General features: G+C 47.4%; 4 protein-coding genes across 6 annotated transcripts in view; 2 read left to right on the top strand and 2 right to left on the bottom strand.

The window, feature by feature from the left end:
• Positions 1 to 8,515, top strand: part of Ix (mediator complex subunit intersex) — an 8,532-nt gene extending 17 nt beyond the window's left edge. Inside the window, exons 1-4 of the mRNA XM_077681836.1 lie at positions 1 to 272; positions 354 to 412; positions 494 to 587; positions 8,099 to 8,515. The exon at positions 1 to 272 is cut by the window's left edge and continues 17 nt beyond it. Coding sequence (XP_077537962.1) covers positions 72 to 272; positions 354 to 412; positions 494 to 587; positions 8,099 to 8,311 — 567 coding nt within the window. The 5' untranslated portion in view covers positions 1 to 71 and the 3' untranslated portion in view covers positions 8,312 to 8,515. The remainder of the gene's footprint in view (positions 273 to 353; positions 413 to 493; positions 588 to 8,098) is intronic.
• A 10,086-nt stretch (positions 8,516 to 18,601) lies between these two features.
• On the bottom strand, positions 18,602 to 75,419 carry LOC144150040 (microtubule-associated protein 1 light chain 3 alpha-like). 3 transcript variants are annotated; one of them, XM_077681837.1, is made up of 7 exons: positions 75,315 to 75,419; positions 71,343 to 71,634; positions 69,476 to 69,592; positions 40,103 to 40,171; positions 26,496 to 26,551; positions 25,350 to 25,456; positions 18,602 to 19,222 (listed from the first exon to the last, which is right to left on the bottom strand). In XM_077681837.1, the coding sequence occupies exons 2-7, from the start codon at positions 71,476 to 71,478 to the stop codon at positions 19,060 to 19,062; spliced, it is 648 nt and encodes a 215-aa protein (XP_077537963.1). In that variant the 5' UTR covers positions 71,479 to 71,634; positions 75,315 to 75,419; the 3' UTR covers positions 18,602 to 19,059. The 3 variants fall into 3 exon arrangements, with proteins under 3 accessions (XP_077537963.1, XP_077537964.1, XP_077537965.1); XM_077681838.1 differs by lacking the exon at positions 40,103 to 40,171 and having other exon boundaries at positions 18,616 to 19,222; XM_077681839.1 differs by lacking the exons at positions 69,476 to 69,592; positions 71,343 to 71,634; positions 75,315 to 75,419 and adding an exon at positions 45,144 to 45,599 and having other exon boundaries at positions 18,620 to 19,222.
• Positions 75,420 to 81,060: 5,641 nt separating this feature from the next.
• On the bottom strand, positions 81,061 to 106,716 carry LOC144149046 (putative peptidoglycan muropeptide transporter SLC46). The gene is made up of 7 exons (XM_077680594.1): positions 106,469 to 106,716; positions 97,820 to 98,355; positions 95,285 to 95,722; positions 89,657 to 89,890; positions 86,386 to 86,469; positions 83,617 to 83,773; positions 81,061 to 81,415 (listed from the first exon to the last, which is right to left on the bottom strand). Exons 2-7 carry the CDS (start codon positions 98,301 to 98,303, stop codon positions 81,307 to 81,309), a joined length of 1,506 nt encoding a protein of 501 aa, XP_077536720.1. The 5' UTR covers positions 98,304 to 98,355; positions 106,469 to 106,716; the 3' UTR covers positions 81,061 to 81,306.
• A 32,763-nt stretch (positions 106,717 to 139,479) lies between these two features.
• On the top strand, positions 139,480 to 142,624 carry LOC144149173 (uncharacterized). Its single transcript, XM_077680705.1, is given in 3 exon segments — positions 139,480 to 139,800; positions 139,943 to 140,537; positions 140,540 to 142,624. Coding segments are annotated over 3 exon segments (2,802 nt in total). The 5' UTR covers positions 139,480 to 139,647; the 3' UTR covers positions 142,594 to 142,624.
• The last annotated feature ends 1,555 nt before the right edge of the window (positions 142,625 to 144,179 follow it).

Here is a 144,179-nt window from a genome sequence, read left to right on the forward strand (position 1 = left end):
AAACCGAGGAGACGTGCATCTATGAAAACCGCTATTTACACGTCCGTACTCCCTTTTTCACTGTTCGAAAGATGGCTGCTCCCATGCAGGGTTTGCCTTCCGGAGGCGCAGGCCCTCCTTCTGGGCCGCCGGGAGGTCCGTCTATGCCCCAGCACCCAGGTCAAGCTCAGGCAGCTCATCCTTCGCAAGGTCAGACGTCTACTACAGAGGTCAAGTTTGATAATGTAGCGAAAGTGAAGGCGCTGGTTTGGTCCCTGAAAGACGCTCTCTCGGTAAGCTCGCGCACCGAACGTCTCCCGCTCTCCTGCTATTTCGTCATCGCAAATATTTTCTCCTATCCATTTTTTTTTTAGAATCTGACGAGAGTGGCAGCTACGAACATATATCATACCGCCGCAGTGGACAACGGCGTGTAAGTGTTTTCTTGCTTCGCGTTTTCGGCCAAAGCTGTCGTGTGTCGCGGGCGTAGTCAACCCACTTTTGAATCGTGCAGGCGATCGAACACATCGGACGAGTCGACGCCTCCAAGGCTGGACAAGGCCCTCGAGGATTTTTTCTCGATTTGCAACCAGATTGAGCTCAGCCTTGTGAGTATTCGGCAGTCGTCTTTCTTTCGCCGGTCGTTGGAATTGTTGTAGACCGCTCAGGTTTCACGCATTTCGTGAGCCGACTTCGAAACGCGACGACTTAATTCATCGGAGCAAATGACGGAAAATGCATCCATGTTGACGTGTCCGAACGCGTATTCGAATTTCGAAGGTCCGCGTTATGATTATAAAGGAATTGTTAAGGCAATATTCACGCGAAAAGTAACTGCTGCGCAGATTTCACGGTAGTAGTTTATATGAACATTTGGTTTTTAAGCATTTCCATCCTGGTATCGGTTAATTCTGTATATTCCCTGACACACGAACGGTCCTCCACACAGGTTAATAAATGTAATGTCTTCCAGACATGATGATAGCTCGCTATGCTTTTTAATCGAAGGGCATATATTTGAATGTCGTTGGCATTAACTGACACGCAACACAATCGTCGCTTCTCTGGTGTTCCTTTTTGGAGATATGTTACTCCCGTGATCTCGCTTGACACAAGAAAGGAGTTTGTCTTTTTGTTAATACATAGAAGTAGCATAAAGTGGGAAAAGTTTTGTGCTTGAAAAATGAGAGTTCTACGCAGTTGCGTCGCCAAAAACTGCAAGAGTGAAGCTTTCGTAACCTTATTCATAGTCCCTGCGCTAAATTGACGGCATGGTAATGTGCTCGAAGATATCTTGGAAACAAAGTGGTAAAGTAGATGCATGATCATAATTAAGGAAGAGGAGGAGTAATGGGCCTGTTCGATTTTCCACTTCCGGCTCCCCACGGGCTGCAGGGGGGCAAGAGGTGGTCAGTCCTTTTTCTCAGGCAGCTCAATTCGTCACTTCCGGGCGGCGCCAGATCGCCTGTGATTTTCTTCGTTGAGCAATCTCTGGGGCCCCGCGGTCTGACAGAACCACCTGGACATTTTTGTTCGGGCAGCTTGCTGGCTCCAATCTGGAAGCTAGTAGACTACACTCTTAGCAGATGATCAGAAGAACTATTGTTTGAGGCATACATCCGCTTTTCAACCGATGCGTATAAGTACCCAAGGAACAACCCGGGAAAAGATTCAAACAAGTCGGCAAGTGCGGGACGTTCCAGAGGAGGATGTGTTCTCAAGGACCGTGTCGATTTCGCAAGTCAAGGAAGAATGAATGACGAGCGATGGCAAGAGGCAGTCAGTGTCACTGCATCATGCTCGCTTTCACCTTTGGAAAGAAGCCAATCCAGGTCGAGCGCGCTGACAAAAGCAGCGATGCATTCTGTGAAGTGTACTGTAGCAGACGACAGAAAAGAGGCTGCTCTCCTCAGTGCCCATTGGGGCTGGGCTACACGGTGTACGCCTTGCGCTTGAACCTGGCTTGCGTCTCACTTCTCTGTGAAGCCAGTTGCACACTTGCCAACCAGATGGCAGCACGAGTTGATGAGCACTGACTTCATGTTGCATTTTTGCATGCCTGTGCACACTGGGTGGTTGCTGCTGAAAAAAAACGAAACAAATTTTTGCATCGGAGTGTATATGTTCCTCAAGCATGCTTGAGGAACTACAATCAGAAAGCGTGGCTGTGTGGCTAAAAATAAATACGAATAAATCTAAAGTAACGAGGAATAAGCCTGCAAAGAATGGCCTCTTCAGCTTAGGAAATGAAATGCTAGAAGTAAAATAATACGTACAGCCGCCTCGGACAGATGTCTAGGGCTGACCCCAACCACGAGAAAGAAATCCGGCACAGAATAGCAGGTATGGGCTGGGGAGCACTAGGAAAACACTCCAAATACTGAAAAGTAAGCTACCCCTGTTACTCAAAAGAAAAATCTGTAAGTAGTGCATGCTGCCAGTGATGACATATGGAGCGGAAACTTGGTGCCTGATACCCCTGTCACACGGGCACTTTCAATCGCGATTGAGACGATCCGGATTGAGCTCAATTTGGGTCGGGCGCATGCTACACGGCAGTGTCAATCGTGATCGAGCTTGATCCCGGTTGAACTCGATCCTGGTTTCTCAAGCGCGATCGAACGAAAGCGCCGATACTCTCGTCCCCACTCAGTAATGACACAGAAGGTGACAACTTCAACTAACGCTACAAACTGTGTCAAATAACTTGACCCAAACAAGCGTGCGGTAACATTTCCCTAGTTACGTATACCTACGATTGCGTGAAGTTAGCAGACGCCGGCCGCAAGTACATTGTTAGCGCCATCTGGCGTGCACGAGTGCAAGCGGTGCAACTTCTCGATCGTGATTGAAACGGGCCGTGTAGCAGCGGCAGTACGTTGAGCGCGCTCGAAAACTCGATCGCGATTCACTTCAATCGTGATTGAAAGTGCCCGTGTGACAGGGGTATTACTTAACAACTTGAAAGCAAGCTCAGATCGGCTCAACAGGCCATGGAACGTCTAATGTTAGGGGTAACACTCAGGGACAGGAAACGAGCTACCTGGATCAGGGAACGGACTAGAGAGGAAGATATCATAGTTGAAATAAAGAAAAAGAAATGGGCTTGGGGGTGCGCCATGTGGGAAGAGGAACCGACAACCTGTGGACAATTGGGGTAACAGAGTAGATACCAAGAGATGGCTCTAGAAGACGGGGAAGGCCAGTAATCCGATGGGGGGATGAAATGAGGAAATTCGGTGGCCAACAGTGGACTCGAGCGGAGCAGTACAGGAGCGGTTGGAGGTCAATGGGAGAGGTCTTCGTCCTGCCGTGACATGAGTAGGCTGATGCTGCTGATGATGATGTATATGTCGGCAACGAAGTCTGCGTGCCCGTGGATGCTGACTGACTGGAAATTTGAGACGTTCTGCAAGGCTGCATTGTTTTTTTGTTGTTTGTAAGCAACGCGGTTGCCTGTTTTAAAGGTGCTGATTGAAGCGAAGCTGGGAAGACATGGACAACTTTTGCTAGCAAGCGTGGAGCTGCTTCGTTATTAGCCGTTTGCGTCTCTGAGAGTGTGTGAAGATGCACGGGCAGGGATTAATCTAAGCCTGTCTTACTTGATGGTGGCTGCTTTGTGTGTCGCTTGACGATTTAGTGACCCTTTCCTCTATCCCCACATTTTCTCAGTCATTCAAAAACACTTTGTGCGTGCATTGTGTTTACAGCAGCATTGCCAGATGGTGTGAAATTCGGCACCAGATTGTGAAAACCTGGGGGAGATTTTGGGGTTGCTGGTGGTGTTGAGGTGCCGGGTACGGTCACCCCAGACAATATAGTACGGTGAAAAGTGGTGAAAAGTCGTGTGACTGCTTTAAACCGGTTTCCTTTCCCTGAATGAAAGCTTTTTTCCGCTCCTAAACTCACCGAGAGCCACTAACATTATTGGAGACTACATGCATATTCTAGTGTGCTCTATAAGTATTGTGTGCTTTTTTCCGCTCCTAAACTTACCGAGAGCCACTAACGTTATTAGAGACTACATGCATATTCTAGTGTGCTCTATAAGTATTGTGTGTTTTCACAACTGCTTGAAAGTAATGAAAACTCCAATTTGTATTTGTTTTGTATTTCGAACAAATCACAGTGGATCACAAACATCATAGGAAATATTTTGTGCCGGACGTGTGCCACTAGCACTCCCCCTGTAATAAATTTCTCACTTATTTGCGACAGCTAGAAAAGCTTTGTGTGGCATGTTGATTGTACTACAATAACCAGCCAAGTGTTAAATGCTCGCGTATGTATACTTGAGAGAGATATACGTTGCACTAGAGCTTGTTCGAATATAAATGGGCGAAATTGCACAGTGACTGCAGCGACTTTCTGTGCGAGCAAGCCCATAGAAAATGGTGGAGCAATTGCTCTATAAACAGGCATTGCAATGGGTATGAAGAAGAAATTTTATTTTACTTTTCAAACTTATTTTGCTAATTTAATGGTAGAAGTAATCGAGTCACCACTTCGTTTTTTTTAAATTAATTATAGAGGTAATCAAGTCACCCCCTCCAGGATAGGATGGTTTGCTATAAGCAATAAAGACCCCCCCATCTTCAAGGCTATGTTTTGACGGCACGTGCAGAGATGATGTGGGAGCAGGAAATAATTAAGGTATAGCGGGTTTGCTTTAGTTCCGGGAAAATTTCGACAACGGGTTAGTGTTGAAGCCTCTTTCCGATCTGGCAGCCTTGGTTTTCAGCCTTATATGGCTGCATGCAGGGAGGAGGCAACTGATTTTGCTAGGAAAAAGCATCCCTTCATAACTCTGTGCAGTGTAAATGCAATTCATTGAAACATTGGAGGGACATTGTCCCAACATGATGTGGCTGGCTGACACCAGGGTGCGAGTTGTGGTGGGTGGCCGTATTTTTTTTGTGGCTGTAACGGGAGAAAATGCCCACACGCACCAATTCTGAAACCACATTGCCATAACCATTCATAACCAAGTCCATTGGTAATAGTACTCTGTCCCGGTATGCCTCTCTCCTGATGTGTTTGATTCTGTGCACTAAAAGTTGAAAATAGCCCCCCATTAAAGAAAAAAAAGAGCTTAAATGTCAAATCAGTAATGGGACTATAACTTATTTCGCAGTTACTTGGGCACTTATTTCGTTCAGTTCTGGCAATGTCTGCGGCCAGTGAACATGGAACTTTAGTGAGTGATTCAAATAGTAACAGATTTGATGGGTAAATGTAAGGCAAGGAAAATAGCTTGAGCTGTCAGGGCTCACAGGCTTTCTCATTACCAAATTCTCTAACTATCTCCTCTATCTTATTTGGTACATTCCTTTGTGACTTGAGGGGTATATATGCTTTCAGTCGGTGTCTTTTTACCCATTGCGTCACAGTGAAAAAGGGGAGTTCCTAAAGAAATCACGAACACAAAATACAAGTTTTACTGATTGAAACCACGACTGCTTTGACCCAATAACAGTGCTGATGATTTTCAGTGATGACGATAACTTCAAACAAGCTAGGTTATCAGAAGTGCAGCCGGTGTAGTGGGGATTCAGGAGCCACTTTCTCGCCCAGACCTTATGACATCACAGCGACTTGTTTGTGTGACTGGCAACCGCTGCTGGAAGCGTGGTCACCAAAAAAAACGTGACCTGTTGTTGCGATGCCGTTTGATCACACCACTCTGGTGATAACCTGCCGTTACCACGTTCGACTCGATGGAGCTTTATTGATCTCAAACGAAACAACATACAGTGCGCATATACAGGAGGAGGTCCCGAAGTCAAAGACTGCAGGGGGACCTCCTGTAATACAAGCATCAACGAGTAAATGTTTTAACAAACAGTGGTTACAGTACTATGTTGAAACAGACGAAACGGAGATATTACAAAACTGAGATTGTACAATTACAGTAAAAAAAAGCAAACAAAACGGGTGATAAAAGCAAACAAAATGAACTCAGATTGACTCTGAAGATGTGTGCGTAAGCTATTCTAGAAATAATAAATACTTCAAGCACTTTTTGTCAAGTGAGGCGAACAGTTTCATTCGTAAGCAGTAGAAAAATGCACAGCTTGTGTGCCATAATGAGTTTGAGCTTTAGGAAGTAAAGCATTGTTAACTCTGTTTTTAGCATTTTCCCTACTATCGCACTACTGATGTTGTGCGATAGTCCCATCAGAATCGTGCGATAGTCCCATCATTCCTTCTGATGGGATACGTCCCATCAGAAGGAATGGCCGGATGTAATGCCGCCCCCCTCCTTCTGTCTTGAGGAAGGCGAAGATGAGGCCTTCAGCTACGTTTGTTTGTTAGAAAAAAAAGTGGTGACTGTCACCTAGTTCACCCTCACAGGCTCTTTTAAGCATTGAAGCGTTGTCAGGCCTAATGCTCTCGAATCGCAGTGCACTTGTATTATTGGTCACTTTCACTAGTTCAAAGTTTCATTAATTCGAACTGAGACGGTTTCCGTTTGTGGTTTGTATTAACGAGCTTTTGCTGTACTTTACGGTCAAGCATACTGTTTGCAGAAGAACAGGTAGAAGAGAGAGGAACTAGGAGCTTCTCAAAATGATTAGCTGCCTACTATCTCTGCTCCCTTTGCCCAACCTTTTTTTACATTTGGTGCTGAAATCCCGTGCAGCAATGACTGGACTCTCTACGCACAATTGGTTGGGCCTAGTAATCTCTTGTCTGCTGTGCCACTTCACACCACGAGTGGCAAAGGAATAGTCTGAAACATACGACACTGAACGCAGAAAAGTTGGGCGAACAGAGGAGAGACAGGAGGGCCACCAATTGTTCTGAGAAGCTGATGCTCATTCCTCTACCTCTTTTTCTACGCCTTCACTTTTGGCAGGTCAGGTCGTCTGAACCGAGTGAGATGGGAAGACCAAAATTATTGAGTTTAGGTAGTTGAAGAAAAACCGCCAGCTTTCAAAAAATTGCCCGCGCGCGTCGCTGCAAACGTTGTTGGAAGACGGTAGTCTTCTGCCGGCCGTGCCGCATAACCGAATCTCCACTCTCACCTGCCCATGTCTCTAGCACTGTTCCCTTCCTGTTTCGGTCCGACACACCATTGGAGGTTTGTGGAGTTCAGCTTTGCCGCCTTTTGTTGGGGGCTGCTGGGACTTGGCGCGCAAGCCACGAGTCTGAGACTCATGTGCCAGCCTTGTTCATAGTTTGTGGGTAAAACATTGTTTTCACCGTTTTTTTTTTTTGAAATGCAGAGCACTTCAGGGGCTCGCCTGGTTGTTGTTCATCGTAGCTCGCTTGCTGGACCCAAGTAGAGCCACGCGGCATTCTGTCATCTCGGCGTAACCCAGAGGCTTCGAAAGCCAAGCTGTTTATTTAGTCGTAAGCTTTCGAAGCTTGTGCACCGGTGACCCTCGTCCTGCATCTCCCCGTTGTTTAGCGCAAAGAAAACTGCAGGTACTGCATTTGAGGCAAAATATACGCGACTAACTGGCAGCGCCCGCGTTCATTTAGTTAGGAATGCTTGTTGGGTTGGTTTTTATGATAGTAAGTGGAAAAAAAGTAGCAGTGCAATGCTTGCAATGCTGGCAGGTGCGGGAGGAAAAGCAAGCACAAAAAGAACAGAACTCCCGCTGGCGGAGTTCCAGACAACGGACACGCGAGCACTGCGAAGCGGGAAATTTGAACTGCATTGGGCGGTAGCAGTGAGCGGAAAACGGTGCTGCAGCCCATTATGGTGAATCACTGCTCTGCACTTCCGACAGTGTTCACATTGAGTGGAACGGCTTTTTTTTTTCTGACAAAAATTGAGCGCACATTTAATTAAAAGAACGCTGCAAACACCAGTTATATCGCGACATTCTTCCTCAAATAAGCCTAATTATTATGTTTTTGCTGAACCATGTTGACATATATGGAGCATATTTTTAGATTTATTAGATTGAAAATGTTTCGCCTGTGTTGTAAAGGTGTCGCTCCAGAACTCTTCCTACTTTGTCCGGTCGGCTGAATCAAGGGACAGACAGATAAACGGAGCAAAGTTTTCGCGTTGCGAGTAGCCAAAGAAAGGCTGTCGCCTTTTCAAAAAGCTTTGGAGTGCCCCCCTGGTTTGTTCCAACCGCTCCCTGTTGTGTCCACCTCGCAGCGGACCATCCAGGAGTGTGCCCTGCAGCTGCGCGACAGCCACCAGTACCTGCCCGTGCCGGTGGTGGCTACCAAGCCGGACCCGAGCAACCCGCAGGACGGAACGCTCTCCTACAGCCAGTACATCAACACCATCCGCGCACAGGTCAGCTTCGCCAAGGCCGTGCAGGACGTGCTCAACGAGGGCGCCCGCCGCATCAACCAACCCGAGTAGGCGGGGAGCTCGCATCTGCCTCCCCCCTCGTCTTCATCGGAACTCTCTCTTTCTTTTTTCATTTCATTACGCGTGGGTGAATGTGGACGCGTGAGTGGTGTTTTGTACTGGTGAGACTGGAAACCACAGCATTGTGCATTCCATGTAAAATCTTCCTGGGGAGGTGCTGTACTTCATGACGGGGAATAAAGTCGCTGTGGTGAGCGCATTTCTGAAGTGCATGGTTTGAGTTTTAGTGGTTGCTGAGTTGATTTCACTGGCAAAGGTGTGGTGTGGACCAAACGGTGCCGTTTTTTTACGGTGCGTGGTTTGGCTACGGTCGTGTCGTCTGTTTGTATGTGGCCGTACGGGTGTGGCCGTTAGTGATGGGATAAACCTGACGTTTCGCTTTCTGTCGCTTTTGCTCCTCCTGCAAACTTTTCCTGGTGGCTGTGACGTTTAGTTACTGCTAAAAAAAGGTGGGATGCAGACACAAAGCCAAATGCTGGTGAAAATGTATGGCCATAGGAAGCAATGAAATGCAGGTTGCGAACGAGGCACAAAAAAATTGGCTTGCTTTGGTAGTGATGTTTCCGTGTCTGTCAACACCCCGATGCTTATAGTTTTGCAAGTTTCACTCCATGTCTATTGCATTCAGGCATGCACAGAACCCCCTTTACCCAATAATGGCATTATGTCAAATGGCTGTGCATTTTTGTATGTAGCAATGAGTTAATGGCAGTAAGCACCTAACGCCATCTTTTTATGCATGCACAGCACATGTATAAGGCTATCGGGAGAGGTCAGGATGTAAGTATTGAATAATTGCAGGTATGTGGAGGGGAATTCAGCTACCGTATTTATTTGATTTTAAGCACCCACTTTTTTCCACGATCGCGATGCCCAAAGTAAGGGGGGTGGGGCTTAATTTCGAAGAACCTAAATTACCCGCGGCGAGACGGTCGCAACGAGGCGGGCGCAAGGGATAATGTTTTTGGCAAATATTCAAAAAGAAAAATAGGCACAGACAGTCAATCCAAAGTTAAAGTCTGATCCTCAATCACTCTCACAACCATTCAAGTCCTTTGTGCTCCTTGGGCCACCGCTCTGAGTATCCCCCAGCAGTTCGTCTTTTGTTCTGTTGAAGTGGTTTGTGATTGAAAACTTCATAAATCTCTTGGCCACAACGTCAACCCGGGCTTGCTTCCACGCGTCTGAAATTTTTCACGTTGGGATGGTTGCTTAGAAAAGGGGGTGCTAAGATTCGCATGCAAACATTTTTCAAATTTTTTTTTCCTGAAAGTGGAAGAGGGTGCCTAGAATAAGGGGGTGCTTAGAATTGCAAAAATACGATATATATGAAGGGAAAGATGTCGGCAGTTGTTAAAAATGAGCAACCCAACGTGGTGCCAGCGACAGAGGGGATTAATGCGAGTTTAGAGGGATGCTTGTGACTTGCATTGCGCCAGTAATGGACGGGTATAATGATGGCATAGCCTTCGTGATTTATTGCCTGGCTACTGAGGGATTCTACTTAAGGGACCGCAAGGGAGTCCCCATGTTCGATAAACGAGTGAATATGAGGAGGCAGAGCTGTAAGAGGGGAAAATAATTGATAATAGTGCCTGTAAGAATAGCTGGCCTGTAATGAGCGGGCTGCAGTCAGGAAGTGCTCTCAAGCCTCTCTCACTGAAATTCATTAATTAAATTTTAGTTTGCTGGATTTAAAGGTGCTTTGAATCCATAATTTTCAAGCTTAGATTTCTCTGCAAATAGCTTTTTGTACATGGGAAGACATTTCCGAGAAATTTCAGTTTCAACCGCAACTGTTCCGTGTAACATGTTTAAAAAAAAATGGCCCTATTCTGCTTGCTTCAATGCAGATGTCATCAAAAGATGGTAGTCATCGGCCATCCTTGCCACATACCTCCTTTTCTGTTCTGCGCCCCTACCTGTCACACTTTTCCCTCATGCTCCTATCAGGATGAATTGAATGGGGGTTTGTTGCAATTCAATTCAATTCTATTTTTCTGCCTTCGCACTCCTCACACGCCATCCGTTGGGACAGCATGCATCTTTTTCTTTATCTTTTGTTTCTTCTTCTGCCTCGAACAGCATGAGTGGGGCTTCTGTGTTCTTTTGTGTCTGCTCGCTTTTACCGTACATGTGCTGGAGCCTTTCCGCACCATTCATAACGCAGTTTCTGTTCACTTCCGATCTTAAAAACCAACCCAACGCGTATTTCTAGCTAAAAAAGCACGGAAACTACCGGTTAAGTACTTTCATTTTGCCTCAAATGTGCCTAAGGTTTCCTTTGTGCTGAATAATGGAGACGTGTATGACCAATTTTAGGAGTTTCAGGAGTTTTGAACCGTTCTGACTATATAAACTTTTTGTTTCAGAATTTTTTTTAAATCTTTTGCATGGGCAGCAGAACTGGGGGACAGACACAGACAAAAAATTTTGCATTTGAGTAGCCCAGGAAACAGACTTGTCTTTAAATAACTTTTTAATATTTGCACTCGTGAGAAAGCCTTTTGATGTACAGCCTGACGAGATACCGTGTTTTCGTGCGTATAACCCGCCCCTGTACTTTCAGCCCGCCGAAAAGACAAAAAAAAAAAAAAAAAAAAAAACCTCGCGTATTGCCCGCACATTTAAAAAAAAAAGGCTGCACAAAAGCTACTGCTCAAGCAACACATCACATACTAAATTATTTAGGCAGAAAAAGTGTATATTTAGCAAGTGAATACACTGACTGCAAGGCGAAAGTAACAATTCACTCAGTGTCCCTGCTCTCGCTAGAGCTATCACTTGAGTCGCAGTCCTCACTGTTGTACACAAGGTCATCTTCGGTTCCATCTATGTTGTTTGTGTTTGTTGTTTTTCTTGTTTTCGTCCTTGTTTTTTTCTTCCTTGTCCTTGTATGTTTTGTGCAACCGCTGCCCCAGACGGCTTAGTCAGTATTACTGCGTAGGAGCTTCATGGCACAACACGCATTGCCGTGAAGCTGCACTAAAGAAAAAACCCCGCGTATTATCCGCACCCCTATGCTGGTGCTGAAATTTTCGCATTTTTGGCACGGGTTATACGTGTGAAAATACGGTAAGGCCTTGGTAGCTAGACTGCTGACTTCAGGCCGTTAGGTAATAAACGCATGGCTCGTGGGAGTGGCCTGACCGTGCCAACAGGGAGAGAAAGGCCCATTGGAAGTGCTTTGAGCATTCTTTGCCGGGATATCAGGTAAAAATGCAGAAGCAAAAGTACACATCACTCTCACGAGTACCCGCGAGTAGCAGACAGTGGCTCTTGGGCAGCGTTTTGCTACCCGCCACGGTAGGTCAGCGGTTAAAGCATTGCGCTGCTGAGCCCAAGCCCGAGGAATGTGTGTTTGGTCCTGGCTGCTGTGGCCTGGCCACAAAATGCAAAAATGCCCGTGTGCTGAGATTTCGGTGTGTTTTAAGGATCCCCAGGTGGTCGAAATTTGCCCGGAGCCCTCCACTACATCCGCGACTATAGCCCAGGTGTATCTTCAGTGCAAGGGGCCCAACAGCACTTACCATCCATCCACTACTCTGAACGTATTTTGGGGTAAAGTCCATTGTCGCAGCAATCTCGTCCCACAAGAATTATGAAAATCAATTCACTATCCGTGAAACTACGCGCGATGAAAAATCGCACATAATCGTTCCCTCTCAACTTGACTGCGGACAACGCGATGAAAGCTGTGCGCTTTCTCCGGGAGAGGGAGGGGGGGGGGGGGGGGGGGGGGGCAGCTCATTGCATTCTCCTTGGCAGCCTTTGGCATAGCACAGGCCAGGGAGTTTTTGCTTTTCCTCCGCAATGTGGAGGGGTCTATTTCTGGTCTGGTGCAGCAAAAAAGCAGACGTGGCTGCCTCCTCGCAAGCATGCGCTCAGGCTGCCAGGGTGTTTTCGAAGCAATAAATGTTTGGTATCGAGTGGTCTGGTTGTAAACAAAGTATGTATTGTATTTCTCACTAAAACTCCGCTTGCACTCAAACGCTCACAAGAAAAATGCCAGAACTGTTCGTACAGATTCAGGCATAGAAGAGGTCGGTTCACAGTGCCGACGATGGCGGATCGTCACAGGAAATGTGAGAAATAAGCCGTAAAGTTGACCAGCAACAGCCAATAGGACAGCCACTGCTGTAAAGACATATTTAGAGTAATGCGTGATGAGGGTGAAGAGAGTGGTGTTGGTATTGCCACATTTTTCACAGCGATTTGCGTGCTCACCACTTCACGTGCACATATAGCATTTGTTTCAGGTATTCCTGGCAGTGTAATCTAAACGTCACTCAGGTTTATTTACAGTGCTCAAAGTGTGTTTGGAGGGTCCCTTTAAACCCCCAAAATTTCAATTTTTTGGAGAGTGTTATTGACGAAGAACTCAAGTTCCTCGATGTCCAGTTCTCAAGAATTGGACATAAGCAGTAGTGAGAGCTGTACTTTGGTGGAAACTTATTGCTCTGAATGACCACCGCAGTCCACTGAGCTGGGGTTCGTTTGATAGCGAAAGGAAACTCCTTGTTTGCAACTATGCAGGGCACCCGTTGGTTCAACTAGCTTATATCGGTTTGTCCTTGTCCCTATCCTTTTGTCCCTATCCTTGTCCCTGTCCTTGTCCCTATCCCTAGCTTATATCGGTTTGTCCTTGTCCTTGTCCCTATCGGTTTGTCCCTATCCTTGCTGATGTGCCTGTCATTTTTTCCCTACACTCTAACCTCGTTATAATCAAGTTGAAGGGGATCCGTAGTTTTTTCGTTATATCCATTATTTCGTTATAGCAATTATAACAGTTTACGGCAATGTATACTCACTTGGGTGTGCAACTGTAAGCATGCCAAGAAGGAAACCGCCTCGCGGCCGCGCAGCTATGCGACTGTGCATGCGATGGAAATTGATGCCGTTTTCGGCGTCGCCACGGGTGCCAAAGAAATGACGTAGGTCAACTGCATCGAGTGCCTGCGATAACGCTGGCACGTCGAATGTGTGTGCATGGGTCGTCAATTGCGTTGGTCTGTCCGGTGAAATCTGCGACATTAACATTGTCAGTCGACTCCTCCGTAGTGACCGCATCGGTGTTGAGGGAAACCACTTTGTGCCTCTTTTCACGGCCGTCACATTGCCCGCCTGCCCGCTCACTCTGCCCCGCTGGCTGAGCGAGGAGGATGGCTCGCTCGGCCGTGCGTAGCGTGGCCGCGCATGGCCGTTTGGTCTACGCGGGAGTTTTGAAACAGCTGCGCCAATCAAGTGTTGAAGTCCGTGGAATACGTCGCGTATTTTTTTTTGGTTGGAATGGGGGGAGACTAATATGGTTCGTTATATTCGTTGACAGGCCAATTTTACTTCGTTAAAGCCATCCCCAGCTTTTTTTGCTCAAAATTCCGACCTCTCAGGAACCTAGCAAAAACCACTTCACGAAAGGGATACTTGGCATAAGGCAAGAAGTGAATGGGAAGATGAAAACACTAAAAGAACTTTCCATGATTCTGGATATTTTTTGTGTAATTCGCTGTCAAATCTTACTCCCCATGCATTTGTATGGGATAGTTTCCATGGCTCAGGAACTCGGTCGGGCAACGGCTAGGCTTCAAACTGTGCACAAAGCAAGTTTTCACTCACAATATTAGCTGCGTGAAAATATTTTACATTTTGCTAAATAACTACAGAGTAATGAGTGTTGAAAGGACTGTCGTGAGCGGGAAAGCTGCACATGCGGAGGCTTCAAATGCATGGTTCTCTATGGAGATTTCAAGGGCGATTTCATTTACTCGTTGTATCCATTATTTCGTTATATCCCGTTACATTATAAGGAGGTTTGAGTGTAGTGCTACAGTTGATCTCTATGAAGTGTTAATGGCTCAAAGGTGTTTGTTAGGAATGACGGGTGAGATTGTATTGCTTGCACAGCAGAGCTTTGACATGTGTTTGGGAAGTTGCTGTGTGTGAAAAAGGGCTGACACTCTGAAGCTTGTGAGTGCAGGCTCATGTTCTGCGTGAAAGGATTGCATCTAGTTTTTTCAGCGTGACCCATATGTGCAGGGCTGGTTTAGTTGTCCCCTGTTAAAGGGGGCACACTGCTCTTAAAACAGCTTCCTTTAAGTTCTAAGTAAACTCTGCGAAACTTGTCACTCTTGCCAATTTCCTACCACTGATTTCAAATATGCCGCTGTTATTTCAGTCGGTCAATTGGTTCCCAAGACAATGAGAGATAATTGGCCATTTTTGGAGGAACGATAGACAAAACAGTGTTGGCCATAAAACTGTAATCTCTATATTTTTGAACCCTGGTGAATGCAATAAGAGAATGGGTTGTTTGATGCACCCCTTGGAACTAATTTTACAGCTTATTAAACTTTGGTGTTCGCAATGGGCATCCGATATGCTGCCTTGCCACTGCTCTTGCAATGTAAAATTAGTTCCAAGCAGTGCATCAAACAACCCATACTCTTATTGCATTCACCAGGGTTCATAGTATTGGAAATATAAAGATTACAGTTTTATGCCTAACACTGTTTTGTCTATCGTTCCTCCAGAAATGGCCAGTTATCTCTAATTGTCTTGGGAACCAATTGACTGACTCAAATAATAGTGACATATTTGAAATCAGTGGAAGAAAATTGGCAAGACTGACAAGTGTCACAGAGTTTACTTAACAATTAAAGGAAGCTGTTTTACGAGCTGTGTCCCCCCTTAAATAGGCTGTAACCATTAAAAACCTGCTATGCTCTTCATGTGGGGGTTTACAAAGTATGGCAACCAAATATTAAGGATGTTAAAAACTCGTTGGTCTTGAGTACTCAGCCTGGGCAGTGAGGTGCGTTGTAATGGATTGCTATATAGTATTCACTTAACGTGCACGTTGGACAAATGAATTTTCATCCTTTTCACCTTCATCAAAAAGAAATAACTCAGTGAATTGGATGTACGACCGTGCTGTGGAGCAGTGCAACCACTGAGCCACCTGTTTAGGTACATATAACTGAAATGTTCATGTGCAAGAAACACTCCATGCTGTGCACTGGGCACGTTGCATTTTCGGAACAAACGTCATGTAGCGCGGTACCTTCACCCCCAATGGGAGCAACATTGTCACGAGACTGTTCTTGTCACATTGGCCCATCTTGCTGCTATTTTTGCACAGGCCAAAACTGACACACATGAATGGGGATGGGAATAATGATTCACACTTTGATTGGACATCTCTCTAGGATTATTGGGTGAGTAGGTGCCAATAGCAGCGAGAAAAAAGTAACGAAGAAATTTTCTGCCCTTGTTTGGGGCACATGTGTCTATGTTACAAAAACTGGAGCCTATAAACCTAGCCGATCTAATGAAAATCTCGTATCTCTGGGGTTCAAGATATGTGTTCCCAAAGTTTGCTCTCGGGTAATTAGCATTCAAGCTCGTGTGACCCCCCCCCCCCCCCCCCCTCCACACTCTTGAATTTTGCAAGAGGATCTGGAATGCCACTGAATTTTAGGGCCAGTTTGACATTTTCTTGAGAAACGTTTGGTAGTTTGTCACTCAAATTGCAGCATTTTGGCTTCACAATCCCAGAAGAGTAGTCATGAATTACATTTAGAGGGACATTTCTTGTTTTGAGTGGAGGGAAATGGCTGTAAAATGCGGGTCTTTAAAGGGTTCCATGAAGACAAAATACAAGTTTGTGTTCTTCGAAAGATTTTGTGCTTTATAGTGCCGCCAGCACTTGTCCAGATGCAAACGATGCTTTATTCTTCGAGAAATTAATTCAAGTTAAAATTTTGATTTTCCCGCTAAATCGTGGGTTTTCGTGGTCTGCAATGACACACAAACCGACCGCTCTGCAGCTGATTGGGAAGCCTTGTTTGCCGTTAGTGAACCTAGATGGCGCCACCATACCACGGCAAGCCGTTTTCTGCCTTTGGTTTGTTTTGACCGCATCTAAACCTGGCTTGTTTTTATTCAGGGAGAAAATAATCGTTTTGTGAAACATAGTGCTTGCTTGACAAATATGGTCCCGTAAGACACCGTCCCTCGCGTCAATCGGCCAATGTTGTCTGAGTCCACCCCGAAGCCCCACAGTGCTGTGCATTTAAACCAAGCTTAGTGCGCGGAGTACCACGCATCGGCGCTGCTATGTTTACGTGTGCTTTCATAACTTCCACTGTTTGTCCCACCATTCTTACTGATATGAAAAAGAATGTACCCCAAATTTAAGCGAAAACAGCTCGTTCGACAAGCTTATAAGCTCTGCCTAATTTGCGTTCGCTTTTGCCGGCCTCAGCTAATCGCAGAGAAGTCTGGTATGACATCATAGGTTCTGTTGCGGGAAATGAGTTGGTGGGTCGCATGGGCATTCCCTTTTTCCTAAGTATTTAGCTTATTTGAGCGAAGTTTACGTTAGAAGTGGCGTCAGTATGATTCTAACGAGGCAATCTTCTTTTGAATGAACCAAACTTGTGTTTTCTCTTCATGGCCCCTTTAATTAAGGAATTAGGTGTATGCAATGGGGAAGGTGACAGGATAAATGTACTTTGAACGTACAGCTTGTACCACCAAACCAACTGGGACATTACTGGTACTACCGTGAGATGCGTTGTTAATTAGTTATAAGCATTTAAAACAGCTCAGCCGCAGGCGACGGTGCACCTGCCGGCAGATTGCGCAAATAGCCGTAAAGTGGAAGCGATATTTCAGCCTACCCTGCACTTTTTACTACGGCCAGCCAGGAGAAGCGGCCAAACTCTGCTGGGCGCATTTCTCCTAAGGCTGCAGTGAGGGTGAAGTGTTGCTTGCGGGATTGCCTCGGCCGGCTGGCTGCGTACAGCTGCTCGCTCACTGGCTGGACCGGCTGAAATGTCACTTCAGCCTGGGCATAATGGCTGCGCTCTCCTCAGTTTCAGTTTTGAAATCTCCTATTTTTGATGGTCTTCTGCACCGCAGATGTGCGTATTTCAGCTGTCGTATTTTGTATCTTGCAGTTCTTTTTAGACAGACTATATGGAAATAACGTTTTCAAGAGGTTTGAGATTTTGAGTGCAGTGTCCCTTTAAAGGATTTAATTAAAAGGGCGCCTTTTGAGGGGAAACTTTCTTCTTGGAAGGGGGGGGGGGGGGCTGGATAACATCACAAGCACTTGGTGCAGGTTTTAAGCTAGCGGGATCTGCTGGGGGAAAAGAAACTGCGCGGACGCCGTGATCTGCCTTCCGCTGCGCAACCAAAACATGGCAAGGCCGCTATGATGGTGGCTCTATAATCTTCACCATCATAGCTGTGAAGCTTTGTAGCCCACATTAGCTTTTGCTGTGCCTACTAGCTTTGAAGGCAAACGCGTTATGGCTTCCCCTTGCAGTACTCATCAAAGACATCTTTACGACTACATTATGCTTGTATTTCTTTCTTCGCTTTCATTTCTTCATTTTTTGGCACAAATTACTCGGACAGGCAGGCTGACGACACTTCATGCCACATCCGTCTCAGGATCAGGGTTTTCCATAGCTGGTGGGCACCATTTGTACTCGTCTACTGTCATATTGTACTCGTGTACCGTTGTGTACTGTCGGGCTACATACGATTTAAATTGTTTGTGTTTGCATTAAATTTTGTGTTTCATCCTGTGCACCACCGCTTAAGGCCATTAGCTGTTGGTGGGCACGTAGAAGTAAAGATGATGATGATGATGATATTCACCTGTCACGTGGCAGAACATCCGCTGCACATGCACTAAGTTAGCTTTTGTCCTGGTACTCGCAATGTACTGGTGTAGCATAGTGGTAAAGCACTGGGTTCCTTTTCTGGAGACCCGGGTTCAATTCCCATGTACATGTGCCCACAAAAGTAAATGGAGCATGGGTTGGAGATTTTGAGGGAATTTCTCCGCCATGTGCCTAGCCAGCAACCTCTAAGCAACGTTTTGAGAAAGTCATTGTAAAGTAAAATCAGGCCGCACATATTCGTTTTTTTTTTGCGTGCGGTTGCACAAAATAGAAATTATATTCTAATTTCACCAACCCGTGCTCCGTTTACTGTTTGAAGCACCTGTACAGTGGCGATTTTCTGTCCCAGACAATGACAACAGCGAAAACGCCAGTTTTTTGTGGAACGGAACACCCGTTGCATTACGAAATAATAAAAAAAAATGGCCTTGAATGTCTTTTTCGAATTTTTTTAACCTGATATTTGGCTCTGGACCCATTCGAAGCCCTAAGAACGGTCCAACCATCATCTAGATGCCTTCTGTGAAAACATTCCACTAAAATTGAGCATGAAACATTGCATGAAGCAATGCATTGTGTGTGAAGTGTGCTCTTATCAGTGACAAGAAGAACAATTTAATACATAAAAGCCTTTATTTGCTGTTTACAGACAGTAACTACAGCACGCAGGGCAGTGAAAAAATGAGACGACTCAAAAAAAAATAAGGCGCTAAGAATGGTTGTTGTACTTCCGTTCCCTAGTTGCGAGATTCAGCAGGAAATAACGAAAGCTACTAGAGAGGCCCGTGCCCTTTTCACTGTGGCTAGCCAAGGCTCGAATTAGTTTGAATAGTCATACTACGCAAAGTGCACGTAACCTCGTTGCTAGCTTGAAGGGTGCACGGTTGATGGCTTACAATGAATGCACGTTTGACAAAGTTTGTAAATAGGGCTATAAAAACGATGACGAGAGAGAGCTGAAATTGAACGGGGACTTGGAAAATAAAATGCAGTTGAACTCTTTGCCCCAGCACCCAAAAAGCTGCTACTCCTCCACTGGAAATGCTAGCGGCCGAACATTTCCTGGGAGGCATAGGTGATGTAGAGGAAGCCGTCTTCGTCCCCGCACTCAGCGTAGACGTCAGAGATGGTCATTGAGAGGTTGGCCATGCTCCTGTTGTCGATGAGCAGGTAGAAGGACTGCCGGGCACTGATCTGCAGTCGGTTTCTGAGGACAGAAGAATTGTTTTGTTAAGTGGCATTGGGGTTGGTTGGGGCAGATTCGAAATCACTTATTTCTCATTTGCCTTGTATAGGTTCGAAATGTTGTATCATCGTCTACGGCTGAACTGTGCATACACAATTAGTTACCTATTTCGCCTTCGAGCAACGCTAAATCCGTGCTGTGATAATTGTTCTTGTGTCAAAACAGTTGAACATGTTTTATTAGAATGTGCCGCCTACACGGAACCGCAATTCCACTTCCTTGAAAACATTGAATGTCTAGAACAAGGACCAATAACTCTCAAGATTATTTTAGGACCATGGATTTGTCCCTCGAAGCAGCGCCAAGCTCTACGGAGTTCGTCCTCTTATTTGGATGACATTGGCCTAATTTCAAAATTTTAAATGATGTGGGCCAAGCTCAGAACAAACAACAAATGCTTGTAAGACCATTATCACGCCAAGTCCACGACAGTTTTTTTTTCTTTTTCTTTTCTGCCCAGCTCTTTCCTGGGCCTTTTCTTCCCCCATCCCCAATGCATGTCGGCGACTGTAAATACTGGCAAACCTCTCTGCTTTTTCAATAAAGAGCCTTTTCTCTCCCTCACTTGTCGGTCACTCTGCGTTGTTGGAAATCCACAGGGCTGCGAGCTTACAGATTCGATACCTGCTTTTGGATTGGCTTGGCTTGGAATGTCCATTTGGGTACAGAAATGCAACTTGCGATCACACAGGTTCATTTGATAAAATCCTGCTTTCCCCTGAATTATTCCTCATCCGCATAGTAGCAAGGTTCGTCTGTCATTATGACTTGTACTTGGGAATTCCACATGGCTCCGAGCATCCACTGGCGAAGTTCTCATTTTTGTTTATTTCATGTTCATTTCAAAGGGTCCTTTTCGAGTGAGCCCCGATTGTCTGAAAGCAGATGATCATGTGTGACGTGACGTAAGCAAGGTGGTAGGTCAGGTTCTGTACCCATTATTGTTTGGAGGCATCACAAGTGAAACTATGTCACGACTGAAAAGTATGCGAAACGGACATTTCTGAAGTGAACATGACTAAGAATTCCGCCACACAATCAATATTTGCTATTTAATTGGCTCAGCTTGGAATGTCTTTATGTATGGCTGTGGAAATGTAATTGTGGTTGTTGCACCGTAAGTTTTATACTATAAGCACGTCCTGCCAGTTTCGAACAAGCATCGTTGCATAGATAAAACTGTTGAATAGCATACGAGCATACGATCGATCCTGGTCACGGCAACTGTTTTTTCGATGGAGGCAGAAAACAAAAACACCCGTGCGTTGAGATTTCGGAGCACTTAAAGATACCCAGGGGGTCTAAATTAATCTGGGGCCCTTCACTATGGCGTGTCTGATATCCCAGGGGTGTAACTTGGGCACATTAAGCCCCGGAAATTTGTGAAATAGTAGTTAAAGGTGTGACATAGACAAGATGGGAGCTTGTGCTACAGCTGTATATATATAATCTATATCCCAGGTCTTTGAGAAATGGGAACAGTAACCTGAATAAATAGCCTCACAGACCTTATGTGTGAAACCAGGAGTTAATGTTAATGCCGGCTGTCAAGGTAGCTGATATATTTAAAAAAAAAATTTTCTGTATTTCCTCAGTTTAGAACTTTTTTATCTTGTTTACAATGCCGCAGTCTTGTAATCTAAAGCTGATTGGTGCCTAGAGTTTTTTTTCTTTTTTTTTTATTTCTTCCGTGCATCCCAGTTTATGAATGTTTTTGTCAGTAAGGTAGGCTTTGAAGTTGCCGGAAACCTCAGAATTCCAGAGCTGAATGTCTGCATTTTTGTCATACCTACCTGCTTTTTGGAGTGTGAATAAAGTAGAAGGTCACAAATATCAGATTTGGGAGGACGAATTCAAAACGAGTTGTAAAAACTAACCGCAAATTTGATGGCGCCTTTTCAAATAAGAATATATGTGCACACCGCGGCTTCCGAAACAGCGACAAAAGAAAAGATGACTTGGGCAGTCAGGACTCGACACATTTAGCAGTCGACTGGTGCTTCATAAGGAAATTGTACAAAAAAAATAAACATTCAGGAAAAGATGGCAAAACAGTCAAAAAACAAAAACTTGGCACAAACTTCCACGAAGAAATGTGGGTTTTTCGACGGGCTGTAAAAAGAGGAAGTGTACTTGATTGGCTGCAGTGCCTCCATTCATTGAAAAGACTACAGTCACGCTAGTGGCTGGCTGAAGGGGCCCCATACACAGTCATTGCCAACAAGCGACAACTTTTAATGCTCACTCATGCCACCATATTTACGGGGAACTTCTTTTAAGCCTATAAATTTTGCGTGAAGAGCTTTCCACGTCAGCTAAAATGCACCAGAGTTGGTGTACACATTTGGGCAAGGCTTACACGTGTTATGCTCCTTTGCAAAGCTTCGGCGTCGTGCGAAAAAGCTAACACTAAGGGGCACGCTCTGCGGTGAAGCTTCTTAACGGGCCATGAAGACGAATTACAACTTTCTTCAATTTGAAAGAACTCGACTTTGGTAACTCAGCTCCATATTACAGCGGCAAAAACAGATATTTTTAAAACACTAGAAATATTGAAAAACTTTCAAATTTCGTGCAGCAGTGACGTAATATGAACAGAAGGAACATATATTATGGGCAGGGTTGTTCGTTTTCGAGTTTTGTATCTTTTTTAAAATCGGGGTGTAAAAATCGAGTGCAAATTTGCAAACTGATAAACCGGGGAGAAATCGGGTTTTCTTGTAACACCATTCCAAAATTTCCCGTTTTTTTCGGGTTAAATCTACAGGTGTACACTCAGCTTATTTTAGACGGTATCACGATTCTTAACTCTAACGCGTTAAAATTGATGTTTATTTCAATCCGATTATCAGGGGGGACATCAGGGTTTTCTAGCAAATACTCTCCGAAATTTGGCGTTTGTTTGCAAATGAATCAGTCATGATGACAGTAAAGAGCATTGATAACCTCTAAGATATGAAAGTGTAAAAATTGGGTAAAATCGGTTTAAACCTGAAAAGAAAACCACTAATACAACCCTAATTATGGGCAAGGTATCAGCGTGTAACAGTAAAAAACATAGTTATCAGTCTATTACCTGCTTGTTATCATTCAACTGATGCAATCAGAGGGGTCTAGAGGCCCCACTGCGACGACCAGTCATGCTTTGGTAGCGGTGTAGTGGTGTAGGTTGACAGGTGCCAATCGCTCACACAGGATCTTGTGATGTCATAAAAAATTGTCGGAAAATGGCTAAGGACTCACCCCCACTTCGTGTGTTTCCTTTAGTATTTTGACTATTTGTCTGAAGATTGCAGTAAAACTGCTGTCATTCTTATTGGGACGCAGAAGTCCTTTTTAATGAACCAAGCTTGTACTTTGTGTTCATTTGGTGTGACAGGGCCAACTTTTATTGCTCTAATAATTGTGAATTTTGAATATTGGAAACTTCGAATACTGTGAAGAGTAAAACTGCGCTGTAAATCAAATCAAATGGCAAGCACTACTCGCGAAGTTTGCGAAATTTCAAATATCCGCACACCTCTGCAAACAGTAATTGCTAGGGGCGTGGGTTTTGTTTACGAAGACTGCTTCAACTTAAACCATCCTCCCAGTAGATTGTGTTACCCTTTTGATTCAATGTTATAGTAGTACCTAGACAGGTAAATTATTTTCATTTATTCAAGACAATCGTCATTACAGGTTTGTCTTGGGTGGCGTGGCTATAGGCAGAATTAACGCCTGACGGGGTCACGACGCCCATTCAACAACTGGAGACAACCCATTAGACTAAACTATTGATTAGTTGGGGGGTTTCATGTGCCGAAGCTACAACTAGGCTATGAGGCGCCCTGTAGGGGAGGGCTCTGGATTAATTGTGACCAACTGGGGATCTTTGCAGAAATTTTGACACACGGGATTTTTCGCCTTTCGCCTCCATCAAAATTAGACCCCCCTGATCTTAGCAGGATTACAAAAGTCGTGACTCTAAACTAATAATAATAACAAAAGCTGGCTCGAGTGGTCCAAAGCGCAAGACTGCATACGCCTGAGCCATTTTGACAATGTTCAACCCATCTACAAAGGCTAATCGTTCCCAATTGGCCTTTTATTCTTGCAACTTTTTTTTGTAATGATATGTTACTACTAAAAGTTTTGATGTTCCGTTAAGGAGAAGTAAATGATTTTTTTCCCATTATGTTATTTACTATGTCAATCAAATCATGCGTGAGGAGCTCACAAGTTCAAGTGCCACGCAGAGGGTGCAGTTTCACTTCCTTAACCAAGAAATAATTAACACAATCGGTATATTATGGAGCTCTATCAATGATAGAGCTATTAATTAAAATATGTGGGGTTTGGTTCAAGATTCAGTAGGAAAAGACAGAGTGGCATTATATGAAAGAACTATTTACTTTAGGGGCCTAAAACCATACAGTGTGAATTCTAGAAGCGCAAAATCAAGTCATCATCATCGTCACCAGTGGTCGTCTTGAACCCCCTTCCCCTCTCAAAACACCTCCGAATCCACTGTGTTGTAAGCAACTGCTTAATTAATCGATTTGCACATGCAATTCGTTGAAATGTAAACAAATTCTTTAAAATCTAATGACACAGTTTCAGGTTAGGTTCTTGCTTTTAAAAATCACTGTGTTGTGAAATTTGAAAAGGTTGGAACGTTGCTGTTACACCGCCTTATGTCTCACGATCTACAGCAAATGCAGTATTTTATTGTGGATTTTGTTGACATTTAATGTCCGAGTCTTTTTGCTCATAGGTCTGGGTAACAATTGTCTTTGCCTAATATCGGTGCCATGCAATTCGTTAAATGATGCTCTATTCACACTGGCATGTAAGTAAATTTGCACCTATTAATGTCTGATAAACGGTATTCGTAAAATTGAAGCTCTAGGTAGGTAGGTAGGAATAACTTTATTGATGCCGGCAACCGACGGTTTAACTCGTTGTGACGTTGGCCAAGCGTCGACCCAGGGTTATGCCCTACTCTGTCTGCAATACCCCAGTTCGGCCCGTTTGTGGCGGGTCGTAAGGCGTGTGCTTTTCAAGCGCATACCGGGCCTGCTGGACGTCCCATTGAAGTTCTATGTCGATTAAAATGCTGCAGTTTGTGACAGCCTTAAGAAATGAATTGGGTGCTCACTGAAGATTCGCCTCTCCTGATTCACTTGGTTTTAACCCGTTTTATAGAAAATGTAATGCTGCCCTCTTTGAACTACCTGTAAATTTTTGGGGAATTTCGCATTGTTGGAAATACGCATTTGTTGTTGTATCTACTGTATGTCGCCGCCAAATAACAGCTTCCAATGACATCAAGAAACCCCAAATTTTTTCAAAAGTTTCAGAAACAAACAAATAGCTTCCTCATCTATAAATGGCTATTAAGAACTTTGTTTCTGCAATGCCATGCACATGTTTCCCATTAAAACTAGAACTTGAATTTCGAACTGATGGCCATTGGAATAACCCAGTAGGGAGAGATGCTTAGTTTGCTTTTAAGAACTGGGTGAAGGATGTCAACAAAAATCAAGCGGGGAAAAATCTACACCTCAATTTATACAGCCAAGCCTTTATTTACGCATTGCTTCTGATTAATATTAAGCTTATAATTTATTAAACACAAAAATCTTAATGCAATAAGGTTATGATAGCCTGCCAGCTGGAAAACTGCTGAATAATCATTTGCATCCAAGCTTTGCCGAAACGCCATTTTTGAAATGTGCATGTGTCCTGCTTACAAAAAACATTTTAGCAACAGATAGATTGCTGCGTACCTAAATGGCGAGTCAATGGCTAAAAAAAGACTGCTAATCTTACTGGAATTAGATAAAGACTGAATTTATTCAAAGACAAAGATTTTTGTTCACACAATGCATGCAGTTGTTGGTGTGCTTGCTTCATATCTTGCTGCATGTTTGTCCAAATCCGTATCAGTTTGCTTATTGTGAATTCCTGGCTCGCTGTAACTGTTTCTCTATTTTCACACACTGTATCCCCGAGCCAAGCAATGTTGACTTGATATATGTACACACGATGGTAGACACACACTGGTCGAAACTGCGTCACAGGACTGCCGTGCAGTGAAGCTCACCTCACTACGGTCACAAACTGGGACATGGTGAGCTCTTGGGGCACCAGGAACTTGGTCTTGCTCAGCAGGGGGAGGTTCTTTTCCTTGGCGTAGCGTTCTACGATCACCTGCATAGACCGTCACCACATTTTTCGTCTTAACTAAGAAGGCCTCACCATTGACTAAGTGCAACATACATTAACTTGGTCTACTTCTGCACACATCTTATCGGGTGCCCAAGAAAATGTGCACGCTCCATCACTCATTTGTTCTTATTCACTCAGACTGTGTGACGGTTGCCTTTGTCACTAGGGGCATTAACAAAAAAATCCCGGTCCATCTCCACTAACATGAAACCTGGGGAGGGGTGAATCATGCAGTGTAGAAGTGTAAACTTGGTGCCTTTTTTGGCCACGGAGATGAAACCGTTGGGGGGTAGAGGTATACAGCTTTGCTGTAAAAGACTCATGCCTTTGAAGCACGAAGCTCTCTAGCGCGAGGCGTAAATGAGTGTCCCGGTGTTTTAGTATACCATGACTACATGAGACGATGGTTACGACGCTGACATGAGACACCGACAGCCCAAGCCTCTCAGGGGCTTCGCCTCTAAAAGGACAACATGGCTATGAAATGCCGGATGCATTACAGGAGGTTTTGGTAGGCAATGGTCATGGTAGGCAAAGTAGGCGAATGTTTCCCTTAGAGGGATAGTGGCATTGCATCCCGCCCCTCATGTGGGTGACGAGTGGTGTCACATGATGTCACTTCTTGCGTGGGAGCGAGGTACAGGCAACAAATATTTGATAAGTAGCGAAGTAACACCTCCACGCCTGGGATTCAACTCGCATCTCTGCACTCAATAGGACAATGTTTTAGCCACTGAGCCATCGTAGTGGATACCTATTTTTCTCAATTTCAGTCATACCACCCGATTTTGCTACAAGACTTCGAATCACGAAGGTTCCGCTGTCTATTGTGCAAGCAAGCTTGTTAGCATTTCCTTGTAAGGAAAGGACAGCTAAACAGAGGAGGTAAATCACTGCAATCACCTCTAACGATCCCCGTGCTCCCGCTAAAGTTGTATGGAAGGGTAAACACATTCTTATGTTCCACGCCTAAATTATCTGAACTCTGTACCAATACAGTGGATGAATGAGCACCACTTACCGGTATCTTAGATGGGAAGCGTTCCCTCATGTTGGCTACCTCCTCCTTTCTGGTGGCTGCAAGAGGAAATGGAAAAACCTTCAAGTTGGTATTTCTACTTTAGTACGAATAGGGCTGAATCTCGATATAACAAACTCATTGGGACCCTTCACTTATTTCTTGAAATTGGCAACTTCAGTCAAATGAAGCCTGTGACTAAGTGCAGGGCGAATTTGAATTTGTTAAAATTGAGTTTTGAACTTCGAGTTTCAACTGCACACACAGCAATAAAGTGATTAATTGATTGATTGATTGATTTAATGATTGATTGATAGATTGAACTGTGGCACTACACACTTATGATGCCTGAAGGGATCCAGCACCTCGAGTGATCGACGCCTACTGTTTTGTCCCATTTCTTGGCGCAAACATTACAATGCCATATCTGAAAATCGGGCTTGTCAAACTTCTACTCTTGCCATCGGGTAGCACGCCAGTCCAAGATAGCCACTTCACATTGCCCTATGTTTCATGAAGAACACACAGTGTCCCGTTTCCCTTGTTGTTGAGTCGATGCCACTTCTTACAATATGCTGGCATTTGTAACCTGCAGGTTATAATGTGCGTACTTGTAGCCTCCTCTAGCCTTTAAAGGGGCCATGAAGACAAAATACAAGTTGGGTTCACTTAAAAGGCTGCTTTGTCCCCATAACAGCGGTACCAATTTTACCGCAAACTTCGAACAAATAATCGAGACATTGACAAAAACACGAAGCAGTGACCGCTCCTCCCCAGCCACTTTCGGGTAATGTCTCTATGGCGCCGGCTTGGCGCATGCGCTCTCCTCAGCTGGTTCGCGCCTGACCACGTAACTCGCCGCGTGCATGCGAGCTTGGCCATGAAAGAGAGCGAGGCCGGGCCGTCTTCTCTGACCGTTGCGTGGAAGCTGGAGGCTTTGAGCCGTTGTCGACAAGCGGCGTCTGACAATACCGCGGACATTGCCCGGCGAGCCGTTCGGTTCGGAATACACCGGAAGTGGGACTGCAGCCGGCGACAAAGGCAGGTTTCGGACGAATTGTATAATATTACAGGTTAATGAATGGTTGACCAACGGAAACCTAGACCTAACCAGGCTACGCCAAACTTTCGCTTTGCATATCCAGGGTTAGCTGAGTTAATCCGCAGCCATACTTTTTTTTCTCTGCTTCTCCGTGTTCGCAGGTGTCGAACTTTCCGCATGGCTTAACAAGAACGGCCTCTCCTTGCACATTTCCTTCGTAGAACACTGTGTTTCCAGTTCGCAGTGTAAATGCTCGAATACAGTGGACTCCCGTTTAGGCGATCTCTCTCTTGTAACGTCCACAATGCAAAAAAACCTCCGCCTAAGACGAATTTCTCATAATATGAACCAATTTTTACTGTCCCTTCAAGTTCGTCTTAACGAGGGTGTCTACAGCGGTGCAAAAGGCCATTTAAACGGAGTAATCTCAAATTTGAAACTTCGAGTACTTCACAAATACTGTATCAGCTGCTTGATTCGACCCGTAGCGCAGCAGATCGGAAAAACGGTTCCGGTACGGTAACGTCTACCGTCTGGACGCCACCGCGCATGCGCAGAACCTTACCGTATACCGGAGCGACTTGGCCGCACGGTACCGAGACGGTCCGTCGTTCGAAAGCGGGCGGCCGCTTTGGAAGAGTTTGGGAGACGTACGATTGGCCCACGCCTAGTCAAACGGATTGTAAATATGAGATCGCTTAGGAAAAATCAGGTTGCAACAAGTTAAATCCGCGCGATTCTGACAGCTCAAGCAGCAAGCGAAACACAGTCCCGGCCGCATGTCCGATAGCTTCTTTGAGGTTAAATAAAGGCGATACTGCTACATAACTTGTATTGACAGCCACATGGGGCCCGTCTACAAATCGACGAGTGAGGAACAGGCGGTGTCAGGGCGAGGGACTCTCAAATACAACGAAAAACGAGAAACAGCCAGCCGTATGTACTGAGAGCCCCAATAAAAAAAAAGTATGTACTGAGAGCCCAGCTTGACCTGCTGGCGCCATCTATTGAAATGTCGTAGAGGTAAAATGCCCGCTTCATGTTCACGCAGTCGCAGTTCGAATCTCCGTAGGGGCGTTGGATGCTTTTTTTTTTCTAATACTGTTTTTACCGCTTTTGAGAACTGAAAACTAATACTTCAGCACAGGAAACACCACAGACTTACGAAAAATTGTCATACGACGTACAACACAAGTCGCTCCCAGTCCCGGTAGCATGGACGGTAGTTACGGTCTGCTATAACTCTTAAAACGAGCCTTCCCGGTACGGTCCGGTAACGGGTACCGTGTACCGTACCGGAACCGTTTTTCCGATCTGCTATAACTCTCTTTAGAAAGTTTTAGTTTCATTTGCGTACTGAGTTCACGTTTGCAAACGTGAATAGTATACGTAGCCCACGCGCATGTAGTTTGAAACTTTTTTAGTTACATGTACGCGACGCACTTGCTTGGATGCGCAAGCTCTCCGCCCGTAGCCGTGCGTTACTCCTAGCGCCATTCACTAACAGCCACAGACACTGCTGTAGCTACTCGTGATCTCGCGAGCCCGTTGCTATGACGACGACAAACCTACTTCGTCAGGTTTAACAACTGAAAAGTGGCTCTTATATAGCTGAGAAACAAAAGCTGTTTGTCGATTCAACGTTTAGGTGAGGGCAAGAATGGGCAAATTGAAGGCGAAATCAACAGCTTAGAACACGATATCGCACCGAGAACACGATTTCGCACCGAGGGATTACCGACGAAGCTGTTTTCGCTGCGAAGCGGCAGGGCATGGCGCCGCCATGTTGGTTAACTCTACGTAGGAAAGCAGCGTAAAAATTCATGTTCGTCTCACGCAGACGATTTGCGGTCTGACCATGCGCACTGGTCACTCGTGAAAGCTCTATATACGTGAAGCTACTACGCACGTGAAAAAGAGTTTTCCGAATTCTTGAGGTAATGAAGATTGGCTCCATGGCTCTACCTCACGACATGCGCTGCGCAAGCCGTTGGGTTGGTTTTCTGGCACGATGCCAAAGCTATGCAGGAAAGCATGACATGCACAACCTAGCACAATACTGGCGGTCGCTGATTCGGGGATATGTTGGCTTCGCACAAAATTTATAAAGCAGCAAATACTATGGAAACTTGATAACATAACTATGCTGCTCACACCAAACACTCGCAACTCACTACGCTGTTCGCTTAGCATTTTCCCCTGTCATTTTTTTCGCGAAAAAAATTGGCATCGTAATCGGTGTTTTCGTGGTCTACACGAGGTACTCAAATCCCGTCTAAGCCAACTCGTTATCCCGCATGCATTACATCTCCTAGGAACCTGCAGACAATGCCTTGCAACGACGGTGTCTATGGCGGAGAAAAGTCCCCAGAGCGCAGTGCGTCCTAGCAATCGCGGCTCCCGTAGCAATGCGCAGCCTCACTTCAGACAACTCGTTGCAAACAAACAAACAAAAAAACATTGATTTCATTGATTGCGGGTTTAACGCGCCGAAGCTACACCTAGGCCATAAGGCGGGCCGTAGTTGGAGGCTCCGGATTAATTTTGATCACCCGAGGGTCTTGCATGTGCACCTAAATCTCGACACACGCGCGCCTTCGCTATTCGCCACCACCAGAAAAGCAGCCACAGCGACCGCTGTCGAATTGTCGCCCAACGCCTTAGCCTCTCAGCCACCGCGGTTGGTAAACAATAAATATCCTGCTTCTGTGAATCACGCGCCGTGGTTCGAATCCAGTCAGGGAAAACAAGCATTTTTACAGCGAAGCTGTATATAGGATCCAGCAGATCGGCTGTGGCGACAGACTGAGCGTAGATGAACAATTTTCAGTATACGAAAAAAAAAAACACAAAGAAAAGCTCCGGGGGCCTCCACATGTTAAGATGAGACAACCTCATTGGCCTCGGAAAGATATCTCCCCAGCAATGCATTTGTGTTTAAAGGTGAACCAGGTTTTAGTGTATCGGTGGAAGCTTGGTCTTTATAAGCTGGCTTTCCCAGATTGTTCGTTGCACTGTGAAGCATGGTCATCTACGGAGGGAGTAGGGTTACAGCTCCACTTTGTAGTTATTTACATAGCCGTCGCCCCTTTCCCGAGTCGTGTACGTCGCTCGCCACGCGCGGCTTCTCTCTGGCCCCTGACGCAATGCAATGCCGTTCGCTCTTCGGCGGCCACCTGTGCGGCGCACTAGAGACGTCATTGTCCCTACCCACCAATCGTGTGTCTCGTTAGCCTGTGACGTCGAGATCACACCCCTGTGCTTATGACAAACGTAGCGAATCCCCAATATAGCTAAACCTCAACATAGCATAATCCTACCACGAGAGCTTCAGCTTCGCTGGACGTCACTCTCATTTTTCGGCATTTTAAGTAGTCTGCTTGCGTAGTGAGATGCGTCAATGTTAACACGAAAGTGTTTTATTCCGGGATTAACGAATATTTCGCTTACGTCATATCTGTAACGGAAGTGACGCCAGTACAACGAAGCAAGCGGCCTGTAAAGGGTGCACCCCTGCACCCAGGGTCTTCTTGCGGGGAAGCAACCTTTAGTACTGAAGAGCACGACTGGCTATATAGCCGGTCGTGCTAAAGAGTACGTTACACTTCGGGTTGTTTTTTTTTTGTTCGTTTTCGGGTTTTATATTTTAACACGAAAGTGCGTTTTATGCCGAGATACATCAATATTTCACTGAAGTCATATGCGTCACGCAAATGACGCCAGAACACCTTTGAGGAAGCGACCCGCGAGCATGACGTCGCTCCCCAAAGACACCCACCGGAAATCATGCCGACCCGGAAATCATGCTCAGCTGCAGATTTAGCTGCACATTTCACTTTCGTGTTTTACTGATTCCTATGACACAGGAATCAACCATAGTTTTTTTTTTACATATTTAATCACGGTGCCACACGAGGAGCTTTTCCCGCTTTTTCATAGACAGTGCCAGTTGTTGTTGGTGATGATGATTATGAAAGGCTACTATTCCCGGGTCCCAACCGGGTTCCATCCTCCAATGCGCCCCAGCGTGAATACCGGCCAACGTTCGGCTGGCGAAAATCGACGAACCACGACAGGCCACAAATCGCTTTACGGGAACGACGGAACATTTCACGTAAACATGTCCGTTGGTTGGACAATAGTAGCATGAGTGAGGAATTCCAATGGTTACTGTTCGTTGGCTGTGCTCGCAACGATTGTAGACAGGCTGATTGCTTTGGTGACGTCACTGCTCACGTCGCATAACGGGAAATGTCAAAGCTTGTAATTATCTTTAATAGGGCCTACGTATTTTCTGGGCCAGAAAATAGAGTTGAGCGAGTTATCAAAAACCGTTTTTATTCGCAGAGAACAAGGATAACGGTTATCGTTTCTTTAAATAAGAAGTACGCAATCTGATCTTTGAGCCCAAAAGATTTCCGGAAACCTTGTATATCGTTGGGCGCAGTCGGCCGAACTGTGGGTCCACTTGCACTTAGTATTCTGCCAGCTTGCAGTGGCGGGTGCTTGCGGTGGTACATAGTGTCTGTTTCGCCCGGCTTCCGTGGGAACCAGATAGCAAACTTGCTCGCGAAACCATACGATTAGCAAGATAACACGGAAGGCAAAACAGCTAGATACATTTGTTTTTGTCATCTGGCCGCAAACGACAACGTGACAGCTGCAGCGCACGCGCGTTGCCTCCGGTTATCGGCGAGCCGATACGGCACCAATACACAACGTTCTGGAATGGCGCGTTTTTCCTTCTATCTCAGGAGTATGAGCTGCGGGAGTATCGCCCGACCAGCCTAAACCTGGATTACCAACAGCTGGCGGACGGGCAATTAAGACAGGCCGCCGAGGGCTTTGAAGCGAAAGCTTTCTTAGAAGGACCCATGGCGTTCTGTCAAAAAAACCTAATGCATTTCCCCTTATACCGATTGGTCGACAGAAAGCTCTGATAAGATCTCTGGACACATTGCGCATGCGTGAAACCGGCCTTCCGTTGTGTCAGAACGGTTACAATTGAAAACCACGAAAAAAAAAAAAGAATGGTTTTGGATAAGACAATACACGCATGGATCACGAAGAAGGAGTACAATCATCAAAACTGTTAACAACAACAAAACACGAGGTACCTGCCTACGCACAGAGTGGCAGCTCACGATGGCTACAGCCGCATCTTTGGCGCCTGATAATCAGCACTCACGATGCTGCTCTACTACACTCGGGTGCTTCAGCGCATGCGTGCAGCCTGGCTTAGCAGCCCGAGCGTTATCGTAAGCTGTCGCTCTGTGCATACGCTGGCACATCGTTCTTTGTTGTTGTCAACAGTTTTGACGACTGTACAAGAGCATACCTTTATCTCATAAACTGCGTATCGGTATACATTTGGATCACTCGTAGATGCGCTTACTTAGTGCGCGAGAATTCGTCGCATGGGTTCGTTTTTCGTTTGCGGTTTGTACTTTGAAGGTTTGACGATCGACTAGACGCACTTTCGGCGAAGGTTTTGACGCACCTTGTGGCAGTTTTCATGTGAGGAAGCTTTCTCACTTCTCAGAACTTTCTCTAGGAAGAAAGCGATGCCTAATACTCCAGGTACAAACCCGGGAAACTCCTGGTAGCGTTCATCTGACCTTCAAGCTCAACCAAAGTCAAGCAAGCGCCTCGAGCGGTTTCGCGGTACCGACGGTAGCGCCACCAACGGCGCTTCCGCCACCGAATGAGCCAACTCGCGGCGCTGGCAGTTTCCGCAGTGAAAGCGTGTAATCGCTCGTTTGTTCTAAGGGGAGGGTTGGGGAACAGTAAGGGCAAACTCAGCCACGGTCAAGCCAGCGCTTTGTATGCTCCCGCAGTGGAAGCGTCTGATCGCTAGTTCGTTCTGAGGGGAGGTTTGCATAGAGGTGAATAGGGGGAAGAGTACGATGTCATGCATTCAGAAAATGGTATCAGAAGGCGCTGGATGCATCAAAGTTCACCCCACGTTCGTCCGTACACAACGGCACGTACTACACCAAACAGCGCCTGTGTTCTTGTCTTTGCGTGCAATTCTGTGCGCGTTCTCTGCGTGCTCTTGCCCGAAAACTGGCTTTCGCTCGACAAACTGGCTTAACCACGTTCAGCCACGGCGAAATCAATAGCTGCGGTTGCATGTACATGTATCGTGATTGAGTCGCAAAAGTCTTTTTTAGAGATGACCGCACCCTACGCTCGAGGGAAATAAAATTTGTTCATACATTTCGCCTAAATCTCGTGTCACCTTTATGACATGCGCTGACAAGCTTCGCTGGTAATGCACCTTCACAGAGTGGAACGGCACCTGGTGATCAACCAAACAACTTTGACAGCCCCAGTAAGCGTTTGTTAATCATTATTCCAGGTATAAAGGGCCCGAGTTTTCTTCTATCATCAAGGCAAGTTGGTTCTTAAATCTAGCCAGCTCATAACGGTGACGAAAAGTTTTGGTAGGAAATGAGAGATAACGGAAGATCAGTTTGGATTTAAGACGAAAGCAACTTAATGAAGGTCGTGTTATATGAAATGAGGAAAGATAAGTGGTAGTGGTGCGTATATCTGCTGATCCTTCCAAGGCACAACAGGTGGGCGACACCGCTAGCGGGGTAACCGAGCAAAGGTTTGCAGGCCACGAGGACTGCGATGTGAGGAAATTTCGCATTAACGTGGTATATCAGGAGGAAATGAGCGTGTTTTTAAAGCAGCGCTTAATTGCTACCACCACCAGCCAACGGTTTCGTCGTGTGCGCCCCAAGAAACTCCAAACCAGGCTAAATAAAACTACTGGCTCCGCCAGGGATCGAACCCGGGCCCGAAGAGAAGCGGAGCGAGAGCCCGTCGTCTTAACGACTAAGCTACGCCCACATGGGGAGACGGGGGAGACAGACGCTGGTTTTGATTCAGTGGCTGGGGATTTTTGTCGCGAATCCCAGGTAACGGCTGGCAGAATCTCGGGTTTCGCTCGTGACGTCGCATGAGAAGTTGCTGTGGGTGTCGCTTACAGATTTGCTTTCCAACCACCTTCACAGTGTGGACTGTAGCCAACTTTATTTGGATAACTTAAAATGTAAGAAAACGATCAACGAGAACGCAACAACTTTTACCTTGTAACGGCGGAGAGAAATCCCCTGGAATCAGCCGGATACGCCAACTTTTGATAATGATTTTGCGTGTCACCAATATGTGGGAAGCCAAAGTGTGTTCGATTTATGAAGGGATAGGGAATGGACAGGGAATGGATGTGGCTTAAGGTAAAGGTGAGACACAGCGTGTAGCAGGTTCAGTTTGTTCGGCAGTGAACAGACACCCAATGGTCGTCATGGTCGAGATGCCAGCTACTGCACGAGTCAGCGCTGCAAGCTCAAAAGAACGCGCTCCGGGCGTAACCCAGTTTGGGTCAAAACATACCTAGAAATTCTTGTATTCCCCGTGATCGTCCACTGAATATTTCGGGAGCTCGCTTCAGTGAAGCTCCGATTAAGTGAATTCCAGGGATCAAAAGAACGAAAAAAAAATTGCAGAAGCTCCTAAACGGGAATTGGACCAGTGGATCGGCAACAATGAGTACAGTTCAGGAGGCTTATAATGCTAATTTATTGAAATCATAAAACTCTCTGAGCATGTGCATCTTTTCGTTTTCACATACGACCGGTGGTGTCACGATATGGCTCCTCAAGATCCCAGACAGTGGCACATTCTGATTTATTGTCCGTTCGTCCACCACACACCACTGGCTATTCTTTACATTACACTAGCACATACCGAGTGTACGCCTATACCGAGTTTAGCCTGGCCTATGCCAAGTGTAGATCGTGGATGCCCTGCACATAGAAACACATGAACACCCACGCGACCTATCTGCTAGGCTTTCCCCAACTACGCAGGTGCGGCGGATGCTCGCATCTGTCGTCCTCCTTGTTCTACGCTTTACTATGGGGAAATACTCATCCCGGAATAAAAAAAATGGGGTTCGGTCGGCACCAGAATCCCGGGAAGCTCGCCGCCAAGTCTGTACACAAAGCAGCCGCATCGGCGGATTGCCTCGAAAGCGCGTCATCCCTATTTCATATTTGCCGCGCTTTCGAGGCGCTTTTTCAAAGAAAGTGCTACGAGTTGTGCCGCGCCTCCGCCAGATGGCGCCACGGGTCCCGCGACCGAGAGAAGACGCAGTGAAACATCCCCCTCGCGAGGGGCACGATCAAATGCAGAGCATTTCCGGGGGAGCACGACGTTAAGTAGTTTGCGTTACGTCAATGTTGTTGCACTTGTGGCAACTGCTGACGAGAGAGCGCTCGTCAGCAGTAATTTGAATGAGTCAACGATATAAGGCGCGTTCGTAGCGTCCCATTCTGTGTCGGCTTTGTGGCGCAGTGGGTAGAGCACCATGTACATTGCGTTCCGCCCGCAGGGTCGAGGGATCGAAACCGGGCGCCGGATAGTATTTTTTTTTATATAGTAGGGAGGGGTGCGGTGCGGACTACGGACGTCAACGCGGGTGACATCGTGAGTTACTGAAATGCTCTGCATTTAAAAGCCGTACGACCGCACATTTGTTCGTAAAGCTCCACCGACCATTCACTGAAGACGGGACGTGGCAAAGCAAAAACGCCTTGACAGGACGGATTGTATGCTTTGTTACGAATCCTGGTTTGCGTCATCGCACTAGTTTGCAGACGCAGTGTGCCGCGCAAAATGAGGAATTTGCTCTCTGCGTGTGTACTAATTGTTACGTAAAATCCAGAAAAGTCAGGCAATCGTCATCAGCAGCTTACCGAGTCAACAGCTGCTTTCAGGGTCCTTGTTAAAACGCCCACTAGGAGCGGACCACATTCATCTCAGCTGACCAAACTACCACCAAGTGCTTCACGTCAAGACAACCCTCTATATACGCTGCCGGGCCACCCGTTCGTACATTACAACCATATAAAGTCCGACCACGTCAGAGACACCGCTAAGCCTAACGTCGCTGGGGCAAGCCACACCAACGCGACCATGGCTGTAGCCCGGCTACAACTCCATCGCAATGGTGCCGCCGCCAGCCCCAAACACCACAATGGACTACGTATACCGGTGGCGGTCCGCGCCACCACGGGAGAAATATACAGCGCCTGCAGCGTCCGCGTGCCGTCCGCCCGCCAGGCGGAGGAGACGGCGATCGCGCTGGCGCTGACGGATCCGCAGTGCACCACAGTGCTCAGTGACTCGCGGTCGGCCATCGCGAACTACGCCAAGAACAACGTATGTGAAAGTGCAGTGCGCGCGGTGAAGTGCAGTGCGGTGATCAGTGGAGCGGCGCCGGCCACCCACCTTCGGTGGTTCCCGGCGCACACCAACATCAGAGGCAACGTGGGCGACGGTCTCCCAAACCGCAACGAGACGGCGGACGCAGCCGCGCGAGGACTGACCAACCGCGCCGCGGCGGTCTCTTCCCCCCTGCCGAGCTCCGCGCCAGAGGGAGGCCAACGCGAAGACAACGACGACGAAGACGACAACGACGACGTGGAGTTGGACCCGGAGTCCCTCCTCACGTACGGGGAGGTGCTGGAGTGGTACCGGCTCGGCCGGTGCACCGCTCCGGCGCCCCACCCGGAACTAACACGACAGCAGGCAGTGCTACTACACCAACTACAAAGTCAGTGATCACGCCGGCGCTCGCGCGTCACGTGTGCCCGGACGTGTACGCCAGTGACGTGTGTAGTGTGTGCGGGCAACATCGCGCAACTCTGGCCCACATCCTGTGGGACTGTGCAGTGCACCCCGTGGAAGCTGCCGACCTCTACGGCCGGCTGCCGGACACCATAACCAGTGCCGTATATTTGACGGACCTGGACGCACAAACTCTAGCCGTCCAGCAGCTCGAGGCTGCTCTCGCCATGCAGAAGCAGAGCGAGTCGCAGACGGGGGGGAAACGGACGAACTCCCGAGTACCTTTCGCGCACCGCTCACGCCGACGCCGGCGGGGCCTAGTCCCGATGACGTCGTGAACGTGGGTGGGATGTGGAGGCTCTGCGCATCCCGACCTCCCACTCCCTGCTGGCCATAAATAAAGTCTTTCTCTCTCTCTCTCTCTGGACTACGACTCCAACAGTAACCATCCTATGGCGCCCATATCCCGATAACAAAAGATAGAGGGTTTTAGCATGCGCGTAGCGTACGTTAAAAACACTTTCTTATGAGACCGCCGTGTTTGCACACAGCCTCCAGCACAGGTTCACTCTCACATCAATACTCTTCCACGCATATACCGCCACATGACCACGGCTCCAGGAATGCGACTACCAGGTAGTCCACCTACCGCAAGCCGGGCTCCGCGTGTCTTCGTGGAGCGATCGGCCAGCAGGCCAGAGCATCCAGACGAAAAACATCTTCCCTGAAGCTGCACGGCATGCACACAAGTCGCTATTCAAAGCCTAGCTGTCCAAAACCTAATAATTGAGAACACCCCTGACAAAGCTTACACTTTTACACTACACGAGATTACCTCCATACGACTTTGAGCAACGACCCGAGCACCTAAATAAAACCTTAAATACCCGGAACGCCTCAAGAGTAATATCTGGTCTCGATCCCGAAACCACGAACGAGTGAATTCCCCACATCCTGGCGACTAACGGTCCACGCATACTGCGAACCCGATTTCCCGGAACTCTCACATCAGTTCTTGTCACATTTGAGGACGCTCACGTCCACTTCAATATAAAGGCATATTGCGTACTCACACGTTGCCGCCCCAACCGACAGCACATGCAGTCAGCGTCTGTGGCGAACTCGGGCACCGACAAGATATTTGTCCCAATTCCGACACCTCCGTCTGCCCGCTATGCCAAGCGCCCGATCCCCAACAAGACCCCGACTTACGGACCACGCTTCAACTGAGCGGACTAGATCATTCCACGGCCAGCAGAGGATGCAGAAGCTGCGACTGCTGGAGACATTCCGCTCGCAGGTAGGTACAAGCCCTTTACTTCCTGGGCGCTCCCAGCGACATCTACTAAATCGCTTGGACTAGAAGTCAGATTGTTCAGCTCTCAGAGGGTGGTGCGCTTAGTTCAGGGCCCCATTTGCTGCTGCGATCCGTCTTGCCTGGTCGAGTCGGTCCGCGCTGGTCGTCCAAGGCTGTGACACTCTTTCTATTCGTTCGGACAAGTGGTGAAGGAGCTCCTCTGGTCATTCTCAGACCCACCGCGGTGGCTCAGTGGCTAAGGCGTTGCGTTGCTGAGCCCAAGGACGTGGGTTCGATTCACGGCTGCGGCGGCCGCTTTTCTGATGGAGGCTAAAAGCAAAAACGTCAGCGTGTACGCGATTTCAGCGCATGTTAACGATCCCCAAGTGGTCAAAATTCATCCGCAGCCCTCCACTACGGCGCGCCTCACCGCCGGCGTTGCGTCGGTTCGTTAAACTATACAATCAATCAAATAGCCAGCCTCGATAGCTAAGGGGTACAGTCCGGTGGTTATAGCGCTAACATTCTGGATTCGAGCCCCATGCAATGCTTGATTTTTTTTTCAAGGCCCGTGATTTGTTTACTGTAAAATGTACAGTCGGTAAAATGCTTGTCTATAACAGCGATTTCGACTTCAACCAGCTACATCCGAAAACTGCCGAAACATACTCATTCCAAACATGTCGGAGGAAAAAGGGAAGGGCGAAGACTTCAGAATTCCGCAGTAGTTTTATTCAAATCCCGCTCTGGCGGGGGAGGATAGGGCTGAGAGTACGGAAGCTGTGTTATAGACAAGCCTTTTACCGGCTGTACGCGGAGCTCAATTCTCATTGTTCTCTCGTTGTTGTTTTCCAATTGTTGTCAGCTCTCATTGTTGACAATTCGTATTGTTGGCATTGTTCTCTAATCATTGTTTTTGTAAATAACGGTGGTTTGGATTGTTTCTGGTCGCCTTAGGGGCAGTGCGCGGTATATCGACGAGTTTAATTAGCGTGTGGGTCGCAGCGGAAATGGCGGGCTTGTGCCTATCTAGGACTGAATAGATAGTATTCACAAAAAAAGTTTAGCTGTCAATTTTTTTTTACTGGGCAACACTGGAAACGGCCACGGACATGGCCGATGCGCCACGGACATGGGGCGGCTTGTGCCACTGCGGCCGCACGCCGCAGAAAAAAAAAACAAACACCGGCGTGCGTCGTATGTTTTGTTTCAACCGGTTCTTAACGGTGTTGTCAACATAGATGTTATTAATCGCACCCACATTGGAGTCGAGGCATTACTTTGCGTTCGGTGGGGTAGAGTTCGGAACGGCCAACACACATCATGTGTTCAGTCCGGACAAGTACTGCCATCCCGCGGAGCTCGACGTAACCAGTGACGGCGCACTCACATGGTTGCCTGCATGTGTGCCACGCCAGTGTATACAGCCTATATCGCCGACCGTTGCGGCTCATCATACTGCGTCGCGCATAAGCGCGTGCACGAAAGAAAGCGGAAGAAGCGTTCGCAACCAGTTCGCGATCTAAGTCGCAGCTATAACTTGAGCGCGCTACGTCGATGAGACCACTTCTGCTTCTGCTCGTACTTTACAGCACCGTTCTTAGCGCGCCGTCCTCGCTGGAAACTGACCTGACCGGGATTCGCGAGGCTTGGAACGGAAGCGAAAGAGGTGGGGACTGGCCATGTTGAAGGGGCCGCCTGCGGTGGGGAGGAATGAATGAGCACAATTTTTAAAGCGAAGCTTTCTACGCCCTTCATGATGGTGATGCAGTTACGCCAAAATGCACTCCAGGAAAGCCGCCTTTACACAATCGGCTTCCACAAAGGCACTTCAAAGATACCACACGCGTACATCAATGATACATCAATGACACGCGTACATCAACGCCTACATCAATGATACCACACGCGTTATGCAATTGGACGTTTTTTCGCACAAAACACGATACGGTATAGAACTGGAAGCCACATATGCGTTGTAATAGAATCGCTGATGATGATGAACGTTCCATCATCGCATTCGGGTCGCTCAAAATTTCCTTGGGTTCGTCACGCGGGCGTTGGCTTTGGACTTTGGCTGAGTTGAAGTGGACTTTGGCTTTTGGACTTTGGCACTTTGGATTTCGGACTTTGGGAGCGAGTATTGTGGACTTTGATTTGGCTCAGTTTCCACGGAGAAAGCTTTGCGTTTTAACCATCTTCCTCTTAAGAAAGGGGCTTTGATTTCTTTGAAGTTCACATGATTTATAAATCTACATTTGCACATAATATTTTCACTCTTTTAAGCAATGACGAATTAGAATTTCCTAAAAAGAAAGAAAGAAACAAAGAAGGCCGGCAGGAGCCGATGGAGAAGGGGCGTTCGCCACAAATTTTGTTTAAAAATTTGCATTCAAGCAATTGACGCGCCTGCCATTCAATAAATTACAAGTGAGTAAATTCACGTTGTGTTTCTGAGGTTCGTGCTGATGCGGGTTGAGAAAACTAGCTCAGGTGTCGGAGTATTTCACGTGTCACGGAGGAACAACCTGTGGCGGTAATAAGGCTGAAGAACAGCTTTCGTTGCAGTTGTTAGCTTACAACTAGAGTGAAGTAGAATCTATTCTAGTTCACTTGGCTTATAAACGAGTGTATTAATCGTTTCCCCCCGCGCGGCGTTCCCTGTTCCATGTTCGTTCGCCCTAGTGGAGGCTTCAGGATACACATACAGGTTTCTTCCGCTTTACGTAATAGATCGCAAGATGGCAATAGATTCTCACCTACGAGGCAGAAACTTGGAGGCTCACTCAAAAGGTTCAACTTAAATTGAGAACGACTCAGCGGGCAATTGAACGGAATATGATAGGTGTAACATTAAGGGACAAGAAGAGAGCAGAGTGGGTCAGGGAACAAACGCGTGTTAAGGACATATTAGTAAAAATTAAGAAGAAGAAATGGACGTGGGCAGGGCATGTAATGCGAAGGCAAGATAACCGTTGGTCATTAAGGGTAACAGAGTGGATCCCTAGAGAAGGCAAGCGTGGCAGGGGACGGCAGAAAGTTAGATGGCCAGATGAGGTCAAGAAGTTTGCGGGTATAAATTGGTCGCAGTTAGCACAGGACCGGGGTATTTGGAGACGTATGAGAGAGGCTTTTGCCCTGCAGTGTATGTAGATAGGCTGATGATGATGATGATGATATAGCAGATTAGAATGAGCTAACAGGTTAGCGAGGTGATAGAGGGATAAGGAGGCAGACGGGCCAACTCGTTCACTCGCTCGCTCGGGGCCTCGCCTCTGTGGTACCACGTGACTAGGCGAGGCTAAAACGGCTGCTTAACCTGCGTTTGATCGCTCAGTGCCGGCTGGGCCGTGTGTGCGCGCGCTTCAATGCAAGAGAACCTCGTGACTAGGCGAGGGTTGGAAGGGCCCATGCAGATAAAACGCATTTGGTGCATTCGAAATACTGCATCGTTTGGTGCATTCGAAATACTGCATCGTTAGAATCATACTGACACCACTTTTAACGCACACTTTGCTGAAATAAGCTATATAACTAGAAAAAAAATGGAATGGCCATGCGACCCACTAGCTCATTTCCCGCAACAGTACCAATGGTGTCATATGCCCAGCTGTGCAATTGGCTGAGGCCGGCAAAAGCAAACGCAAATTAGGCAGGGATGCTTGCCGAACGAGCTATCTGCGTTTGAAAGGAATGCATATTCATTTTACAGCAGTAAAAATGGTGGGGTAAACAATGAAAGTTACGAAAATGCACATAAACGTAGAAGTACCGATGCGCACTGCTGTTAGTACTGGGCGCCCTATGCTTGTTTTAGCTGTACAGCAGTACGTCGCTTTGGAGTTGTCTTACACGACACTGGCCGACTGGCGTAAGCGACGTTGTCTTGCGTGACCTTGTTTGTCGAGGATACCCCGTGTTTCACGAAACGATTACTTTCTACTGAAACAAAAACAAGCCATGTGCAATTACGGTCAAAAACAAAGCAACGGCGGACAACTGTCTGAGGCTGAGTGTGGTAGCGCCATCTGGGAGGACTGAAGGTGAGCAAGGCTGCAGAGCCTAATGACGCACTGGAAGTTCGTCTGAATACCCGCCCTTGTGACTTCATGGCACATTTTACGAAAACACCCGATTTGGCGGAAGAATCAAAATTTTAACCTAAATTAATTTCCCAGTGAACATGGCATCGTTTGCTGCCGGTCAAGCGCTGGGGGCACTGCAAAACATGGAATCGTTCGAATAAAACAAACTTGTATTTTGTCTGCATGGCCCCATTAAGGGCTGCTTCGCCTATGTTTGATCCCTCAGTCTCGCCATAAATGGCGCGCCGGCTGGTCTGTCTGTGCGCCTCTTCAGCGCAAGCGAAAGAAACTACCAAAAGTCACGTTAACAAGGGAACACAGATTAAAGCCGTTCCACCGAATGTGAAAGCTGTCGGAAGTGCAGGGCAGTGATTCGCCGTAATGGGCTGTAGCGCCGTTATCCGCTCACCGCTACCACCTAGTGCAATTCAGATTTGCCGCCTTCGCAGTGCTCGCGCGCCCCCTGCCTGAAACTGCGCCAGCGGGAGTTCTATTCTTTTTGTGCTTGCTTGTGCGTCTTGTTTTTTTTTGTGCCAGCGTTACACTGCCACTTCTTTTTGCTGACTATCGTAAAAACCAATTCAACGAGCGTTCCTGACTAAATGAACGCGGGCGCTGCGGGCTAATTTCGTATACATTTTGCCTCAAATGTACCTGCAGTTTTCTTTGCCCTAAACAACGGGGAGATGTATGACAAGCGCCAGTGGTTCGCGAGTTTCGAACGCTTATTGCTATATAAACCGCTTGGCTTTCGAAACCTCTGGGTTACACCACGACGACGGAACGCCGTGTAACTCTTTATACTTAGGTCCAGCGACCGAGCTACGATGACTAGGCGAACCCCTAAGGTGCTCTGCACTTAAAAGAATAAAAGGATGCCTCTTGTGTGCAGAAGCAACTCAAAAGCCAGCAGTGAATTTTGATTTACGGCCTCATTGGAGAGATTGTTTCATTCAAAAATGGTTCTTGGAAGGTAGGAGTATTTGAATCAGCCGTTACGTGCATTGAGTGGTGCTACTGATAGTGCGTGTCGGCGTCTCGTATTGTAAACCAGTTGAGTAACTGAAAATATCATATGTGTCAGTGTTGTACTGTCTACTGACTAGTTGGTGGAAACATTCTAGGCGCAAATTTGAGTTGTTTTCTATGTTAGTTACTGCTTTGCGCAGACACGAAAATGCGTGTGTGGTATTGCATAATGTTACATTATGAAACTATGCGACGATCTCGGGAAGTCGTATGCATGGGCTAAACAAGATTGTCACTTAGCTCAGACGACGACAACACGCAAACAACGCGCAATCAGCCGCATCTAAAGCGATGCCACATTTGGTTTATTTGTTTGATTATACGGTTACAAGCTTATTGATTACGTTAAGCAAAATCTTTCTTTTTCGTAATGCCTACCGTAAATGTACGACGAATCAAATGATAACCGGTAATCTATAGTATCACGCACTTATAGCAGTAGTGCTTCAACTACACAAGGTCATCTATAAGTAGCGTGATTACAGCACGAGGATCCAATCTCATCCATAATAATTAGGCCGATGATGAAGATGAATCAGATGGGATTATCGTGCTGCATTTTCACTGCACGAACACAGGGGCTGTTGGCTATGGGCTGCTTCAACGGCTACCGACTATATAACGGCTTCCCTTAGGCCTATCAGGAGTGGACAAGCAATGTACAAACAGCCGTGTTCCTTTAATGGTACAAAGCAAGAAATAGCCGTGAAAATTTTGATCTCACGTTCAAAAGCGTAGAAACTTCTTTTCGGGTGCAAATTTGTTTTGCGTCTTTGTGTCAGTCAGCTACGTTTGGGAAAAAAAAATGCTGTCGGGTGATTTCCTAAATTGCGTATAATCGAGGATTTTACTGTAAATGAAATGAAAGAAAACAAACGATTGCTCAAGCAGTAAAACGAAAAACGCTATCTGGACTGAGTCCTGCTAACATTGGGCCAATATGTAGTGGTATAAAAATTGTAAAATTATAGTCGTAGCAAGGAGTACTGTTGGGCTAGTTGGTAGGACATCATTAGAATACTATAGCGCAAAGAACGGGAACGAAGACAAGAAAGACGCTCGTCCCGTCGTCTTTCTTGTCTTCGTTCCCGTTCTTTGCGCTATAGTATTCTAATAATATAGTCGTAGGCGATATCCGCCTGCAAAATCATTTATTACATCTAAATTTATTCCTTGTCGCGGCAATGGGCCGCTTTATGCACTTCAATTCAGCTAACAAGTCTCACTTCAGAGAACATTATAGAAGTTCCTCGAAGAAAGTTCGTCTAATTGAAGCTCTCTCTAAGACGAACTACGCATAAATGCACTGTGAGTTCATTCATGCGGCTGCCAATAAAACGCCATCTGGGCGTTACGAGCTAACAATCACAAACTATCCTAACACTTCGCCCTCGTCCTTATCAGTTAACCACGGATACACGTGCTGAGGACAATTACCAGAGACAGCTGATGATGGCTGGAGGAGCCTTGATTGCGTGTTCCGTACTGCCTTAAGCAACAGAGATAAACATAAAGTCCAGTGGACAACGAACCGTATTATGCGCAGGTATTATTACCGAAGCTCCTCAGGTCCTTGAAGCTGCGCGGCGCTTCCGTTGCCATGCGGCCGTGACGTGTCGACTTTCAGAAGCTCTCCAGAAGATCCTCAGTCTGGTCACGCGCTTGTCTTCCCGTGGTCGCACGTTTGACTCGCAGCACACGCGACGAATACGCGACGTGGGCACACGTGCATACCGCGACAACTCACGTAAGAACGGTATCGCGCACGGACAGGATCCAGACACGCGCCGGGTACCAGGCGACGTTCGCACAGGACGACGAAACGACGTTCGGTCGGCTCGTGGCAAACGGCGAACTGCCGTTGCGGTTGGCTTTTTTTTTTCTCGCGTATCTCCTTTCAGATAGAAAAGTGTGCAAAACGGTTGTTGCCTCGCGCGACTCTTTCGTCGATTAGTTGACGTGTCTACGGGAGATCCGTCTCCCGTGCTCTTGTCCCAATCTAATCGCTTCGACCTCTAATCGTGGGCAGGGCGCGTGACGTTCGCTCGGGCTGTCGCGAGGTTCCTTGCGTTGGGGCGAGGCGATAGCACTCGAGATTGCTTAGAGCGGTGATCGGGCCGAAATGTCATTCGGGCAAGTGTTTCGAAGATGAAAATGTGGGAACCTGAGGCATTACGTGGGTGTTGCAACTTTTTTGCAAGGTTAAAGGAATTCGGTCGATATCTTCCTATCGAACTGAACAATAGAACGAGCGTATTAAGTGAAGCGCTGCGTTGCGGTCCATTGATACGCTCGCATTCAACGACGGTCATGTAGATAAACACGGCTCCCTTGTGATATTCTCTTCAAGCTGTGATAGTGCCGATAAACCCTGTTGTGGCGACATTCTTTTTTTAACCTCGGAAAGCAAGCGGAACCCGCGGAACACTCGGGTACCAGGCACACCAGCACTGAGTACCACTATCACTGGGTACCAGGCGCACCACCACAAGGCGCACTGAGTATACCAGGCGACGGATGTGGCTGCGCAAATGGCGGTGGAAGGAAGATCACCTGTCCAGTCGCTGTTAAACCACTTCGGCTGTGTATTTTTTAAGACGACAGTCGTTTTTCGGATGCGTAAACGCGAAAATTTCTCTGTGTCTGGCTGTCTGTCTGTTTGTCACCCGAATCAGCCGGTAATGTCTGCTTTTATTGCATCGCTTACTCGCTGGCAGTGTGTGGGTCGGCTGATAGCGTCATACCATTTCGTCAACAGTACTGAATCGGCTCTTTTAACAGCGAAGATATTTATAAAGTCGTAATTTTTCGTGTCTGCAGTTAAAAATACCAAGAAATTGATAAGCGCGCCCACGTGAGCGCTGTCCTCGTGGCGGCCGCCTGGTAGTTAACAAAACCAGAAAAAGGCCGAGCGCTCATGTGTGCGTGCCTGGCGGCAACCGCTCAGCGTCCCCGGCGCACGTTTGTTAAGGCAAGCATACCCATTTAAGGAGATTGGCAAGAAGTGTTAGCAAGAAGTTATGGAAAGGGAAACACAGAGACAGATTATCACTACCACCACCATCATCATAATTGTCATCATCATCATAATCATCACTGTATGTCCACTACAGGACAAAGGCTTCTTTGCCATCGAGCTGCCTTATTCCGTTCCTCCATCGAGTTATCAGTCTTCCAGTCTTTTTGTGGTCCACCGGTCGTCGGTTTTTCGCACTACACGTCGCTTCCAACTTTACTTCTTTTATCTTTATTCGAGCTAAGAAGTCTTCCACCCGATTTTGCTCCCTAATACAAGACGCTTGATTCCTACCTCTGAAAGTTTCTGCCATCACTCTTGCTTCCATGACTTGTTGTTGGGACGACGTTAAGTTTTCTTTTTCAAGGTGCCCAGTAGGTTCCCATGCTTGTACCCCATAGCTGGCCAATGCATGAGAGGCATTTAGAGCGCAAGTACTCCCGGTAGCCCAAGTACTCCCGGAAGCTTCGGCCACCGCCGGGAGGCTCACTGGTGGCCACCGCACAGCTACCGGGAGCGTGGAAAACGTCTACAAAGTCCCGGGTGGCTGCCCAGAGGCCTTGTCCAGTGGGGACCCCAAAGACCCACTCTAACACGAGCGAAGAAAACGTGGCAAACCTTGAGAGGGCCGCAGTGCCACCGAAGCAGTTCCTGCAGGGAGTTGTATAAAGACCTCTAAACGAAGGAAGTGCGAAACTCGGGCAATAAAGCGCCTGGAAAAAAGTGCCCTGTGTTCAGGGCGACCTGATATCGCCGTTAGGAAGCGCGGGTGGTTTGGTGAACTGCCCATGGTTGGTGCCACAGTCATCGGTAGCAGCCAAAAAATCCCGGGCCTTCTCCACTGACGTGAAACCTGGGGAGGGGCGAAGTATGCACTGTAAAGTGTATTCTTGGCGCCGTGGCGTTTTTGCCAACGGAGATGAAACCGCTCGGGGTCCAACGGTATACAGCCTTGCTGTAAAAGTCTTGTGTCTTTGAAGCACGAAGCTCTCTAGCGCGAGGCGTAAACGAGTGTGCCGGTGTTTTTCTTAGTACGCGTTACGGTCTAGCGCGAGGCGTAAACTAGTACCCCACTGTTTTAGTACCGTGACTACATGAGGCGAGGGTTACGACGACGGCATGAGACGCCAACAGCCCGAGCCCGTAAGGGGCTTCGCCCCTGAAACACAAGGGCAGCGTGGGGAACTCCCTGTGGATAAAGTGAGCCGGGGAGGTGTCAACATCAGCTGGGGGGAGCGCTGACATGACCAAATTGTCGTGAATTTTTACGACAGTTGAATGAAAAAAATTACGCCCACCTCCCCTCGCGGGAACCCTGGTGTGATGCGACGCTGAGTGGGGTTCAAGCGCAAGCGGAGAGCAACCGTCGACCGAAAGGCCGCCGGAGAGCGCCACACCGGTTATATGCGCAGCGCGCCCGAAGGAGAGGAGACCGCGGAGACAGAAAGTACTGCACATGCGCAGCACCGCGCGCAGCGCCGCCCACCGGCGGAGTGGGAGCGCGCTTGGCCGCACACCCGCAGATGTTGAGAGAGAGTGTTCGCTCTCACCTGGGCACGCGCCGGCGCCAGTGCGTCTGCCGCGGCTATGACGCAACACAATCCAACACAATCCACTTTAATCCAATCCAATCCAAATCCAATCCAATCCAATGCCCCTCGCGAGAGAGTGTTCGCTATCGGAGAGGAGTGGGGGTGAGCGGAGGAGAGTGCGGACGCTGACGACGACGACGGACGCACGCAGGAAGGACAGGGCCGCCGACAAGAGATGCCCTCAGCGTCGCATCGCTTCGCTGCAATTGTCTTCTAGAGGCATTAGTCTCCTGCCGCCCCTGCCACATTAACTGCCTTCCGTCTCTCTTCACCCTCTCTCTCTTACGGTCCTCCTCACCAGCCGTCATTCTCTCATAACCGCGACGAAGGTTTGACCAACGAGGTTTAGTTTTCCTGCGTTATCACTGCTGGCGCGCCATCTCTTCAGACCTTTCTTACTGTTCGGGGCATACCTCGGCAAAGTTGGCCCGGCTCACTCAAACTCGCTCACAAATTAATTTTGGAATCACCACTCACTCAAACTCAGACTCATTGCTGAGCAACACATCTGTGCTCATTCAAACTCAAACTGAAAGCGAGCGCAAAACTCAGAACTCACTCAGGCTCTGAACTCACTCGGGCTCAGAACTCAAAATGAACTCAGAACTCAAATGGACTCAAAACTCAAACGTACTCAGAATTTAAAATGGACTCAAAATTGAAAATGAATTTAGAACTCAAATGTACTCAGAACTCAAAATGGACTAAAAACTCAGAATGTACTCGGAACTTAAAATTGATTCAAAACTCAAAATGAACTCAGAGCTCAGAATGGACTCAGAACTCACTCGGTCTCAGGCGTGCTCAAACTCCGTCGGGATCATACTCACTCGTACTCACTCGGCTCACACTCACTCAAGCTCAAACTCACCATGCCACACTAGCCTCGCGCTCACTCAAACTCAAACTCACACCTGAGTTTGAGTCCAAATGAGTCTCTGTGAGTGGACTCATGAGTGAGTCCGCCGACCTCTGGTTCGGGGTTACTGGTCGGGGATGCTCGCGCGACACCTTATTGTTTTTGTTGAGAAGGAAATTATTAGTTGTTTCATTTGCTGTCGCTACAATCAAGTCAACGTCTATTTTTAAATAAAAGAACACAGGTGGTATAAGTTATATACTTACGTTTTACCTGAAACATCATAATATCTTTGTTTTTTTGCTGAAAAATTTTGACAAGCTTGAAGCATGCTAACAAATCTTTCAGTTCGGGAAGGTTTTGCCTACATATACTTATTGTGCAATAATAATTGAAACTTTTGGCCGGGAGGCTGAATCGACGAACAGACAGACAGACAGACAGACAGACAGACAAACAGACAGACAGACAGACAGACAGACAGACAGACAGACAGACAGACAGACAGACAGACAGACAGACAGACAGACAGACAGACAGAACGCACAGCCTCTAGGGTAGTGTCAAGAAGAACCGTGGCGATCTCGCCCAAATTTCCGACGCTTGTCGCGGCATTTCAAGAGCATTGATGACGAATGCGTCAGCTCTTGGGAGGTGACAGGTGTGACATTAAGGGACAAGAAGAGAGCGGATTAGGTTAGGGAACAAACGCGTGTTAAGGACGTATTAGTGGAAATTAAGAAGAAATGGGCGTGGGCAAGGCATGTAATGCGAAGGCAAAATAACCGGTGGTCATTAAGGGTAGCAGAGTCGATCCCTAGAGAAGGAAAGCGTGGCAGGGGGCGGCAGAAAGTTAGGTGGGCAGATGAGATCAAGAAGTTTGCGGGGATAAATTGGTCGCAGTTAGCACACGACCGCGATACGTGGAGATCTATGGGAGAGGCTGTTGATTCCACGTGGGGCGCGTACAAGCAAGGCGCCTTTGCCAGGTTGACTTCGCGAGTATCATTAAAGAACCTCCTCGCGCCTTCATCCTTCCACTTTGCCGACACTTTGAAATTTGCCGATAAACCAGCGGTAACCTAAAAGAGAAAAGGGGGGCAAAGTCCACTTTTACCCTCCCGAATTTTTGTGGTAGTAGAAATTTGGTCCCCCACGGCACCCCGGCTCCTGGAACGGTTAAGGCCGCTTCATAAAAGCGATGACGTAAAATTCCTGCTGAAAAACGGTGCTAGTTGCCCGGGGAATTCCGCAACAAACAATGTCCCCTGTATGTCGGGGTCCTAGCTATCGAGCACGGTCTCTCACTGCTCGCTACTGCCCCCAGTTTGCGATGGTGGTGGTAAGAAAAAAAATGACACCATCTTCCCGTAGGGGAACCCTGAGTAGTATGCGAAGCAGCCATGGGGTCGACTGAAGTTCCCATTAGTTTTCAGTTCGTCGTTTACGTTGACGTTCAGCTTCGCGGGCCTTCGTTGCATAAGTAGCTTCTTGACGTAGTTTGAATGAGCGAAGGACATAAGGCTCGTTCGTAGCACATGCTCCCGTCTCTGTTTGTAGCGCAGTAGGACGAGCGCCACGTACCTCCCGTTGCGGCCAGAGAGTCGTGGTATCGAAACCGGGCGCCGCCTAACTATTTCTTTTTATAGTGGACTGCGCTGACATCAGCCCAAACGCTGACGGGGCTGAAGAGACGCGCACGCGCAGTAGAGTGCGGACGGCGGACGACAAGGGAGGGAGGGACACAGCCCCGAGCACGAGATGCTTGGCATCTAATAACTGGGGCAGCTTTGCACCAGTGGCGCGAATACTGGGCTAACAGCGAAGCTGGATGCCCCACCTAGCTTGTTCTTGGTTCTTTCGTGCCGTCTCCTTTTTTTTCGTGTTGTCGTCGTTAGCCCCCAAAGAGCAATGAACACTCGGTTATTAAACTATGTAGAACGTATTGTCTTGTTTACAGTACCAGTCATTTGTCTCGGTATTGGACCGTAGTCGTCACATCTGTTCTCGAGTAGCGGTGGCATTCGCGCTGCGCTTCTCCTTCAGGAGTGACGCTCTTTTTCTGTCGCCCCATCTCTCTCTTCGTCGGACACTCGGCTGTTGCACCTCAAGTTTAGAAGAAACCAGCTGAACATGGAAACAAAGGACCAAATGTTAACAAAAATTCCGCCCATCTTCCCGCGAGAGAACCCTGATGTGATGCGACGCATCGGGGGGTTCAATTGGCGTTTCCGTTGGGTTGATTCTCTAAATCGCGTGAAACGTTCAGCGTCACGTGCCCGTCGCTTCGCAGCCTTGTCTTCAGTTGAAGTAACGTTGCCATCAGCGTTTGGATTAACGCTGATACTCGATTGTGTCAAACCACTCGCTGACGGGACTGTTGCTTCCATCGCACTACATCGGAAAAAGCAACGGAGTCGTCGTCGTCAAGCGAAGCACAAGCAAAGTCAAGCGCAGTCAAGCGAACGCACTTGACTGAACCGGTGCAGCGCGCTCACCGCTTTATATTCAGCACTTGAAGGAGAGGAGACGAACGGAGGAGAGTTGCGCATGCGCAGCGAGAGCAAATGTGAGAGAGAAGCGTCAGCGAAGCGCGCGCAGAGGTTATGATAATGAGACAGAGAGAGCGCGTTGCACACAGCTATTGGCGAGAAGAACGGAGGAGAGTTTGCGCATGCGCAGGTGGTGTGCGGACGCCGCGACAACGACAACGGAGGGACATATCCGAGAGCAAGAGATGCGTCGCATCTAAAACTGACAGGGACAGGGACATTGTCCCTGTCAGTTTTTATTAGTATTTGGTCCTTTGTTTTCATGTTAAGCTGGTTTCTTCTAAACTTAATATGCACCAACTAGGCCAGCAACAAAACCTCCTGTGTTTCACCTCGCACGGATTTCCAAGCTTGCCGCTGAAAGTTTTTTCTGCCTGGCATGCCCGGATTGTTTCGTTCGCAGGCGTTCACATATCTCCCAAAGTGGGCCTCGTTAGCACGCGCTAGAACCGGCGCCAACCGGCTTTGCGAACTCGGCGCATGTAGCGCGAGCTTTTCTGTGCTTCCAACTTTAGGCGCCAACACACGTGAACTGGCGAGGGGAAGGGGAGGCGAGAGATCACGCCGCGAACGCTGGGGAGAGTGGTCTCGAAGGTCGAGCGGTGCCGGCGCTCGCGATGACGTCATCGCGGGGCGAGGTTTTCCTGCTCACGTTCGCCGGCCCCACGCCAGCTTCAATAGCATCGCTGTTAACATTATAACCCCTTTCCTCCCGAGACAGCAGTGAATGCGAAGCTTGACCTCAGTGAAATGAAAGCGACCAAAATCGAAGCACAATGACCACAGAACGAAAACACTTCAGCAAAAATCAAAAAGCACTGACCGAAATAAACCGCAAAACAACTGATCGAGTCCAAAACAGAACGCTTCATTTTGCTCAGATTTACCGGAACGCAAATGTTTGGTGCAGCTTGTTCTAGATCATTCTGCTATTACCGAAAACGTTTACGTTCTTCAATGGCTGTGGGCTTTATCGAGGAGCGAACAAGGCGCGGCCTACCCATGCCGCGCTAGAAGGTGAACTGCCCGACGGGAGCGAGTGATCGCACCTGCGATGAGGCGGGATGCGAGCGACGACGCTGATTGGCTCCCATTGTTGCATGGTATAGCCCGAAACTTGTGAGCGCGTGCCCGGGTCAGCTGCTAACGGCGAGCGAAAGTTGCGCCCGAAGAGCAAGTACTAAATCTATAAGCTCCAACAGGGGCCAGTCAACACTTTATTCCTTGCCAATCCCCCGAGTGGGTACGTGCCTAAAACTTCAAAGAGATCATCATCATCATCATCATCATCAGAGAACGTGAATAAAGTTGTGTTTACCGCAAGGGGTTTCAGCGTACGCCAACACCGACGGCGCAAGTCAGCCATTACAAGTTTCGCTTGAATAATTGGTGGCACTTAGGTCCACGTAACTGCTTTTAATGAAATAGCGTAACTGAAACGGCGATGAGTGAATCGCCAGTGATCATTCGGCAGCAGCTGTCCTTATCCCTGTCAAATTCTTTGCAGTAGACACATATATGTCGGGAGCGGGCATGTTCAAATCGCCGCTAAATGTCAGTGAATCTCGGCTAAGACGGCATCTGCCATCGCCATTGGCCTGTCCCCTCAGATGGGCATGTAACAAGTACGGTGACCATTCGGAGCTGCGCACTGCGATTAGAAATTCCATTCCCAGATAGGTGCGACCCTTTGAAGGAGGGCTCTACCCGTTTTGATTTCATGCAGGTGGACGGTCCTTTTGGGAGATATGCAGTGCTTCCCCAATTTAAGGGAAGGTGTTTCGAGCCCCATAAGCTTTTCGTTGGGAGCCCGAGGGCCGCCTTATACGCTGTGCGCGGTGTGCTGCTGACCTGTTCCTCCTCTTGCACGCTAAGGTAGGGATGGGGTAGGCTATAGGCGACCAGGGGCGGTCTTCTCGAGTTTTGCTCTTTTGCGTCCATTTCAAAAAAGTCCCTTTTGGCGAGCCCTGATTGGCTAAAAGCAAACAACCGGACGTGACGTAACGCATCACGGCAAACCTACTGCCAACCTTCTTCCATGCTGCCAACGTCCACTTCTCAACCGGAAGTACGTCACGATGAAAGGGATGCCAAAGGGACGTTTTCAAAAGGGACAGTTACGAGAATACCGCCCCAGGCTGATTACCAGAGCTGTTATAATTCGCACTGTCGCTTCCTCTTCCAGACTGGCCTTCCTTTTTGTGATAACTTTGTGGTAATTTTTGTTGTTTGTAAAGTCTATTTATTTTTAAGTTTATCGACGGTGATGTTCGCTCTGCCATTACTATGAAGGATCATTCCGAGGATTCATATAGGAGCTCAGCTAAAAGGTTGAAAGCTGGTCAGCTTGTCGTTTAGCGCGTTTCGTGATATCACGCACTCGGCAACGGTAACCCAACAGCCCAGAACTGAGCAACACTATTGCAAGGAAACTCCGTGGAAAGAATTGTACTAAAAATGCATTGAAAAAGCTTTTCAATGCATTTTGCAGCATTCATTTAATAAATAACATTCGACATTCGCTTAACTGCCGCTATATACGCCTCGATTCGCGATCGCTGCGCCGCCTGCCGACGCTTCTCCGCGGCGTTCACGGAATTTGCGTTGCGTGGCTGATAGGGGCTCGTGCAGTGTTTTGGTTCTGTTTCGCTTCTTTTCGAATTTCCGCGCCATATAAAACTTGTTATGGTGACGTCTATGGGCAAAGAGTACGTTTAGGCCACTTAAAAAGCAGCTGCGTCTTCGTGGAGTACTCGAACGCCAACAATAAGAGCTATCCGGGGACGCGGTTCTGCGCTCTTCGTCGCCGCTCTTCCGGGTGTTGGCGACGGCAGCAGCACATGACCACAGTCACCTCCGAATACTTAGGAGCAAGTGGATTCTACTGTCGCCGCGTTTAGATCTGGTACTGGTGCAGCGGGAGGTAGGTTTCGTTTTGCAGCGCAGGACAACGAAGGCAGAAAAGAAAAATATGTTTCGGGAATGTCAATGCCCAATCCCGGACAATAACTTATGCCTTTTATAAGAATATAAGCCATGCGAAAATGTTAAGTATATTACAAGGCCGTGCTTTGTTAAATATGCGTCCACTCAGGCCTTATATCAAGAACCAAGGAAAGTTAATGAAACTACGGAAAAATAAACGCTGTGCAAATCCGGAAGAAACAGAATAGCTATAACGGTAATGAAAAAAACCCGGTGCAGCTTCTAATATGCTGAAGACGTTCGCGAAACTAAAGCCAGGTAGGAGTTTCACCAGACAAACTAGACGCGAAATGCACTGCTATTTCGAAGGACGTGAGCAGGGGGTGGGGGGAGGGGAGCTGTGTCCAAATGCGGTACGAAATCAAGCAATGAACCTTTTAGTAATCACACACACAAATCTAGCGTTGACTTTCCTTTTGTTTTTCAACTTCAACGAACAGCTGATCGTTCGGCGGATGCATTTCTGGAAGTATTATACACGGTAGGCAGTTCACAAGCAATGAAAGGAGTCGTTGGAAGAGTATGGTATCTGATAAGGCTCTCTAATTTCAATTTCTGCTTTATTCTGCAGGCTCCCTGTGCCATATGACGATGTTTCGAAGAAGCGTTTAGTCGCGGACGCGGATTATATTCTAAGCCCGTCTCCGCGCTGCTCGCGGAGGATATATTAGCAGATGAATGTTTACAGGCGCTCACCTCACGACAAGACGACCCTTTGTCGTGGGCTGATCCCCCAGTATAATTCTGCATTATCCATCGTACTTTCGTTGAATGTTCGCGAAATTAAGACACACTGGCTTGTAAATGGTAGTGATCAATAAATGAGGTATGGTATTGGCAAACGTAACTGGCGTGCTGTCAGGTATGAGTGCTCCGCTAGATTATGTAAGCGCACAAAACCGATTTACATCGTAGTGAATAGTAGCATGAATATTTGAGGAAACGCTGGTTACGGAGACACTGTTAGTAAATTTAAGGGCAGTGTAACTACAACCAGCTCCATATGCATACGCCGGTTCCGCGACGCTGGCCTGTGAAACACACCTGGAGCTTATGCAGGGCGAATGTGCCACACTAAGATCGTGTCAGGAACATTTACACTCACGTGAACACACCCCATTTGCGAACAGAGTGACTGCTCCACATAAACATGGATTTCCAACGCCCAGAAACGGTAAATCTCTGTCGCGAACGTGCCGCAAAAGCAGCGGCGACAGTGGGAGCGGGACGGAGACACCCGCTGCTGCTTTCGAAACGGGCCGCTAGGGGGATTTCGGTGGCACCCATACAGGCAGCGCTCGAGGTGTATACGGTGTCCGAGTCATCGCTTCAGCTTCTGGGAAGAATTTCCCGAATTATTAACAAATACTGCTGGAGGTTGTGCCAAGTCCTCGAAATGAGAGCAGGAAATAATGAGGGAGGGGGGGGCAGGAATTTGGCACGCACAAATTCCAGCCGAAGCTTCCCGTTTTTCTGGCAGTGTTCTATTCGGGGAAGAGAGTTAAACTGCACTGAAGAGGAAAACTAGACGGAGCAATACCCTCTCCTCGGCTCCACCACCTCGCATGCACCGCTTTTCATTTTCAAGGTGTTCTGCAAGCACTGTTTTGATACGCTGGAGTTATTCAGGCCACACAACAACTGTATCTCTCGCTCGCGGACGTCTGCACTGAACAACCATCGCGAAGGGCTGAAGGGGAAACATAGATACGATAGATGAATAGAAAGGTATTGTATGGGTATGCAAAACAGGCCTCAAGGTTTTCTTTTTTCGTGTCTACCTCACACTGGCGCGTGCCGGCTCTCTTAACTGTCCACCGTATCTCTGAGCAGGCAGGATGCAAAGGAGAGGAGGGGTAGGAAGGCCGTGTATCAGTGGAGGGTTCATTAACTAGGGCAGCAGATACAGAAAGAACAGGTCGGTGGTACTTGAGTGAATGAGGTGTGCTAACCCCGCCATTGTGTGGGAAAAAGTGTGTTGCGGATGGGATGATATTTGACCCGGTACGGAGGGCTGTCAGAATATTTACGGACTTTATTGAGAGTATGTTATCGGACAAGTCGGAAAAGGTCTAAGTCGCTGCAGCATGTCTTCTTACGAATCGTACGCTTTTAAACTATAAAATGTTTTGTGCCTTTCATGTCCTGTTTTAAGTGACGAGAAATCGGTGGAATAACTATGCAGCCTCGGGTACATTGGAGACCAGGCTAATTTGAAGTGCAATACAAATCGCCACACTTTCCACCACTGGAAAATCTTCTAAATAACTGCAGCATTGTAATTCTCCGGACTGTTTGGTAGGAAGTTCTGCGTCTTCAGTTTTTAATCATGGGTGCGCAAAAAACAATGCCGTTGCGGTTGATGTACATTGAAGCGAGAACTCTCTGCCAAAGCCCGCAAAAGGCGTGGGCGCAACTTGAACAAGGTGGAGAACCTTACGTTTTTGTTGCTGCCAGCCGTCACAAAACACGCGGCAAAACTCTCTTCGTCATCACCCCACCCGGAGCGAGAACTACAATTCCCGAACCTTAGCGGACCACCGACGCTCTATGAGTTTGAAGAATCCATCGTTGGGAAAGCCACAGAGTCTGCAGGCACACGGGTGCGCGTTCATACGCACCGACCTGAAGCGCGTTCTAAGCAGTACACCGACAACACTGAAACCAGGCACGGCTACCTTGATCCGCCAGATAAGTTTCCGGCACACAAGCAAGAAATTGTGTCTCGTGTACTAAAACAGGGACATGAAAGGAAATGGGGCATTTTATGGTATCAAGCGGGATAACTCCCCAGGTCTGACCACGTCATGGCAGGCCGTCCATCTGTAATTTTTAACAAGGGCAATGTACCAAGGGCTTCGGAAAAGGTGCCCGTAAGGACAACGCCAAGAGCGCAACGTTTCTTACCCCTTCACGACACTATGACAGCATAAAAAATACTCTCTCATGATGCGAAGCCGCCCAGATTCTTTTTCCTCATGTAAAAATCTCGACATAAGCATACGGCAAGCTTATATATTATCACTAGGGCTAACCCCGGCGACTTCCGCTGCTAAATTACTACAGATGGGAATTCATAACACCTGGGACGAATTTGGAGAGGCAAATCATGTCAACCAGATCGAACGGCTCAAGCTCTCACACACTGGCTGTCACCTCCTCCGTCGCCTCGGCTGCCAACTACCTGTCACCCTCCACCCCCGCCAACGTATCCCCTGGAACTACGCGATTGCATCTCCGTCGCCCCAATACCCAAGAATATGCACCCAGTTCAGAACCAGGGTCGCCGACAAGCCCGTATCCGAATGCTTCTCCAGATGCTTCAAGTCAAGCCACGAGACACCCGCTACGTTGACGCCGCCAAATATGCCGATAAACCAGCCTTCGCAATTACAGCAGTAGACCACCGAGGAATTGAACTGACTTCCGCAACAGTAATTGGCAACGACTCCACAACTGCAGAATAAATCGCAATAACCGTCGCAGCCACTACATCTCAAGACATTACCACCATGGTCACAGATTCGCAAGCTGCCTGTCGCCGTTACGCCGCCGGTCACATTGCTCCATTAGCCCTCCGCATCATATACACATCATCCCTAACCCCTCTTACCTCTACATTCTCTGGACCCCGGGACATGAGTCTCTGGAGGGGAATGAAGCGGCTCATGCTGTAGCCCGTGCGCATATCTACCGGGCGTCCCCCTACAACACTGCAGCGACACCGTAGGAAGCGTACCATTCGGTGCCACAAAAATACAAAGACATCCTCGAACACTACCACCTCGAACGCCACATCTAACATCCGCCCCATGACAGGTTTACTAAGGAAGTTGCCACCACCTACCGCCGCCTTCAAACCAACACATATCTGCATGGCACCCTCCTCCACGCCATCCACCCCACCTCCTAATCCGCCACCTGTAAGCACTGTTCCTAACCCTGCACACTCTACACATAATTTGGGCGTGCTCCCACACACCATCCCTCCCCCGTATCCCCTCCCCCAACTATGAGCAGTGGGAAGGCATACTAGCTAGCCCGGACCCCGGCGATCAGCTTCGGCTGGTTGAAAGGCCCGCCTGGCAGCGACCGCCCAGGGACTTCTCGACTGAGAAGACCCCCCACTGCCACTACTCATGAACTAATATAGAGATAAAGTTTATTACTCCTCCTCCTATCCACACCTCCGCACCCACAAGCGAATCGACAATCTCCCTGCGCCAAGTGCTAACAATGCCCACAGAGTGGTGACATATACTGGCTCTGCAACCTACCCACATTTCTGCCACCCCTTTACAACACCATGTCACACGATGAATGGCTACCACCTCCGTCTAGGACGAATTGTCCGCTCTAGCTGACAGTTCCGTCCGGAACACTGGCCTCACGGGACGTCGCTACTGGGTCATGCGCCTTCAGTACGAATTCAATTTTATCCAATAGTTTAGTCTGGAGGGCAAAAAGTCGCAATATTCAGCGATTCAAAGTCAGCTCTTCACCTGTTGTAGCGGGGTATAGCTATAGAAAATACCTGTCAGCGATTCCTAGCTCTACTAAAGCGGCTCAAGCATGAAGGTTTCCCCGTGCAATTCCAGTGGGAATTGCACGGGGATACCTTCCAGTCGCACGTCGGTGTATAGCGGGAAACGAACACACTTCCAGCCTAGCCAAGGGCGCCTTATCATCTACAAGGGTGGTGCAAGCGCGACGCGATTTGCAACGGATACAGAAACCGACCGTTCGCGAGCACTTTAGGCAGCTGTGGCGACCAGTCCATCAACCAATCATGACGAAACGCGTGAAGAGAGCCGAAGCCTGTCTGTTTCACTGAGTAAAAGATACTTAGCCCGTGCAGCAGCTTGGCTACACAAAATCAACATTGTTTCATCCCCTGTGTGCCCCGTGTGCATTGTGACTGGTGACAATGATCACCACATTATGAAATGCTCCAAAACCAACCTTGAGCGGACGAACGTTTTTCGTGATTTCCAGAAGGTAGGAGTGCCCCATGCTACATCGGAGGACATTATTTTTCGTAGGGACCACTGGATTGAGCGAAAAGAGGTGTCTCGTCTCCTTCTGGGATTTTTGCAGTCCACAGGTGGTGCGGTGACGTTGCGTGTCTCTGATATAATATTGAGGACGATTAGGCGGTGCAATTGCCGGTAGTTATGCAAGGCTAAGTCCGCTTCATCCAACAACACATACTGCAACTACTACTACTACTCTTGGGTTTCTTAAGCGCTTAGAGTCTTGTCTGGTCTGAAGCGAAATTCATGTCAATTTCAATGTGTTCATTTCGAGCGATCCATGAGAGGATGAAAGCAGACGATCGGATGGGCCGCGTCACAAGCAAAGTGGGCGTCGGTTTCTGTGTATGGATTCATTGATTGATTGGAGGGTTTAACGCGCCCACGCAACGAAGGCGATGAGGGGCGCCGCAATGAAGGGCTCCTGATTAATTTTGACCACCTGGGGATCTTGAACGTGCGCCGAAATCTCGAACACGAATGCACTTTATAAGCGACCCCAAACCATCCACCGCCGGCGTCGGCGGCTGCGGCGGCGTCGGCGTCCGCAGTGCTCCTCTATATTTAAGAAAATTCCCCCGCATTTCCCCGAGGGGGAGAATGTGAAAGTGCGAATGCACGGTTGTCGGCCCGCTTGCGGCGCTTGCGCTCGGCTCCCGCAGCCCACCGCCTCGCCGCCTTCTCTTCCATCTATTCCATCGGGTTTGTAGTATCACGTGTACACCACGCAGTTATCAAGCCGCTATAACGCCGCTGAATCGCCAACGCACGCCGCTGACGACGTAGTTTGAATGCGTTAAAGATATAAGGCCGTCACTAACACTGATATCAGCGTCGCGTCCGTGGCTTGGTCGGTAGAGCGTCGCGCTGCGGCCGCAAAGTCCTCGGATCGAAACCTGGCGCCGGATTGTTTCTTTTAAGTGCATTCGCACTTAAAAGAAACAATACTTAAAAGAAACAATCCGGCGCCAGGCTTGGTCGGTAGAGCGTCGCGCTGCGGCCGCAAAGTCCTCGGATCGAAACCTGGCGCCGAATGCACTTAAAAGAAACAATCCGGCGCCAGGTTTCGATCCGAGGGCTTTGCGGCCGCAACGCGACGCACTTAAAAGAAACAATCCGGCGCCAGGTTTCGATCCGAGGACTTTGCGGCCGCAGCGCGACGCTCTACCGACCAAGCCTGGCGCCGGATTGTTTCTTTTAAGTATTGTTTCTTTTAAGTGCGAATGCACTTAAAAGAAACAATCCGGCGCCAGGTTTCGATCCGAGGACTTTGCGGCCGCAGCGCGACGCTCTACCGACCAAGTCACGGAATGCACTTAAAAGAAACAGTCCGGCGCCAGGTTTCGATCTGAGGACTTTGCGGCCGCAGCGCGACGCTCTACCGACCAAGCCACGGACGCGACGCTGATATCAGTGTTAGTGACGGCCTTATATCTTTAACGCATTCAAACTACGTCGTCAGCGGCGTGCGTTGGCGACTCAGCGGCGTTATAGCGGCTTGATAACTGCGTGGTGTACACGTGATACTACAAACCCGATGGAAGAGATGGAAGAGAAGGCGGCGAGGCGGTGGGCTGCGGGGGCCGAGCGCAAGCGCCGCAAGCGGGCCGACAACCGTGAATTCGCACTTTCACATTCTCCCCCTCGGGGAAATGCGGGGGAATTCTTCCCCCCGCTCTAGCGATCTTCGTCTCCCGTTTCGCTCCTCCCAAGATAAACACTGTAGAGCGCTGTAGAGGTTTGCTCAAGCGAATTCAATTTTGTCGCATTCCACTTCTCGCGCCATCTACTAAGACATTTTGCTATTGTTACACTTGGAACACTGCCAATTGTTTTCAAAGCGTATTTCTTTTTATTTGCTGTCGCAAAAATCAAACTTATAAAAAAAAGTAACAATGCGAATGTAACGTCTCTATTGCTTTTCGCCTCCATCGGCCGCCGCGGCAAGGAATCGAACCCGCGACCTGTATGTGATTGTCATAGGCCTCGCAAATACAATTACGTCACGGGTGAAATCGATGCAAAATTTAAATTTTTGAAAGCGACACGGCTCTAGCTCGTGGAAGTTATCCCCATGCTGGCTTTGAGCTTTCAGAAACCGGATACTGCGGACGCCCTCAGAGGCGTCGAGCTGGTACCGGTTTACAATCTGATTCTACTACAATATGGTGGCGTCGTCTGCGCAACGAAGCTCTAAGAATTCTGATGGAGGACATCTTAAAAGGCAGCGCAGAAAACAAAACAAAAACATCCCCCTCGCGAGGGGCACGATGAAATGCAGAGCATTTCTGCGGGGGGGGGGGGGGGGTGCCTGCAAGTCGTATGGATTACGTATTGGTTGTTGTTGTTGTAATTGTTGTCTTCCAGCGTAGACTAGACATTGTCGATGAAGTCGATGGTGAAACGTGCCGTGAACCCCCTGCCGCGGCAATGACGCAACGTGGAGCGGCTATGACGCAACGTGGCGCGGCTATGACGCAACACAATCCAACACAATCCACTTTAATCCAATCCAATCCAAATCCAAGCCAATCCAAGCCAATCCAATCGAATCCAATCCAATGCCCCTCGCGAGAGAGTGTTATAGCGCCGAAATCGCCACCACGCGAACGCGTGATGCTGACGTCACGATCACGCCACAGATGTTAGCGACCGCAGCGCGCGCGAACGACATATGTGGTTTAAGCGCGAACCGACCGCGGCGAGAGAGCGCGATGCGAGCGCCCCACCTGTTCTTGCGCGCGAACCTAACGCGGCGAGAGAGGGTGTTGCGCACGTCCCCACCTGTTGTGCGCCCGAACCGAACGCGGCGAGAAAGGGCGTTGCGAGCGGAGAGAAGGCGAGGAGGACGCGGGGGAGAGGGCGCACCTCTGGCCGACGGTTGAATGAGTCAAGGATATAAGGCACGTTCGTAACCTTGCGTTCTGTGTCGGCTTTGTGGCTCAGTTGGCAGAGTACCGTGCACCTTGCGTTCCGCCCGCAGAGTCGTAGGATCGAACCCTGCGCCGGCAAGTATAATTTTTTTATATAGTGTAGGGGGAGCGATGCGGACGCGGTCTACGGACGCCAACGCGGGTGACATCGTGAGTTACTGCAATGCTCTGCATTTAAAAGAAATGGCCGCGTACCGGCCCACCTTGCTGCAAATGTCGTCTAAAGACGACAGTCTTCTACCGTTGCTGCCACGCAAAGGCTTCTCTTCTCCCAATCACCCACCTCTTACGCTTTCCTCATCCCGTCCCACTTCTCCCACGATAAACACGGTGGTTTGCTCTAGTCAATTCAGTTTTCGCGCGCCTTCTGCTCTGGTGCCATCTATTGTAACTTTCCGTTACTGCTGCGCCGTGTTGTCTAGGCTCGGGCGCGAGCTCTCTTTGTTTGTTAAGTTAAAATATGGTTTTCAAGCCATAAGTTCGGTGTTGGCGATAAAACTACCAAGCAAATACGGAGTGTTCATGAGCGCATGCCTCACGGCGACTGCCGAGTGTTCTCGACACGCGCACAGGTTTTAGCAAAAAAAAAAAAAAAAAAACAAAAAAAAACATTATCGCTGTCGTCAAGCGCTACCACGCATGTAATGCCTGGCATAAGGAACACGACGATATCGATGCATATGACGATGACTGCTACTAGCACCGTGCAAAGCAACGACGAAACATGTAAATAAACAATTTCAAACGTGCACAAATGCGTGGTGATGTGTCCTTCAGTGCTCACATATAAAGAAACCCTGCATCTTCGCTATGATCCAAGCCTTGCTCGACTTATTGCAAGCTTCTCCAGTTCAGCTGGTGGAAGTCTACAATGCTGAGGATGACTTTGCATCCACCACTCGCTTACTACACGATTACTAGCACCGCAACTATGCAAATAAACAATGATACTGAAACTTAACTATGTGTCCGGGAATGCTCACCCACAACAGCTTTGCCACTCATGTCTTGCGCGTCAGTGCAAACTTCCCTGAATTTTCTATAATTGTTTTAGAAAATGCCAAGTGGCAAGCGCACATCTATTTTCAAATTGTCTAGTATGAGTTGTACATTGATGTTTTGCCTCAAATATGCCTGATGTTTTCTTTTTTCTCAACAAAGTTGACAAGCATGAGCTATGTTTCCAGATTTAGGGGTTTGGAAAGGTTTTTGCTATATAAGGTCCTCGTTCCAGAATTCTTTTACCTCTTCACCGTGTGGCTGAATCGAGGGAAAGACTGGAATACAGACAGGCAAAAAGCCCAAGGAAGACTATCGCCTCTAATGCACGAGCCTAGCAAGCAGACAAGACTGTAGACGGGTCTCCTGCGCTGCCTCTGAAGGAGCTCAGTTACCACCAACTCGTGAAAATGCCAATTTTTGTGACGGAGGAGCCATGCGGCCACGTGCTCTGCGTATTCTGTCATGCCAGTACCATCGTGGCTTTTAAAGGTGCCAAAGACGTTTTTTAACACGAAAGTGTTTTATGCTGGGATACACCAAGATTTCGCTGGCGTCATATCCGTCACGAAAATGACGTCACTACAACGAACACAGGAGAAACGGCAAAGTTTCATTGACGCGGAGGGTACTGCCTTCTAGCAGATGTGAAGCGAAGTAGAACATCATGTCGCTAACGAGCGCCGACAGTTGGCGCCTTGATGGCGTTTGTATGGTAGTTTGGACTGTGAACGCGTAGCTTGGACCATGAACGCATTCGCGCCTTCACGGCACAAGTTACGAACTCTGCCTCTTGCGTTCCACAAGCTGAGCTCGTCGCAAGGCAACCATCGGCCGTACACGCCACGTAGCAGGACCGAAGTGGTCGCACCTTTGTCGCAGCGACCCGGCAGCAGGACGTGGCTCGCCAAGCAACACCGACCTGCAAATCATGCTCCCTTCGCTGCAGATTTCGCTGCACATTTCACTTTCCTGTTTTACCGATTGCTACGATAAAGGAATCAACCAGTTTTTATTAACCTAATGCCCCCCCTGCCCCCCCCCCCTCCCCCACCTCCCAAACCCCGCAAAATGCAGCGAAAAACTGTCAAATTTAGCGCTACAGGGACGCGATACGGGCAAGAGTAGCCCAATAGAGGTCGGGACGAGAAACATGGTTATAAGTGGTCACTGCACGTTAGCATTCAAGTGGTCAGATCAAAAGTGGTAAGAAGTAGAGACCCCCGACAATCTCCCGTCATGCTTTCCTTGTCGGCGGTGACTTTGGCCGCCAATCGTGCAAACAGTATCTTGGGACGTCATAGAACAATCGCTTGATTGATTTGATTGATTATGGGGTTTAACGCGCCGACGCGACGCAGGCGATGAGGTGCGCCGTAGTGTAGGTGTCTGGATTAATTTCGACCACCTGGGGATCTTGAACGTGCGCCGAAATGTCATACATCGCAAAGAAGACGTACATATTGTACATCTCGTAGAAACCGCAAGAAAATGGCTAAGGAGATGCCACTGCTTCGTATGTATTTTCTTATTATCTCCTTTATTTTTTTGAAGTTTGCGTTAAAGTTTGTGTCATCGTTACCGGGACAAAACATTTTTCAATGTGTTAACTTTATGAACTCTTTAACGCAACGAAAATCATCGTATCTCCTGCTAAGAGCTTAGTTGCGTGAGATATCAGCGGTCATGTGCTTCACCCAAGTTTTGTCTAACATGGATGTAGCAATCGATGCGTACATCAGCGAAGCAAATGCTTTAAATTTCTGGAATATGTTGTGGGCACGCATAAGAGAAACAATTAAGGGCGAGGCCAAGAGCAGTTTGTGTATATGTGAATTTATCTGTGGAGTTCTCATTTTGCATTACAGGAAAAGCAAAATCAAACGGTGGGGGAAAATACGCTTTAGTGAGCGCTTCGCTAAACACCCTGTTCGATGAGGTACTTGGATATTCGAGCCACAGAATCCAGCAGCCTGTATAGTTCTTTCCTGTAGTGTGCGTGCATTTCTCCCAATGAAGTGCGGGACCAAGCGCATTAAACGGATAAACATAGGCGCACACGATATCTCTTCAGTTCGCTTCGGCGACATTAATGAAAGAAACACATTGGAATCGAAAGAGACCAAACGGCGCTGGTACAGCGCTTGACGACACTGGAGCGACCGGGAGAAAGTGCTCCGATCACTGCTTGAAGATGTGGAAAGGATGCTTGTGACTCAATGCAACCATAGGAACTTTGTAGCATAATTTTGAGCTGTCTGTTGTTCTAGAACCAGCCGTATTTGGCCCAACTTTTCACGAGTCCGTGATCACACTCTCACCTAAGTTTATAGCCGATGTGCAAAACGTGTGTCAGGGCTTCTTCAGTCGCGTTTATATAATACACCACGTAGCTGTTTGCGCGTGCTTTCGAAATCGGAGCTGCCCTGCTAGCTGGCCCTAAAGCAGACCTTTATTATTATCAACGCTCAGGATGTCACCTGTGCTTCATTGTTAGCTGTGTTCCGCTATCGTGCAACGCTCTATCATAGTCAAATAACCACTACAACTTCGTTATCTTAATTACCAGGTCCCGCGGCGTATGGGCGATCTTGCGTTTACCGCGTCCTCTTTAAACAGCCGTGGCAACACCACCAGAACACACTGCCCGATATGGCACAAGCGCACGCGGACACTTCGGGTGTTTTTTTTTTTTCTTAGCCTGCTTCGAGGCACGCCACATTGGCGTGCTGTTGCGGGGGTCATTGAAACGTATAGCGATTGACAACTTTCCCGCTTCCGTTCATTGTGTCGGCAAAAGACTTCGTCCGCGCTCGCAATGCGTGCTAGGAGCAGCATTCTTTTATCGCGTTCTGGTCAGCTTCCCACGCGCTGGGGTGATTGGAACGGAGCCTTTCTTTGTTATCTTTTTTTCTTTCTTCTCCGGAATCGTGATTTGGTGACAGCGGAGACGAATGACCCAGACCAGCGTCAACCGCCCGAAACCGGAACGCTCCTCGTGCCTTGCGCATAACGCTGGGATATGGAATGCGTTTCTTTGGTGCGTCTGTTAAGCCGAAGTTGCTTTAAAGGGAAGCCTTCAATGTCTCGCTGATTACGTTCGGCGTCGCGCCAACACGCACTGCAGGAAAGCCAACTTTACACAATGGGTTTCACGAAACCATGATGTTGATGATAAGAGAAGGCACATCAAGCGCTTCAAGAAAAAGTTCACGCATCTCCACGAAGTGAATAATGGCGAGTGGGCGAAGCGCTGGGGATCGTTCTTACCGTAAGTCACCCGTGGCATTGCCCACTCGCGCATGTAAATGATTGACAACGCGTGCGTGCGTATATACAATCCCAATCCAATCCAATCCAATCCAATCCAATCCAATCCAATCCAATCCGATACAATTCAATTTAATCCAATCCAAATCCAATTCAATCCAATCTAATCCAATCCAACGCTTCTCGCGCATGCGCAACACTGTGTACACGGATGCCAAAGCACGGACAAAGAGAGGTCCTAAGGTGCCTCGCACCTGAAAGAGCGCTTCCTGTTGTCGGAATCAAACCTGTATCACTGGCGTTATGAAGCCGACGTCTATCCGATTGCGCCGTTCGTACATGGTCAAAGTAGTTTGGATCCGGGACTTTGACTCAGGTTGCATGGGAGGGAGAAATCTTCGCGTTTTAACCATCTTTCTCTTAAAAATTGGTCCCATCTCCCCGCGAGGGGGACTCGAGTAAATGCGTCGCATAGGGGGTGGGTGTATTGCGTTAACGTTTAGTGTTTGGGGAGTTGGTGGTAGTGAATGCGTTGTATCAGCAGCTTCTTGACGTAGTTTGAATGAGTCAAGGATATAAGGCGCGTTCGTAGCCTCCCATTCTGTGTCGGCTTTGTGGCGCAGTGGGTAGAGCACCATGTACATTGCGTTCCGCCCGCAGGGTCGAGGGATCGAAACCAAGCGCCGGATAGTATTTTGTTTTATACAGTGTAGGGGGAGGGGTGCGGACTACGACTACCGACGTCAGCGCGGGTGACATGGTGAGTTACTGAAATGCTCTGCATTTAAAAAAGGGGTTTCGATTTTTAAGGCGCCTTGTTAGAGTTCTGTGTTACGATAATATGTCCGATATCTAGTTGCGGCAGTCTTCTACGGCAATAAGTTGCGCCGCTGTCCGCCTTGTTTACGGTGTTTTATTTTCAAGAAATATAGAAGACACAGCTGCATTTGAGGCCACTGCTTTACGCACTACGATAAGCACGCACCGAAATTGGAAGTTACCAATGATTTAAAAGCGCGTGAAAATCTCGTGCGCTTACGCAACATTTTTGGTGCGGTCACGTAAGGAAGCATGATGCCGGGAACGCGCTCCGTAGCTGCGCTGTTTACTGTTGGAGGTTATTGTCCCTAGAGGCGAGAAAGAGAAGAAAAGCTTCAAGGAAACTACTAGCAGACATTCTCGGATGTTGTGTAATAATTCTGGACGCATTAGCCACTCTTGATCTAACTCGCTCTACGTTTATCTAGGCTCTCTGCGACGCCATTTTTATCCCAAACAGCGTCCGCACGAGCACGCTTCTGCGCAGCGCACGGAAGCGATGTGGGAAAAGCAGTCGTTAGGGACAGCGTTATTCTGTGCGGGCTTGAATGCCATACACCGAGCCCATTTAATCTCAGCTTTGCTAGTAGGTTATTGCGCTGCCGGAAAGATATTATTTCAAAGATAATATCAGCGAGCATGCGAAGGCCTTATGGTCTTTTATTGATTAGGAGCGAAGAGTTACGTTACGGGCGGATGATTGAGTTTTAAATGCCGAGCATTTCTTTAACTCACGATGTCACCCGGGGTTGGCATGCCTCGGCGTCCGCAACAGCCGTTCCAGGTGCGCTCTCTCCCCCACTCCTCCTCGCCTGCTCTCCGCTGCTCCTCGCGTGTTCTCTGCGTGCTCAGATCGCGTTCAGCAACAGGTGGGGCGCGCATGCGTCGTAGTTTGGCGCGGGAGCAACAACAGTTGTGGCGTGATCGTGACGTAGTCGTGACGTGGTCGTGGCGCGGTCGGGCCGTGATGGGGCGGTTCTCGGCGTTCGCTCTCGCTGTCAATTTCTTTCGAACCAGATAAAATCGGGTATATGCGCCCCCCGAAAATGCTCTGCATTTGACCGTGCCCCTCGCGAGGGGGATGTTTTTTTCTTTTTTTTACAGCGGAGCTGTCTTAACCTTGAGTTCAGTCCGTGCCTGGCGTCGCTCACTGGACGCAACATTGTCGAGAGGAGGAAAATGCGAAGGCCAGGAAGTGAGAGGGAAAGTCAAGAGGAGGCGAGGAGCCTACTGGCGGGTGTGAGGAGCGCGCGTAGCGGTGCAGTTTTTCAGGTGAGGGGGCGCACGTCGGGGATTGGCGGCGATATGACGTAAGCTCTGACGTGCAGGTGTTCTCCTAGTTGAGAGAGACGGCGTACGCTCGGTGACATCAGTGTCCGATCTACGGATAAGATGGACAGACCTAAGAAAAACCAAGTTAAGGCTAGTGAAGAACACCAGCTCCACTGTTTCTTCAGTCTTGGCATCGCAATTGAGAAGGTGCCGCAATTTTTTCGAGAAAAGTAGCCGTACGATACGTACGTATTAAAACTCGCAGGGGACGCGAGTTTGGCTGGTGAAGCGTCAAAACAGTCGAACTTTCGCTGCTTTTCTGGCCTTCCAAGGTGGGGAACCGGCAAGTTAGTGCTTGCAGGCCACTTATCACGATCAACCAAGCGGAGTTTATGTCCCCCTACGAAATTGTTCGGCCGGGAGCAATAGCTCAGTGCGGGTCAGTCAACTTTGTTCACGTATAAAGCGCGTCTCAATCACGACGTCCTCGCGGCTTCCCTCCCATAACTTAGCTCTTTCCTCGGATGTGCAGCTATGGAGTTCGGAAGTCAGACTCACCGGCCCAGGTCGTCCTGCCCCGCATTTCTTGGAGAGGCCTGCGTGAGAGGCTGTGATAGCCGGAGTCGTCCAAATCGCTCGATTGCAGGAAGTTGGAGTACGTAAGTGGACTCCAGCCTGCGTGAAAAGAATCCATTGAGAGTGCCAATGAACGAAAACGCGAAAACCAAGCTCTTTTTTTTTTAGTTGTGTTATTAAGTGAACGTTTAGCAAAGTCCAGTTGTCGTCCCCTAGGTGCCGTGACAGTACATTCACCCTTCATCTACAACGAAGCAGGGGGCCCCGCAACATCCGGATTCTGAAGCAGAGTTCCACAGCGTGTGTATGTTGAAGACCTCTGGCCACGAGGGGCCACGACGTGATAACATTTCTTCATTGAGGAAGGCATCTATAATATTTCGCGACGAAAAAGTTGAACTTAGCACTCATTTTTGAAGAATGGATACGAACATAGAGCGTAAAGACACACGAGAGCAATGACCCATCACTGTCACGTAAAGCGTCATCGTGATCCTAGAAGCGTTGCGCGCACGGCCGTGTGTGCGGAGGTTGTCCTCCCTGGGACGTCTGCAGAACATTGTAGTTTCGGTCCGACGTCAAAAAGACAAATCACTCCGACACACGTCGTTACTAATTTCCCAATGATTTGGGAAGAAGAAAGAAAGGAAAACGCAAGCTTTGAGTGTAAAATAAATTAAATATTGCAAAGTACAAGCCAGAAGTCGAGAAGCACCGCCTTACTGGGTGAACCTTGACGGGCCAACCGGGTAACGAGCACCGGGAAGAACGGAGAAAGCCGAAGAGGATGATAATGAATGAAACGAAGCATTGCGGTGTGGCGAAGCTTGTGGCGCTGGTGTATACCCTCCTCCTGTACTTCTCTAAACGACTCCCTGAAGTTCGATCTTGAGGGCTTCTCATAATCTCCACTTTGTATTTACTAACTATACAGAACGTTTTTTTTTGTGGTACACCAATACGCGTAATTCGCCCTGAAGTTCACAAGGGAGCACCTAAGGAACATGGTCGAAGTTAACCGGAACCATTTTCCCCTGCACTTTCTCCCCTTTCCTCCAACACTTCTGGACCGCTATCTTGAAAAAATAATTAATTCATTCATTCATTCCACTCTGCGTTTGTTACTTCCAACTTGTCTAAACATGCCAGTCAATTGCAATAGTTTCAGAAACAGCATCTTTCAATTTCACCTCTATCGCAAAATACAGGGTGCGCTGGGGATTTTAAAGGGACCCTGCAACACTTTCTTCAACTTTGTTCTAAATCCCTAATGCTTTCAGAATTTATTCAACAAACACTACCAGTACTTAGAATAGAATGTCAGAAAATACCTCAGCCCAAAATTACTGCTCTATGCCCATCAGATAACCTAGAAACTGGCTCAAAAGATTTTTCCTCTTTCGCAATCTTGGCATTCTCGGAGCGCTCGAGTTGCTTCATTTGAGTGATGCAGCTTCCAATGGCCGGCATCCTTTCAGTTGCGCAGTGCACACCGTCGATGGTCGCTTCTAAAAAGCCGTCACAAAAGCAAAGCAGAAGCAGCTAGGCAGAAACGGATCTGCTGTGACGAGCAAGTCATGCAGTGCCGCTCCGTGCTGACTATAACTACAGTTCCCACAGTGTTTCCAGCCGCAAAGGAAAGAGTAAAGTGTTGCGGAGTCCCTTTCAACAGACCGTTCCCTCCGTGTTTTCATGTACGGACGCTACTGCAAACTCGGCGTATATGCATGTCACCAAGGGCCTCGTCGTTCAACTTGAAGCCCTGCACTGTACCCTGCTGCGTCATGAAAGCAAGCACCATTTACAACCGTTGTTACTAAACAAGAACGCAGCTGCTACTTTCGCTTACATTTGTAGCATCTGGAGCCGTGCCGTCTGCCGCTGCTCGCTGCTGGGGAAGCCGTCCTGAATGGCCAGCCCCGGCAGACCAGAAAGCCCGTGATAACCGTGTCCGACTCGCGTTCACTTCGATAGTGGCGGGACATCGTTGGCGCCCTTATCGTCCACTACGCTGTTGTTGCCTCTTGGACCCGGCCGTGTGTCGTGGTGGGGGAAGGCCGGCCCTCTTCGAGCAGTTGTCCGAAGGAACACCGGGGAGTGCTTGTTACACTGATACGGGATTTCCGGTCATGGGAGGATGTCTGCGTGAAAGCGGTTGACAAGAATACGAAACACTCAAAATTACATTGGAAAAACCAAACTTCGGTGGAAAAAGGAGAAAGAGGCGGCTTTTGTCCGAAGAGCATTACCGCAACTGCGGCAACAGCAGAAACTATAAAAGGAATCTGCTTGGTGATCTGGGCTAATCGTACGCTACCACACAGACGAGACGAGTCGAAAAAATACGGAAATCTCAGAGTTACATTTTTAAAACACTGCCATCCAAGCATGGATGAGTGAAGACATGGCTACTGTCCGAACCATATTACCACCACTCGGCCAACAGAAAAAACAAACAAAAAAAAAAACAAAAAACATGCAAAGAAACTGCTTGATGACATGTGCCCTAAAAGTTTGGCCCTAAAAGTTTGTGCTAAAGGTTTGATGAAGCTAAAGGATTGGCCCGACGAGTCTCCTTCCGGGAGTTTAGACTACGTCAATTTGAACTCACTTGACAACTGATTCTAGGGCTTATATGAGGGCTTGTAGGGGTGCCACCTTCTCTCCTAGTGCTATACTGCTTGTCATTGAGCGCCTGTTCTCTGTTTAGGCCGGTCGTTCCTGGAAAAGTTTCTCCCACTGTGGTGGGGTTTTCTCTGCTTGATTGTTTGCCTCTTGTGCTGCTGAGAGCATTCGTCGAGTACGCAGTTTCTTCTCTTGTTTTGTTTTGATTCGGCCTTCGCAATTACTGATGGGACCGCGGAAGCATAGCTTGGCAACCGGCTTAGTGTTATCTTAAGTCTGGCGACGTAGACAGCTAGCTGTTTGTATGGCTTTGAGGAAGGAATCCGGTACCTTCGGGATCTTTATCTGTCATCGATTTCGTCACGTCTGTTTCCTTGTCTGAATACGCGCCCTTGTGAGGCACTACGGCTGACGTCAAATGACTGTTACGTCGTGTTTACCAGCTCCATTCGCGATTTGCTGTTACGTCTTGTCCAAGAACAGGAATAAACTGCCTGGAACGGGATAGGCCGGAAGCTCGAGGCGAATTAGATAAAGTAATCTTGTTCAGACGGTGATTTTGCACCAAATATGCTCAAGACGTCACACAAAATAATTGGACCACCTTCACTAATGAGATGCGAACACTAAGGAAACAGCGGGGCTGGTGGTCGTCACCAGCTTTAACTTGGCTTTTCTTAAGTCCGCCACTTTCTTAAAGGAGAGATTGTTGAAAAACGAATCTTTCTCCACGCAAACTGAGTTAAATCAAAGTACGAAATCCACCATCTTAAAGTCCAAAATATAAACTACCAAAGTCCACTTCAACTCAGCTAAAGTCCAGAGCCAACGCCCCGCTACTAACCTAAAAGAAACGGTGTGCTCCCCAAACGCGATTATAGTACAATGCATTAAATATGTAATCAAGGCTCAAACCAGGAAAAAATGATCACTCCTCTGTAGATTGCAGAGATGCCATCTTTTCTGGGACATTTTTTTGCAGCGAGCACTCAAAAAAAGATATGAATATCAAGCATTTCTCAATCTGATTTTTGCCATTCGGCTGTCCTGGTGAGCCACCCTGTGACATGATTGTTTTGATTGGTTTGTACAGACTGGGGCGATGACGCATATGTGATAGGCATCCTGAGCTACCAAGATCAACAAAGTCATATTTCAGAGAAACTGTGGCGTTTGTACATAGTGTGCATAATTCGTACGACCAACCACCTGACCGGTTCATTCTTTTCAACGCTTGTGTGTGTTTGCCTGAAATTTGATGGAATTGTGCTTTTCCGTAACTTTAGTGAATTTCTTTGCTTGACTATGCAGGGTCCTCGTACTGTTATGTTCGAGCTATTTTTCCGTCTAATAAAGAAAAAATAAAAAAAAACCAGCGCATTCGAATAAGAAGCCGGTTTCGTAATGCAAGCGACCCAGGTTCGATTCCGACCACGGCAAGCGTTTTTTTTCCTTGAGGCGCGCACCCACAACACCTGCTCGTGAGCTTTTTGCCTCCCCGCCACTTTCCCTCCCATTTCCTAGCCTAGCATTTACCCCCTCTCCACTTCGCCGAGCGGAATTTTCTGTTAACGATGCACACGGATAGAAGAAAGCTTGAACTGCTCCGTTGCTAAGAGAAAAGAAACGAAGCAATAGTGAGTGCTAGTAATTAAACTATGCACCATTACCTACAATATATTATAAGTTCAGCAAATAAGATAAAACATTTTATCACGCGTGGGAGTACAGTTACTGAATAGCGGTATCTAAGTATCTAAACAGACGAGCGTAACGACGATATATATATATATATATATACATATATATATATATATATATATATATATATATATATATATATATATATATATATATATATATATATATATATATATATATATATATATATATATATATACAGACAGAAGACTCCCGTTAAGACGAACTCGAAGGGACCTTAAAAATTTGTTCGTATTACCAGAAACTCGTCTTAAGGGGAGATTTTTTGCATTGTGGACGTACAACAGAGCAAAAATGTTCGCCTTAACCGAGTTTTCGTCTAAACGGGAGTCCACTGCATGCCAGAAAAAGTTTCTGACTATGACGTTGAACGCACGATAACAAAGTCCCAGGGACAATATTACGTTTCTTGTGACGTTTCGGCTGAGTACCGGTCGAGTGCCGGCATTTTTAAAAGATAGAATTGTTTCACCCGCAGGCGGAGCGAGAAAGTGCTGCCCCAATCGTGTAGGTCAGTGCCTACACTTTTAGGGACGCACTTGCTTGGTTTGCCTACGGGGGAACTGTATATTTAATTTCTTGGAGGAATTTTCGGGCTCCGTCCGCGGGAGAAAAGCATTAGGCCCTCCGGCCATGTACGGTTGTTATCTTTCAGAAAGGCTGGTCCCCGACCGAAACTCCAGAGTAGATATTGCTGTTTTTTATTCCGATTTTATTATCGTACAGTCTTTGTCAAAATTTTCTAGGTCGTGCTAGAAGAGCGCCGACCACAAAAAATCCAAGGTGCAAGCTTGCCTCTCGAGCGAGGCTCAAACGTTTTATGCCAGAGCCAGAGAGCTGGCGAAAACACATTTTTTTTTCTGACTGCCATAAAACATTTTCGTCGTAGTTAAGCATTATGCTTTTCGTAAAACTCTATGTGCTCCAAAAACAATTCAATTCATCTTCTATTTTCCAGAAAAGATTGTCTGGATGGTCGCCCTGGCTAAAAGCTGAGAACAAACAGCTTGACTGGGCCCAGGAGACGGTTTCAAGGCAGCGGCAAAACAGACACAAAGCGTGATAACACACACAGTGCGTGCTGCATCAAAAATTGAAAAATAGGAAAATACCTGTATAACAGCATTGTAGTAATACAGGAAGCTACTTACAAACTTTATACAATGCAATTTACAACACTTGCAGAGAATATAGAACAGATACGAAGAGCTTTTTTAGACTTGAACGTAAATCAAGATAGCTGCGTAACACAAATAAACAAATACGATTGAGAATAGGTGTTGAGAATAGGCCATGCCAAAAAATTTGGCATGGCGAAAAAAATTTTTAAAAATACTGCGCATTCAACCAATACCCAGGTAATCAGCAATCTGGTTTGATCATTGTTCTGTAACTGCTGATGTGATCGTATTTTAAAGTCGGCTGCAGGAATAATCACACTTTCTGGTGCATTAGGTACGCTGGAGTCGGTTACCTGCAGCTGTTCCAAGCGGCAAATCCGCGGCCGCACCAGCCAACTGCCACGCTCCCTCTTCGGACACTTGGCTCGAACGCGCACCAGGCAGCCGGGCGACACGGTCACACTGTGTTCGTACAACGCGGTCCTTTATGTTTGAGATGCTCTTCTCTCCTCCAGCCGACGCTCACACCCAAACAGGAAAGACTTTCCGTTGCGGCTTATCACCGTGTTCTCCACAATCGCGTCCGCGAGACACGCGCCCTGTCACGGAAGCAGGGCGTGTGTGTGAGTGTATGTGTGTGTGTGTTAGTGCATGTTTGTGCGCGTGCGTAGCCTGTCCGTGCATGTGTGCGTAGAGTTTTCAATGGGGTGTACGGTAAGCTGCTAGATATGGAGTTTGCTGGACGTCTGGCCACGTCGGGCGCTTGAGAATGAACTTGCGCCATTCAAAGTCCGTCGAATGGTGTTAGAAAGATGACCTCACTGCGTCCTATGTGAAGGTACCTCAATCAGATGGAAATTGGCCTAATTACGAGTATTATTAGCACAGAAACATGCATGTTAAGCCAATTAGCGTCGCTAATAGTCAGGATATTTAAACGCCGTTTGCAAAGAGCGTGAGCCGAGGGCGAAACAAGGCGGAAGATCAGTTCACACTTATGCTGTCGACAGAAAGCCGTGCTACTACAACAATGACATAAATATTGATCGATGGAATGGGTATGAACCCAAGCGCGATTTGAAGTGAGAAAAATGCAAGTAGTTGGCCGACGATTGTTTAATTAAATTGTCATCATGTGCAGAGAAACTCCGGAGTTGAGCATCTTTTGTGTATAAGGTCATGTGGCCCGTCGGGGCGTCACATTTTCGATATGACCAAGAATGCTAGAATATGGAAATATAAACTTTAGGTCCAATTATCGTTACCAGAGAACCCGTCTCAGAATATTTCAGAAGTTGAATATCGAAACTTGAGCCTCGTTCATTCTTTTCCGTCGGACATGTTTCCTGTCTGGTGTGACGGCTTATCTGTTAGCTTGCCGGATGTAACGTTTGCCTTCACAGTTTTTGCACCAAGTAGCTGCGACGGCACACAGTTTCTGCATTCTTTGTGCAGCGTTGTCTCCTGATGTGCGCTGGCATTCGGAGCCAGGGCGAGCACTGAAGAAATACGATTCTTGGGTGGAATTCTGAGTTTTGTCTATTTTTAGTATCCTTTTCGCGTCCAATTGAATCGTGAGGTAGTTGCACTGGCAAAGCTTCTAACCAATCAAAATACGACGTTCCGCCTTACTTGTGCTACGTCATATCCGGGTAGTGTGGATTCAACCAATCAGGGATAGCTCGAAACGGATGCTTTGAAAGTGACACGAAGTAGACGAAACTGATAACTCCCTCCTGATGGCACTGGTCAGGCCACGAAATATATCTACAATGCCCGTGCGTGTACCGAAGACTTGCTAGAGCTTGAGGATGCCTTGACACGGATCGCAGCCGACGTCACCAATCGGGAACACGTGTCGTATGATGATAACGATGCGGCTTCGGTGCTACAGAACGTGCAGGCACTGTCGCCAATCTCAATGCAGCTCAGAACGTTGGAAGACAAAAGGAGTTGGATGGAGAAACAATCTATCCCGCAGCCCTTAATATTCACGCACTCAATGCCTAGTGGAGGTGCTTCCCGGCATTAGTTCAAAAGGTAGGCATTCGCTGGCAAGGTAGCGAAGCTACCTTGCCAGCGAATGCCCACCTTTTCAATTAATGCCCAATGCCCAATGGTAGCGAATGCCCAATGGTAGCAAAGCTTCGTGCAAAAAGCGGTTCAGAACCTATTGCCAGCGACATCAGCATGGGGGCTTATGGGAGGGGCGATTGAAGCGCGACTAGGTGAGGAGGGAACAAACACTAGTAACAAAAAACCAAGTTTTGTTCAACAATAAAACAGCATTGATATTTTACGAACGATATTTATTTTTGAATCACATTTATTTAGGCACGGTGTGCAAATAATTTATGAAAATGTTGTTCATTCTCAAAAACCTTTTTTGTAGCGCCCTCTGAAGAATGGCACATGTCATTTCTCTGTGATGCAGACCATCGCGATGTGCAGACCTTGTAGTGCTCGGAAAGGCGCTCCTAAAGTTCGTCTACTAGGAAACACCCCTCGCGTGTTTTGGTGGTGCGCATTTTCATTCGTTTTTCCTTGTTAATTTGGTGTGCACTTAATTTTTGCTGTGCGTGGAGTTGCGAGGTGCGTTGTATCGTCGGTGAACAAGTATAGTACCGCGCCCGGCGGGCACGGTGAACTACGGGACGATGCTGCCAACGGTTGGAGCGGAGCGCTTTCCTCGGTGTACTACGGGAACGTTGTGCTCTACAAAGTTGCAACAGCAACTCCCGTACGCCTGGCATTTCACTGCGCCATTTCCCTCTCATTTCCACAGGTAACGCGAAACTATAGTACTGTTAATACGTGCACGGGGGTTGTGTAAGGAGACGTGGTGGTGCATCGAAAAAAAAATGGGTCTACAGCTTTGTTATACCACAGTTACTCTTGATTTAACCTCAGGCTGGCTCGGAGCAAGTGGTGTCAATTACTCTAGGACTTCGCAGCGTAGTACCACTCGAATTTAAACGAGTCGCTTTAATTGTCTATATCAGTGCCTCCTCTATTGCATTACACCGCTTGTAGTGATCGTTGCTTCCCGCACTTGTATGCGCAATCATTATTTCCATTGAAGTACTGTGTTGTGCTGCTCCGTGCTGCGCTGCTGCAAGATCTTTCCTGCTACGTGCTTTTACATACTACAGTCGCTTTCTTTTGCATTGATCCATTTTTCCCTCTTTTTACTTATCTGTTGCGACACTTGCCTAACAATACAACCAGGAAATTACCGGCGTGAATGCTGAGTGAACTTACTGTAGAAACCCATGTCTACTTGATAAGACGCCGGGACAGCTGCGGTGTGCTCGCTGCACTTTCGTGAACTGGCATTCCTTCGGCCCGGTTTTCTGCGTCAAGATGCAGTGCCTGGTTCTTTTCTCTTGTTTCAAAGTAGTTCTGCTGTTGACGCTTTCATTGCTCATAATGCTATGTGTCACGGGTAAAGTCAATTTTTCGGCGCGTAAGGAAAATCATAATGCATGTAGTGCCCACGAACATTTTGCACTTTTGTATACGTGCTGATTCTGTACTGTGTGGTAAAGTTGTTTTATGTTTATCCTGGAAGAACATTCAAATGTCTTGATTATAGCATGACTGCGCGTTATTTCTTCTCTTAGAACAGAAGTACACAAACTGAGCAAGCATTATATAACTTTGATCTATACTTAAGGCACGCACGCAACCTGCGTATGTGCGGTGCAATTAAACCCAGCAGTAGCGTTGGTAGAAATTTGTATCGGGGTGAGGAGTGGGCACGTTTATGATATGAAAGGGGGGGGGGGGGGGAAGAGTGGTCAAGTGTCATTTTGCGCTCTGTATCACAAGGCAGAAAAAACAATTCCGGTCGGGAGGGACGAAAGGGGGGGGGGGGGCGGGGGCGGGGGGTACGTGCCCGGTTCCCGGTTTGCCACCCACTGCAATCAATATAAACAACTGATTGTTTTTATACAGCAGTGGAAGGCATGAATACAGAATAAAGGTTCAGAGAAAATGCAAGATGTTTTTATAAACACCGAGGCGAATCATACGAGAGTATGCGTAAGTACGTTTCTTTAGTCACGAGTCTGTACTAGTTAAGCTGGCGTTGACTTGAAGCACACACGCCAAGGGCTCGCCAACTTGCGTCAGATCGCAATGACATGAGCCCTCAGCGATCAGAGGCCTGCTAAAGCTATTTTAAACTCAAATTTTCGCGCTAATGCCACCAAAATGACGTCACTTTCTGATTGGATCTTGCGTCACATCCTGTTTATTTTTTGTTCCGCCGGAAGTGTTCTCTCCTCACACAGATGGCGCTAAGCCCCATGAGCAGCTTAAGAGCCGCCATTTTCTGAACGTATGGGCTTCTATGGAAGCTTAGCTACCAGTTACATTTACCTTGTTCGCTGGTTTTATCAATCTGCCTACCATGACAATTATCATTTTAGATTTGAAAACGACTATGAAAAACCTTGCCAAGAGAAGCATTCCTCCCTCAGCGCTCGATTAAAAAAAAAAAAATCTTCCCACTTCTCAGGCACAGCTAGTCAGGATTATTGTCCCCTAAGGGTTAACTGGAAATTAAGCGGTCAACACAGCAGCTCGAACGCTTACTATCCGAACAGAACATAGCCTTGTTCCCCTTCCTGAAGTCTAGTCGGTCCTCCGCAGCCTGTTAAGCTACTACGAAATCACAGGACATTACCGCCTTACCGGCCAACCATACCCGCCTACGCACCCGGCATTCACAGACGACAAGAAGCCAGTGTGTCACGTTATGCAGACCAACATACTGCCCTGTTGTGCAAAGATGCATGCAGTTTACCCCACACTCAACCCCTCGCCCAGTTGCCTTGCGAGTGGTGCACAAGACACCGTCGCTCATCTCATATCGAACTTCCCTAAGATGTATTCCCCATCATACCCACTGGCGAGCACTTTGAAGAGGCACTGGGCAGCTCAGACCTGCAGACACAGAAGGGCCTAACGGAAAGAGCTGTCAAGGTCACCGGAAAGCTGTGGCTGTCGGTCATTACACTTCCATAAAACCAGACTCTTCTAAAATGAAATTTTCTCTATCTCTAAATTTACGAAGCTAGACAGACTGCGGTGGGGCTTTTAGATGGTAGGCGGTTCCCCCCAAACGCCAGGTGGAAACCGTTAGCTTCTGCTAATGTGGTCCACAGCTACGACAAGTTGAAAGAAATTGGCGCAGCTCGCATTAGTGGTGCAAGGCCTTGCACAACTCGGTTGACCTATCTTCTCCCCACACTGACAGCGGTTCCCAAGAGAGAGGGAGCAGCAGGACCCCAGCAGTGCAAAGGCGTTTAGGACGGCGCTCTAAAGACCATTGAAGAATGTACAGTGTGTTATTCAGTAGCAATCGTCGTCATCTCTTTCGCGGTCGTCTTGCGACAGCACAGCCGCGTAGGGCAAATCCTGTTGTAGCGCGGCCTCGCCTCGGTAGACCTCCATGTCTTCGTCAGCTGGTCCGGTTGCCGTCTCCACGTGTGAATTGTGAAGGGATGGCTTGACAGAGTCGTCGTCATTGTCATAGGCGCGGTAGAGCCGTGGCGCACCGGTTGCTACACGACGACGACGAAGGCGAGAGCTCCTAATATGGCATAAGCCCGAGCGGAAGCCTGGGCGACGCCGGGCGGTCGCCGTGAGGCAGGCGTTCACTTGCGCTCGGGATTTTCTGTTTCCGACGGACGGATTTGTGTCGGCCTAAACAGCTAAGCTTTTAAAATAGATTTGAACGTAACTACCATACTTTTGTACGTCAAGACACCCCCATCGCAATCGAAATGACCCGCATTACCCACTCGTCAGTAATGGGAGGGACTGTACACGTTAGGGGTGCGACCCGATCCAACTGTTTATTACGGGAAGTGGCTGCTCATCCAGCTTCTTACAGGCTACTCTAGAAGCAATAATATTCATTTAATTCATCAACTTACTATATTTATTAGTTTTGGTCGTAGCATATGAAGGGGGACAGCCTCATGGGATTCACCTTGTCAATAACCAAATCCTGCAACTTACCAATTTGCTCCGTTTGGCCGTTTTCAAAGGTGCACAAATAAGACAGAAAGCTGCAAAAATGCAGTCCTCTTTCAATTGCGGTATTCTTTATTGACACCGTGACGACGTTGTCCACATTCAGCTAGTACCAGTCAGCTGTGCCGTGTCCGCACTTCGTCGCATCAACCGGAACACAAGATCGTTCCCCGAGAAGACCGTTAGACCCGTACTTGAACTTTCTACACACAGATATGCGTCCTTGCGTCACACAAACGTACACTCCAGTGCGTCACACATAAGCGCTGCGTATGAAATCGTCCAGAGAAGCTCGCGGCATCAGAATATGGCGGGTCCGTAGCTGGCGGTCACGCTTCGCAAAAGCGGCACCTTCTCTTCCTGGATAACATTGCCAAGAGTTCCGATGCGCAGGTTCCGTCGCACGTACCTGGAATCAAGTCAAGTCAAGTTTATTCGATATCAAAATAGATATTTCTGGGGACCATAATGCAGATGTCAGGAGCGCGGAAAAAAAGACAACAGAAGCGGCTTGACGGGGTCCGTGTCCTCTAATGTATTTATAAAACAAATGAGTACACTTATACAAGAGGAAAAAAAAATATACACGAATAAACGTCGACAAAGCATTCACAGTCCTTGGCAGTAACATAATCAATTCATGTTAAAACCAAAGTTAAGAGCACACTGCAACAAGATGTTTGCACAGAAGCAATAAGGTGAACTACAGAAATGCGAAAATCAATAAGTACAAACACAACATTGTTCATTGATTACGTGAATTAAACATACATGGTAACGTGTAGCACAATAATTGTTTGCGCACACATACAGACTAAAAGCAGGCACTTGGCATCTGCATGAGCTCTGGACGATATTTTTGCAGGCAAACATTTCCGGGTTTACTAAATTAACTCATGGCAATTCACTCCTGGCTCCCTGGAAGATCGGTTGATTCTCGTTACAGACAGTGCACTGACGAACTTCGCGACAGATCGACTTCCCTTCTATTTTAAATGTGGTCTACAAACTACGATAATCGCGTGGTTTAGCTTCAACACAATTCACAGGGGTGAATAGTCCACGTCTCCAACAAAGCGAACAACAACGCTCATATCATCCGACCCAAAAACGGGGTCTGCGCTGTGCCACAGCGCAGTTGAAACTTTTGAGTCAAATCGTAGGATAGACACTGCCTTTCCCAAAATTTTTTTGTTGGCTGCACAGGTTGGTCATAGAGGGAACTACGGTGAAGCTGAATCACAGCATTACCTTGAAGTGTAGTTTTACGAAACACCAGAATTTAGTTAATTAATTAATAATTAATTTTGATAGCTGACCAACAGCGCAGTACCTTCTGGGATGGTGCACTGGGTACGTGCGTATAAGGCATACAAATGACAACACGTAGGACACACCACGTCTTGGCTCGCGCTAAAGAAAAGAATTAAACATTACTTTATGTCTGGAATTCTGTAGCACTACTCCGTGTAGTTTGTATAGCGCTACTCTGTGTAGTTTGTTATAATTTTTGTTGTGCTCCTGTTGGGCTTGCTGCTATATTACTTTTGATAAATGTACAATTTTGGATTTTCCTGCATTTTATTGCAATTAAGTGTGGAATTCTGTAGCGTTACTCTGTGTAGTTTATAATTATTTGTGTTGTGCGCCTATTGTAATTGCTACTATATTTCGAAAAATGCTATATTATTTCGAAAAATGTATAATCTTGTTTTTTCTACATCACCTTTGTATAGCTAGTTAAGGCTGAAAGTTGGGCTAGTTGGGACTAGCGAGTGTCCCGTCTGCTTCTTTCCTCGTCCCTGTCTGTTTTTTCGCTGGTAATATGCGTATAGCTAGTTGTCATGTTTTGTTTCTTTTGTTTCTTACCGTTGCTGTGCAATGTTACAATGTTACATGTCCGGGGTTGATGGCCGCCGTCAGGCAGAGTTAATCTGCCTTTTGCCTCTACTCTCGAGACATGGTTTGTTTAAATAAATGAACTGAACTGAACTGAACTGAAATAAGTAAAAAATGGGCAAAAAATGTGTAGATATATACAAAAGAGGAGATTGATCAAAGAAGCAATAACATTTTCTGAACAACAAGAGCTCGGAGGTCCTGTGTATATCGGAGGTCGGAGTGCATACTCTAGTATGCACTGATCAACGCCTACAAGCGTAAGCAACGCGGTGCTTTTGATGCATAAACACAAGTGCAGAGAGAAAAGTGCTGGTGCGTCCTCTCCCCAACATGCGCATTCAAAATACCAAAATTTTCAAGAAACGTCTGAGAAGAGCCATGTCATTGCAAAAAAATGTCAACGGAAGATAAAAACAGACTGTTAAAGGCATGTTGGCATCGGATAGCCGGTGCGCGGCTCAGTGATCTGTCAACATGAAAGCAGCCACACGGCCGTTTTGGTCTGCTTGGCACTCGCAGGTGAGCAGAGCTTACAAGGCAAGGGCAGTCAAACTTGGAATGAATACAGTTAAAAGGAAAACCAGGTCGCGCCTGCAGCGCCTAATGGATATCTCATCAAGATCACAGATGGCTCATGAAGACAACCGCAGGAGTCGATAAGCGTGTCTCATCGAAGAGGGAGAGCACACCGGCCTCGTGCGTACTTACACCAGAAGCAGGCACAAGATGGTTCCTATGAAGATGGAGAGAAGGTATATGAACTCGGAGACCTTGGACTTGGTGGCCGCGAACACCTCCCAGTAGGCCACGTTGGACAGGAGGGGGGCAACTATGCTCAGCACAGCCGCAGTGGCCATGAGGCACCCTGCGTGGCAAAGCGTTGCGTCCTTGTTCTCTTTCAAATGAAAGCAGAGCTATAGAGTGATTTCAACGGAATTTTATAACGAACACCTTTGGTTGTGCGGATCATCTGAAGGCCTACGATTATTTGCATTTCACACGTAAGAGTTTCAAGGAATGAATTCTATAGCGAAGGAGTAGCTAAATCATGCCATGCGCTCGCATATTCTTTACCATAGCCTGTAGTAGGCACTGGCGTACGCAAGGAAGGGGGCGCCCTCCCCTGTACAGCACCTTTTGTTAGCAAGGGCGGGAAGGGTCGCAAGGCCAAAATAACTCTCTCTGTCAACAAATACTGGCTACTGATGGTTGTTTTTCTGTGGATAAGCTGTGAAACAAACACATTCTTCTTTTTTATATGATCGGCCGTTAGCCGTATTGCAATATCAGTAGAAACAAAATGAACACAACAATCGGACAGTTATGTTGAATACGACGTAATATCAAAGTCGTTTTATTTTAATTCGCGTAAATTCATTGGTTTGATTTTTATTTTTATTTTGCTTTCTTGCTTTCACTTTTCGTCCTTTCACGTCTTTTCCTTTCGTTCTCTCCATTTCTCCATCTCACGGATTCTCGGGCAGCCCTTCAGTGCTTAAAATCGTACCCGAAAGATCAGCTTGTTTTCGACATTAATGCAGTGCACCTACAAGCACTAAAGGCACATCATCATGTAGAGCTTCAGTGGGTTCCTCCCCTCTGCGGTATAACTGGGAACGTTCAAGGCGGACACTGCGGCATTTATCGCGCATGACCTGTAGGGGCTAGTAATACCGATACCGTTCTCCAGACGAGATGCTTCTGCTCTTTCGTCCAAGGCTGCCTGGAGCGACCTATGTAGGCTGTTGCGCCGCAAAATTACGCGCCGCTTCACTCCATAGACCCGCACGGGAGCTTTAGAATGCCTAACAGACTGTCCACGCATGACGAAGCGGTTCTTTACCGCGTGCGGCTAAATGTCCCTTACACAATTTACTTTCGCTTCAAGATGAAACAGGCCACTTCCGCCCGTTGAACTCTTTGTGACGTGCGCGAGGACTTGAACTGCGCATTATGTGAATGTGCGTGGTATAGAGCAGCTAGGACATTCATTTTAGTTTCCTTGGGCCTTTCGCTTTTTAGAGGACTAACTCAAAGTGACGGGTTAGGCCCTTGGTCTAACTCCAAATGAGCATCTCGAGCGGAAAAAGCTATATTGACTTTCCTGGGACGCATAGGACTTCACCAGACTCTTTCAACAGGACTCCATTAAGGAGGCCATCATCGCCATCATAGTCATCATCGTCATCATCATCACTTCATCAATTTCATTTTTTTTCTCATACACCCGGTGTAGCAAGCTGTGTGCTTTTGCCAGACTAACCTCACCAGTAACGTTACAGGCTATTATCTCTCCCTCTCTCCGCTTCTATTTGTGAGGGACAATATCCGCCCCATGAAAGCGATGACAGGTTTAAAGGCACTATAAATTTAACGGAGCTAAAAGGCAAAATACATTTTTGAAAGTTTTTCCCTATTTCTACACGCACATTTAAAGGTAGATTGGCACAGCAGAAGTTTGTAGAATCAGTCGGTCGCAATCGCCGCTAAAACGAATGTATTAAGCCCGGGTCTTATGACTCCGGTGAAAGCATATGCTCATCCCTCCGTCAAATCTCGCCCTAATACACAGAGAAAGGTCGGGACTTAGGGTTGATGTTAAAAAAGAGCCTCAATCGCATTTATAAGGCTGTTAATCGCCTGATTAGGAGAAATACGTGTTGATGAAACACTGGAAACTTTAGAACGGAGTTAGTCAATGTAGCTATGGATACGAAATTTTCCTGTTATGCTTTTTTTTGTTGCTATGGGTACCTACCAGCCTAGTAATTATAGAATGGCGCATACGATGGTCTATCGTAGTGTAAATAATTATTTGCAGCTCGTTCATTCGTCTCAGGTTTGGTTTAAACGAAACAAACACCGATGCGGCCGCCATGACAGGAGGGCGCTCTCGACGCAGCTGTTCTTGTTGCACCACGGCCGCTGTGGATGCGCGTGCTAGAGCGAGCGAGTGCGTCCGTACCGGCACGTGCCCAAACAGAATGACGTCATTCCCGAAACTGTGACGCGGAGCACAAAGCGGAGCAGTGCCCTAAAAGCAGCCAGCACCTTGGCTGCGTCACACGAGCACTGAGAATGTCATTTTGGGACAAAGCGCTCGACGCATCATACTCATGCCGATGTCGAAAGGGTATCCACTCTGAGGTTTCCCGTGTGTGCAGGCAAGCATTAAAATTGATTCAAAACATATTGAACTGAAAGGTTACGGTTGCAACTTCCTGACAGATATCTCCACTACAAATGCAGGTGTTTACATAGTTATCTCAGCTTTGAAAGTTCATGTCAGTACACCGTAAAATCCCTTTCTGAAGTTCCAGGCCACGAATTGAAATGACCTTGTTTGGCTACATTGGGATGGTCGCTGCTACAATACGATCGTTTAGCTGCAATCAGTGAAGGCGATTTCACAAGGAAAGTTACTTTCACAAACTCTGGTCGTGTTCAACAGGTTAACCGGGCACCGATTGTACTTACCAATCTCTTCGGGCTGAACGAGTTTTGATAGCAAGGCCAGCACGGCAACACTTATGAGAGGTGACAGGGCGCCAACAACAACGGCTGAAACAGAAAAGCATAAACATGACGCGCTTAGTCACACGGCGCAGAATATGTACGATACGATTTTTCTTCTTGGTTTGCACGCAATATGGCGGAGCAGTACGGTAATTAGGCACAATAATGATTATGCTAGATCTGTTATTAATGCCATAAAGACAACATACAACCTCGTTAAATTCAAAAGGGTTGATCTTTCGTAACTCACTCAGCTCCATCCGAGCCCCGAAAGGCGTTTTTTAACTGACGAGAGAAATATTCGAAAACCTTCAAATTTTGTGTTACAGTGACGTTATATGGGCGGAAGAAGTGTAATATGAACCATTACTAAAAACAAAGTTAACAGTGGGTCAACTGCACGCTATCATTCAAATGATATCAAATGGAACTGGAGGCCCCACTACAGTCGCCAAGACCAATCCAATCCAATCCAATCCAATCCAATCCAATCCAATCCAATCCAATCCAATCCAAGCCAAGCCAAGCCAAGCCAAGCCAAGCCAAGCCAAGCCAATCCAATCCGACCCAAACCAATCCAATGCTCCTCGCGCTAGCGCAGAACGGCCCTTCACGGCCCACGCGAAACTGCTCAACCTCGGCCAGTGTAGCTTACGCTACAAAAAGCAGGGAACGGGGGTACTTTTTTCGTCAGCCTTACCCTGCTAGCTGAAGAGGTGCCGGAGCTCCTTGCCTGGTAAACAGACAGGGACCCCATCCGCCGGAGCTTGACCTGGGCTCCGACGGCCACCGTTTGTGGTTTCTGCTCTTCACCTTACAACTCCTAGCCACGGTGAGTATGGGGCCTCGTGGTCCGCGGTGTCGCCAATGATTACTCAACGTGCCCCGTGCGGGGTTTTTCTATCATTTGATTGGCGGCGTGGGGTGGACCACGCCGCCAAAACAAAACAAGCTATACTACAAATATGTCCACCACAATCATCATCATCATCATCATCATCATCATCAACAACAATAACAGCAACGTCATAATCATCATATTCTTCCGCAGACCATTTCTTATTACCGCAAAGCAATTCAGTAGCATTCAATCGATAAATAGCATAAGTGAAGTGGCGTTTCTCACAGAACCCAATGCAACGAGTGTGGCCAGGGTCCTTCGAAAATTATTCGCCTCTCGATGCTTCCCCTTATTTACACAAGTACGCCGCACAGCGGGTTAGGGCGCCCCTCTCCAAGAAAAACAGAAACTTGCATATGCCTTCACGCTGCGTCGAAGCCGCTTTTTAAGACACCTTTGCTCCCAGCTCACCAAGCTAATCCTATTTAGACATTCGTTCAAGAAGCGTAAGATATGCGATGGCTGACTGACTGACTGACTGACTGACTGACTGACTGACTGACTGACTGACTGACTGACTGACCGACTGACTGACTGACTGACTGGCTGACTGGCTGACTGGCTGACTGACTGACTGACTGACTGACTGACTGAATGAATGAATGAATGGATTCTTTATTGCCACTTATATACATTTATATACAGATATGCACATGCAATAAAGTGGCGTGGCCAAGGAAAAAAACTGTACTAGACAGCTTGACTAGCCTTTGGCCCGCCAAGTACAAAGCAAAGACACGGTGGTCAGCACTTCAGAAAATAAGGAAACAAGACAAAAAATAAAAAAAAGACAAAGACAAGCCATAGTCCTTAACAATCAAAAATATTGAGGAGTCTGGAGTCAACTTTTCCACAAACTAATATAATATCTTGTAGATTCGAATACATAATATATACGTTAGATTTACATAACCGATTTAACAATGAGGGTAAAATAAAAGACATCTGTGAGCCATAATTTGTTTTTGGGCACCCTAAAATCCAATTGTCAGGTTGCCGTGTAAGATAAGATAGATTAAGCTCGGTAACTTAGCTAATTGAAGAAAAATGTTTTGCTGGTTGGAACGGGAAGCGTTTCAGTAGGCCATGAATAAACAGGTTTGATATAGAGTTACAATACTGAATTTATTCAGGCTTTTCAAGGCGGATTCGATTGGTTGATTGTAGGGTTTCACGCGCGGACGGAATACACGGGATGAGGAATGCCGTAGTGGTGGGCTCCGAATAAATTTTGACCACCTGTGGATGTTTACGGGCGCCGAAATCTGGTACCCACGGGCGTTTTTACTTTTTGCCTCCATCAGAAAAGCAGCCGCCGCGGCCGGGAATCGAACCCGCGTCCTCGTGCTCAGCAGCACAACGCCTTCAATGTGGATTCCATAGATCGGTCTGTATGAATGTTGAAAATTGCTCGCATCGCCATTTTTAGCAAAGTAATATTTTTTGTTTATTTTTCTGGGTTGTGGAGCCCCAGAAAAGTTGGCAGTGATTCAGATGAGACAGAGAAAAGAGAGTGGTAGATTAATATTTTTACTACAGTTGGTATTGCGAATCTCAGTTTTGATGGCGCGCCCACAGGAGAAGAGAACTCATTTATCACATAGTTGCAAGATCGGCGCGAGATGGGTGGAAGATTCACAAGATGTGAATCTTGAATTAGCGTTCGTCCTGTCCCCTTCTTTGACTTATAGTCTTTGTGGGTGCGCGGTGTTAGGGAAGATGAATAAGTACCAACTCGCCCAATTGTCGGTTCTTTTGCAATTCTTTTCTTTCACAAGATGTGATTGATGCGTAAGAGAGACGTCTTTGGGATATGCTGTCACCCTGAAGTGAACGCCGCTGATGATGTTGAGAGAAACTCAAAATGATGCGCCTTTTCGTCTAACGACGGCGATGGTTGAACGCGCAGCTTTCTCGTGACGGATTCCTCTGTTGACATGAAAACCTAAAGCACGCCTCACCTGTGAAAGAGCGTATCTGAGGCAAAGTACGCTTTACAGGTGGAAGTTAGCTTTCCTGCAGTGGGTTCTGAGGTGGACTACAGATACCATCAGTGAGACATAGAAAACTTCGCTTTAAGCTACGGCCGCATCGGAATGGCTTATGGGACCCGGGTTCTCGCATAATGCGATAACCCTCGCATAATGCGAGGGACCCGGGTTCGAGTTCGACTAGAGAAATTTTTTTTCTTTCCCTTTACCCTCGATCATCATCATAGTTTGACAAAGTTAGCTCTTCTGCAGTGTGTTTTGAGGTGGACTACGGATTCCATCAGTGAGACATTGAAAGCTTCGCTTTAAAAGCTGTTTTCGTGTGTTTCAAGCTACTCACCGACGCCGTGCATGCTACCGGAGAGAGCCAGCGCCTTGACTGCCGATGCCCCCATGAAGGAGAGGGCGCCAGCGATGGCCAGCGACGAGTCCTGGAAGCCGAAGCTTCTGGCCACGCACACGACGATGAGCGTGAAGATGGCCTCGCAGACGAACTGCAGGCCCAGCATGAGCGAGGCCTCGTGCGTCCAGCTGAAACGCCGGTACAGGTACGCAGCCCACACCTCCTGCTCACCTGCCAAGCGTAACGAGACACGGGAGGATTTTTATTCATGGTTCTGTTGTTTTAGTTACGGAAGATGCCCAAATTCGGGGGTTTAGAAGCATTTAATAAAGATGGTGGTTCCTGGGATACTTAAACCCGAAAGTTTTTGTATGTCGAAATGTGTGAAACGAGAATTTATTATAAACCGCATATCCGGGCGCAGCGACGAGTGGTAACAGCGCTGCCTTAAAAACAGAAAAAGAAAACCAATCAGTTTCCAACTACTCCGGGCATTCAACACGTACACAACAAACGTTTGTGATAGGGAAACAAGCTACCACAAAATCAATTCACAGAAAGTTCTAGATCTGTCTGTCCCTCGACTCAGCCACTCGGCCAAAAGGTAAGAGAATTCTTGAACGGGAAGTTCATATAGGCAAAATGTTTCCAAGCCACAAAATCTGGAAACACACTTCATACTTGAGAACATTTTTGAGGAAAATACAAAAAATCTGGCATTTTGCGGCAAAAACATCAATACATAGCTGGTACTAGGCAATGGTCTTTTTAATTTAAAATGACTGCGCGGTGGATATTTGTGATAGTGAAAAAAAGATGTGTGCTGAAAATAATGTTTTGACCTCAAAAAACAAAGGGGAGCTCGAGCCGGCGGCTAGACCTCATTGCGGAAATCCGAGTTCAGCAGTAACGAAAGGGTCAAATAGATGGCGCGCGAGCAGTAGAACGCGGGAAAATTGAACTGACTAGAGCGAACCTCCACCGTGTTTATTGTAAAGGGGGGAGGGGTGATACAGGAAGGGAGCAGCGTGGGAGGTGGGCGAAGGATGGGAGAGAGGCATTTACTGGGAAGGGCGCCATACTTTTGTTTTAGGGGCAAAGCACCTTAGGACATCGCTTTGTCCGGGGCTTGGCGTTCTGGTACACGGTGCTGCGTATGCGGGAGGAGCATTGGATTTAGATTGGATTGGATTTGGATTGGATTGGATTGAAATGGATCGGAATAAATTGAATTGTATAGGATTGGATTGGATTGAAATTGTATATACTGTACACACGCGTTGTCACAAGTACATGCGCGAGTAGGCAATGCCACGGGTGATTTACGGTAAGAACGATCCCCAGTGCTTCGCCCACTCGCCATGATTCACTTCGTGGAGATGCGTCAATTTTTTCGATGATATTTTGAGCGGAGTGAGCAGATACGCGCCCATTTTTATGCGAGGGGCTGCTTTGCCCACAGAAGGTGCACTAATTTGGAGAATTCAAAATATATTTATGTTTACGCATGAGCTTGTAATCACGTTTGGTAATTGCAATTATTATTCCACTGAAGCTGTTTGTGGCTTGGGTTCTGTGACCTTTTGTTTTGCGTCAAGAGTTCTGTATCAACAAAAAATGCCTTACGGCAAAGCCGACCTTATCGCGAATGCTCAGGAGAAAACGATTATAAAGTGCTCTTGTTTTACCGAAAATTGTTCAAAAAACAAGAAAACACCATCGTCCAACATTATTGACACCAGGTCCGCCCCTGAGATTTTCTGGGTAGCATGGAAACCTAGCCCTACTGATGTTGTTCTAATCGGAAACTGCTACCGTCCTTCTGACTCAAATAGTTCTTTCACCCTTGAACTGCGGAAAAGTGTTACCGATGCTATGTCTGTGTAAAAGAGGAGATGTTTTTCTTTCTGGGGATTTTAGTCTGCCACAGATTGACTGGAAGCTTTTGTATTCCCCTTGTAACACATCAAACGAATTTATTAGCCTAACGCTCGACTTTGACCTTGTACAGGTCGTCACTGAACCTACCCTGGGAAGCAACACTTTAGACCTATAGCGCCTGAATCTGTCGCAGAGGTTCTACACGTGGAATGGTTTAGTGACCACAGACTTCTTGAAATAACTCTGAATTTTTTTTACCTTCGCTGCTAAAACTGCCCAAAAAATCAGAGATTACAATAAAGCTAACTACGCAGAAATAAACAATAAACTTGAAATATTTTTCGATAAGGTATTTCTGCACTCTTTTAATAACCGTTACATACAGGATAACTGGGTATTTTTTCGTGATCGCCCTGATGAGCCAGTACGTTCCCTTGATTTCTATATCTAACGACAAATCTAACCCCTGGTTCACTAGGTCACTCAACCAGATAAGAAATAAGAAGAAAAAACGTTTGTACCAAAAAGCTAAACGCCTACGCACTCACTTCTCGTAACTCTTACAAGCAATGTTTGGTGGAGTACTACTTTGCAATGCGCTCTGCCAAATCTAAGTATTTTTCAAAAGACCTGAGTTCTCTTCAAAATCTAATCCGAGAAAGCTCTGGAGGGAGATATCTCGTCATCGTGATACAAACCGTATAATGCTGTATGATGATAACCACGAACCTCTTCCAAAGAGTCAATGCTGTTCTGCAGGTGATGACAATGATTGATGACAGGCCATACGGGCTTGTTGGCCAGTGGTTGCACCAATTCCTCATTACAATATGCGCAAGTTCTATAACCATGTGTGGGTATGAGGGTGGATGTGGAATGCCCGTTCATTATTACTTTATACAGTTAACTTACCCGCCGCGGTGGCTCAGTGTCTATGGCGTTGTGCTGCTGAGCGTAAAGACGCGGGTTCGATTCCCGGCCGCGGCGGCCGCTTTTCTGATAGAGGCGAAAAGCGAAAACACCCGTGTGTTCGAGATTTCGGCGAACGTTAAAGATCCCCAGCTGGTCAAATTTAATCCGGAGTCCTCCACTACAGCGCGCGCCTCATCGCCTGTGTAGCGTGGGCGCGTTAAACCCACAATCAATCAATACAGCTAATTTATTAATGTAATCGCTTTTAGCAGAGGTGCCCTGTGACAGAAGCTTTATCCGCGCGTATATACGTCGTGTTTGTTGTTTTTTTTTTATGTCAAGACAGAAACATGTGCAATTGCAAGCGCTGTCTTGGCGCATCATTTGGGCCCTTCACAAACCCGCGATTATTGATTGATCGATGGATAGTGGTATCCCCTTAAGAAACGGAGTGATGACGTCTCATCTTACCAAGGAAAAAATAAGGTATCTATGTTTTATACTCTTCGTTTATTACTAGCGCTGCTCGAGGGAAAGCACGGAGTACTTTTTTTTCTGTTGCAGGTGGTAGCTGTCCTAGGCATTATTCCCGTCTCTGCTTTTCGCCTACTAGCATTCTAATCTTCTTTTCGTTGCCTCGACAGCCTTGAAGTTAACTCCTGCTGTTCTACCATTAAATCTTACGGCTTTTGGAAGCCGAATATTTCACTCTTGTATAGATTTGGATGGATTCACTCACATTCCAACCCTATGTGCCGCATAGTTTCCGTTTCGTTTCCGCAGACCACGCATATCCTATCATTTTCTGTATACTTCCTTACAAAGCTCTTAGTTCTCAAGAAACGTACGTGCTCTAGCCTCCAAAAGCAAAACACTGCCCTTGGAATTATCCTGGAAATGTTCTTTTCTGATGTGCAATTTCTCTGCCAGGTACATCTTTAACGACGTTTTAGGTTGCATTTTTTTCTCTCCCTTTATTCGTTTTATCTGCCTTGCTTCTTTTTTCATTACCTTGGCTGTCTATGATTCTCCATTGCTCTTTCTGTATTTCATCGTTAGTCTTCTAGTTTTCCTTAATCACTGCGTGTCCACGCTTTTCATGCATAGTCACCTAAAAACTTTAGCTGTTCACCTACGTTGATCCATTGCTCTCAACCTCCTTTCAAAACATAATTTACTCTGCGCTTCTCGAACTTCAAATGACGCCGCCCCCCCCCCCTCCCTCTCCTCCTCCTCCAATGAAGCCGTCGGTTCTCATGATATACAAATCGTGGCGCTGTTTCGTGGCAAACAGATCTGCTGCGTAAAGAAACACTTCACTTGAATGATCGTAATTGCTGCTTTATGTGCGGTTTCAGTTTTTGCTTGCTGTGAATGTCATAGTGACGCCAATGCTATCTTGCAAGTGCAACGTGCATGTGCGCCGCTTAATAAGGGTTTTCATCGAAGCAACATCCAGTTGCACTCAGAGTTTCCCGTCCTTCGACCACTATCAATTTACCATGTGATGCATTTAGGCAAATGTTTTATTATCCAGTCTATCGATGCGACTCGACGGAGTGTCAACGGGTATCAGTCCAACATTTCTGGCGGGGGGGAGCATGCTTCAACCGTCAACCGTCATTACTTTATTACGAGGGTCAATTTTCTTTCGGAGGGGGTTGGCAAGCGTGTGTTTATAAAGTGTGAAGCTTTATAACGACAGCCGAGATGACTTTCACTAACGGCGTGCAATTAAGGATTAGAGAGACTTCCTCGTATATATCGCTCTATACCAACCATCCCAGATGCCGCAAAATTGTACCAGTGCGGTCATCGGTGCAAAAGCGAAATTCATTTGGATCTGTTGACCACTTATGCTGGCTCTTAAGCAAATAATTTCATTTGCTAAGATATATTCGCAAATGCGGCGGCTATATTTCTGACTGAAACCGATCCCAAAACTCAGCCTTAATCTTGTACCACAGTGTGTTCCATTTTTTTTCTTGGGTGCCTTAACGACTAGTGAAATGTACTAACAAACGTGATTAGTTAGTTCATAATGAAACATAATTCGTTATAATAGAGCACAACCCCCTTCTCTGCTTTTGGTTTATAATATGCTCATTTGAGTACACCGGAAAAGAATGAAGCTGGCAACGCAACAGGTTTATTAGAATGAAGACTATCCTTTTTCTCTGAGTTTAGTTTCTGAATCCCTTCTTTGTGTATACTGGAAGAAAATGAAGCGTGCGAATTCAGCAGGCTGGAGTTCCCGCTGATGCCAACCCCTCCACAAGAAAGTGGTCGCCATGACTGAGGCGCTTGCTTTCGTTCCCGACATTTACTTTTGCTTCGCGTGAAAAGTATGTTTGTGTTGATTGGCGCTCCCGAATCTCCGACCAAAAAGCGCCAGGAATATATTAGGTGGTCATTCAATATGTCAGGTTTGTGCTCTAATTATTTAGGAGATGAGTATGGTACTTCATAAAATGCTGTATAATGGGCGCAGAGGGCCTATGGACGGAAACAGGAATATGCTTATAATCGCAGACGAAGGGGACTATGGTTGAGACGTGGCGGCGCCTGGAGCCTCAGAGCGTGTTGCACTAGCGGGTCATCATGTGCGCTTAAGGAGATCATCAAGACCTTCCTGAATGCTCAGAGGGTCTGAGATCACGCCGTGTACCAAATGAGTTTTTTAGAATTGGATATCGGCAACGGGTAAGTTAAAAGACATTTGTGAGCATTAGTTGTTCTTCTAAGAGTAGTGAATGGTGTGGTGGAATGTTTTATGTGTAAATTTTAAAGAAGCGTAGTTTTCTGTCACCGTGTGAAAGATGGGTCACTCACCGCAATACACGAAACGTCCAAGGAGGAACACGGTGCAGAGTATGAGCACGAAAGACCTGCCGTTGACGTTCCTCCTGCGCACCATGAGTTCAGCGACTCGCTTGACGTGGCGCATGCACACGAAGTTCCACAGCGCGTTGCCGTTGAAGCCCGGCATGACCCTCAGGGACTCGCGCACGCACGCCGTCACGCCCAGCAGGCAAGCCAGGTTGAGCACCAGCTGCACGCTGACCACGATCACGGAGACGTGGGCGAACGACTCCGGCCCGGCGACGAGCAGTGGCTTCCAGAGCCACTCGATGAACACGGCGGACGCCCGGCCCACGTAAAGCGCGAACGTGAGTGCCCCGATCCGCACGGTTCGGGTCCGGTAGTCGGAGTTGTCGCTAGCGTGGCACAATGCGCCGGCTGTGAACAGGTTGGCGCCTCCCAAGAGTCCTGGTCGAATATAAAGGAGCGGTCAGAGAACAAAACGAAAGGACTGAGTAAGATAACATTTTCTTGCAGCTTATACACCGGTTATACATGAACTAGGTGCGCGATGTGATGGCTGAGGAGCCCCGTTATCTAGATTCGCAACAGTAAAATTAAGTCAAATTACCACTGCTATAATTTTGCATCGGTTATGCCCTTTATAGTTGGGCTAGTTAACGGTGAAGTATGTGCCTGGACAACAATCGATGATTCCAAATTTCCACAACAGTGATCGGTGTATAGTACCCCCAATATGGGGTTTTTTTTTTTTGGATACTCATGTGTGCAAATAATCGCAACGAGCAGAATACAGATTGCCCTGGGTGGTACCTGTGCACCTCTCCGAATAATACAGAAAGCACATGAGAGCGACAAACGATTCCCCCTTCACTCACAGCAGGCACCCCATCGGGATTGGGATTAAGGTTGTTGTATAGATACGGGAAGCTTATCGAGGAACTAAGGCGGATTTTTGTGCCTTTACGAACGCCGCCTTAGCGTCCACCCTAGACTAAAAGCTCGTTAAACCTCGCTGGATCTTTTAAATCACCAATAGGCGTAAGTTCATTCATTTATAGTAGAACATGAAGAAAGTGAAAAAAAAAAAAAAACATATTATATCCCATTGGGTGGGTCGGCTGGTGCGAGCAAACAGAAATGCAGGTGGTTTTTACGGCCATAACATGCCCTTTGGCTTAACTTTACACAGTCCTAAAGTTAAAAGTTCGCTCCTGCTTTCCCCAAGAAGGCGAAGAAGAAAGCGGTGGTAGGGCCCCTAGAGCCAGCGCTGAAGATCGGGGGTCTCCCAGAATGCAGGCCTGTATCGCGAAGGTGTCGAGATCTAGCTGCGTTCAGTGAAGGGCACGTCCTCAATAAAGAATTTGTGTCATCGTATTTGGCAGACGCCGTATAAAAGAGGCAGTTGTTGGCAAACGGGGCATGGCTCGAGGTGGCCACGCCGAGGTTACCGCAGGAAAGTGGCAGCGATGCAAATAAGGACAAGTTAATAGCTGCGGGATCGGTTCTCATGTAACATTTAAAACGAATCCCGTAAGTCATGCTAAAGGAAAATGTGGTCGACTGCTAGAGAGCGAAGTTCTATGAGCCCGGTATGTCTTACATAAATGCTGTACTCAGTGCCGGATCACAGGGTTTCTTGAGTGAGTGACAACGACAGCGCGTATCATCACTTGTTACTTGCTTAACTGGCCGTAGTTAAAAGCCTGCCAGCTAACTAGAGCAAAATGGGTGCTGTTTTACGTAAACAGTTGCTCACCACATTGTCGCGACTGACAACGTTACCAATGTTATCGTAAATTTTAAACACGCATTCGAGATAATAAAGAAAGCATTAGGCATCGGCGACTCCCCAGCCGATTTCGGCGGTTTTAAATGACGTCACAGAATGTTGTTTGTGTGATTGGCGGACACAGACGAAAGCCACCGCCAAGAAACATGACTGGGTGATTGTGGTGGGATTTCCAGTTCTGTTTGGTCGTATTGCTTGAATCCTAACGTGAACCTAACACACTGATGAAGGTAACACACATGAAGTTAACAAACATAAAATTTTAGGTTTATATTTCTGTCGTTTTTTTTTCAGTTAAAAAACGTTTTTTGCGACTATTATGAAGGTATGTGGTTTACGAAAGGCTACTTTTTAAATCTAAGCAAGGTTGTATTGTGTTTTCTTGTATGTCTTGTTTTCTTTAGGTCTCAAGTACTCAGATGTCTCGTTCTTTTGTGTCCAAAGTGACTGCAAAGCTCAATCGCCAATTCTAACTTTGGTCCTCAAGACATCTCGTTATTTTGTGCACAGAACGACTGCAAAGCTCAATCGCAAATTTGAACTTTACTCCTCAAGATATCTCGTTATTTTGTGCACTAAATGTCTGCAAAGCTCTATCGCCTATTCCAACTTTAGTCCTCAAGATATCTCGTTTAGTTGTCCACCAAATGACTGCAAAGATCTATCGCCAATTCCAACTTTAAAGGAATATTTCCGGTAGCCTTCTCGCTTGTGTCCTACGGTGACACCACGCGACGGCATAAACCACGTACCTGACGCAACGGTCACGCCGTAGATGACTTCACGCCTCGGCAGAGTCGCGAGCACGAAGGTCAACGCGGCCACGTCCTTGACCAGGGCCCCAACCAGGGAGATGACATAGTGAGGCTTGCGACCGTGGGCGTCGCTCCAGCCTCCAAGGATTACGCAGATGAAAAACGAGCATGCGAGATCCAGGACGGGGAGGCTCAGGACCCGGTCTTGAAGCGGAAGGTCCTGTCCCCTGCTAGTCCCGTTCGATGCTCTCGCTATGCAACTGGACAAGCGTTCCTGGAATGGCGTGCTTGTTGACTCTGGTAAAGTCGAGTTCGCATCGTCTGGAATAGTGCTGTCTCCGTAGACGCACTCGGACATCTGTAGGAGTATTTGGTGGATGGACATAGAACTGGACTGCGCGAATATGAAGATGAAAGCGAACGCCTCCAGGATGAAGTCTGATGGACGAAAGAGGCGGCGGCTTCGCGGTGCTGTGTCCATCGTGCTTTGTGCCTTACATAAGGCCTTGGTCCTTTCACTGTTTTGGTGGATCCTGTGAAATAAACAATGAAGGGTGGTCACTCCCCGATTCTGTGAGCTCCTGATACAAAAAGTCAAGATATAAAGCAATAAAAACAGCTGAGACGCGCTCAGTGCGATTTGCAATGGGTATTAGGATAGCTACAAAGTTCTGAAAGCGTCGTTTGTAGATCTTGAATAAACTCTGAGCGGAAAACGTGCTAATATCCACATTCTTACTGGAAAAGCTTCCTTACAATTTCTTTTCAACAGCGGTAAGAAGATTCAAGTCATGCTTGTTGGACCTTGTGGAATATCAAATTTCGAGTGCGTTGGTTACCTCTAACACAGATTTAAAGAATATACTCAGCCTCATTTAACCACCAAGGAGAGATGCAATGAAGAAAGGCGATTGGATCTCCGATCATACGATGCTGTTCATAGATCGCCTTATTGCACAAACTTTAAAATTGTTTAACGCCGGTTCCCAAGCTGTTATAGAGATATTCTTTACGTCAGCTGCGCTTCCCTCCCCCTCTCTCATATCTCAATCATAAAGGCAACATAACCGGATCACTTTAGCCCCCATTTAGTTGTGAACAAGGCTCCCAAGTATGGCCCTGGGAGTCTTGGGCCACAAGAGTGTTTAGGTACCGGTATATGAGAAGCATTGACACGCGGTGGAGACGGAGGACCAGACAGCTGACCAAGCGGTACGGAAATTCGGTAGGAAAAGCTGGGGTATACAGAAAAGCTAAAAAGCAGGTAAAAGCAGCAGAGACGACGAATTGGGTACAGAGAATGAAAGGAAAAAAAAAACCCTGGATAGTTATCGAACGGAGAAACTGGAAATCAAGAAGGAAGGTTTCTCTGGCAATACGCGAGGCAGTGCAATGATCTTTGAAGCACAGGCGGAGTTTCTGAGAACACGGGAATTCATGGCTAACTACAGGCAACACGACAACCCTTGTGTATGCTGCGGCAGGGATCGGGTGACCGTAGAGCCTATTGTGATACATTACACAGAGATACGACCGCGGCGGGACGATGGGGAAACGACGTTGACAGAGGCTTTGGGACGTGGTTTGAGGGGAAGCCTCAACTTCAGGGCCAAAGAGGGGACCAAGAGGCGGCTGGAGTGGTGGTGGAAGAAGATTAAAGAGAGCGGGACGTAGGACGAGTAATATGCCGAATTAGAATTTGTCACAGAAGGGGGGGGGGGGGCGATGGGAGTTTGAAAACGAGGGAGGGGGGCTAACCCATTAGGTTTGTTAAGGGTAGGGCAAATAAGTAGAATAGCACAGGCAAGCCGGTTGGTAACAACCGACGTCCCGATACAAAGGGAGGGCCTCCAATCGTCATCATCATCATCATCATCATGATCAATATAATAACCTTGAGACAGAAGTACACCTGCTGCCCTCGTGGCCTTAACGTCGCAATTGTCCAGGCAGAACGCCGCAATTTCGCGCGTTGCTTTTCCAAAACTCAAGGCGATTAGCTTGAGAGAGAGAAAGAGAGAGAGATAGAGAGATAGAGATAGAGAGAGAGAGTGAGAGAGAGATAGAGAGATAGAGAGAGAGAGAGAGAGAGAGAGAGAGAGAGAGAGAGAGAGAGAGAGAGAGAGAGAGAGAGAGAGAGAGAGAGAGAGAGAGCTTTTACGAAAATTGGAGAGGTCGGTCCCACTAACGGTAGGGCTTCCTACTCACAAATGAAACGGCCGACCGAAAAGAAGAAGGGGGAAGCGGGCACGGGAACAATACAATTCTATATACATCGGGATACGATCTTAAATATCGCTTTGCAAAACATGATGTAACTGTCCGTAAAGTCTACGGGAGATGTACACAAATTTAAAATGTACATTCTCTTCGGGTTCACAGGATTTTTTATTAACTGAGAGTGTTTCAGGTGTCAGCTGGTATGCCGTTAAGGCAGTGAAGGCAGTGCACATTGACTTGCGTGTCTTTATCGCCCCACTCTGAGTGCTCAAACTTAGAGTACAAAGATACTTATCACTTTCTGTCGAGAACAAAAGCTTTATCTGTGCACCTTTGCTACGGTACTGTCACTTTCACTACCTTACAAGGCCAGCCAGATCAAGCCTGCAGCATACATCCTCCCGTACCTTTGTTACCCCGTTTCTATGCCTTATCTTAGCGCCGAGATTCTAAAGGGGCCTCATCTGTGTACAGAAGATAGGGCGCCCTATCTATGCAGGTACGTCTATACTGATGGGACTCATGTAAGTGATTTGAGGTACTTATGAAACGAGAACAAATATCGTTTGTACATCGTCTACATGTAGTTGTGCACGAAGAGATGACGGGCTGATCAGTGGAACATATGCTTGTAAGTCACTGGTGTCGTTCTGGGGGGTAGGGCCTCGCACACCCTCACAACACTGGGGGAGACACAGTTTGTAGCGTAATGCATGATCGCCGTCTTCGAGTCACTAAGCACAGTGGTGCATCTTGGATTGGTGATTGCAAGTGCAATGGCCATTTCTTCGGCGTGGTGTGCGCTTCTGGCTTTCATGCTGCTCGCAGTGTATACGTCACCAGAGACGGCGGCTATTACAACTGCGACGTACGCGTTTGGTCGGTCCGGGTATTGGGCTACATCGACGTAGAAAGCGCCCAGGCTTTTCGAACTTGGCGTCCACAACACGCTGGACGAAATAGCTGAGGCCCAACGTACGGCGCAGCTTGAAAGATTGTCACAAACAAGAACGGGATGCTACATCCTACGACGACTCGGCCTCTTTAAGACAGGAGATGCAGGACAACAAGGTCCCAACATCGCTCCCACAAGATCTGCTGCACAGCCTCCACGTGCCTCCAGTTCCCCGGCACATGAACCCAGAACACAACCAGGAAAGGAGGCTCGCAAGAGCAAAGACACTCACAGCAACGCACGCCACGGATAAGGGCGCTTTCTACGTCGATGTAGCCTAATACCCGGACCGACCAAACGCGTACGTCGCAGTTGTAATAGCCGCCGTCTCTGGTGACGTATACACTGCGAGCAGCATGAAAGCCAGAAGCGCACACCACGCCGAAGAAATGGCCATTGCACTTGCAATCACCAATCCAAGATGCACCACTGTGCTTAGTGACTCGAAGACGGCGATCATGCATTACGCTACAAACTGTGTCTCCCCCAGTGTTGTGAGGGTGTGCGGGGCCCTACCCCCCAGAACGACACCAGTGACTTTAAGATGGTTTCCGGCACACGTGGGTCCACTGGACTCACGCGATGGACACGGCAACCGCAATGAGGAGGCGGACCGGGCAGCGCACGCGCTCACCAGCCGCGGCGCTCCTGAGAGTCCAAGCCCCCGATTTGCGACGCAAGTGCCCGAAGAAACGGAGCCACTCACTGCATATAGAGACATTCTCGAGTGGTACCGCATCAATCGCCGAACTTTCCCACCACCACACCCTAACCTAACTAGGCAAGAAGCAGTGATTTATAGACAATTACAGACTTGTTCATTAATGACTCCAGTGGTAGCCAAACACATCTGCCCAGAGGTGTATGTTAGTGATATGTGTACACTATGCAACAGAGAGAGAGCCACCATGGCCCATATCCTATGGGATTGTGAAAATCACCCGCAGGAAGCCAGAAACACTACAATTCCGCCAAGATTCATGGACGCCATGAAGAATGGAAACTACGAAGACCAACTCCAGGCTGTCCAGCTGGCAATGGCTGGCCTAGAACGCCAACGGCCTGCAAGCGCCGCCTCCATGGAGGTTGTGTGAGCAGGCCTGGCAGGGGCTCAGCTATTGCGACGTACTAGCCGCGTCTTCACAGCAGGCTCTAATAAAGGTTGTTTCTCTCTCTCTATGCTTGTTCTGAGTATCTGCTGACTAACGTTATGCTCCTTGTTGAAAAGCAATATCTTTAGTAATGCTCTACATCTACTTGAAGCTTTATTTATTGAGGCCGTAACTTTCCGTTTAGGACAAAGAATGAGCAAGTGAAGCCGTAATGATTCAGGCAGGATGGAGAACGGTACACGTGATTGTAATTCTCAGCGATCCAACTAAAAAAAATTGGCCGCGTATCTGCTCCTTTCGTTGCAAATATCGACAAAAGACGATAGTCTTTATCGACTTTTGCCAAGTAAATGCCTCCCTTCGCTTTCCCGCTCACCTCTCGTGTTGTTCCTCTTGCGTCACGCTCCTCCCAAGGTAAAGACGCCAAAGGTTTGCTTAAATCATTTTAAATTTACCGCGTACCACTGCTCCAGGCCGGGTGTCTCGATGCCAACGCTGCCGTACAGCGGAGACGCGCGTGGATCGAGGCGCCCTACTTCAACATTTATAGAACTGCGCTGCTCTAGTCCACGTGCGTTCCAAGCAGAACGTGGAACCTATCTAGTGCAACCTTTCTTAACTGTTGCCGGTTGATTACTTAAAACGCCGCCAGAAGCTATAGTGGCGCGGGCGACAGCAGGCGACGGCGGAGTGAATTTTTTTCTGCAGTTGATAAAGTATTTAATTTTGCAAAAATTAAGCATGTATGATTTTTATAAAGGAACACTGCAAATATCACTTCTGTATTAATTTGTTGTCTTATATTTGCGTAATGTCTTGTTCTTATTCAACAATGTTGACAAGTATGAACATTACACCGGAGTTAGACAGGTAGATTTAGCTATGACTATGTAAGACTATTGCGCAGGCCTTGTTTTACTTTGGCCGGGTGGCTGAATCGAGTTACAGACAGACAGACAGACAGACAGACAGACAGACAAACAGACAGACCAAAATTTCTGGGTTTAGGTAGCCCAAGAAAGACTATCGTCTTTAAAAATCATGCACCCCTGTGTATAACGACGACGATAATTGGACGTGAAGCTTTCTCGTGAGGGGTTCCTTGGTTGTCGTCGGAGTTTTGGACTATGACTCGCAGAGGGTATGCACTTTGACTCGCACGCAGTTTGTACTTTTGATAGCAGCGGCTTTGACTTTGGCTTTCGCCATTTGTTGTCGCACGAAGAAAGCTCAGCGTTAAACCATCATCGTCGTTCAACGGAGGGGGTGCATGATTTTTCTAGTTTCGAGCGTCCTTGCACCCCTCTCTTATTCCAAAGAGCTTCCACCGTGTTGAAATCGTATGGCGAAATCGTATAGACGTCGGCGTCATGACTCGACGGACCCAGGTTCGATTGCAGCAAGGAGAAGCGTTGTTTTGTCTTTATTTCACACACGACCATGATGATGATGATGATGATTGCTTTTGGTTTCCCCTTTGAAGCGGGGTGATGACATGTCATCTTACTAAAAAGGACTAATATACCCATGTTTTACACTCTTGGTTTAATACTAGCGCTGCTTAGGGCAGGCACAAAAAGCTTATTAGACACAATATACTTTTTTTCCCTGTTACAGGTGGTAACTGTCCTAGGCAATATTCCCCTCTCTGCTTTTCGTCCACCAGCATTCTAATCTTCTTTTCGTCCCCTCGACAGCCTCGAAGTTAACTTCCCCTGTTAATCCCTTAAATCGTAGGGCTTCTGGAAGCCCAATATTCCCTTCATGTAGATTTGGATGGATACCCTCACATTCCAACACTATGTACCGTATAGTTTCTGTTTCTTTTCCGCAGACCACGCATACTCCATCATTTTGTGAATACTTCCCCACAAAGCTCTTAGTTCGTAAGCAACCTGCTCTAGCCTCAAAAAGCAAAGCACTGCCCTGGGAATTATCGTAGAAATTTTCCTTTCTGATGTTCAATTTCTCAGCCCTGTACATCTCTAACGACGTTTTAGTTTCCATTTTCTCTCTCCATTTATTCGTTTCAATCTGCCTTGCCTCTTTTTTGGTTACCTTGGCTGTTTTGGTTTTTCCACTGTTCTTTCCGTATTTCATCGTTAGCCTTCTAGTCTTTCTTAACCACTGCATGTCCATGCTTTTCAAGTATAGGTGCCTCAGGGAAAGTTGGCTTTCCTGCAGTGCGTCCCGTGGTGCGCACAGACACTATCAGTGAGACATAGAATCCCCCGCTCAAAAAGAGCAGGCAACAACGGTAGTATCAGAGCCCTATTTCTATCATAGCCCTATTTAGATCCCTATTTAGATCTGTCTGTCTGTACGGACCATTCCTGGCCGAATACGTAAGAGATGTACAGCATGCACATCCGTCCTGCATGAACAGCACTATTACGATGCTGTTACTTGTTCTCTTTACTGACATAAAAAGCGGTGTCAATGCCATGATCTTCTTGTCTTTTGGAGTTTGTTAAGGACTACCGTTAAACGCAGCTGTTCACCATGCCTTGATGTACCACGATGCGAGAACTATCAAGTGCGCACGGAAATACCATTAAAGCGTTGTTGCGGAGAAGGGATGCGAAGGGGAAGGCGAGGCCTTGACCAGTGCGATAGCGGGCCGGCTGAGTCCGTGAAGCTGTGGACGGTTTCTAGGGGGAACAGTTTCCAGAAGCGGCAAAGGCGATGGACGGAGATCCTGGTATTCCCTTTTCCGCTACACTATAGCGAACTTCCCCATGGCCCCTCCCCGTCTTCTCTGTCCTCGACGCCTGGCTTTTCCGCCGTGAGCAAATAGTGTTCACCCACTCGACTCTGCTTTGTTCGCAGCACGTGGGAAACCCCATGTTCTCGTGCGTACCCAGTCTCTTACCCATTCTACCCCGAGCCCGTTTTTGGGCGACTGCCCCCACAACCATGCGCATCAACGCATTTGCACCAGAAAGCCCCCAGCACCAACGGGAACTGGCGGTCCACAGTTTCAGTGCGTGCGGCAGCTACCTGGAGTGAGGCAGCTGACTATACCGCATAATCCTGTGGTCAATGAAGTTTCCATCTATGCGTCCATCTATCAGTCCGTCCGCCTCCCCGTCTGTCTGTCTGTCTGTCTGTCTGTCTGTCTGTCTGTCTAGCTATAAAAGTAGAATCCTAACATAAAACACCCATTTAAAATTAAAAACAGTCTCCTGGCCCACTCCATCCGCTTGTCTGTCTGTCCGTACGTCCACCCGTACGTGTCCCCGTCTGTCTGTCTTTCTGCCTAGGTAACTACAAAATATTAGCTTAATGTAAAACACCCATTTAAAATACAAAAAGCACCCCCGGGCCCATGTTAAGTCCCACGTTCAGCAAAATGCCCGCATGTACGACTGTTGTTAACACAAGCAGGTTATTCTTAAGGAGCTTTTGGGGGATATATAGTTCTAGCAGGTTTCAGAACCATTACTTCCCAGTTCTTCGTTTTAATTTGTATGCTGTTATTTGTTTCCATAGCTTTCGCACTGATGGTAACTATGCTGGGATAAGCCGCGATGAACGACGCAAAACAACGTTCCGTAATGAAACCAAATTTGACGAGAAACGTAGCAATCAACAATTGCGAATGTCTAACATTGAACAATTCCTAAGAAAAAATATATAACGACAACAACACTTCTATCAACAGACCATAGACTCCCTTTCCCCAGATTTCTACTTTTTTGCGGGGCACATTAAAAAAAAACGTTTTTGTGAATACATACTGGGGTACGAACACTTTTTATAGGTTTTTGCAAGCGCTGTAGTTGGGGAAAGTAAACTAGAATTCGAGACACGTGGAAAGAAAATTTTATATTTCGTTGATGTAGAAACTCCGCTTAACTAAAAAAATTTGGCGAATTTGACAAGTTCGAGTTACGAGGGGTTTGCTTCATTCTCAATACTTAGCAAGCACCTTACTGCTCCGGGTATTTTTGCTTATTCGCGCGACTGGCCTCGTTTTGGTCGCACACTCACGCCAATGGCGTTTGCAAAGAAGAGTGTTAGCATTCTTCGAAATAATAAACAAGATTGCTGGCCAAGTCACAGCCACTTTAGGGAATTTGTCTCGATGACACACTCGTGAGGCTATTTGTTGTGAAATGTACTGCCGACAAACCCGGCGAAACACCCGCCCGGCGCTGGTGTCTGCTTTTCAGATGTGCGGGAAAAACAAAAACGCCGTATGCGCCGAGATTTCGGCGCACGCTAAAGATCCCTAAGTGGTCGAAATTAATCCGGAGCCCTCTACTACTGCGCGCCTCATAACCCTTCGACGTGTCGGGAATTCGAGTTTTAAACCCGGCAAAGCAAAACAGTCAACAAAGTTCGAAACTTTCTTACCTGCTTCTAAGCCGTGTACTTCCGAGCTGTACTCACATCGATGACCATCTTAATTTCCCGGAGCAGCGGTCCCAGCCGTACTGCCTCCAACTCGAGTGTACTGACAGCTGTGCAGTCGCTCCCAGCAGCAATCCGAACAGATCCGAGCGTTGCCGACTACTTTCCGCGCTTCCTCGCCAACTGTCGCGTTCAAAAAAGTTCACGCCAAAGACTGGCGTACAGCTCTCATGCGGAGCCTCAACGCGGGGTTGCTATCGCACGCCTTCTAAGAATGTCCGCCGCGTTATCACTCTTGTCTGTGGAGCGAAGTGGTAGATAGATTTGGCGCTCGGTTAACTGGAGAGGGTGTACCGCGCTGCCGCCAGCACTCATTGCTCGAAAGATTTGTGCACCATCGAGTACGAGGGAAGAACTGCGACTCCGCTTTGTAGGAGCCGCGTGCCTTATAAGAAAATAATTTTAATGCGTAGCACTCTTTGCCGAGTGCCCCCACAGCCAGGACCGTGTAACGCCCTGTATTTCGACAAACATTCAAATATCGTGAAGTTCCACCTGTAATCGGTATAATAGCATAAATGAAAATAACTGGCTGCGCGAAATTCCGAAAAACTAGAGGACAAGAAAAATACAAAACATTTCGGGAAATGGCGACACGTGTAACGCCCTGCATTTCCACAATAATGCAGATTTCCCGGAAGTTTCTAATGCAATCGGTATAACAGCGTAAATGGACATTAATTGCTGAACTAAATCTGAAAAAAAACTAAAAAATAAGAAAATTATTGCGCAAAATGGCAAGCTGCATAAAGCCCTGCATTTCCACAATAATGCAGATTTCGCGAATGTTCCACTTCGAATGGATACTAGCGTAAATGGAGGGAATGTGTTTGACAGGATTTACAAAAACCAAAACGTCTGGCTGTAGAAACTCACACTCAAGACAAGTGGCATAAGAATGCTACGCATTAGTAGAAAATTATTTGAATTTTTGCGGAATGTTTTCTATTTTTTGCTAGTTTTGTTGTAAAAACTTCGTTTTAAGGTTTAAGCATTCTTTGCCGGGTACCCTACAGCCTCAACCGTTTAAAGCCCTGCATCTGCAAAAAATGCATAATCGGCAAAGCTACACATTTCATCGTCGCAATTGTGAAGAGCATAAAGAGTCGAAGGGACTAAAAAAAAAAACCAAAGAATACAAAACTAGGACTACAGCAAGAAAAGTAGCGAAATGCAAAATTTTTATTTCAATCACCATGGCCACAAGACGAAGACAAATAGAAAATTCCCGAAACAACAATAGAGAACAAGAATAAACAATTGTGGAAACGTACCCACAGTTTAACAGGCCGTGTATGCACAAAAATGCATAATCAAGGAGCTTAATACACTTTTATCGTTGTAATAGGGAAAATAAAGATAATTGGCCGAGGAGAATTGAAAAGCAAACAAACAAAAAACAAAAACGTAAGAAGTGTCTTAGTGGTATTTATTCTTAATCCCTACTTTGTACATCATGTCTCAATTGAGTGGAAAGCATTGTTTAACTTAGTTTGGTCGTTTCGGGTATTAACAGCTGTTTATACCACGCAGTGATCCGCAAATAATTGAATATGGGTAGGGGGCTCAACAGTAAGATAAATATCATTTATATATACTACAAAAAGGTGAGGACCCACAGCACAGAGCCCTGTGGAACTTCAAAGTACACGCCCGACTCTTCAGAGACACAATCATTAATGACGACACACTGTGCCCTATTTCTTAAGTAGCATTCTATCCACGCGACTACTTTTCGTTCAATGCCAATTCAGAGTGGATTTGTAATTATATCGGGATGGGGTACGACATCAAACGCCTTTGACAAATCTAGAAATATAGCGTCGGTTTGGCCATTTGTATTAAGTGTATTCATGAGTTCTTTCAGCTAGTTCCTTAACGGTTGACAAATCAGACCTAAAGCCATGCTGTTTGGAGTAAAGCCTATTATTATATTCTAGGTAAAAAGGTAAGTAGTACTGGCCTTATAGCATATAATATGCTCGATAGTTTACTACAAGTACTCTTTAAGGAAATTTTCCTGTAGTTGTTAATTTCTAGAGGAGAGCCAGATTTATGCACGGGAATAATTTTTGCCGAACGCGAATCATCAGGAATAGTCGCAGTGCTTAAAGATATAACGTAAATTTGATGTAAATGTTTAGCTACCCATGTAGCATATCTACTTAAAAATATTAAAATATTGTACAGTTTGTCGGGACCAGGTAATTTCTTCACGTCTGGTTTATGCAAAAAGCAGAGAACACCATCCTCTGTTATTTCTACTTCAGGCATAGGACAATCAAAAGCATATGGCGGCAGCACAGCGTGTGAAGATGTCCGCGTGAACACGGATTGGAAAAAAAGCAATAAATTTGTTGGAAATGGTGGTCGCGTCAACAATACTTCCGCCTGAAACATTTATCTCTGAAATGCGTTGTTTATCTTTCGAGAGATAGCGCCAAAACTTTTGGGGTTCGTTATTCGTGAACGACGGCAGAGTAACGGAAAAGAAATGTTCCTGTGACAATCGCGTTTCTTCGTACAGAATATAAATAAGGCTTTGTAGGTCACTTGTGTTACCCCGTTCGCGACGGCGCTTAATTTTTTGTTTTAAATGAATCATCTCACGAGAACGAAGGGTGTTCTCTATTAATGAGTTTTCTTTTTAATGGTACATACTCTCGATCACAAAAGAGGACAATTTCTTTAACATTTGAACACATTTCTTTCACATCCGTGCTTGAGCTAAAACTTACGAAGCGCGATTCAAAATATTTTAAGACAGCATTGTCGTCCGCATCAGAGTAATCTCTGGCAAGAATTTCTGACGGCTTAGTAAAGAAAGTGTACCCGAGACAAGGCATGACAAAGTAAAGAACTTGTGATCAGATATCCCGTCTTCAACACTAATAGAAGAGCCTTGAAGAGAGCTACTAACGAATGCCAAATCAAGGAGTGGTATTGACGAATCAGCAACCCTACTAGCGTCGGAAACTACTTGGTGTAAAAAAAAGTTGAACGCTGTCGGGAGCAGTGCATCAGCGCTTTTGGAATGTTTGCCATCATGGGATAAATCAGACCAGTTTGTACCTGGCAAGTTGATGTCTCTTGTAACTGCGTTCGGGAATTGGTATTTTCTGCAAGATAATCGTATATGGCTTTGAAATATTCGTGGTAAGCGTTAGGTAGTCTGTATACGCCACCCAGAAGTATAGTTTTGCATCGTACACTTTCATGGCCACAAATGCCATCCAGAAGAGTGAGGGCAACATTGTTTTTAATGGTGATAGCGACTCCCCCACCTCGGGATTCCCTGTCTTTACGAATAAGCTGATAAGTAGAGGCTACGACTTCCGAATCCTGCACATCTGCATGTAATCATGTTTCCGTAATTGATTGATTGATTGATTGATTGTAGGGTTTAACGCGCCGACGCAACGTAGGCAATGAGGCGCGCCGTAGTAGAGGGCTCCGGATTAATTTTGACCACCTGGAGATCTTTAACGTACGCCGAAATCTCGAACGCAGGGGCGTTTTCTACTTTTCGCCTCCATCAGAAAAGGGGCCGCCGCGGCAAGGAATTGAACCTGCGACCTCGTGCTCAGCGTTTCCGTAATTACTAAGACATAAAGATGGCAACAGGATAGTACTTCTTCGACTGAACTAGATTTATTCACGACGCTGAGCGCATTGAGCGAAACAACTCCGAACACTTTGATGACAGATTGTAATGTTTTATCGCGGCTTCGCGTGGTCAATTGGGGAGGCGCAGATGAACCAAGTCCATGCCGCGCCTGCGAAGCAGACCGCGTAAACTTCTACCCGGCAGTTTAGAAGCTGGTCCCAAGTGCAAACTTTGTCGTCTACCTTTAATTCATCAAATGAGAGTGAAAACTTCGCCTCATTAGCCTATTCCTCAGCCGTAGAACGCCACAGCTTACCACGCAAGTCAGGTAGCCTTTTTGAAAAGTCCTCCGATACTGGAATCTGCGTTCCTTTTAGCTTAGAGCACGATGTCGTTGTTTTAAGTTTCTCAGAAAAATAAAAAAAAACGCACTATAACTTACCGATGTTACGCAGCACGTTAAAACCCAGCGTGTGAATCCGCTCAATTGAATTAACTTTCACTCGAAGTAATTCTTTAAATACATATTGCACAACTCCCTTTCGCAGGGATTTGCTGTCTTCATTTGATTCTTCACTTAAGCCATAAATTACAATTTTATTTCTTCGACTACCATTTTCAAGGCCGTCGACCTTAGCTGTCAGCTCTTGCACCAGTTCCTTTGTCCCCTTGCAGCGTACCTCGTGCTCGGCCAGCCTGTCCTCACATTTTTTAAGCGAGGAATTCGTGAAGTTTGCACAGTTAATCATCATAATAGTGTAAATGGGCTTTATGTGTTGAAGAAAAAAGAGTATAAAGGAACCCTGCAGCACTTTTCCAACTGTCTAAAAAAATCTGAAACGCTTTTGGAACGTAGTCAACACGGGCATCCAGTACTAGAATAGTGGGCCGCAGAGAGTACCTCAGCCAAGAATGACTGCTATGCGACTATCCGAAAATAATCGCATGAAAATATTATGGGCGAAGTCCCCTAGAGGCTCGGGCTGTCGGCATCTCATGCCGTCGTCGTCTTGTGTAGTCACGGTACTAAAACACCGGGACACTCGTTTTACATCGCCTCGCGCTTGGACGTTTCGTTTGCGTGGGAAAAGTTCGTACTAAAAGAACACACCGAAACACTCGTCGCCACGGCTGGGTTAAACAAAGAAGTTTCCCCCTCCTCCCCCCTCTCTCTCCAACGCGTCGCGCTTCAAAGACAACATTTACAGCGAAGCTGAATGCCCCTACCCCTCAATGGTTTCATCTCCGTGGGCAAAAACGCCAAGGTGCCAAGAATACAGGTATACACTGCATGCTTCGTCCCTCCCCAGGATTCACGTTATGGTTTCATCTTCGTGGGAAAAAACGCCAAGGCCTCAAGAATACACTTCTGCACTGCATGCTTCGCCCCTCCCCAGGTTTCACGTCCGTGAAGATGGCCTAGGATTTTCTTTTGCTCCTTTTCCAGGTTTTAGCATCGTTTGCGCGCTAGAATTACGTCATTCGAGCTATGTAGCGGCTATTAGCCGGCTTTCTTCTAGTTGCACTTTAATAAACGGATTCGATAGCCACTTAAAAAAAAAACCGCAACGGGACGGCCTATCTGGTGCGACGAGCAAATCAGGCAGTGCACGCCGCTGCGTGCTGACGATAGCCATACAACTTTCGGAAGTCTTCTGTGCTTCAATGAAAATGGGAAAGCGTTTGTCAGCTGGGTGGTTGTTGTTGTTGATAGACTTTATGAAACAGTGTTGGAGGGCACGTTTAAAATGAAGGTAAGCGGTGTGGGAATGCTCACGCATAAGTAGACAGTTCTCGGAATCTCTGTACATTTGTTATTCAAAAGATTCGGTGCTTCACAGTTCGGCAGCAAATGGTGCTTCATCCACTGAGAAATTTAACAAATAAAGCCAAATTTCAATACTCCCTCAGATTCGAATGCTTTCTTGACATCAGTGATAAAGAACTGAGGTGTATACATTAGAACGATAATTATTACATGGACTCAATGTAGCATCCCAACACTGTAATTCAACAGGAACTGGAAATGAAGCTGATAAGAGGCCAGTAAAAACACCCTTATTTACCGGAGGTCTACCTGGATGGCCGAGCGACGTCACTCAGGGACCTCTCCGTGGTCACTACACTTCTGATCGGACCTGTACGTACCTTATTTCGTTGCGGTTCACAGTAATTATTTCGTAAAAAACCGGGTAAGGCTCGACTATCAGGGTCACGTGAGTGTCAGTGTATACTCTGTGACAACTTAAGAACGGCACCGGAAGTTGCCGCTGTTCCTTATCACCGTAGCCGGATGTTTCTCCGCGCGGCGCAAGTAGGGCGTTACTGGCAATATTTTGGACATGGCGCGAGCCGTTCCCGTGATTTTTTGGACTTAATATGCTTATAAACGACTCCAGTGACGACAAACAAACTGTGTGAGACAAGGCAGACGATATCACGCGTTCATAGCAAATCCCTTTCAAAACGCGCGCGCACTGACGTCACGGGTCCGGCGCTTTGGCGGAGTGATACACTACATGAGGTGGTGCCGTTCTTGAGTTGTAACCGAATATAGCATATTCCAGTGGGCTGGTGTTATGGCAAGCATGCCCAGCGCGAACGAAAATCTTCAAATAAGCTGCAAAGCGATGTGGAGCGCACTAAATTGGAGGCGCATATAGCTAGTTTTGCTAGGGTATAATCCTTCGTTAATGTGCGTGCGATTTGTCGGCACACCCCAGTGGCACGAGTGGGCCATATGTCGGAGGAGGGATCTAAGAAAGGGCGACTCAGCGCGTGACGGGTGTGGGGAGGGGGTGTAGGCCGCTGATCACGAGAAATACGAGCCACTTAGAGGGGTGAAGGTACGGATGGCGGCGAAGAGAGTGGCCCCTGGCGATGGAGAGAGAGCGCAACGAGCTTCGGAGGGCGCTGTGTGCAGGGGGCTGGTCATGTGGTAAGAGGTGTGGTCCCAAAGTTCAGCAGAAAGCTTACCCACAAATCAACAGACGGTCCAACTAGGCGTTCGCCTTCACATTATTAGAAAGTTTTCAGCATCTCGCGTAATTTATTCGTTCTATTCTTAATTCCAACTATAATGGCTGATTTTTGGAGGAGTGTGCGGTGCACATCGAGATTGACAACTACAAGAAAGATGACAGCGACGGCAGCAACAGCGAAGTAAGAACATGGAGATATAGCAGAGCGCGTGTTAAAAACACCGAAGAGCAATAAAAATAGCAAAAAAAAAAACGAAACTGGGTCACGTTACATAACACTTTATTCCGATCGTCACAACAATTTCAGTGTAACAAGTACCAAATGACTAGCAAAAAATTTGGGGTGCCGAGCACAACAGTGTCCAAACATATTCTGGGCTACAAAATCAATTTAGGGGCAAGCTAAAATTTCTATTACATCTAACATTGAACTGGCATTTACGCCACCAAAAGGATTTTCATTTCTAAACATCCGTTGCTAGGCTTCTGTGCTACACACGTTACGCTAAGTAGGTCTGTATTTTATATTTTAGAAATTTTTCAGCAGGGACGTGAGTGGCATTCTTCAGAATCAGAAAAGGATTTTATTAGGCAATAGATAGATTACAAAATTTTTGTATACAGAAGGAGGTCCCATAGTCAGGGACTTCATCGCATTATGGCATTTTATTGTAAAGTTGGCCTGAAATCTTAAAACTGGCGCTGTCATTAACCCACTAAAACAATGCTGGGTAGGGGCGAAAGGACAAGGTGAAGAATTTAAAGATTTGTTCAGAGAACTACCCACTGCATATGAAAACATCTAGGTACCGCTCATTACTTGCATTCCTAAAGAAACTCCCACAATTGTTTTTATCACTTGCATTCCGGTAAAAATGTCGTGCACTGTTTATGTATTGTCATATTTTGTCCCCAGTGCATCGTGGACCTGCTTTTCGTACTATTTGTATCAATTTTTCTTCACCAAGTCTTGTACTTAGCTTATATGTACATAAAAGTCTGTGTACAAGTATGTAGATATTGTACAGTATTCTACTTTTCATAGTCAATCGAACTATCTCTTTCCGCGTTGTTATGTGGTGAATGTTTTTATACCGTCTTCACACACTCTCGTTTAAGGCCTGGTAATCAGGCTATAGCAAATTTGTAAATAAATAATAGCGGGTTTATGTACTCTGCACATTTTCCAGAATTTCAGCATTCATTTGACATCCAGTAAAAATAGTCTTTCGGAACAATGCTGTTCACAGCAAATTACCGCGTGAGTCAGCTGCAATTTAGGCATCAGGGACAGTTGGATTGAGCAGTTTTAATTTTAGGCAGGTCCACGACGGCAGGAGAGGTGATAGAACCTCATCCAATGTCCCCCAAATCAACCAAGCATCCTTGATCGAACCCCATGTAAACATGGAAAAAACGCTTACTTTTTACTGTAGTAAATTGTAGTTTCATTAAACGAAAATTATTTTGATAATGAACATTGTCGATAGATCGCTGGCTAACAGTGATAAAACAGTAGTTCTATCTTTGTGTGACATTTGTTGCACTGGTGCAGTATTTCCATCTGGCTGAGGTGCGTCATTAAGACATGGTTCTGTTTTGCATCTATTGATATTTAACAATTTGTTGTGAATAGATAATTGAAAATGAATGGCTGTAGTGCGTAGTGCGCGCTCGTTTTTAGCGCACGTAAGGGGAAATTTATTGACCACTTGACTGTGCTTGTTTGCCGCAGTTTGCCACTAGTTGTTACTCACACGGTGCTGAAGGGTGTTACACCTATCAGTTAGGTTCCGTGCCACAGGTTTTTGGGTGTGATATTTGACAGGTCTTTGACTTGGTCAAAACAAATTCGCCATATAAAAGACAAGTTTTCGTCCTTCGCCAACATCTTCCGCATGAAATCTAGTAACGCCGGCGGATGCATAGTCCCGTCCCTTCTTCGGCTGTATGATGCCTTGTGCGTAGGAATGTTACGCTACAGCCTTCCTCTACTTCTCCCCCTCTCAAAAGAAAATGCGAGAGTCCTGCAAAGTATGCAAGCGCGCGTCCTGAGGGTGTGCATTGGAGTTCCGAAGGCCACATCCACGGTGGGTACTATGGTGGTGTGTCGACGACTGGCACCATGTGCTCTTGGCGCGCAGGAGCTCCTTCGCACGCAACTGCGATTTGTACAACAGCAGCAAGGTCAGCCCTTAGCACTCAGCTTAGCCCCTGAAGTGCGAGACCTTCTGCCTCTGCATTACCAGCACCCTTCTCCGTCTCTACAACCACCTTGGATCTTCCCGCGTGTGCACATTACAACTGGTGGGCCCGGAATTACCCGCAAACAGGATATCCCCACCTCTGCCTTAAAGGGACACTGAAGTGAATTTGTCAATCTCCCGTTTTTGCTTGCACTGTGTAGACTGGCTCAAACTAGCGCACTTTTCATCGTGTTTACGATTGACAAATAGGTAAATATTTTACAAAGCGCGAAAGAAGAAAAACTACCATGCGCGGTTTGCGGCGGCCACACCAACTAAAGCTGTGACGTTAGGAGGAGCGGGCACCGTGATTGGACGATGCCCAAGGTGAGCAACCAAACAAGTTTCAGTTTCGGTTCTGTAAAACACAACCGTTGGCGTTGTTGGATGGGCATTCTCAATAACTCAGTAATCATCGTACCACGCTTCTGCCATTTTGTCAGCTGTAAAAATGCATAAAGATAAGCCTCCTAGGACGGCTTGGAATCGTAGCATTCACTAGCCGAAACCTGCGCAGTGCATGAACGCCCTCCGCCTACCCGCAGACGCCCAAATGTCATGCGCTTTTCCCCCATATTTGGAGCTTGCCTCCCTCATGCCTGTATCGTAAAAAGCGTGTTCGCACCAGGCCAAGGGTCTGTTCATTCTGGCCTGTGCCCACTGCCTGCAAGCAGTCGGTGCTTATGGCAACAGCACACCAACGAGAACTCGCTAGCGCGCCACTGCCAGCCTGCGCGCGTTTTGTGAACTAGTTCGTGTAGCCATGAACGTTGCGGCCCAAAAAAAGGTGAACTCAATATAGAAAACATCGGCGGAAAACGAAAAAGTTAACTTACAGAAAAAAAAAACCACGTACCCGCGGGGATTCGAACTCCTGACTTGCAAAACACTTGCGGTGGCATATCTAGCGCCCCAAACAACTCGGCCACGGAGCGGGCTTCCCTTACCTTTGTAATATAGGGTATATATTGTACAACCAGTTTACACTTTTATTTATTCTTGGCATTTCAAGCAGCTTAGGTGACTATTTGTTGTATTGCGCTCGTGCAATAAGCGTCGCCCGAGTTTCCACAATAGCTCACGTCTAGCAATTGCATTTCGTAGACGGAAAAGCGTTCGCAGATGCGTAGTCGTGCTGCTGACCGCTGTGCTTGTTCGCCCAGCGCAGAAAAGTGCTTCCCGCACCCTAGTTTTACGCTGTACGGTAAAAATATCAGTTGATTTTGTTTCCTTAGTACCTATATTGACTTCGCTGACTCTTCTCCCGCCTTCAAGAGGCCTTATATTTTCCTACTGGCGTACCAGTCAGCGAAGCGTCGCATGTGCACTTGTGCAGCGCTTGTGTAAAGCGACCTTGACTTGGAGCTAGATACAGTGTAAAACTAACCAAGTAACGAAAGGCCGATTCTACCATTCACAAACGTGTCCTGGCTTCGTTTCAACTGAGCGAACGAATTGCGACGACCCGTCGGCGGCCGGCGGACGAAACGCTGGGCCGACTGACTGTCTGAAGGCAGGGGAGCCGTGCAGTAGCGCAGCCAATTGCGAGCTCGGCTCCTCTCGACGTCACACGAAAACGCCGCAGAAAATGGGCGAGCGTAAAGAGAGGAGGACAGCATTTTCGAATTAATTTTTCTACTAAATAAAATCGCGTAAACGCGCCCAGGGTGGCCGAAACATGGTCTGGGGACTCCGGACTACAATTTGCGCAAGTAATCCCGCAATGTTTACATATCACTTCAGTGTCCCTTTAAAGTTCTTCGCCTTGGAAATCATATCCCCAAAATACAGGGCCCACACGCATATATACATGAATGGATCTGTGATATAGCTACCTCATTGGCTATAGGAATCTGGTTTCCGTCCTCCCGTACCGCCTTCAGCGCAACGCTTACCCACAGGACGACATCCACAGTTACCGAACTTGCCGCTCTGCGTGCTGCTTTCGCCTGCACCATCGAGAAACCAGCACGTCGGTGGGCAATCTTCACGGATTCTCGGGCGGTCCTTCCGCGCTTAAAATCGTACCCGAAAGATCAGCGTGTTTTCGACATTAATGCATTGCACTTACAAGCTCTAAATGCACAGCATAATGTAGAAGTTCAGTGGATTTCTGCCCACTGCTGTATAACTGGTAACGTCAAAGCGGACACTGCGCCATCGATAGCGCATGATCTGCTCGGGCCAGTGATACCGATACCGTTCTCCAGAAAAGATGCTTCTGCCGTAGCGTCAAAGCTTCCTGGAGTTTTCAGCGATACACGTGGGCTGTTGCACAGCAAAATTACGCGCCGCTTCTCTCCATAGACCCACACGGGACCTTTAGGATGCCTGACGGACTGTCCAAACATGCCGAAGTGGTTCTTCACCGCGTGGGGCTAAGTGTCGCTTACACAAGTTATTTTCGCTTCACGATGAAACCGACCGCTTCCGCCCTGTGCACTTTTTTGGACGTGCGGGAAGACTTGAACTGCGTATTATGTAAATGTGCGTGTTATAGAGCAGCTAGGACATCCTTTTTAGTGTCCTTGGGCCATCCGCTTTCTAGAGGACTAACTCAAAGTGACGTGTTAGGCCCTTGGTCTAACTCCAGACAAGTATATCGAGCGAAAAAAGGTATATTGTCTTTCCTGCGAAGCACAGAACTGGATCAGACTATCTAAACAGGACTATATTAATGAGCGCATCATCGTAATCATAGTCATCATCATCATCACTTCATCAATTTAATTGTTTTACATCCGGTGTAGCAAGCTAGACGCTTTGGCCAGGCTAACCTCACCAGTATCCTTAAAAACTATTCTCTCTCTCTCTCTCTCTCTCTCTCTCTCTCTCTCTTTATACTCATCAGTTAATGAAACAAAACACAAGCTTTCTTCATTACAGCACGGCTTTTCCAGATAATAACAAAACCCGCCTTATCGGAAACTTCCGAAAATTTCCGGAGATACCAAAGAAAACACACGACGCAGTGGCGACTCCCCCCTAAAAGCGCAAAACCAAAAATGCGCTGACGATAACTATACTCCCGGATGCGAAATTTGGGCGCAGCGCGAGCTGGAGACTCCTCGGCCACGGCGCATATCATCTGCGTCTCAGGGAGTCATCGCGTGGTCAGGGAACGCACGACGGCGTGCGCTAGTCTGCTGTTACAGAGTTTTAGCAGTACGTCTGTTCCGTCGTTTACGTAGTTACCGTGTTTACCGGGACCCGACTGCGCCTACGTGCGCGAGAAGGGCGAGGAGGCGCACCCTACCGTGACAAATGCACGGGCATGGCGAGGGCCGGCCCGCGGAACTAATCCCCCCTACCGCGACGAATGCGCAAGTGCCCAGACGGGACCCGGTCAACACGGTAACCACGTACAACACAGGCCCTACGGAGTGCTAAAAATCTGTCATCTTGCAGCGCGTGGCCGCTGCTGGCCAGAGTGTTGTTGCAAATTATGTTTGAACCTCCCGCGCATATGTCATGTGGGTTGGATTAGCGGCGAACGGAACAGCGTCTAGGGAAGGGGAGGGCGGGAAGGGCTGTACAAGGAGCGCCCAGAGTGAGGGGGAGGCAGTGAGAGAGATGACGCCATAGCCACCCATGCCCCCCTCCTGCTCACCCTTCGCCAGGCGCTCCTCTCCGTTTTCTTTCAGCCGTGGCTGCTGCGTTCGCTCACCCGGTTACGACAACGCAGCCGCCGCGAAACCCAGGTAACGGCTGCCAGAGGGGTGCGCCCTAAAACGGGCACGCGCAAAACCTGCCGGTTATCAGAAACCATTACCGCGGAGTCGCGCTAGCCAAGCCTCCTACTGCATTTACAAACTACACCTGAAGGGCCTAATTTGTATGAGCTGGAAGTCATATCTGCTATCGCGGAGTTGTTGACTAGTACTCTGGACTGAAGGTAGCAAAACTTACGTCAAACCTAAACGGTACATTTCCTCATCGCGGCAAAATTTGATGTTGAGAGATGCAACGTGGGAAAAATTGAGGGAAAAGTGTAGTGGAGGGCTTTACGAGTTCACTTAGGGTTGTCGAAGGACACCCGGTTATTCAACATTTGTGCCGTGTTAATTTCCTGTGTCTGTGCGATTTCCAAAGAATGGTTTTAGCATTTGTAAATTCTCACGGTTACGTTATCTTCAGTGATATTTCTTCATCAGTGACGTGACTTCTGCGTGTGGTGTCACGTCCGCTGTTAAATATTTGTATTAGTCCCTACGACCACAGCACAAACCTTAGCGCCAGTGACCTCTTGTTAGCGTAGCGGTGGTCTTGACATGGTCTCTTGCTCAACTCTTGAGGTCATGCGATAGAGAGGATCCCGTTGGGTACGATAGCACTGACTTGCATATGCCCATTAAATCATCATGTACATCAGTGAAAAAAGCTTGTTTTGCTGTATACTTAGCATATGCTGTAAATCTGGTGTTCTTGCAATACGCTTTAAGCTTCTCGTGGACGGACGCCAGCGACCACGCAGAGTTGCCAGATGCGCAGTTAAGCAAAGAAGAAACTGAGCATAGATGGGGCCAGTCGCCTGTGTCGCCGCCAATCCTACCATACTGCATTTTGTTTACTTGGAAAGTTACCGTCCGCAAAGAAATTTGGAGATAAATGGTTGTCTTTTATGTTTATATTGGAGTGAACCCATTATTTCATCTTCCTTTGTAGCGCCCCATCCCTTTTTTTATTGTGCTCTATGTAGCAGTGTGCAACGTTGCTGGAGCACTACACGCCCTGACAACGATGATTTCCCAACGCAGTGTTAGCTGGAAGCCACATGATACAGTATACAACAAGCGCTTGTTTCGGCCCTACTAATTAAGTATACATATTTTCCCGCTTGCCGGTCGCATAAATGACAACGCTTTGAGAGTTACGCTTCCACTGCAGCGAATACCCCAACAATGAGCACGCCTTCTGGACATGCCTAAACAAAGAAGCCAACCTGAGATCTTTCTTCCAACCAGTTCCCGCCACAGAGCGCCCTTCTAGCGACGAGGTGTGGGGCACACTCCCTAAGGAGCTACAAAAGCCCATTTCAATCACATTAGTAAATCACACAAAAAAACACGCCGGAAGTAGACGAGTGCGTCTAACCTTCCCAGATGCCCAGCAGTCCTCTGGACACGGGCGTAAATCTCTCTCTCTCTCTATTATTTACGTTTGCTCACTCGTTGACCGTACAGTCATAACCACTGGGAATAAAAGCAGCAGGGCCAACAACCTTGACTCAACGCCAGGCCAATGATTATTTTGTGAGCATGTTTCAGGGTACCACAAGTCCTGTTTCACATGACAACGTCGAGAGCATTGTAAATTCTACTATTAGACTACTACCCGTTCATGTCACTGATGTAATGCACGTTTTCCGAAGTCTAAATAACAGCCATGCCTGTGATAGCGAAAATATACAGATAGGACCTGTCAAGTATGTTATCATAGAAATTGCCCCAGTACTTTCATTTATCTTTAACCTTGCTATCGAACAAGCAGTTTTCCCATCATGAATGCAAACTGCGAAAGTTATTCCTATACATAAGAAAGGTAAAACAACTGAATTTGGTAATTACCGTCCCATCTCAATTATCCCAGTATTTGGCAACGGATTTGAAAAAATTATTTTCTTAAGGATTTACAATTTTGCTAACAAACAAAATCTTCACAGACTTGCAGTACGGATTCATACCCTCGCGCTCTGCTGAACTGGCCCTAATTACATAGAGAAATGTCTTTTAGAATCACTAAAAAAAAAAAAACGTTGCACTTGTCCTCTTCGTAGATTTCACGAAAGCCTTCGACTCCCTATCACATTATATTCTGTTCAAAAAGCTGGAGCATATGGGTTTCGCGGACACGCGTTATACTCCTGATAAGGTCATATATGAGCCAACGTCGCCAATACGTTCAAATCAACTCATCAACTTCTGCAATAAAACCGATCATGTCCGGAGTACCGCAAGGAAGTATATTGGGACCGTTTTTGTTCAATATCTACATTAATGATATCGTTACTGCTACCCCGCAGGCCAAGCCTATTATTTATGCCTACGACACCACCCTTCTATTCTCTGGACCAAACTGCGCTAATTTATTAACTATTGCGAATCAAACATTGCTGGCGCTGGAGAAATGGTCCAACAACAGTTAATGAGTGTAAAACAAATGCTATGTTATTTTTCGCTAAAAATAGGCAATCACCGGGCAACTGTACCCTCTCCTATAAGTCACAAAATATTCAGGTCATGAGGGACTTTAAAATTTTAGGAGCACATTTCTCTAATTCACCTAATTGGAACATTCACGTAAACTATGCGATAAATAAGCTATCTTCCGTTGTGCGCGCGTTATCAAAACTGAGATTCGTAATAACAACTGGAGTAAAAATACTAATCTTCCACTCTCTTCGTCTGTCTCATCTAAATTATTGTCAAGTTGTCTGGGGCTTGACAACCCAGACAAATAAACAAAAATATTTATTTTGCAACAAAGAGCGATGAGAGCAATTTTCAATATTCAAATAGACGAATACGTAGAATTCGCCTTGAATACCTTAAATAAATTCAGTATTCTAACTCTATACGAAACCAGTTTATTCACAGCCTATAGAAAAGCTTCCCGTTCCCACCAGCAAAACAGTTTTCTTCAATTAGCAAACCTTACCGGGCGAAATCTACCTTATCCTACAAGACAACCTGACAAATGGATTGTAACGTGCTTCAGAACACATTATGGCTCACAGATGTCTTTTATTCTACCCTCATTGTTTAACCGGTTGTGTAAACAACGTGGATACCATATATGCCGATCTACACGATATTATTAGTTTGCTGAGAAGTTGACTACAGACTCATTAGCATTTTTTTGGGGCGTGCAGTAATGCGGCACCTTTTTGTCTTTTGTTGGTTTTTTTTGTGTCGTTTTCTTGTTGCCTGAAGTGCTGACCACCTTGTCTTTTCTTTGTACCTGACGGGGCCAAGGGCTAGTCAAGCTGTCTAATACACCTTTTTTCCTTGGCCCCGCCACTTTACACGAAAATATGTGTATAAATAGATGTACATAAGTGGAAATAAAGAATTCATTCATTCATTCATTCATTCATTCATTCATTCATTCATTCATTCATTCATTCATTCATTCATTCATTGAGTCCGCTAAAAGAAGCAACGTGCGGGACGCGTCGAGAATGCGGGGTGAAATCTGCTAAGCCTCTTTCGAAGCAACATCGGGAAGTCAAACGCGTCGTGTATGACTTGAAGGAAAGTCACGCGGCCTGTTCTCAGACCTTTCGGCTGCGCCCGCCGCATTATCGCCAAACTGAGGGTGGGAGCCACAATCACGAGACACCCAGGCTATCGGAGCGCACACACAAAGGGCGCTAGGAGCCCCTGAGTGACCCTGAGAAGAAAAAGGCGATGCCCTCACGTAAACAGCAGTTATATTGTTCACGAACTTCGACTGGTAAACATACTTATCCCCGGTACGTTCGGACTGAGAACGCAAGGAATTGCTGTGTATCCGCTTGCTTCAGCGCAAATGCCATCGAAAGACAACGCTCTTCTGCCGCCCCTGCCACGTAATTTTATCTCTCTATCCCCTACATTACACCCTTCCCTCGCCCTCTCACTCCCCTCATGATAAATTCAATATGGATTTGTTCAACACAATTGAATTTTCCCACCTTCGCACTTCTCGCGCGATTTTTGTTGGGACAGCGGGCATATTTCTTCCTTATTTTTTGTTTCTTGTTCTGTTCGGAACAGTAGGAAGTCGAGCGCTGTTCCTGTTGTGTTGCCTTCTATCTCGCCGTCCTGCGCCATTTTCAACACTTTTTTTATCCGCCATCATAAAAAATGGCGCAGTTTCACGAGTGCTGCGAGGCTGGAGAAGCAGCACAGCTGGAGGTCGACCTAGCCTCTCCCCACACTGACAGCGGATGCCAGGAGAGAGAGAGAGCACAAAAAGCAAGTCTGTGCACATTCCCCGTACGGCGAGCGGCAGCCCAAGACTGTCACCCTCTACATTAACGGCCGCCAAGACGTCTTCGGCGCTGATCGAGTCAAGCTCGTATACGTCGCCTCCCTCTTACCCACCCAGGGCTTCCCTGTCTCAACGACACCGCCCCGGAATTCCCCAGCTGAACATACTAGAAGGGTCACGTGGGCAACACAAATGGCCTCCGGCTCTACGGGGAGGATCCCTGTAGCGACCGGTGCGCCACGGGTCCGCTGCACCGAAGAAGACGACACCGATGGCGGGAGCTCCTCACGTGACACAAGCCCACTCGCAAGCCTTGACGACTTCGGGCGCTCCTCCCGAGGCGCACGCGCACGTGCGCTTGGAATGTTTTGATAAAGCCACTGCGGGAAGGTTGGGCCCAGGCGTCTCGCCCCGGGGAGTTTCTTTTCTTGGTATTTTTTTGCTAACGCCAACAAACGAAGCGCAAGCCTAAGCAGCCGTGCTGTCAAAACCAAAAACAACTCAACGTGTATTCTAATAAAATAATGCGGGTACCCTTGGTTATAAACTTACATTTTGCCTAAGATGTGCCGGAGGACTCCTTTGCGCTGAATATTGTGTACATGTATGACGGATGCCAGAGGTTTTAGTAGTTTTGAGTGGTCTTTCCTACACATACTTTGTGGTCGAGCATTGTTTCACTTTACCCTGACGGCTGCATCGAGTGGAAAACCGACAGATAAACATTTTCGCGTTTCGCCAGCCCAAGAAAAACTATCACGTTTCAAAAAGGGTAAGAATGGTTGATTGATTGACAGGCTTTAATGCTAAAAAAGGCAAGACGCCCTGGTGTGAAAAGGTGGGAAGGGGGAAATAAAAGAGGGGGGGAAAGCATATGGATACTTGAAAAGCCATATTGAGCTTTTGTATACTGCACTGGAGTTCATAAGAACACACTGAAGAACCTTATAAGTGCTGTACAGTTTATGCTCAGTCCCTCAATTGAGTACACTGAGGACCCTATAACCGTTGTCTAGTTCCCCAATTACACTTAGAGTTTTTCGAGAGGACGAATTGAAGGGAGGGTCGTCATTCGCGCTTTTAACAACTTTCAAAGAGGCCATTATCTAATGAACAGTGCATAATTCCCTCGAGAAGCGATGTGTCACTGCGAACTGTAGGTGACACTGTAAGTGTTTTGTACATTATTCGGGGGAAGGGGTGGGTGACGGGGTCAGCGAACAGTTGTTCTCGACCTCTGCCAAAGTGAGGGCATTTCCATATTAGATGGTAAAAGTTGGAGTCACAGTGTGACAAACAAAGGAGACATTTAGGGGGAGGGTCGGATGCGGATGAGTCCATTCATAGATGATATCTGGAGTATAGGCTGAGTTAGCGTAGACCTTTTTCTTGAGATAATGAGAGGAATGAGACCCATACCATTTTAAGCAATCGCGATGGAGGCAACACAAATGTGTGTTAGTGCGTAGCTATTATTAAAGAAATTGCGCTGAAAAACACCCAGTTATTTTGAGTCGTTCGGCACCTGTAATTGTTTGTACGCAGTCGACCATCTGCCCGGTAGTAGGCATGAAATTTTGGGATCGGGAGGAAGTTCTCATATTGAAGCACGCTGCACAGGTCGGAATTTTACTGCTTGGATGGAACTTTAATAATTTACTAAAGTGGAACTTATAAATCACTGAACGCAGCACCTCAATTTCGTGCCAAGACGCGCGTTGACTGTACGTGTAAAAAATGACACAAGAGGGCGGGTAACCTCAGTGTAGCTGGCTTGGTGACAGAATGTCGTTCGCGGACAGAGTGTTTGTTGGATGGGGCGTTAATATAGCCGGAACTTTTGAGTCCAAGGGCGCAACTGCGTTTATCCCAGCTCACCTAACCCGCGTGAAAGGAATAGGGAGATATGTTGATGCCTCACTTTCCGCAGTTGAGGCCCTAGAGGAATTTTTCGCAGCTGGAATCGTGTCTGTGTACCGCTGCAAACACCCCCAGGGTGGCTCTCGGATCGCCACTGAGTCGGTCACCATCACCGTTCCGGTCACTCGATGCCCGTCTGAACTGAAGGTCTGGCCAATACTCTATAGTGTCCAAAAGCTGTCCCGTCGCCAACTCCAGTGCCGTTGCTGCTGGCGATACGGTCTAGTCACAAAGGTATGCAAGTAAGTGTCCAGATGCCGCATGTGGGGCGATACGCACCCGACTGCTTCCTGCTCTTCGGAGGAAGAGCATTGCTATCTCTGTGGCGGTCCACACCCGGCAGATTACTCGAACTGTCCCGCTCAAGCAAAAGAACAAGCTATAGATATATCGTAGATCTGACAGAAAGGCGACGAGGCTCTCGTGCTGAGGCAATCGGCTGAACTGAATGAGCGTCCTACTGGCTACGCAGGAGCCGTAGGCCGAACTCCGCCTTTTGCGGATGCTACATTTGCTCATTCTGTTGCTGCGTCCATTGGAAAGAGGCCATCCCAAGTGGTAGAACGTGTATTATCATTTAGGGCAAACTTTACCCAATTCCTATAATCGAACAAATTCTCGCCATGTTCTTCAGCGCAAATTCATTCAGTTTCGAGCGCGAGTCCATCTCCTCCCATGACGACTGGTGTTGTTGATCCCCCACTGGTGCCTGTTGCCAAATCTAGTTACTGTTCTGCCACCATCTGACAAGGTAGCTAAAAAGACGACCAAGGCAGTGCGTTCTGACACCGTCCCCGATGCCCCCTCAAATGGCGAGGAAAACAACTGGGCTATGGAAGGCGTAGGTGGCCCTAACAAACGCAGCATGTCTCCGTCAAAAGCGTTGCAGTGGCCGAAAAGTAAACAAAAAAGGTTCTTCCTAAGTACAGTCAAGATCTCCTTGCAGAAGCAGTAATTGAGGCTGAGCTAGATTCATCATGACAGCCCTGAAAGTGCTTCAGTGGAACTGCCACTCTCTGGGAGCTTCTCGTGCTGATCTGAATTATCTTTCCCTTACGTCCACACATATTGTGTTAATTCAAGAAACTTGGTTAATCCCTCAAAAAATGTTTAGGCTTCATAATTTTCGCTCATTTCGGTTGGACAGGGCCCAGGGTCGAGGCGGTGGCCTTGTGACCTTGGCCTCTTCAAAGTTTTACCACAGAGTTTCTGTGTCGTTTCACTTGATGTCCCCAATAATTGAAGCATTAGAGTATTATACGTGCACATTGGTGGGATGAGACCGTTTTCAATAGCAAACGTTTATTTCCCAGTGGGGGTCACCTCCAATGCTTGCTTAGATGACATTGTGTCCAACAGTCAAAGACAACTAATCCTAGCTGGAGATTTTAATTCGCAGCATGCCTGTTGGGGATTCCATACGGATAGCTGCTGCAGACGCCAGTGGTCATGAGCATCGGGCAATGATTTACAGTGTGTCAATTCTCACTCCGCTACGTTCTTGCGTGGTGGTGTCCAATCGGCCCTTGACCTAACATTTGCTTCGAATGGAATTTCTCGCTTTGACTGGGCTACATATGACTGCGGGACAAACAGCGATCACCTGCCTGTGGCCTACTCTATTATCGCTTCCCCCCATTTGGTTCCTCCTTCAGAAGGAAAATTTGTCAACCACGATAAGTTTAAAAAAGTTCTTCTCGAGTAATTCCAGTCAATTGATAGGTATATATTCTATATTGTACGATGCAATCCATAGGTCTGAATTCACTGTTAAATCATCCAATGAACTTAAGTATAATCGCTAAGTATAATATGGCGCACCATCGCCGTAAGGCAGCGTTGAAGTCCCTGCTTTGTAACTAATTCCCCGCGAAATGGTCTAGTTACAAATTTTACGCTGCTAATTTCAAGCGAGTGGTGGCAGAGGCTAAATTAAAATATTCTTCAGAACTCAATAATGCCCTTTCTAACCAAAACATAGAAAAGAGTTTTTTCGTTTCATGTCAAATTACAAACCCCCAGAAAATTCTGTCAGTCGCTTCAGTCGTACTGTCTCCCCGTGAAGTGCAGGATAACCTTGACGTACTCGCTTGCGGTCATGCCTCCAGGATGATGTCGTCGGGGCTTCGACCGTTCGACCGTTAGTTTTTTAATTCGGGTCTTTTTTCCTGTGTCGGGAACGGAACTAGAAACTGCGCTGTCAACATTTCAGTCTTCGGCTCCTAGGCTTAAAGGGGTCACAGTAAGCATGCTGAAATTCATGGGATCGGATTACCCTGATCACTTGGTTTCGGTTTTAAGTAAGTCTATCAAAAGTGCATGGATCCCACTACTGTGGAAGCTTGCAAAAATTATTTTGGTGCTCAAACATCCAAGGTTAGGATGCAATTGACAGCAATCCGATTGACAACATTCCGATTGACAAAAAACATCCAATTAACAACATTCGGCCTATTGCTCTGACTTAGAATCTTGTAAAATTGGCGGAGAAACTTCTACATGCCCGTTTGATGGCTTTCATAACATACTCAGCCTTTGCCAAATTAGTTTTCGTCCTGAATGTTCTATTTGATTCGCCCATGTTGATTTAGAGAGTATAATTCGGCTCGCCAGGAAAATGGGAGAGCTTTCGGCCTTAGTCACATTGGATGTGGCAAAGGCCTACGACAGCGTAGAATATGAAATCTTACTTGAACGTTTGATGGCCTGTAATGTACCTCCGAACATTAAAGCATGGGTACAGGAGTTCTTGTGAGGGCGCGAACTTTAAGTGCGAATGCACTTCTTAAGCGAGCCTGAAGCGTCCGCCGCCGTCCGCATAGCAACAGCTGCGGGTGCGTGCGCTCCTCGTCTTCCTTGGCAACGGGGGGAGATGGGCGCGCGCTGCCTGGCCGCTGACATGGCACATACCCACGTGGGGGATTGGCCAGGAATCTCCTCGTCTTCCTTGGCAACGGGGGGAGATGGGCGCGCGCTGCCTGGCCGCTGACATGGCACATGCCCACGTGGGGGATTGGCCAGGAATCTCCTCGTCTTCCTTGGCAAGGAGGAGGAGGAATCAACTTTTACTGAGCCCAAGAAATCGGTGGTGCGCGCTGGCACCAGACGGGGTGGTTCCCTAGTTACGGGACCCATATGTTCCTAGCAGCTCCTGGCCCCTGTCTGTCAGTGCGAGCTGAGTCGGCAGGGCGGGGCTGGTCAACAAGGTCTCCCATCGCTCAAGGGGTTGCGGGGGGAGATGGGCGCGCGCTGCCTGGCCGCAGACATGGCACATACCCACGTGGGGGATTGGCCAGGAATCGGGCGTGAGAAGGGCTAATGCACCCGCTTAAAGGAGTACTGACACGAAATTTCAAAGCTGAGATCCGCTCTAGCAATCAAGTACAACGACAACACAAATAGGTGTCTGTGAATAAATGCATCTTTCTTTCTTTGTAGTTGTGTGTATGTGTGTGATCTCTCTTTCGCGAACATTACCGAACCGCGCAAATGCAACTCTTGCATTCGTACTTTCACATTCTTCCCCTCGGGGAAATGCGGGGAATTTTATTTGTACAGATGGCAGACTCAAGTCCGACTACATTCAAACCGGGTTATAGCGAACTGTAATATGCGCCACGATTGGGTCGATATATCCAATAGTTCGATATAGTGAAACCCGCCGATAACAAGTTTTTTGTTACGAGTTCACAATACGCGGGACACCCCCTTCCCACCGTCCCCGCATGCGGAAACCAACATAATCAAGTATGCCGTTACCGCGCACAAAACAATAAATTTATTGCAACCAATAAGGCTACTTTCCACCTGAACTGCCTACTTCGCAAAAAGAGGTGGTTCTTGCTTTCACCTTCATTTTGGCGGAATCAACTAGTACAGCATGCGAGTCCGTGTCCTTCAATATCGAAGCAATACTGGCGGAGAATATCAACTGCCGAAAGCGCTTCATTAAGCCGCGGACGGCTTTCACCCGCGATATCCTGTGCCTCTTCGGTGCTTTCAGCAGCGCCAGCAGCCACGACATCGGTGACTGTGTCTACGTCACAGGGGCTCACAGTGACGGCAACCTGGTCATCAACGGAACTCAGGAAATCCCCGAAGGAATTCCATGGTCCCGTTTTGTACTGCGGAGTTGCAGTCACGAACCATTTTCAACTAGCCTGGCTTCCCAGTCTCCTTCAGTTACGGAAAGTGTCCGGCGTCACGTCGCTCCATGTGAGGCTGAACGTCTCAATCGCGGCCAGTCAACATCTGAATTACCGCTGTGAGACCATGCCTTTCAGCAAAAATCCTTGATTGATTGTAGGGTTTTTACGCGCCGACGCAACGCAGGCGATGAGGCGCACCGTAGTGGAGGGCTCCGGGTTAATTTTGACCACCTGGGGATCTTTAACGTGCGCCGAAATCTCGTACACACGGGCGTTTTTGCTTTTCGCCTCCATCAGAAAAGCGGCCGCCGCGGCCGGGAATCGAACCCGCGACCTCGTGCTCAGCAGCGCAACGCCTTAGCCACTGAGCCACCGCGGCGGGTTCAACGGAAATCCTAGGTTCGCCGAGTTCGATATATTCGATGTGAACTTCGTTATAAGGAATACTTTTCGCGTGTATTTCTGTAACTGATTTGTTTTTGTTCGATATACAGCATAATTCGCTCTATCCGGATTTGTGATAATCAGCTTTGATTGTACTTTCCCCAGACAAAAGGTGCCCCGCAAGGATCCGCTCTCTTCCCAGTTCGTTTCAACATTTTATTTAGTTCAATCCCGCGTGACCCGTAAGTAACTGTCTATGTTTATGCAGATGGCATTGCGTTCTATGCATGTGATGACGACCTTCAGTCCCTTTACCAACGGCTCCAAACCTATCTCGATACTTTGACTAGATGGATCCAAACCCTTCACTTAGCTCTAAACGTAAAGAAATGTTGCCTTATAGCTTTTCCTTTACAGTACGACGTGTCGATTTCTCTTACATACCAAAATGAGGTCATTAAACAAGTGAATACGCTGAAATACCTTGGTGTTATGTGTAATGCCTCATTGAGTTGGTGTTCCCACATCCAATCAATACTTCTGAAAGGAGAGCGGGCTATTTATTGGTAGACTGAGAAGGCTTGCTGACAGTAGGTCAGGAATGCATCCAGAAACGTTAGTTTGTACAAATTGTACGTTCGTCCAATAGTGAAATTTGGCTGTGCACGTTATTCTGGTACCGCTGCATATAAATTACGTCCGCTTTTTTGCTTGAAAAACGTGCCCTGCGCTTACTTCTTGGATTGCCTATATTTGTTGCTGACACAGTGCTATACCTAGAGGCGCAAATTCTATCTATAGAGGTGCGCTTCCAACTGTTGTCAGTAAAAACATACCTGAGGATGATAGGCTCCCCAATTGGTAGAGAGAAGGTCACATTATTACAACAACCCCTTACATTCTTGACGACGGCATGGCCTAGGTTAAGATGCCCTCAGCTCCTGTTTGTCAATTTGTCAATGGCGGGGGATAAGCTACTTCCGGTTCGTATCGACAACATATTCCCAAAGAATGCCAAGCTGCTTCCTGGGCGTATCCTACAGGGCATTTTAGAAGAGCACATTGCTCATTATCCACATCATGTGGTTATTACCACTGATGGCTCGCAAAATGACTCTAAATCAGCGGTTGGAATTTGTTCTTTTGATCTAGATTGGAGTTTTTCTTTTTAGATTGGCTAATTACACTCCCATACTTCAGGGAGAACTACTGGCCATGGCTCTGGCCATAAAAAGGATTCCTAGCTCTGTATCGCATGTAATTTTCATAACGAACTCCCTATCCCTTTGCACTTATTTTGTCAAATCTGAACGTCCTATTCATCTAAAAACATTTGCCCACTTATTTCCAAAGGACATCGTATCTGTATGTGTTGTCTGGGTGCCTGGGCATACATGTATTCTGCTGAATGAGAGGGCGGACTCATTAGCGGGTTTCGCCATAGGTGGCCCTGCACTAAATTCTTGTACAAATCTCGCAACTATAACAATGGCACGTCTTCGTAGATATTTCTTACTCAGCGGTCAGTCCAACGGTATCCTGCATAGACCAGAGTATGCTCACCCAAAATTAAAATGGAGTTCACCATTGTGTGTTTTCCGCCAGTGTGAAGTGGCCCTCGCAGCCATGAGGTGCCGTCTTCCAAAATTAAACCTATCTTTGAGCAGGTCAGATTGGCATTAATAGATGCATGTCTGTTTTGTAATCAACCCGAGTCATTAGAACACTATTTGTTTAAATGCCGCCGTTTCACAGAGCGAAGAAAACGTTACCTTACTGTGCCATGTCCCATTCGAAAGCCTTAAACTTGAACTAAAAACTTCCGTTCTTCATTCATTCAGTGCTAGCTGCCTTCGCCAAGCAGGCGAAAAAATTTACTACCTCCTTCACGAATTCATCATGGCTACCGGAAGACTTATATGCTAGCGGATTCGTACAATCATTTATCTGGCCCCGCCCCGAAGGAGTGTAGTTTTTTAAGTGCAATGCACTTCTTAAGCGACCCTGAACCTGCGTCCACCGGCGATGTCCGCGCACGTGGAGATGGGCGCGCGCTGCCTGGCCGCTGACATGGCACATACCCGCGTGGGGGATTGGCCAGGAATCTCCTCGTCTTCCTTGGCAACGGGGGGAGATGGGCGCGCGCTGCCTGGCCGCTGACATGGCACATACCCACGTGGGGGATTGGCCAGGAATCGGGCGTGAGAAGGGCTAATGCACCCGCTTAAAGGAGTACTGACACGAAATTTCAAAGCTGAGATCCGCTCTAGCAATCAAGTACAACGACAACACAAATAGGTGTCTGTGAATAAATGCATCTTTCTTTCTTTGTAGTTGTGTGTGTGTGTGTGATCTGTCTTTCGCGAACATTACCGAACCGCGCAAATTCAACTCGTGCATTCGCACTTTCACATTCTTCCCCTCGGGGAAATGCGGGGAATTTTTTATCATTATTTCCCAATTCTTTTTTGACGCCATCAGCATAGTAAATAATCAGGGACTGGAGCTAGCTTCTGCTTCTATACCTACCAAGGACATCGACACCGCCGAAGAAGCAGCCATTGCCCTTGCAGCTACCACTGGCAAAGAACATGTCACCACCATATCAGACAACCAGACAGCCTGTCGAAACTTTCAAATTGGACGGATTTCATCAACAGCAGCAAAAATTCTATCGGCCCACCCCTATTTACCCGAAATGTTTATCATGTGGACACCGGCTCATTCATCACTGGAAGGGAATGAGGCGGCTCATGCCGCAGTCCGAGCTCATACACACCGGGCGCTTCCTTCTGGGATGTCAGCCAGTCCTTACATAAGCCCAACACGAGAAATAATCCCCAGAAGGTACAATGACATCCTGGCCCACTACCGCTTGGGACGAAGAACCTTTCCGCCTCCACATCCTAACATGTCTCGCGAAGACACGGTCATCTACAGACAGTTACAAACTAACACATTTCCACATGGTACATTACTATATTCACTGCATGCGACATTGTACACATACACTCGTAAATTCTGCATAGAGTCATGCACTCTCTACCATATGGTATGGGAGTGCGCCACACACCATCCCTTGCCGCAAATCCCAATCTCTCATTTGAGCAGTGGAAGTGTCGGATCCTGCTCCTTTTTTGAATTATTAGACAAACCTGAAGCCTTGGCCAATCCCCCTCAGTGGGTACGTGCCATTAACAAATTGAGAAGAAGAAGAAAAAGACTCTGTGATGGCCGCCATGTAGATAGTGTAAACAGATCGCTCCTTGTCTACATGGTTCGTCTCATATCTGTCCTGCCGCCGTGCAGCAATTATTGATATCAGCGCCAGCGATATCGAAAACCACTGAGAATTTTATGAGCTTGCAACGTTAGTAGCGGTGTTAGTAGAAGCGCTAAAACGATGTGTACTTTCTCTCCCTGGACGGAGTCTGCACGGCACACCACTGGAAAGGATGAGTGCTAGTCATAGAAAAAAATCAACTATTCAAACGGGAAAAAGTAAAGATCTTAATGATGAGTGATTCTTTTTCCACGACTGGGAAAATCCGATCCGTTAAGAAACTTTATCATAGACATCCTTTTAAGATCTCCCCGGCGGGACTGCTCCGTACGTAAATATTTGGGCGTCCAAATTTTGCACAGGCTCAGTTGAGCGAGGGAGAGCTAAAAAAGACACAAAATAATAGGACGATCTGATGCACTTTCGTTTTTGGCACGCGAACAAGTATCATTTCGTTCATTTGCTTAATTAAGCTGGTCCCAATAGACCCTCCCTCTTCTCGTGAACGGGTGTACAGCAGACTCGGATTAATTTTCCGCTCAGGAAACCTTGTCCAACACACATTTGCGGGGACGTGGTGCTCAGTGGGTATGGCTTCGCCTGCCGTGAAGGGAATCACGTTCGCCTTGCGTGACAGACATCACCTTCACCTGGCGTGACAGGCATCATCACCGGACATTGCGATTCCCTAAACGTCCCCGCTGTTAAAAACGAATGTGCGATCTGATGGGATTTGAACATGAGCCTGATCCCTACCACTCTTGTGGTTGTTCCTTTGAATACGTACACAATCAGGGCATCGGGCAATTAACAGTCGATAGTGAAAAGAAAAAAAAAACGTTTCTTATCTTACACGGATCACTGTGAAAGATAACTTAAAGTGGTTGGAAAGCGCTTTGGATCCATAAAAAATAATTGCACAGCTTTCACTATTGGTACAAAGCTGTAGAAACAGGCTGTAGAAACAAGGCTGTAGTAACAACAATTTAGCATACTTTTGGCTCGGCTAAGTTTATGAGTGGCTGTGCATTGACACTCGTTCAATTTTTCAGCGTGGTTATGCTTCGACACTCAGTCCAGTTTTCTGTGTGGTGTCTTGGTCGAAACCATGTCGGCCCCCCGCCTCGAGCGACACAAGACAAGACAATACACAACTAATAGAAACTTTATTACTACACACTCACCGGAGTGAGTGAGTGCATAACTTTATTGTGCCCGAGACGGGGGTAAGGAACGAGACGGGGGTAAGGAAAGAAGTGAGATGGGAGTCCCCTTCATTCCTCCTCCCTCAGACGGCGGCCAGGAGTCCTTGCGTCCTGGTGGCGTCTTCGGCCATCTGGACGGCCTGGAGTTGAACGTCCGGGTCTGAACTGAGCAGCACAGTCTCCCACTGCTCTGAGGAAGTGATGTCTAGTGCTTGAGGTGTGGGGTTCACTTTTAGAGGGCAGGCCCATAAAATGTGTTCAAGGTGGGCCCTTGCTGAACATAATTTATACTTATTTTCATATAGTCCAGGGTAACAATAACTGTACGTCACCGGGTCCGGAAAAGTGTAGGACTGAAGTAGACGCCATGCTACTGACTGCCACTTTCCAAAGGTGTGATGAGATTCGGGATATCTGGCCCTCCATAATCTGTAATGATCGATTATCCCCTATAGGTCACCATGCGGTATACCGCCCGTGCGGAACGATGCCTCAGGTGTTTCTGGGCAGTCTCAGAATCTGAGACCTCGAGCTGCCTTGTGAGCGTTTTCGTTCACCGGAAGTGCAGAGTGCGCCAGTGCCCATATAATTCGGACCCCTCAGAGTCAATTCTTTGAATCCTCTAAGGATTCCTTGGGCCTGGCATGAGATCCTCCCCTTTGCGAAGTTTATGATTGCAGATTTGGAAACGCTTATTATGAGTTTCGCTTTTGTAGAAGAAAGCGCCAGTGCTATGGTGGCATTTTCTCTCACCTCCGGAGTGTCCGTGCGGATCGTTGCGGAGGCTATGGCCCTGTCGATCGACGACTGCAACGGCTATGGCGTAGTGTCCACGGTACTCGGCCGCGTCCACGTAGACCACGTCATCAGAGCGTTCGAATAGTTTTTGGAGGGCTTTGGCTCTTTCATTCCTGCGCTGTAGGTTATGCACGGGATGCATATTTCTGGGCAGAGGGCTTGTGTATATACGTGCTCTCTGCTCGGTAAGGATATCCACCTTTTGTTCTTTCTTGAGTCTCATAGGTGATTTGAAGCTCCTGTAGGATGTGTCTGCCTGTTGTGCTTTTGGCGAGTCTTTCTACCTGTGCTATTTTTTGGGCTTCTACAAGCTCGTCTATGGTGTTGTTCAGCCCCAATGCTCCGAAAAACGTGACAATAGGGATTGACTGACTGGTGAACCTACGGTTGTACGAATTACGCTTCTACTCTTACAAGATACGATGGTGGCTCCTGGTATTATCAGCCCTGTATCTCAACCTCGGCTGAGATTTGGGGAGGGATGTTTTCATCAGCCACACCATCTTTAATCCATTGGTTGTCCGATCACCGAACCTTAGCGGCGTCTGAAGCACGAGCTGTTCTGTGCTTTCCACTTCAGGCACGAAATCGCCGCGAATGCACGTGAACTGGCGAGGAGAAGAGCACGCGAGGAATCATTCCACAGACGCTGGGCAGAGTGTTCTCGAAGGTTGAATGGTGTCGGCGGGCGGGATGACGTCATAGCTAGGCGAGGCTTGGCTCCGTCTACGTAGCTGCACGAAGGTCGTGCGGGGCGCCTCGCGCCGGCGGAGTTTTTTCTTTTATATTTTTTGCTAATGCTAATGAACGAAGCTCAAGCTAAGAAAGATCTGCGGCTAAAAGACAAAACTGAAAAGTCAAGGCCTCAATAATCAATGCGAATTAAAATGAGAATCGAATTAAATTTTTAATAAAGTGAGGGAGGGCAGATCAAACATCACGTGCTATCTCCCACCTTTTGGTTTTGTTACCTCAGTCTATCTGCCTACGGTGCCAGCAGTGGAGCAAAAGAGGTTGTCGTTGCGGTTGTTCTTCTCTTTGCAGCGCAAACCATCGGGGGATTGGCAAGAAATCGATAGCATTAAGGGCATAATGTGCCCGCTTCACAAAATTCGCAGAGCTATGAATTACAAACGTAAAGGTGTACGACAGCGCGTACTGCGCGACACCTGAGAGCGTTATTGCACGTGAGTAGAACAGGTACACTCCCCTCGTGCAGAATCCTGATTCTAGGAAAGCTGCCAGTCTGTTTCAGGCGTCACACTATGACCAGGAAATGAAAGCGAAGTAAAAGACGCAAACACGGTGTCGCCGAAAAGAAGCTTGCCAAGGTAGTTGGTGCAAAAAAAACTGCACTGACGATTACTATACTCCCTAATGTAAAATTTGACGCAGTGCGTACTACAGTCTCCTCGGTCACAGCGCATAACTCCTGCCTTCCCAGGAAGCGATCACGTGACCAGCGAACGCGCGGGGGCGCGCGTACTCTGCTGCTATCTATGAGCGCGTAGCCACCGCCGAGACCATGTTGTTGTAAAACGTGTTTAAACATCCCGCCCAAATGTCGCGTGGTTCGGATGGCCCACGCACGGAGTAGCAGCGTCTGCGAAAGCGTGAGGGGACCCGCCGCGGTGGCTCAGTGGCTAAGGCGTTGCGCTGCTGAGCACGAGGTCGCGGGTTCGATTCCCGGCTGCGGCGGCCGCTTTTCTGATGGAGGCGAAAAGCAAAAACGCCCGTGTGTACGAGATTTCGGCGCACGATAAAGATCCCCAGGTGGTCAAAATTAATCCGGAGCCCTCCACTACGGCGCGCCTCATCGCCTGCGTTGCGTCGGCGCGTTAAACCCCACAATCAATCAATCAATCAATCGAAAGCGTGAGGGGGAGGCAGTGAGAGAGATGACGCCACAGTAGCGCGTGCAGCCCTCACCCTGACAATTTCCCCAGCCGCTCCGACGAGTGTTTCGTGCGGGCTCAGCATACTACCCTCCCCCACACACTTTCGCCACATCTTCCTCCACCCTTTTCTTCCTCCCTTTGCTCGCTCGGTTATGGCGCCGTCGCCATGACCATGGCCGAACTATAGCCATGTCTTCACCTTGTGGGGACCAGGATTCTTACAGCGGCCTAGCTCAAACTCGAGCTAAGACCGCAAGGCTAGCTCCACTGAACACCGTCACGCACCGCCAACTGGCGTAGTGGCAGCGAACACGAGGAACGCACAAGACGCAGAAATCGCCAAAGCCGCGGTTTATTGCCATCGCAATAAAAAATGTCGGGCGCGTCGCTCTACCACCGCCCAGACCACCTTGGTCAGGACGGGAGAAACATGCGTGAGGGCGGACAAAGGAAGGCCAAAAAGGAGCATCGCGTACCTACAGCCGCTCCCGACGATGGCTGGTATCCAAAGAGACTCTTCCTCCGTCGTCGGCCCCAGACCACCTAGACCAGCCCGCCCGGAGCTCCCGGACAAACCAGTCCCGTGAGGGAGTCGGCCGCACCCCCGGCGTCATATTCCCGTGGCGGATAAACGCACGGCCGCAGGGAGAGTCAGAGGGACTTTCTCCTCTCGCCTCCTGGGCGTGCCGAGAGAGATAGGAAAGATGGCGGACCTCCGTAATTCCCACAACACTAAAGGAACACGACCCTATTAGGTGTCCCGAGGAATGATTTGTCCTTCCTGTCTCGGTAGCAACCAAGTGGACAGCGAGCGGTCGACAAATAACAATGCTACGTTGCTGAACAGAATGGATGCCGTCAACACCATCATTTTTTTTCCAATTTGCGGCTGTTTGCAGCTAGTTTCCTTGCGTTTTTTATCTGTTCGTCAACCATTGGGGTTGTTTTCTGGATGTAATATCGGATTTCACGATTTGGGTGTTTTTTTCAGCTACCACGGGGGCGAGGCTGAGGCCACGAAGACAGTGTCCAGAGAAACAAGACGGTCAGTTTTCGGTTGTGTTGAACTGCAGAGTGTCGTCCTTTTCTCGTCGGTCCCTTGGGCGCCGTCGTAGTTGCCCCTACCTACCACGCTCCTGTCTAGAACTGCAAACTGACGAGTTTACTCACCGGGCACCGTCAAAATAGCCACGATCACGGTCCCCTGGTGGCACATAGGCCAAACACTGAAAACGAAAAACCCCTAGACTACAGTTTTTTTTGGCTATTTTTAACCAAACCCATTGCCCTCACAGATTCAACGAACGCAGCCATATATCCAAATCAACCAGCACACGCCGTCTGCGTTGTTAACGCGGCTGGTCAGGAAATGACAGCTATGACTGTGCGTACAGCCTCAACAGAAGCTGCAGAGGAAGTTGCAATTTCCCTGGCTGCCACGACCAGCAAGGACTTTGTACTAACTGACTCGCAAGCGGCATGTCGAAGTTATCAGCGCGGGCACATCTCTACACCAGCACTGACCATTCTGAAAGATATTCCAGATATTGCAGAGCTACCTGATGAGGCGGCTCACACCGCTGCCCGCGCTTACATACACCGGGCTATTACCCGTGACGGAATGTTCTCCGCTGACACCAAAACGGACCCACTTCTCCGGTACTCAGACGTCCTGGGACATTATAGGCTCGGCAGAAGAGTATTCCCACCACCTCATCCTCAATTAAGCAGAGAAGAAGCCACCACTCTTGGGCGATTGCAGACAAATTCTTATCCGCACAGCACCCTCCTCCATTCCATCTACCCGACGCAGTATCCCTCCCTTTGCAATTTGTCCAACGCCGGGCACCCTGTACCACCAGGTATGGGAGTGCCAAAAAACTCCAAACCTACCCCCAATCCCCTTCCAAACTTTTGAGCAGTGGATGGCTCGTCTGGTCGATCCGGACCTTGGACACCAGCAAGAACTGGTCAAGAGGGCCTGGACGGCAGGTCGCAGCCTGGATATCCCGGAATAAGGATGCCCTCCACCGGGCGAGTGCCCTGCCATCAGCACTTATGCTCAATAAATGTTTATTCTCCTCCTCCTCCTCTTGTAGCGGCGTCATCATCGTCAGCGCCCGTGCCCCATCATCATCAGTAACGCAGAGGATGACGCAGACAGAACACAATGGCCCCCTGGCTGCTCGGCCGAACTCTACGGGCGCTCTCCGATTTTCGGGCCCATGTTGTCGACCCCACGCAACTCTGAATGAATGTGGGCTCGGCCTCGCCATCTAATCGGCAGCCTACACTCTAAGCTGACCTTTTGCCATTGAGAGAGAGAGAGAGAGGAATTTTATTGAAATGGAATAAACACAGAAAGGTCGGCCTGACCAACACCAACTGGAAAGGGAGAAGGCCTCAGTTCTCCTCCCTTTCCAGTCGCACTACGTCAGCTAATGGGGCGGCTGCAAGAGGCGGCTTGACGAGTTCGGCGGGGGCGATAATCCGACCGGTCCCACCACGTCGCAGCAACGCACCTGCGGCTGAATAGTCAGTGCCCCGCAGATTGGGCCTGCCTCCCAGTGTCGTTCTCGACGGCATCTCTTCTCGGTCGAATTTCTCGTGTTTTGCGCTTCACTGTGAGTTCTGTCGTGTATCTGCAAGCTTCAGAATGTTGAAGGTGCGACGGTGAGATGCCGTGCAAATGCTGTGTGCCGCGATGCCGTGGCAACTACACCGTGGACACGAAAGTGCACGTTTTCAAGTTCCCAAGGGATCAAACTCTGAGGAACGCGTGGATACGCGCTGTGCCACGGGAAGACTTCTCCGTGACCGAGAATTCCAGGGTAAGCTTTCTTTCTGGTAGAGCATTGTTGTTTCATTGCAAATGTAAATTCAATATTTGCATATGCTCGAATAAGTGGTTTACAAGCCGCACTTTGTCAAATACTTATTGGTTTGCTCATTGTATGTAAAATTCCTTGGTAGGTATGCGAACTTCACTTCGGAGAGGAGGACATCATCCGAGAAGCCTCGCATACCGATGTAACTACTGGCCGCACAATTACAGTGCCATTATCCCATGTTCGCCTCCGCCCGGACGCTGTACCGTCCAAGTTCCCGAGCTGTCCGACCTACCTGTCTAGGGAAACTACAAGAAGAGAAGATCCCGACTCCAAGCGGGCGCGCATGGAGCATGCTGCTATGCAAAGAGCTATCGCGGAGTCCGAGGAGATGTTTAACAGGGCACATGAAGAGGACAAAGTCCATTCTTTAGGAGAACTTATCGGACACTTGCGGAGCAAGGAGATGAAGTTTTGGAACATAATAGAAAAAGAGGAAAGGCTTGTCATTGTACACATCGTCGACGATGAAGCCCCGTGGCTGAAGTACTCTGTCTGCCTGAAAGGAGACATGAGCGTGACGCTACATGTCATGAAAACGGCGGTCAGAAAGTTAGGTGCAAATCTGGTCGTTCCAGAAATTGCTGACAGTAAGAACGGTATCGTAGAACTCCTCGAAGGCATCGAGAAGTGGGACGGGGACCTGATGTCCGACTCAGTCGCGGAAATTTGCGAGGCTGTTTGTTTGCTGTGGATCAGCTGTCCACGCCCCACGCAGAAGACGACGGCGACTGCATTCGATTTCTGCGAGAACAAGTCAGCTTGTTCCAAGCGAAAAAACAGCGCAGGCGCTACTCTGCAGATTTCATGGTGTTCTGTTGCATTCTTTTCACCATATCGCCCCATGCGTACGCTTACATACGCAGCCATGGAAGTATCATCTTGCCGCATCCCATGACGATCAGATCGGTATGCTCTGCCTATGGCATGTACCCTCAACAAGAGCATCAGAGCGAAACATTCCTCACCTACATGGCGAGAAGAATTCCTGACCTCAAAGACGACCAGCGCTTTGTTACCGTAATGGTCGATGAAATACATATCAAACCTTACTTTGATTACAAAGGGGGTAACATCACCGGAGCTGCGCTTAACTCAGTTGAAGCTGCAAACTGTGCGCTAGTTTTCATGGTGCGCAGCCTGACATGCAAATTCAAAGAAGTTGCGCACATCGTGCCCGTGCACCGACTAGACGCGGAGTTCCTGCACAAGATGCTGAAAAATGTGATTTGCGGGCTGGAAAAGATTGGGTACCGCGTTGTGTGTGTCGTGAGTGACAACAACTCCGTGAACAGGAAAGCGATGTCTCACTTCGAATCGACCCCTTCTAACAGAATTGTGTATCAACACCCGTCGGACCCTGCGAGGCCGCTGTTCTTCGTTATAGACCCGGTACACATACTAAAATGCATACGAAACAACTGGATCAACCAGAAGAATGACCAAGTATGCTTCTACTTCCCGGAGATGCAAACAGACGCAGCACAATTAGAGCGCATGCAAACAGCGTCATTTTCGACAATCAGGGATCTCCACAGCAAAGAGTGTGACCAGCTGTTGAAATATGGCTATGGGCTGTCGAGAAAAGCCCTTTACCCGTCGAATATTGAAAGGCAAAACGTAAAGATTGCCTTGCAAATCTTCAATGATGCCTTACCTGTGGCGTTACGTGCTCTTGGAGCGAAGCACAACCTGTTCTCATTTGAGGCCACTGCTACTTTCATCGACATCATACTCAAGTGGTGGAAAATTGTGAATGTGAAAACTCCGTGGAAGGGGAAGAGGCTGAGAGACCAGTTTCAACAGCCAGTGTTTTCCGTGGATAACGATCCAAAAGTTGACTTCTTGCTCTTGCTTTTGAAATGGCTGGATCAGTGGAAAAACAAAGGCCTTGACAAAGGTACTCTGACAAAGGAGACTCACGCTGCCCTGGAGCACACTACCTATGCGCTTGTGGAGCTCGCAAGGTACTGCTTCGAAGAGCTTAAAATGACCTATGTTCTTTTGGGCAAGATACAGACAGACTGCCTAGAGGACCGGTTTGGAAAGTATAGGCAACTGGCTGGTGCGCAGTACCATATTTCTATCAGACAGATCTATGAAGTGGAAAACAAGCTGCGCCTGCAGAGCACTTTGCCGATTATTTCCACTGACCAGCATTGGGAATGTGTACGAAAGCAGGTTGAGGCATTACATCCCAGTTGCAACGTAGTTGTCAGCAGCGAGACGCTGTCGAAGATACAGGAAGTCCTTCCTATCCTGGTCTACGTTGCAGGATATGCCGTGTACGTGACCCTAAAAAGGTTGAATTGTGCAAAATGCAAGGACGCGTTGACTGTGGATAAGACAATCACAGTGTCTGCCGCCCATGAACACTATGATCTCGTGAAGCAGTTGGACCGTGGAGGTCTAGTTTACCCATCGATGTTTGCGCTTAATGCTGTTGCTCACTGCTACGTTGTTGTAGAGCAGCTCGCTATGCAACCAGAACTGCTCCTGATGCGCGAACAGCGCCAGGTCGTCACGGAGCTGACGCTGCATTTGCTGGCCAACGAAGAGCCATCTGACTTCGACGCCTGTGAGAACGGTCACACAAGCGAATCAGTGCTGAAACACATCCTGCGGTGCAGCACTAACATTTTACTGAAGAACTTTTGTGGAAAGCTAAACGACAAACTTCTCGACGCTGCTGACAAGGCAAAAAAACGGAAAGCCACAACTCTCCAGAACAAATAGGTGTATTGCTTCTGATAAAGCGCAAACACAAAACGAAACTAGTTTGTGTAAAATGTTTCGCTCCTATAATTTGCTTAGAGTGAAATTTCTTTCAAACTACGTGCATGCTCGTTCTTGCAAGAAAAAAAAAGCGCCCGCGTGGTAATTCTATGCGACAACCTCTCTTGAACAGTGCTCCGCACTTTTACCAGTCCGCCCTATCGCGTGACGTCACGAGAAGAAAGCTAAGGCCTTGAACTTTCTAGAGGGTGTTGGCCTGACGGTAGTATATCTGGCCAGCTATTCTGTGTGTGGGAAGGGAAAGTGGAGGAAAGAGTGTGGATAGAGGACGAGACAGATGAAGATGGCGGAGAAATAAATGAAGGGCCATTGAGAGGGCCAAGACTGGAAATATTGAGAGAGGCGAATTGATCCACGCGAACCCGTTTATTCAACCGCTCACTCCGAACCCTCCGACAAGATAGTGCGTACGGTGGGGATGGTTATACAGATATAATTGCAATAACGGCCCGGTTATGAATGACTGACGGCGTACCCCTGGTGCCCACGATGGATATGCTAATGATGATACTATGTTCACAGAGGAATATCCCTAATTCTTACGATATTTATAATATATTGAAAGCAAGGAATTAGCCCGACCTCCTTCATTAGTCATCGGAAGTTATGGCGTTTAAAAACAATTAATGCGTTGTTCCGATGTCAGGTAGCCTGAACCTTGTGAGCGCCTTTACGTACGCATAAGCAACGCACGTTTCGGACATCTAGCATCCTTGTGCCAGCCTAATATAACAAAAGCAAGAGGTAAAGGAACACTTAGTGTCCGTCAATCAGGGGGCCGTAATTGATGACGGTGATCACATTCAGACAGTTCTTGGCCGTCAGTGTTGCTAACAGTCCATTGGCAGTGCGTCATTTTTATTCCAAAATAAAAGGAAACAAAACCAGAAAGCAGTAAAATGAAAGCAAAAGGGAGGAAGGCTATTTCCGCTGCCATTGGTTTTGCATAACTTGCTCGTTTTTCTTCCATAAATCCTGTTTTCACTGATGCGCTTTAGTCGAACAGCAGGAGTTCACTGATCCCTTTGCAGTCTTCTTTAAGGGATTGTGCTGTTATTATTATCATCGAAGTGCACGTGGAATCGCCGCCCGGCGCGGATTGGTACAGGGCGCGTGGAGCGTGGCTCGAGCAATCGCAGTCCGGCGCGGAAGGTTGCAGCTCGGCAGTCGGTCGCGAGGCTTCCCGAAACCGTTCCCCTTCGGAAAGGCTTAGTGGTTCGTCGTTCACGCCGCTTCACCTTGTGCGACACTTCGAGCGGGTGGCGGCGCGGATTTCACGTCAGCGGCGACCCCAGGCAACCCACCGCTTCTGCCGGTGAGTCTTCTGCCCTTGCTTCTTTCTCGTCACGGTGCGGTGACCGGAATTCAGGACCCGTAGTATCCAGATTGCCGTCCGACGGTGTTCCAGCTCCGCGCTGCAACCATGGCTAGAGCATAGGGTCCCTACGGCTTTATTGGCACGAAATTCTGTGGGCTAGAGTGAAGCCCGACGACATTTGAATTTTTCATGTGGCATAAGGCAGGGA

Source organism: Haemaphysalis longicornis, unplaced genomic scaffold, assembly GCF_048455015.1.
Source record: "Haemaphysalis longicornis isolate Haplotype H1 unplaced genomic scaffold, Haemaphysalis longicornis Haplotype H1 scaffold_8, whole genome shotgun sequence".
Taxonomy (NCBI): Eukaryota; Metazoa; Arthropoda; class Arachnida; order Ixodida; family Ixodidae; genus Haemaphysalis; species Haemaphysalis longicornis.

Coding starts and splice junctions, on each gene's coding strand:
- LOC144150040 (XM_077681837.1), bottom strand. CDS start 71,478: ATGTCCCGCCACTATCGAAGTGAACGCGAGTCGGACACGGTTATCACG. Junction 40,172..69,475: donor GGGCAGGACGACCTGGGCCG/GTGAGTCTGACT, acceptor TCCCCACCGCAG/GCGGCCCCTTCAACATGGCC. Junction 19,223..25,349: donor CAGTTTGTGACCGTAGTGAG/GTGAGCTTCACT, acceptor TTCTGTCCTCAG/AAACCGACTGCAGATCAGTG.
- LOC144149046 (XM_077680594.1), bottom strand. CDS start 98,303: ATGGACACAGCACCGCGAAGCCGCCGCCTCTTTCGTCCATCAGACTTC. Junction 95,723..97,819: donor CGGCGTGACCGTTGCGTCAG/GTACGTGGTTTA, acceptor ATATTCGACCAG/GACTCTTGGGAGGCGCCAAC. Junction 83,774..86,385: donor CGTTCAGCCCGAAGAGATTG/GTAAGTACAATC, acceptor TTTGCCACGCAG/GGTGCCTCATGGCCACTGCG.